Source organism: Spea bombifrons, chromosome 4, assembly GCF_027358695.1.
Source record: "Spea bombifrons isolate aSpeBom1 chromosome 4, aSpeBom1.2.pri, whole genome shotgun sequence".
Lineage (NCBI taxonomy): Eukaryota > Metazoa > Chordata > Amphibia > Anura > Pelobatidae > Spea > Spea bombifrons.
The window spans coordinates 85,638,409-85,761,432 of record NC_071090.1 but is presented as its reverse complement, the minus strand read 5'-3'; the positions used below and the strand labels follow the sequence as shown (position 1 = coordinate 85,761,432).

At 40.7% G+C, this 123,024-nt stretch overlaps 1 protein-coding gene across 1 annotated transcript; it reads right to left on the bottom strand.

Moving 5' to 3' along the window:
- Positions 1 to 13,104: 13,104 nt before the first annotated feature.
- On the bottom strand, positions 13,105 to 92,431 carry FURIN (furin, paired basic amino acid cleaving enzyme). Its single transcript, XM_053464385.1, has 15 exons — positions 92,060 to 92,431; positions 59,626 to 59,724; positions 48,832 to 48,927; positions 45,566 to 45,694; positions 44,556 to 44,632; positions 37,555 to 37,643; positions 36,990 to 37,162; positions 36,440 to 36,652; positions 35,445 to 35,545; positions 34,632 to 34,735; positions 33,777 to 33,894; positions 26,965 to 27,144; positions 25,087 to 25,211; positions 15,907 to 16,023; positions 13,105 to 14,177 (listed from the first exon to the last, which is right to left on the bottom strand). The coding sequence occupies exons 1-15, from the start codon at positions 92,222 to 92,224 to the stop codon at positions 13,612 to 13,614; spliced, it is 2,352 nt and encodes a 783-aa protein (XP_053320360.1). The 5' UTR covers positions 92,225 to 92,431; the 3' UTR covers positions 13,105 to 13,611.
- Positions 92,432 to 123,024: the final 30,593 nt, after the last annotated feature.

Below are 123,024 nucleotides of genomic sequence, written 5' to 3'. Positions count from 1 at the left end.
GTGTTTGTTTTCTAAATACAAAGACATTAATATGTAGTTGACCTATCCTTTGCTGAAGGGGACATTCCAACTTTGCATGACTGTGTCCCTGTGCAGAAAATGAGGTTCAAAAAGACATGGTTAGATGAGTTTGGTGTGGAAGAACTTAACTGGCCGCACACAGCCCAGACCTCAACACTATTGAAGACTTTTGGTATGAAATGGAACAGAGATTGCAAACCAAGCCTTCTCGTCCAACATCAGTGCCTGACCTAACAAATGCTCCACTGGATGAATGGGCTAAAATCTTGTGGAAAGCCTTTCCAGAAGAGTGGAAGTTATAGCTGCAAAGATGGGACCAACTACATATTAATGTCTTTATTTAGAATGCAATATCATAAAAGTCTCTGTTAGTGTAATGGTCAGGCGTCCCAAAACTTCAATGTTTGTCGCTTTGCCTACATGAAACCCTAGAGTGAACTATTGGACTGAACGTTTATGTTCCCAAGCCAGAGTTTGCAAACTTAAAAAAGAGCATCTAGAGCTATGGGGTTTTTAATTTTTATTTGCAAGGCATACACCAATTCTCTAATCGTAAAATAATAAACTTGGGTTGCAATACCAAAAATAATTAGCTAAGTCTTTCTGGATAGTTATAGAATGCCCAAAACTGAAAATTCACCTGCAACGCTTCCAGTTTCTATTTCATTTTAATACTTTGGAACTATGTAACATTTGTTTCTGGTGGTAATTAAGACAGACGTTGATGGAGGTATTTAGAACGTTATGTCACGCAGGGCTTCACAGGAACGTTAGGACAGAATGCTTCTACATGGAACAAAAGCTGGGGGGTTTTAGAAGGCAAGTTGATGCGGTTATATTTTGTCCATTCACCATCCATTCCTGGAGGTATGAAACCCACACGTCCCCTGTAGTTCTGACCCATAATTTATTTGACATTGCTATGGATACTAATTATACCACTTAGGTTTTATTTATGATAACCACACCTTCTAACATTTAAAGAGCAGAGTAGGGGCTGCTGAGAAGAAGTCCATTTTAAAGTTTTAATTGTCAGATTTTATGCTCTCTGTATGAAAATACAGAATGAAGAATGGAGTGTATTCTGTAGCGTTATTTGCCTTGCTTATCTTTCTGTTTACTAGCTCAAAGTACTCATTTGTTTTTTCCACTACTAAGCTCCACTTACTTTTTACATAAAAACGGGAAGTGTTTCAGTACTATGATGAAACATCAGCAATCATTTAAATAGAATCAGCTTAAAGTAGCACTATGGTAAATTTCCCTAAAGACCCTTTTACTGGGTAAAAAATGCTGGAGCATGATTAAATTTAAATTATTCACCCCCCATGAAAACATTTTTGCGGATGACCACGATGACTGGATTATTTTACCAAGAAAAGCTGCAACTTTGTAGCAAATTAGCTCATATTGGCTGCTCTGAGCCAGTCATATTTTGGTATATATATGATTGGTTTGCTTTTTTTTTTTACTGATTGATGTGGCAGTTTTATCTTTAGTTATCTTTGTGCTTTTCTTTCCAAAAATGTATATTTCTAAGTGACCCCAAACTTTTTAAAAGTAGTGTGTGTGTGTGTATATTCACAGTATATATCGTTGTGAAGCATGGTGGTGGCTCACTCATGTTTGGGGGGCTGAGCTCTAAAGGCACCGGGAAACTTGTGAAAATTGATGGCAAGATGCAGCATGTTATCAGAAAATACTGTCAGACAATTTGCATTCTTCTGCACGAAAGCTGCGCATGGGACACTCTTGGACTTTCCAGCACGACAATGACCCGAAGCACAAGGCCAAGTTGACACTCCAGTGGTTACAGCAGAAACAGGTGAAGTCTGGAGTGGCCATCACAGTCTGTTAATATAATCGAGCCACTCTGGGGAGATCTCAAAACGTGCAGTTCATGCAAGACGACCAAAGATTTTGCATGACCTGGAGGTATTTTGCCATGACAAATGGGCAGCTATACCACTTGCAAGAATTTGGGGACTCTATTACAAAAGGGTCATTTTTTTTCTTTGTTGCCATGTTTTGTTTAATGATTGTGCGATTCTGTTATAACATATAGTTAAATACCAAGATTATATTTGACGTCTTCTCCTCCGTTTTGGCTTTCACTTTTTGGCAATTCTGGTAATTGGAATTTCCCCATAGACAGAAAATGTCTATCAAAATGATAACGTTCCTCTCTGTGTGCTTGGTACAATGCTGTTATATATCGTCACTTGTGCACAAGTTAATTTCATCATCTTTTTCATTAACTGATCTTAAATGCTTCAGCCCGGATTATCTCTCATCTCAAAAGTTTTAAAACTTTTGAAATAACCTTTTGGGTGAATCAAATAACCACTCATTCTATGCTAAAAGCTGTGACAGCAACAGTTATCTTTAAAGGGGAAGACTTGACAGTTGCTGCTTTCCGTATCTTGATTTTTCTGCATTGCTCCATCTTACTCTTTATTTATAACATCACAAGCATGCAAGACTGAATTTTATAGGAAAAATCCAAAAATGTACCCGTCCAAGTCAAATGTACCAGTCAAATAAAGATGGTGAACTCTAAGATGCGGGTAGGCGTTATTATTATTTAATAATAATCAGATTCCGCAGCGCTGTACAATGGGTAAACGGGACATAACAAGTAGTAAAGTAGAGCCCTGCTCCAACGAGCTTAGAATCTAGAGTTCTGAGTTGGTGGGGCAGTAAAAGGAAACACACACATTGGTGTATTTTATTGAATTGCATGCAACCTGCCATATTTAAAACATGGATAGTACTGCTTTACACGTTATGATTTAATATACATCAGTAAAATCCGTGATGCAAGCTTTCCATATTTATAGGAGAAATCAGGGCCGCCTCACCTTACCCATCATCTCAAGAAGGCTGGCGTTGCAGTGACACCTGGGGAAAGATCTACCGGTAGGATACGTATCTGTAGGTGTATCCTTGAAGAATGCCCATATATTTGGTTCTTTATTTGGAGACCACATTCAGTTTTTCAGCCAGATGTGTATTAAGCCTCTTGCCTATTATGGCACCAATGAATTATATTAGACTGTTCCTCATTAGTAAACAAGCTTTATTAAATATTAACCGTTTATGACCAGTACAACATCTCTCCAGCTCATCCCTTTTTTTGTTGTTGCAGTGTTATATTATTTCTGTAGCAATATGATAACCGTAACCAGGCTTTAAAATAATATATTTTTATCGCTTTTTCTTTGAGTCCTTTGTTCATCACAACCCCTGAATGGATGTACTTTGTACGAGGGTATATCCACTTGATTTCTTACAATGTGGGGCATTGAATATAGTCTGCATGGACGTCCTTTCAAAACGTTGATATGCAAAGCAAACACTCAGATAAGCTCTCACAACAAACAAAGCTTTTATAAGAAACTGGAACTGCGCAGCCATTTAGGATTGTAACTGGCATAGGAAACAGGTGCATGTTTTTTCCTTTCTGTCCCTGTCTGCTTGATATATGTGTAACGTGATTAAGACCGGAGACAGAAGAAGAAGAAACACACCTGCATGAAGAGACATTCTATTCAAAGACTCATAGTATGACTTCAACGTTCAAATGCATTATATACATTAAACGCTCAAATGTACAGTACACTACTGTGAATACGTTTTAGGCAGTTGTGAATGCTATAAAAATTAGACATGTTAATAATCCGTTTTCATTTAACAAAATGCCGTTTTTTGGTGACCACCCTTTTCCTTTAAAACGTCATCTTCTAGGTACACTTACACAATGTCAAGAATTATGGAGGTATACAGTTGGGGTATCATTAAATTATTATATCAAAAAGGTGCTAATGATCATCAACTGAATATGTAGGTTGAAACACAATCATTACCTGTTTCACAGTTGGACATATCCATTTGGCCCTTTCCCTACCCTCCAGCTAAATGTCATACTGGAGACGTGTTTGGCTGAACTCATCTCCCAGAAGGTGATGTAGTCACCTCCAGCGTGGGCTCTGCAGTGGGTTGGAGCCTGTTTGGACCCCTCTGTGCATGTGTGAAAAAATTCTCCCATTGAAATCAAGGCAGGAATAGGCTGAACGTATCATGATGTCCAAAAGGTCATCTTGACACCATTTTTGTGAATGTAATAGTATACCCGCAGGCAGGGCCGGCCGCACAGGGCGCCATGGCAACAGGGGCGCCTGCCCGAGACTTAAATTAAAACCATTTTTAACATGCAGGATGTTACATAAAGTTAAAACAAAACAAGTCCCGATCGGCGCCCCTCACTCCCCTAGACTCTGTCGCGGCGTTTCATGCTGAGCGCCGGAATTATTCCAGCGCTCGGCTGCGAAGCGCGCACCACGGCAGAGCGGGAAGACGGGCGCCTCCCGGTCCCACCGCAGGACTCTGGCAACAAGGTAAGCAAGCATAGGGAGAGGGGGTAGATAGTGAGAAGGGGCGGGGGGCGGCAGTGAGAAGGGGCTGGGGCGGAGGCAGTGAGAAGGGGCTGGGGGGGGCGCCAGTTAAGGCCAGCTCTGCCCGCAGGGATGTTAAGGGGTTAAAATATCCCCTATTTCTTTATATATTAGATTCTAGCAGATACTGTTCTTTGCACTATAGCTCCACTAAGAATGTGTGACATGCTTCCAAGACAGAAAGTGCATTCTTACAGTATAACCACATCGTGGGCTGCTCTCTTAGGCCTCTTCTTGGGAAATACTCTTTCGCAATACATCAGCAACCACATACCTGCAACACAGCAAGAACGCTGCATGCTAAACTGCTTTACTTTGTGACTTCCTTATATGAGATATTTAAACCTGCCATACAAATAACATCACAACAGCGGAAAAGTTCTCAAAGGGTTGTAAACATGCAACGATGCCCCATGGTACCTACTTTCATTAGTAGTAATTATTAATTAGAATTATTTTATTAGTCAGGTTGCAATTATATATACCGTAAAATCTTGGGTATTACCCCTTTTTAAGAGTCCTGAGAAGGGGCGGTGTACAAATCGTGCTGCATTAAACCCAAAGCAAACTGTATGTTCTTTCAGGGTTAGATTTGTGGAGAAAGAAGAGTTTCTGCTCAGCTTTTTTAATGCAAATTTTTCTGGCTTAATCCAGTGGCTATAGAGGGTGTGGCTTGAAGAGCTTCCATGTGTCAGGCCCAGAACAGGGCCTAACATAGGTACGTCACTGCTGGTATCACCTGCCAGGCAGTGCTGTAAAATAGGGTGCTGCCGAGGCCTTACCCAGGGACAGGTCCGGACTAGCCATCTGACAAACCGGGCAAATATCAAGTGTACCAGGGCCTCATTGGGCTTGTGTGGCAGATCTGGTCCTTTAATATGAGACCACTTGCTGGAAACACACAACTGTGAGCTTCAAGAGTGTCACTATTATTATTATTTGTTTGATATAGCAACATCAAATTCCGTAGCGCCGTACAATGGGTAGACAGGACATAACAAGTAGTATATAACATAACAATTTGACTTACAGAAACAGGTGAGGAGGGTCCTGCTCAAACAATCCTGACTTACCTCTGCGACGAATGTTCCGGAACCCACTGCATGCCGGAGCTCCCTCCCACGCTGAGCTAGTCTGCTGCATAGACGGACGCCTCGTATCCTCCAATCTACCAAGGTCACCATATGTTGACAGCTCAGTGGACCAATCAGAGGAGATGAGAGAATACCTTTACGCATATATTATTTTCATACCCCCATCCTCTCCCTCCAAAAAAAAAAAAAAAGGTACAAACATATTTGTTATAAGAAGTTGCTATGCAATGTATCAGAAAAAAATGTTGTTTTTTTTGGAATGGTATATTGCATTTGTTTTGTTTTTTTTAAAACTTTATTTCACTCTCTTGGCCACCCCTTGATTTCATATAAAAAATTAGTATTTGAGGTATTTCAAAATACAGATTCAAAATACAACACCAGAGGGCACTGCAGGTATACAATGGAAATTAGGAATATCATTTATTTAGCAACATTAAGGATCAAACGTAGTCTAACAGAATCAGGAACTTTGGCTTCTTTTATTGGAAAATCACAGAATCAAACGCAAGGTTAACAATACCTCTACTATATGTAGAGTATATATGTTCATACGTATAAGTAAAATATGGATTTGAGCAAATACAATTAAATTCTTAATGGGTGGGTGGATTTGTGGGGGGGTGTCCCTCCTGAGGATACGCCTTTAATTGGAGTCCATATAAGTCCCTTTCACCACGGGCGGTCCCTAAACCCATTGAAAACAATGCATTTTGAGTACGGGCTTTGTCATTAAGGGGTTAACCATTATAGTGGCACATAGATAGTTCACCATGGCACTATGCTCATGTTTCTGTAGCGTAGGCCACTGATTGGCTCCTGAGAAAATCGGCACATTAGCCCTAAAGACTAAGTAGTAACGTATATAACATCGCAAAGGTTAAATAGTTAGGGAAGGACACGCAGCACTACGTGTGGTGTAAAAAGGGCACTGCATACCCACATGAAACCAATATCCCAACGATGAAGTCTGATAGATGGAGCATCATCATTTGGGGCTGCTTTGCTGCCTTAGGGTCTGGACAGCTTGCCATCAGAGGAAACAATGACTTCCCAAGTTTATCAATGTATCATACAGGATAATGTATTATAAGGATGGCTGTTTGCCCTCTAAAACTCAGTAGAAGTTGTGTAATGCATCAGGACAATCACACTAAACATAAAAATAAATCTATTACAGAATTGAACAACAAAAAAAATTCCGTCTTTTTGGGGTGTCCCAGTCAGAGCCCAGACCTTAACCCATTACATTAGAGATGCTGTGTGACGACCTCAAGAGAGCTGTTAACGCCAGCCGCCCTAGTATTATGGCTGAGTTCTGTAAGGAAGAACGGTCTAAAATTACTCCTGAACCTTGTGCAGGTCTGATCTGCAGATACTAGAATTACTTGTTTGAGTTTATTGCTGCCAAAGGAGGTTCGACCAGTTTTTAAATCCAAGGGTTCACTTACTTTTTCCACCAGCGCTGTGAATGTTTAATGGGTGGGTTCTATAAAGACACGAAAGATTATCATTGTTTGTGTGTTATTACCTTCGGTACATTGTGTTTATCAATACTTGTGACTTGGACATAAATTAGATCACATTTTATGAACAATTAATGCAGAAAACCAGGTAACTCCAAAGGGTTCATTTTTCTTGCCACTGTATACATGTGTCTGTGAAATGTTGAGGCTCACTAGACCTAGCAAAAAAATAAATAAATAAAAATACAGAAAGTGGGCAACCTAAAAAAGTCTAAAAGGCATGCACATTCAGATTCCCACATTGCTGCTATTAGAATAATGACCAATAAGTAGACAAAAAAAACCCTATTACTAAATAGGTATACATTTTGGGGATTCCTTCACACTATACGGCCTTATATTGCTTAGCCTGCATATATTGCTTACCAACATAGCCATGAAAAATTGGATGACTCGCCAAACTTGTGTAGTAGCGGGCTAAGCAATCTAAGGTGATTTCTAAGTGTGATATTATTGCAAAAGGGTTTTCCAACGATCAATTAGCCATTTAAACTTAAACTTGGATTAGGGAACACAACGTTCCATTGGAACACGGGAGTGATGCGTGCTGATATGAAGATATTCCATTAAAAATCCAGTTTCCAGGTACAATAGGTTTTTTTTTTTTTTTTAATAACATTAACGTCTGCACTGTATTTTTGATCCATTTCATGTTATTTTAATGGAAAAAAAACACTTTTCTTTCCAAAGCAAGAACATTTCTAAATTACTTTTGAACAGTATTGCTGCGGAATCGGCCAGCGCTTTATAAATCAATGTAATGTAATAAATGTAATGTAATTGCGTATATGTCTAATGTCAGGCACACCAGATGAAACGTGTTCATTTTATCTTGCCCAGCTTTATTGGTAGCGATGCCTGCTAGCATCATTGGAGGGCTCGCACACTGGGCCGGTCCAAAATTCTTCAAACAGGGCCTGTCCGACATGGAGTGGACATATCCCAGAGACGAGATTGCCGTGGGGTCACACAACACGACGCTACGTGACCCCACAATAAATGAAACACAGACTCTGGTATTGAGTTGCATAGTTTTTGAATATTTAATAACTTTAATTTTTCTATTCAATATATCCACATCCATTAAATAAAAAGTCAGAAGCCATTGTTTCCTGTTTAATTTACAAGAGAATTAATGTGCACAAAAATGATAGAAAAATAGGTTTTTCATTGAATCTTTTCTTGCCATATACCATACATAGAAGAGGAAAAAAGAAGTGTCCCATACCTTTACAAACCATAAATTCTTCCATTCTGCTGGAAAAGTTTGTATAAATATAGTCTTATCTTACAGTATATTGCAACTCTTCAGCAAAGTCCATTTTAGAACACACCAAATGTCCCAAAAATTAATGGTATTAATGAATTGCTGTACAAAAATATTATATTTTGGATGATGCCTCCAGACCTTTATAAAATATGTTTCTGTGCAACAAAATGATCAATTTGCGTGATGTTTCCTGCCATACTCTTTCGGATGCGTTGGCCAGCGGCCGTATCAGAGAACGCGATTTTATTGCTTACATGGTTGAGCTCAGGTTGAGCTGAGATGAATTAACGTAGATCATAGTTGAAGAGGGATGCAGAAAGAAGGCACGCAAATTATGAATTTACATTTCCGTCCTGAAACGACTGTTTTTGCACAAAGGTCCACATTTCCCAAACGCAAGAAGGCTAAAGAGTTAACATTTTGGTTAAATTATGTATTATACCAAAACAGATGTTATGTTTTAAATGTAATCACTTTGCATGTGCAACAGGGCTAGTCCTATGGTTTCCAAGTCCCTAGGCAAACTAGGTTTTCTCCTATGGATAGATTTCATTAACATAGGGCAGGGGTGTCCAACCTGCGGCGCTCCAGCTGCTGCAGGACTACTTCTCCCATAATGCTAAGGGGCTGGCTGAGGAGGATGGGAGATGTAGTCCTGCAGCAGCTGGAGGGCCGCAGGTTGGACGCCCCTGACATAGGGAAACAAGGAGCACTGTGATCTATTTACAAAAAACAGGGTCTGCAAAAGAGTAACAACTCAGCTAACCGGTATCATTCACAAACCCCAGTGATGATCTTCTGCACGAAGGTCCGAGCTTGCCCTGCATAATGCATAAGTAATGTGGGAGATTTTCCGATTTACATATAAATTAGACTCAGCTCAGTCCTTAATGCAGGAGAAGCTCACAGGGGTTTGCCCCTTACAATGTTGGGTGATATTAGGGTTAACTCATTCTTTAGTGAATAGGCCCATTCTAATGTCACAGCGCCCAAGGCGGCGGCAGCATAACTCATCTACACGGCAGGATCCCGGTTTGTAAATCACAATCTAACTATGGGATTATGAAGAAATCCATTGGTTTGGGCAATGAGCAGCTAAACTCATCCTGCACAACGTGTGACATTATTAAAATATCAATATTTACAGCAGAATGCACAGTGAAGTTTAAAAGCAAGTTTTTACGCCACTATCAATCTGGGTTATTAAACCTGTATTAAAACAACGAGGAGAAAAAAAAATCAATTATATTACAACATATTTACGGTCTCCTGATTAACATTTCAGAACTGGATAGGTTTGCAAAGCGCTGCCGTTATTATCACAGTATATTAAACCTTTTTTCACATCAAGACTCGGATAAATACAGAATAGCTGAAGCGTTTTATATCCCATTTGTTTGAAATCCATCCAAATGTGTTTTTCAGAAAAGATCAAAAGAGCAGTTAATCTTCCTTTAAGTTGACAATGCCTTCTGACAGGGATTTAAAGCAGCGGCGTTACTATATCTCCAGGCTCACTCCACCGAGAGGTGGAAAGAGGTTGGCGCTTTCATCAAGTCTGCCAAAGCCACAAGCGATTCACGGTTGAAGCATGGCAGAGGCTAAGAAAGCAGAGATCCGGGATCCACGACAATTAATGTAGCATTCTTACAAGCGTATACCATCAAATTATTATTCATTAACCTAAATACATGTTTAGAACCACAATCAATGTTTATTACTGGAGTTCCCCTTGTGATAAATTAGTTATATACACACACACACACGTCACCAACATAGCAGCCGTTTCCCCTTTTCCACTAGGTGTGTGACAGATTCATAGATATAAAAAAACAAAACAAAAAACAACTTTGGTACGTGAAAACTATTTAAAATGTCTGGTTATAATATGGGAAAAAAAAACCCTGTCATATTCAATAACCTACTACTAAAACAGAAAAAAATTAAAGGGAAAAAAACGCACCATCTACATTTTGGTGCCAAGATATGCACAAAATACTACAAAATAAAGGTGCAATAAATACTTCAATATTAATTCTAAATCCAGTTTTCATCTCAGAACAAAATCAGCTTGACCATGTTTTAAATATACACGGTAAGCACCGATTATTCAAAGCTCTGGCTATATTCTCCTCCAGAAATAAGCATGGAATTACAATCAAAAAGATGCAACAATCTGGGAAGAATAAAGTGAAACTGAAGCTAGATATTGTGTCCATAACCTCTCACCAACCCCCTTGATGAAGGGAACCCATCAGCTACATCAACCGCATTGGGGTTTATTCACTAAAGGGTGAGTTGGCATTTCAGCTCCTTCACTTCACTGGCACGTTTCTCCAGGGTGAAGGGCTTGGCTGGTCCCACAATGTATAATTCAATAGGTGAGACCTGACTGCTTTAACTATACATTACACAGGGCCAGCCAAACACTACCTGCAACAGAAGCTCACTGGGGTTGTCTGTTCATAATGTGTAGTAAAGTGAGGATGTTGAAACCACCACTCCGCTGTCACTTCTCCTTTAAGTGAGTAAATCCCAGTATCTATCCCAAAAGAACAAGAGACAGAATGCAGGTAAACATTTCTAACTAGGTAATAAATATGATGTGTGCACATTGCCCATGAAGACCGACAACCCATGGATGAGAAATACGGCTTTTTCAATTAGTTCTTCCTGCACGATCACTTAGTACTGTATGAGCTCCCATGCACACCATAGAAGGCTCACGTTCTCACATGTTTAAGTCACAAACATAAAATGCAATGAAACAAATGTACTTTTTAGCTAAAAAGGTATAATATGTCTACGCTATTTTGGGTCCTAAAAAGTACGTTTTTAATATCTTTATAGGGTGTACTTGTACATGTAAAGGAGGAATTTAGAAAGTAAATAAAAACAGATGTTTTCAGACTTAAGCTAAAACTAATAAAGTGAACAATACAGAGGATCTTTATCATAAATGTGTAATATTTATAAGGAAGATGTGAATAAAATAAACGCTGCTGTAGGAGATTGTAGTTAAATGGCATTTTAAGACAAGGCCCATTTAGCCTTTGCTGTAATTTTGTTGTACTTCCCAGTATTATCAGCAGAGGGAGCTACATGAATTAAGTTTCCTTAAAATGCGTTTTAAGCATTTCTAAACTCAAGACTTGGAAATCTTAGCATTTTCACAGGACATAACTTCTTCAGAAGCCTGCACTACTGGATATGACATCCCTTCCCTGTTTAGATCAGGGTATTGAAGTATGCCGATAAGGGTTAATAGACTATTCATGTAGTTCTCATACACAATTATTGAAAATAGACAAGATGGACGGTGTCACTCATTCTTTCTTGTAACAGTAATATTACCAGTTGCCTAAACTGTGACAATACAATAGATTTTTTTTAATCAATTATAGAAATCATTAGACCTTGTCATAGTTTTGGCATAAGGGGGCAGAGTTTGACACTTGATTGTCCTAACATAATCCACACCATTAATAACATCACAATCTAAGAGCTGGAATTACAGAGCAGCCATCACCATAAATCATAGTAGGAATCTAAGATTCATATATAAACTACCTAAATGATCCTGCCTTGTTCAGATGTGTGGATGGAGGGAAGCCTGAATCATATTGGGAACCCTGTGTTGACGGTGACACCTTGAATTTGCTAGGCTTGCGTGCCTTAGACAATAGTAAAATTCAACCCGGACACTTCCTGAAGCTTTGGCAGCATTGCACATCCCTGCATCTGTTACTAATGTGTGCACTAAATTAGGTGTGGCAGCTATAGCCAAAGAAGTTACGAGGTGCAACCTACAGAAGAACCAGACACCTAATGGGTTCTCATTCCTCAGTAATAGCCTTCTAGCAATGTAAGCAATGAGCCAAATTCCCCACATTCTGATTATCATCATCACATGGACACCATGTAAGGTCCATCTTCTCATTAAATAAAAAGCAACATCACTTAAGTATTAGTGATAAAATGGAATGGAGGGGTCACTAAATACTTGAAAGCGAGTACATTCATTTTTAATTATGGACGGTTCTCTGACTGCAGTAAATTGCACTGTAAGTTTAAATATACATACACTACTGGAAGAGCGGACATGGTAATGATCATAAATATGGAGGCTGCATGGTATCCATGGTTCACTCAGCCCAGCAATACTAGCTGAGCACCAATCCAAGTTGTGCAGTTGCCAGGAATACTGCTGTCTGTTTTGGCGACTACAGCATTTTTTTTTTATACTTTGCACCAGAATTGACATGGAAGAAGTGAAGAAAGGTGCACCCCGAGGAACTATAATAATTCTTTCACGTTCTCCCTTTTTATGGGAGCTCATTTTCATTTATCCATGGAAAATGGAACCAATAAACAATCACAGAACCATATGATGCAGCAACAGTGTGTGATATGCACAAAAGCTCATCATTGAATTGCAGGCTCATACAACTGATTTGTGCATTTACACAATAGAAACATACTTTAAGATGAGTCTTTTACCATTTTTATGTAAATTTTTTGTAAATTAAAAAGGAGCTTTTCCTACACATGTAGGCTCTCCTGCGGTTCATACAGCAGCTGTGTCAGGAAAACCTTCTTTATAGCACAGACACATTAACATTGCCGATACCGTAAAAGATATGGCCTTGGTATTCTACTTCAATTACAATCTAGTGCCTATACTTTGATGTACTGTATAGTGCCAAATTCTTATAAAAAGGTTTACAAGCTGCACAGAGTTACCAGTTAAGAGAAGCAATTTATTTCGCAAACCGAGGCTTCCGCTGCAGCTCGGCAGCCTGGTTAATTCACAGATACCACTCTCTGTCAACAGCACTCTTGGACTATTCTGTAGCATGACAGGAGACATCTACAGCAATATTGTGCCACCGGAAGGGTCAAGTGGCAGAGATTTTGCTCAATAGAAAGGCAAATGAAAAAAATAAAACAAAAAAGCAAAATGGAGAATTGATAGGCACTATAAATTTAAAAAATAAGAAGATCTGGGCAAGAATACCATGATTGAATCTTTTGTGTACATTAACACAATGATGCAACCTCTGGCAGCAATTGTTTATTTGCAAAAAAGGTGCCAGGGGTTTCATAAGTGTTACCCAAGTTAGTGAGCCAAAAGTTCAAAGTTTAACTCAAGACAGTTACGGACTGGCTTGGGGTGGTTGGTGAACAGAGGGTCTGTGGCAGACGTTTTGTGGTATGAGGCTTTGAGGATGAAGTCATAATTGTCATCAAAGGGCACTCTGCTGTTTAATGAAAGCAGTTCTCTCATTGTGAGCATCAAACTCCTCTACTTCAGACTCTGAGAAGCCTTCTTCCTGCCACATTTCGGAGGGGATCCCCTTGTAGGAGATAATTCCGCTGTCCAATGTGTACAGCTTCTTCCTGCCCAGGATGACCCCAGATCGCACTTGGAGGAAGAGGAAGACACTGATGAAAACCACGACGATGATGAAACAACTCAGGCTGGCCACAATCAGTGGCAATTTGGATGGTGCTGCAGCAGCATCCTGAGGCCATTCCTTTAGAGGTGGCGATTCCCTGCTCATCTGTGACTGATGTGAGCAGGAGAAATCCAGGGAGTTGTAGTGTGAGTGTGCAGGGCATGTAATGCAGTCGTTGGGTGTGATGCCCTTGCAGGTAGAGCAGGAAGGATGGCACGCCACGCAGACATTGGCCAGGAGAGGTTCTATACTGTTGTCAAGCTTGTAGTGGATATTCTGAACGCTGGCTGTGAAGCCAGGGGGGCAGGATTTCACACAGCTCTTCTGATGAAGGAGAAAACCTTCCTCGCAAACTGTGGAAGAAAAACAACAGGTTATCACCAACTAGAAACTGCTTGTTTTGATGTCTAATCTAAAACCTTTGCACACATGTGAATTGACTTGATATACGGTCTGAAGGTCTTCCTGTGGATAGACAGTAATATACAGTACAAGACAAAAACATACAGGTGTGCTGGAACATACCTGAGCATATCCGTCTCCACAAGGGGTAAATAATCACAGATATCCAATGACCATTACAGATTACCGGTAACATATACCAGCTTTCACACAGCAACTTTCAACATCATGAAAATACCAATAAAACCACTGGGCCATCAGTTCCAAAACCTGGGTACAGTTTAGATAAAAGTCTGTCTTGAGAACAAAAAGGTATAACTACAGATCAGCAACGAACAGTTAAAACTAAATACGAGCAAACGGCCCATAAGGGAACAACAATTATACCTGTGGCACGGAAATACTGCAAGTCTGAGGGTTCCTCTATATTAGCAGGCTGGACATAGCATCCATCACTGGCCAAAATACCAACACTCATTAAATGTGGTGTAGCCAGCCAATGTTCAGTCAGACATCAGGTTTGCCTTGTATCTTAAGTGTGCTAACGGGAGAATATGCACAAGCATGAACACAATTCAATCTGAAGAATAGACCTCTGAGGTCCCAAAAGCTTAACTCTACACCGTTTCACTACCTTGGCCAAATAAAAATGTGCCAAGTACGATTACAGACATCTCTTGGACCAATACAGCCTTATGCATTTTCCCTTAAACAAGTATGTGACAAAGCTTTGACTAACACACTAACAAAAGGCGAGTAAACCATTATGAATACTGTAGGCAGAGGAGAGAGAACCGATTTGGTAATTCAATGGGAAAAAAGGCTATAAAACAATAATGTATGCAGGCCATCTGTTATTAATGTTTAAAGGGTTCTGCATATTTCCACAGCTGCAGTTAGTGAAGGATTTAATGCATTCCACTAAAGAGTGAGAGATTCTCTCCAGCAGGCTTCACATGGATTACAGAGAGTGAGGTGAAAATGGCTTCCTCAGAACACCGTAGTAAGTGGAGTGAGGGCTCCCCGATGCTTTTCTATGGACACAAACAAGAAAACACCTGCCAAACCAGGACATTAAACTGCACGTTGACATGTGGAGCACAGTCACTTTACCTGACCCACTGCAGCAAACCGTTTAATTAGTGGAAATAGAGCCCTCATTTACTTCTTAATTAGATTTGAGCATCTCATTAGCATGAGGCGGATGAGGCCTCGCCAGTGATATGAAAGCTCTTCACTTGGAAGTAATCTATTATGGATATTATCTGGAGAAGCAGCTGCAATCTTCCACCATGCTGATGGAATACAGGGTAATTTTTTAACCGATTCTCTTATAGACTAATCAGCTGCTCTAGAGCCATTGTAAGTGTGTTGGCGTGTCTATAAGGGTACCATTTATGAGGCGATTGGTGTTTAGGACTCTTAACTAAACTGGCTAAAAGTGACATGAAAACACAAAGACAAAGGAAAAAAGAAATCCCAAAATAAAGAAACAACCTTTTTACAGTCAGAGTTTTCTGTTTAATAGGTTAAGAGAAAGATTATTGGAAACAAAAAGAAAAGCTATGGCATTCCATTTGTAGGACACACTGTAGCCATTTTACATAACAGGGGTAGGGAGCTGGACACAAAATCACAGCTGTGCATGGAGTCTCCTGCACTTGAGAAGGAGATACTTACCAACACAGGACTGGGTAGAGGCCACTGTTCTGCAGCCACCACTGTCTACCTGGTTGGACAGGCCGGGAGGTTCGGATGCTGTTCCATATAAGACCAATACAAACTGAGTCAGTGTTCCTAAAGAACAGAACAAAGAAAAGACAACATGTGAATTCTCAAGTATCAAATTCAATGTCAACTTAAGGAGTGCCATTAAAGCAGACATGCATTAGCCTAGCGCTCTGGCTCACAGAATCGCTGGATATGATTTTATGGTAAGTAATAATGCTCATAGCTTGGGGTGGGGGCTTTACAATCTATTTTATGGTTCCCATCAACCTGTGAGATCCTTGTCAGAGGATCTTTTCTTTGAATTTCACAATCCCAAACTGCAAAATGTTAAAAACCTGGGAGAGGACAATAATGCAGTCAGTAATGTCAGTAATGCTATCTCCAAATGATCATGAGTTGGGTCTAAAACATTTCTACTAAGTTAAATGAAAATTAAAATACCGTATTTATCGGCGTATAAAACGCACTTTTTTAACTAAAATATGAAGCTGAAACCCTACCTGCGTGTTATACGCCGATAAATCCTAGAGCCAGTGGCGGAACTACCGGGGTCGCAACTGCGACCGGGCCCTGGAGTTCTGCCAGTCAGGGGGGGCCCAAGGGGTGCCGAGCGGTTGCTGAAGACGACCGCTCGGCAACTCTCGGGCCCCCCTGACTGACAGAAATCCAGGACTCCTCAGCCGCCGCCTGCCTCAGCCGCCGCCGCCTGCCTCAGCGCTTCAACTCCTGTGTTGGAAGCGTGAGGAGTTTGTCTCTGGTGCCGACGCTCAGCAGTGAAGCGCCGGCACCCGAGACAAACGCCTCACGCTTCCAACACAGGAGTTGAAGGTAAGTGACCGGGGTGGGGTTAGGGAGAAAGAGGGGAGATCCTGAGAAGGGAGGTTAAGGTGTGAGTGTCTGAGTGTGTGTCTGAGTGTGTTTGTGTGTGTCTCTGAGTCTGTTTGTGTCTGTGTCTTAGTGTGTGTCTATGTCTTAGTGTGTGTGTGTGTCTTAGTGTGTGTGTGTGTCTGAGTGTGTCTTACTGTGTGTGTGTCTGAGTTTGTGTGTGTCTGAGTTTGTGTGTGTGTGAGTGTGTCTTACTGTGTGTGTGTCTTACTGTGTGTGTGTGGTTTCCCAGATAGCAGTGATTCTGATGAAGTTTTTTTTTGTTCAGTTTTTTGTTCAAAAATGGGGGTGCGTGTTATACACCAGTGCGTGTTATACGCCGATAAATACGGTAATCATAGTATAATAAATCAAAGGCAGGGTTTTTTTTGTAAATTGACGCAAAACTAATAAAAAACAAATTAAAGTTAAAACCGAAGCTACAGATACCTTATGTCAGAACAACAATGCACTAATCAACAAAGTCTGTACTTTAAGACATCGGAAAAACATGAATGTTTAGAGTTTCGCCTTTATACCACGAAAAATAGGCAGTCTAGATGAGCTGATTCTTATCTGCGGTCAAATTCTATATTTTTTATGTTAATTCCAGAGTGTGAGTAACCGGCAGGGCTATGGCCATAACTGAGGAAATGTTTAATTGTCTCTTGCAAAACTAAATGTGTGGCCAAACTATTGCTACCTAAGCCAATCTTTTTTTTTTCACATTGACAAGACTGTGCAAATCGACTCGAAAATAGTCTTGTCTTTTGTGTTATGAACAAGTTTTTTTGTTTTTAAACAGCCAATTATGATTTCTCGGTTAAATTATGACATCTTAAAAGGACATTCCTCAAATTTCTGCCCCCTTTCGAAAATATAAATATGCCATCTCTCCATCACAAGAGAAAAAAAAAAAGAAGAGTCCTGATTCATTGAATACTTAAACAATGTACAAGGTGAGGACATTACTTTTCCACCATTTGTGGATTGATCTAGAAACAGAAAGGTAGCATTGAAAGCTTTGAAATCCCAGTCATCTGTAACGCAGAAAACTGCAAGAAAAATGTAACCTGCTGACCTCTTGTGATCTCATCTTCAAATTACCAAAAGCAGAAGAGTGGAAACAGAACGCAAACCATCTAAATAGCTTTACTGTAAAGATTAGCAGACAGATTCCCCTTTGACCCCATCATCATGCACTTATATAAGTTATCCAACATGTCCTGTCTCTTTTGAAAGAGCTCCCCCCCTTCCGTCGTCCTAGGTGCGCAACCCATGGTACATTAACTGTGGTCAGGGAAACGCAAATAAAAGTCACGGAATGAGCGGACAAGCTCCATTATTCTAGTATCTGCATGGAAGAGCGAATGCAAAGTATTCTGGCAGTAAGATCAACTCAGTAAAGGGACTTGCACAGATACCTCCCTGCTGCGTGTTTATGCAAAGCACAGATCCTGCAGCTAGCAATCCTCTTATTCAGGTGTGCAGAATACTGAGCAGCTAACTGGTGCATTCAACTGTATGACCCATCTGCACCTCCAAGATATCCTTCAGTATCTTCTCTCCACACGAACACTCTGATTGCTCCCCTCCGCACTCGTTCCACGTGCTGGGCTGCTTAATTAAACCAACCAAACGTCTTCCATCCTTCACACAGCTGACAAAGATACCTCTCTCTTATCTTCTGCAGTTTATGCAGCACATACTCGGAATACACAAACAATGGCCCTGATGAGACCGGCAGGGCTAGAAGATACTGTTCTCCAGATTCAGGAAGCCGGTACTATACAGTGCATCAGAATATGGAGCCACTTCATAAGTGACAAAGCCTACAAATACGCTACCGTTCAAAGATTTGGGGTCACCTTTCAAATAACATGAAATGGGTCAGAAGTAATGTTGTATCGGCTGGTTTTTAATGGAACATCTTCATAGCCATAGAGGCCCTTTATTACTCTCATCACTCCTGTATTCTAATGGCACTTTCTGTTCACTAACCCAAGTTTAAAATGCTAATTGATCATTCATCATAAAAAAAACCTCTTTGGTAATTATGTTTCACAGCTAGTATAGCATGAAAAGTGCTATAGTGTGAGTGTAATATTATATATATATATATATAAATATATATATATAAATATATATATATTTTTATACATATTATATATATAATAAACGGAATATAACGGCAGAATAATTACAAAGACATAAAACTAAGCTTGTGAGCAGTCCTCTTTACCTTGACTTATCGGTTGGTTTCAGTTTGACATACACAATGTGCATTGTATTGTTAATTAGTGAAGTAGGAAGCTCTAATTAATATGGGCTCACAAAACAGTTTTATAATTAACTACAATGAAAAAATAAAATTAGGCCGTAGTCTACGATCGTAAGACAAATTACAAGCATAATTCTCCAAAAAAATGTAACCTGCTCTCTGACCTGTTGTGATCTCATCTTCAAATAACCAAAAACAGAAGAGTGGAAACAAAGAACTCAAACCATGTAAATAGCTTTACTGTAAAGATTAGCAGACAGATTTCCTTTGACCCCATCATCATGCACTTATATAAGTTATCCAACATGTTCTATCTCTTTTCCCTCAAAAAAAGCTCCTATTTTTTGGTGTCCACCTCTGCTGAAGGTCAAGTAATTCTGTAAGTTTCTGTACCAGTGGCTTGTGACATAACACCAAATGATTGCTGTATAGAGATACCATTCATCCCATGTAACTATCTGTACCATATATAATATAGTATACACCGGTATATATGTTCGGTACACTTAAATTTGAACAGTTTTATACTTTAATACATAGTAACAGTTTAAGCAAGAGAGGGACTAACAGCCAAAGTAGTAAATTATTTTAAAAGCACAACTGAGAGCTAAGGAGCATAAATCTTAACTAAAAATGCAGGATTGCACAACATGTAGATTTCATTAACTATTTTAATGAAGAATTTGAGTCTCTTATGCAGAGTTTCTCTGCCTAAGAGCTTGGCCAATATCAGTGCATCTTTGGCATGACAAAGACTCAGAGGAGCAAAAGACCCATACCAAGGAAAAAAATCTTTAATTCCAAAGCTTATAATTTTTGTCATTTTTGTTCTGTTTAAAAAATCATGACATTTTATTAAAGGATATAAAAGTTACAGTAAGATGTGAAAGTTAATGGTCTAATGTCATTGAACAGAATTCATTCTTAGTTCCAGATGAATAGACAATATATTGAAATATGCTAAGCGAATAATAAATAATGCATCTGGTATAAGTATCCCTTTAACCCCTTCGTGACAAAGGCTGATATTTTTTGTACCCTTTGTTTCAACATGCTCGTGTTTAGTTGTAAATTTCTTCTCATTTACAACTTTTTCTTTTTAGATATTGTTTTGATTGTATCAATTTACTATAAAAAAAAAGTATAAAATACTGTAAAAAATTGAGAAAAGGGACTTTCTAACGTTTACTCTTTTTTCTCTCTTTTACTCAAAAGCTAGAGAAAAAAACATGCTAAATATAATTTAATATTTAAGTTTAGAAATACCAAATGTTTTGTAGCTTTCTTGGCATGTTACAGGGCAATAAGTGCAAGTAACATATTGCTTTTGCTAAGCCATTTTTTTACAAATCTGGTCATTCTGCCCTAATGTCTTATTTGGGATATCTTTGAAGATGAAATTTACCTCATCAACCCATATATATTTTTGGAAGCCCAAGTTTCTAAAAATATATTCTTGCTAGTATTTTAACCCTTTCCATGCACTAATATTTAGAGTTTGTGGTGGTAGTTTTTTTTCTACCCAGAGAGGTATGAATTTACAGCTCCTGGTATATGTGTTCAACAACTTCTCCTGAGCACAGTGATACCACCCTCGCATGGGTTTCATGAGTTGTTTGGAGACTAAGAGACCACATTTGGGAGGTGTGCAATTTTCAAATTCTGCCCCATGTCCATCTTTGAAGCCGGCAAATTAAATGTACCCAATCAAATCATATTTTTAAAAACTAGACACCCCAGGCTATTTGAAATGCTTGTGTTAACTCTTTCCATGCACACATTTTACCACCAGCCTTTATCAAAATGTGCTGTACTTGAATGGATTTACAGCTTGTGGTATATGTTCCTGTCAATCAGCACCCCAATGTGTGTTCAGCAACATCTCCTGAGTACAGTATTACTCACCCATGCATGGGTTTGTTGGGTTATTTGGGAGGTAAAAGGCTAGACACCCCATGGACAGTTAACATGCTTCAGCGAATTATAACCGAGATAGATTGGCCTACTGTGCCCTAACTTTAGCAGACTGAAAGCTTGCAAGGAGCCCTTGTCTCCTTCTGTACCTCTTAACGTGTGCTAATCCAATTGTTAAATCGTATTGTGAGCTTGCAAGCAGGAACCACTTTACCCAATACATCGGGACGTCTGAGTCTGTCAACTCTTTGAAATGTATGTATTGTAAAAAGCGCTACATAAATTGTTGCCACTATATAAAGAAAATAATGTCAGTTTTACTGTTACTGTTCTTTTTTATACTCCTGAATTGTAATAGTGCTACAGAATCTGCTGATGCTCTATAAATCATATGTAATGTCTATTCTTACCTCAATGCTAAAACATTGGAGGGTCAGTCCTTTTTTGAAAATCAGCCAATTCGCCACGTAAAAAGAAAATAATAATAAAAAAAAAATTGTTCCCACAATTTTATTGAAATTGTTGAAAACATGAAACCTAAGGTTCATTGAATGCCATATAAGGGCTTCTGTGTGTGATGTCATTCAGAGCTGCTTACCAGGTTTGACTGCAACTCTCCTAGCAAGATTTTATGTTGAAGGCATGGATGGGCTGCAGCATGGTTCACTGTTAAACCTAACTACCGTATTGGCTCGGATATAGGCCGCCCCCGTATATAGGCCGCACCCTAAAAGTTTGGTGTTTTTTTAAAGAGCACCAAAAAAACATGCTGCCACTGTCCACCCCCCCCCCCCCGAGATATGCTGCTTACCAGAGCAGATTCAGGGGGTGTGCCGGCACTGGAAGTTGTATACGCGTATCGCATAGATGTCCCCCGCCGGCCCCGCAAGACACCTGGGAGTCTGCTCTGGTAAGTCTTGGGGCAGAGGTAAAACGCATCGTGCGGACTAGGGCTGCAACAACTAATCGATAAAATCGATAATAATCGATAATGAAATTCGTTGGCAACGAATTTCATTATCGATTAGTTGAATCGATTATCGATTATAAAATGAGGGTTTTTTCAGAGCAAACGCTCTGAAAAATCCCCCTCATAATATAATCCGTTTAGTCTGACTCACCGTCTCACAGCAGCAGCTCCTACTTACTCCCCCTCCCTGTAATCACTGTGACAACTGGCCCCGCCCCTTCCTTCTCCAGGCCAGAACCACATGGCTGTGACACTCATCTAACTGTAAGTGTATATATATATATATATATATATATATATATATATATGTATGTATGTAATATATATATATATATATATATATATATGTATGTATGTAATATATATATATATATATATATATATATATATATATATATATATATATATATATAAATATATATATATTTGGGCTACTGAAAGTTAGGGGAGGTGGGGGTTAATTTAGGGGCAGTTATGGTTAGTGGGGTGTTTAGGGTTAATTTAGGGGCAGTAATGGTTAATTGGGTGTTTAGGGTTAATTTAGGGGCAGTTATGTTAATAGGGTGTTTAGGGTTAATTTAGGAGCAGCTGTGGTTAATGGAGTGTTTGGGGTTAATTTGAGGCAGTTGTGGTTAATGGTGTGTTTAGGGTTAATTTAGGGGATGCTGTGGTTGATGGGGTCTTTAGGGTTAATTTAGGGGATGCTGTGGTTAAGGGGGTGTTAAGGGTTAATTTAGGGGCAGTTATGGTTAATGGGGAGTTTAGGGTTAATTTAGGGGAATATAAATCCTGGGGGCAGTGAAGTGACATATCTGGGGGTATAAGGCATATACAGTATGTAAGGCATATGTGGGGAGGGCAGTGTGGCATGTCTGGGGAGGACGGAGTGGTGTATCAGGGTGTATAAGGCATATCTGGGGGTAGAGAAGTGGCATGTCTGGGAGGCAGGGTGGCATGTCTGGGGAGGATGAAGTGGGGTATCAGGGGATATAAGGCGTATCAGGCACAGTGGCAGATGTGGGAGGCAGCGTGGAGTGGCAGATGTGGGAGGCAGCGTGGCATATGTGGGAGGCATTGTGGAGTGGCAGATGTGGGAGGCAGCATGGCGTGGCATATGTGGGGAGGGCAGGGTGGCATGTCTGGGGAGGATGGAGTGGTGTTTCAGGGGGTATAAGGCGTATCAGGCACAGTGGCATGTGGGAGGCAGCGTGGCGTGGCAGATGTGGGAGGCAGCGTGGAGTGGCAGATGTGGGAGGTGGCGTGGCAGATGTGGGAGGCAGCGTGGAGTGGCATATGTGGGAGGCAGCGTGGAGTGGCAGATGTGGGAGGCAGCGTGGTGTGGCATATGTGGGAGGCAGCGTGGAGTGGCAGATGTGGGAGGCAGCGTGGAGTGCTGTGGTAGGCAGCGTGGCATATGTGGGGGTGCGGCATGGCTGGGAGGCAGCGTAGCAAGCCTGGGCTCAAATGTGCATATATTGGGGGGCTGGTTGGGAAATAAAGACAAGAAATGTATTATCAAAGTTTTTTTATTCTGCTGTTTGTATTTAACATCATTTGTTTAGTAAATTATTTTGAATAAATGAAAAATTTACATTCATTTTTTTTATCCGATTAATCGATTAATCGAAAAAATAATCGGCCAACTAATCGATTATTAAAATAATCGTTATTGCAGCCCTAGTGCGGACGGTCACCGGCTGCGGCGATGCGGTTAAACAACCTCCGCTGCCGGAGGCTGTTTACCTGCATCGCCGCAGCCGGTGACAGTCCGCAAGATGTGCTTAGACAACCTCCCGTGCCGGCACCCCCCCCCCCCGTGGAAAGTGCCGGCAGGGGAGGCTGTCTGAGCGTATCGGAGCGTAGGATACAGGTCCCCTGCACCGCTGCGGGGGATCTGTATCCTAAACCTGCTGCCTGCCCGGCGCATATAGGCCGCACCCCCACTTTAAAGACTTAAAGTGGGGGAAAAAAGTGCGGCCTATATTCGAGACAATATGGTATATGCATAAATACTTTTGAAAGTGGGCGCTTTCCAGTGTGCTTGCCACCTGCTTAACCAGTCACTGGATGAAAAGTGGGTAAAAATAAAAGGGGGTTACTGCCTCATTAAACTTCTCTATAGTTTGTGCTACAGAAAATGTGTGCACCTGCAAAGTGTTCTGCAATAAAGTAATCAAGAACCGAAATACTGTATTCTTGCTTATACTTCAAAAACTAAAGAAAATGTTTTACTGATAAACTATATTAAATCTGCATCAAAATGGCATGCTAGAAAGAATAAAAAATATCAAAAAATCATTAGAAATACTAAAAATGTACCTTTAAATTTAAAGGTAGTAACCTTTTAATACTTAAATCATGCCTGTCCAATTTTTGTCTTGCCAACTTAATTTCAAGTGGCACCAAAAATAAAGTAAATATGGGCTCTGATAAATGCTGCCCCTTTAATCAAAATAATACCTTAATGTAGTGTGTGGGTGTGTACACAAGACGTGGAGTTATACATTATGTATGATGCATCTATGGCTTGGATCACAGTATGAGATATTCCACTAAAGGCCTATAATCATACGCAAATTGCAGCCAATGTCAGAAGCCAGAGACTGCAGGGTGTGAAGCAGCTATTAAAATAACCTCTGCTATACAAAAGGAGAGCAGAACACAGAAATTAATAGCTAACAACCACTTGACCGCTCTTGGCAACTTTTCCATCGAGTACTTCTAAAACGTACTATATTTGAACACCAATCTATTTTTGAATACCTTTATGGGTCTGAAATCTGTCGACCTACATATATCCTAAATTAAAAGGGGAGGGGGCGCTTAACCCCTTCAGAACCATTGAGGTCAAATGCCATCATGACGGCAGGGAATGGCATTTCAATTTTGATTACAGGTAAATCTGGGTAATGAAGAACTAAGGTATGCCCTGTCCATCTAATGCTAGACAGCAGGGTAAACTGATATGGGGTCTCTGAAAAGAAATACGCCTAGTGAAAATTTAAAGATTTTGTTGTATATATCCTATGCCAGTAAACTTATGAAAGGACATGTCATGTTTTACTGTTCCTACTCCCATTTACATAACTGGATCACTTACCATAGTTGTTATTTTCACTGGTGTTTTCTATTTCCAGTATCCATTCCCCTGCTGGATCCTCATCCCAAGAATGGGTTGTCATGAAGGCCCAGTCATTGAATCCATCAGCTGAATAGTCATGTGGCCTGCCAAATTAAACAAAAGGGAAAATAAACTAGTAACTTTAAATCTGTAATGATACAAAGAATATATATATCTTGCAAAAAACAAGAACTGCCTTTCATAAGGTTGTTGCACAACATAACAAAATATGTCTTAATGAGCGAATCTTCCTCCTACACAGCTTTTAAAACCTCTAATGCAACCGCTTCTACCTTTTGCTGCATCTACTTGTTTACACGAAATTTGGTTTGAAATTTGGGAGATTTTCCATCTGCCCCAGCCACTAGATCTGTGGAATTAGGCTCAATAACAGTACAACTACATCCTTGCTCTGAACTTACCTAAATGTTCACACTCCCCCATGAAAAGGGGAGGAATAACTTAATGGAATGGGGTAATTATATATATGCTGAGAACAGAATGACAAATCTGATACCCACCAGTTTTATACATATCAACCACCAGACCAAGTTGTCTGATGAGTTGCAAACTAGGGCACAGTGTCTCCTGCACAATGATTTAACTATCTTGTAATGACGTGTATTATATTGTATAATGCATACAATCTGTGGGATTAGAGTCATAACCAAAAGGTAAATAAAGGAAAGGCATTTTATACCAGCTTGCCGGTTACAATCTATGGAGTAATATGTAATTAATTATATATATATATATATATATATATATATATATATATATATATATATATATATATATATATATATATATATAGTAGAAGCATTATTAAACACTCATCTACAGATACCAGAAGGCTCGTCTTTCCCTCAGAAATCTCGTGGTGCTGCCATAACCACAAGGGATTCTGGGTAGGCGCATGCAAATAAGGTTAACAATAAGGTTATTTTATATATCTCTATATATAATATGCATACACAGGGCAATAAGGTATGTATGTGTGTGTATCTATATATATATATAATATAGATACACACACATACATACCTTTAGCTGTTTAGAGAGACATTACATATCACTTACACCTTAACTAAGCAAACATATATATTCTTTCAGGACAGATTACGCTATTCATATACATCCAGGCTGAAGGGTACTGTGCATTACACCACAATATATAACGGTGCTACAAGTGGCACATTACATTTCCGCATTATCTCCCTGTACATATCAGATGAAACAAAGAATGAACCTTTTTTTTTTATTTTCTTAAATGCCTTGCTCCCCCATAGTAAATAAATCCAACATATATGGTGGTTGTATGTAGATTGAACTAAAAAGCCATGTGACAGTACACATATTATATCCCAGACAGAAAGATGTGTTAAAAAGACAAAAGAAACAATCCACTTTAGTGGGTACAGCTCTGGTAACCTCCTCCATGATTCTGGCTGAGAGTTGTAGTCCACAAAAGCTCACCTAGCCATTTTTATTTAACAAAGAAATGCCAAACAGCTCAGCAGCCTAAACATTATGGTTGTTAATGAGCGAACTATATTGTGAAAGGGATTATTCCATGGAGAAAAAGACTTCTGGAGTCCCCTAAGCAGTTTATACATTAAGAGGTCCTTAATGCGGCACCAGATTAGCTAAAGATTTAGCTAAAAGATTTTATTTTTATTTGGCTGCCAATTCTTAACTTCTGTATGGATTTAAAAAAAGGGAAGGAGGTCTTTAAAGTTTCAGACATCAGTTTTGAAAACTGATCTGAATAATTAAGTCTTTAAGAACAACTTGAGTGCCCTTGGATAGTCAAACGAAATCATTCCCCAGTGTTGAGATGATGTAACAAAAAATTACCTTGGTGCCAGGAGAGTAGATCGGGTGCCCGTAGGGCTTGTCAGATAGATGGCAAGATCTCCCCTCCGGTTGTAGGATAAAGTAAGTCTGGCCTGAACATGTTCCAGGGTGCTGATGTAATTAGACATCCCAGTGCACGGTTCTATCTTACGTCTGACTTCCAGGCGCCTCCCAATATCCCTAAAAAATAAAAAGCACAGATTGAAATGAGGAACTGTTTTCCTAAATTAATTTACTTGCCAAGAAAGCATGGGACCTATTTACGCTACATGCGCCTTGAGTTTCAAGACATAGCAAAATGAATGCAAACACCACCATCATATGTAGGACCCAATATGGAATAGAGTTATAATAGGAACATACAATTTATAAACAATGAGAGCTGGAAATTGAAAATAAAAACGAAGCTTAATCTATGAAACAGGCCATTTACACACTCAGTCGATACGTGAGAAATATCAGCCTACCATTATAATCATGGATATCTACACCAATATGCAAAATTCACAAATAGCTATTCATCATCCAGTCAAGTCTACGGCGTGCACCGATGTAGGCACAAGATCCAAATCCCAATTCTGTCACATTATTTTTGACTGTGCGGCTTCATGTACACAAGTTAAAGAGATAACAGGAAGGTAACCTGCCGTTTTCTTGACATTGATAAATAACTTCTGCGCTCTAGAGCCGACCAGGTCTGTCCGATTCTATTAGAGAATAAGACGTATTAACTATTTTTACCCACATCTAAACCTACACATTATTCGCCATGGTGTGCTGTGACAGGCAGTGGTGTATTTATGAGGGCCGCTGTCCTAGCAGGGACGCCATGCTGTGCGGGGTAAATGGGCCAGTAACAAAGGAAGGAACAGAGCTCTCCCAATGAGCCCCCTGAGTAATGACAATGTGTCCCTTTTAATGTGATACAACTGGGGCTAAATGTTACAGGGTAAAACTTTAAGGGAAATTATACACTCAAAGATTTGCATAAAGCTATCCTGAATTCATTATGGGATCTTTAAAATGAAGCTATAGATCGTTTAGCCCACTCCATGTCAGCGTGGGTGTTCTAGCACTACTAGACCTCATAAACACGTATTATTAAAATATCTCAAAACAATAAACATATTAACATCATATAGATTGAAGTATCAGATGGACAATATATTTTTATATATTGCCTGATGCATTGAGAGAGATATCTGGAAACATAGTACATGCAGCTTATAAACTGCAATTAAAAAAAAAAGCCACATATTTGATGCTCATGTTATGAGTAACTGCCTGCGGGATCTTAATCTGCCCCTGTAAGACAGTCTTAATGTGATTTAGTGACAGTGAGACAAAATGCATATTTTTCAAACAGAAGTCCTACTCTTCAAAATCTGGTTAATTTGGTTAATTAGCCACCACCAAGTGGATGACGCAATGCAGCAACGCAGCTTCCCTCAATGTTGATAATCAATTACCCCCATGAGCACATGCGTAGACATCCTTGCAGATGCACGGTCTCCAACAGGTGTGCATGTGAAGAGACATCTGTACTGCTTGATGACACATTGGAATAAAGGCTGCTTTAAAAAAGGTTTCCTTTTCCTGAATCATTCTGGATTAAGGTAAATTTACGGTGCATAAGTCTATCATTACTGGTAAGGTAGTTAAGTATTATATGTCAATAACATGGACTCGATCAGTAGCGTACCTAGCGGGGGGCGGTGGGGGGCGGTCCGCACCGGGTGCCGCTCATCAGGGGGGTGCCACCTTGCCAGCACCCCTCCAGAGACGGACAGCAATGTCCGCCGCTGGAGAAGAAGGCTCGCAAGGGAGCGGTATCGGAGCCGGTTCCACCGGCTTAAAATCACTCAAGGGAGCCGGAGGTCTGTTAAAGACCTCCGATACCGCTCCCTCGCGATCTGCGCGGCAACCGCTGCTGTCGCCGGGGTTTGTTGTCAGATCCCGGCGCACAACACTGAAGCCGCGCCCACCGCCGTCCGTGCCCTCTGACCCGGAAGAAGACAGAAGAAGAGGAGCGAAGAGAAAGAAAAGGAGCTGTCTGCTGTAAGAAGAAAAGAGGAAAGGTAGGAAATCATTCAGTTAGAGTGACAGTGAGAGTGGATTGGTATGTGTGGATTGGTATGTGTGGAATCTGTGGATTGGTATGTGTGGAATCTGTGGATTGGTATGTGTGGAATCTGTGGATTGGTAAGTGTGGATTGGTATGTGTGGAATCTGTGGATTGGTATGTGTGGATTGGTATGTGTGGAATCTGTTGATTGGTAAGTGTGGATTGGTATGTGTGGAATCTGTGGATTGGTATGTGTGGATTGGTAAGTGTGGATTGGTATGTGTGGAATCTGTGGATTGGCAAGTGTGGATTGGCAAGTGTGGAATCTGTGGATTGGTATGTGTGGAATCTGTGGATTGGTATGTGTGGAATCTGTGGATTGTTAAGTGTGGATTGGTAAGTGTGGAAAGTGTGGATTGGTATGTGTGGAATCTGTGGATTGGTAAACGTGGATTGGTAAATGTGTGAGAGTGATGGGTGTTATGCTGTACCATTTCCAATGTCTTTTTCATTATATAATTATGCTCTAAAGTAAATCATAACTCCCATCACTCTCACACATTTACCAATCCACACTTACCATGCTGTTCCATACAGAGGGTAGATAGTTAGGGGGGGGTAGATAGGGAGAAGGGAGTGAGACGGGGGATAGGGGGTAGATAGGGAGAAGGGAGTGAGAAGGGCTAGATAGGGCAGAAGGGGTGAGAATGGGTAGATAGGGAGAAAGGAGGGTAGCAAGAATATTGAAATAAAGAGTCAGAATGAGAGAGCGAAAATGAATGGATTAATGTGTGGATGAATTTTGTGAATGAGTGAGAGCATTAATGAATTTGTGAGAATGCATCAATGAATATGTGTAAATTTGTGTGAAAGAATAAATTATTGTGTGAATGAAAGTGAATTAGTGAGTGACTGTAAAAGTGTTTGTGTTAATCATAGGTGTATAGTTGATTTGTCAAAAATGCAAAGATGGTCCCTGGCCCACTGACTCCATTGGTGGGGAACCCGGACTTCCCTCCGGGTCGCTCGGGTGGTGGCTTGCGGGCTTTCCTCCCGCCGGGAGTACGCATCCTACGCCTATGCCTACGCCTGGTTTCTGGGACAGCTCTGAAGCCCCTGGAGGCCTTGTTTGGTCCGGGAATCTGCCCCTTTTCCCTCCAGTTCCTCTACCATCAACTTCGGCATTTTGCGTCTTCCTTGGCGGTCTTGCCGCATATGGAACGACCGCTTTCACAATTGGAGAGGTTATGCCTTGAACTGCAGGAGCCGCCCCATCTCTTGTCTAAATTATATGCGCTGTTGCTTTCCCCTGAGCCGGCCGCCAAACCATACTATTTTAGCCTCTGGGAGAGAGACCTGGAGTGCTCGTTTGAACAGGAGGATTGGTCTAAGATCCTCTCTATCGTCCACAAGGGGTCGGTGTCTAGTCGAGTGCAGGAGACGTCTTTTAAGATTCTAACCAGATGGTACAGGGTTCCCCTGGACATTCATAGGTTCGCCCCTCAGGTACCTCCGACCTGCTGGAGGTGTGGTACCCACCCTTGTTTCCTGTTGCATATTTGGTGGTCCTGTCCTGGTATTAGGCCCTTTTGGGATTCCGTCGTGTCGGCGATCCGTGATGTTGCTGACCCTGATTTCCAGGCTTCTCCTGAAGCCATTCTGCTACATCATACGCAGTCTTCTTTCTCTGGCTATAAGCGGTCCTTAAGGTTTCATTTGATTAACGCGGCCAATGCAGTCCTCCCCCGCCACTGGAAGTCAGCCACCCCTCCCTCCTTCATGGCTTGGGTTAACCAGGTCGAATTCATTTATCAGATGGAAGTTCTCGTGTGGTCAGCTAGGGGGGCGGGTCATAAAGTTGAACTTAAATGGTTTCATTGGAGGTCGTTTATTACATCTCTGGAACATCGCCCCTTGCCTGGCTCCCTCTAGGGGACCGCTGCTGTTCTTTTTTTTTTTGGGAGTACGTCTTCTTTTCGAGCCTCTTTTTGTTTGTTTTTTACTAAGTATGTACTGTAGGTTGTACTGGCTCTGTGTCGGAGCTACCCATTGGACCCTGGGACGGACATGTTCTACGTTGTTTTCTGTTTCTTTTTGTTTTTTTCTTGTTTACCAGCACTGTACTATTGGGTACCCCACTGCTTGTCAGCCTGGTGTTGGCCCCCTCTATAGGGGTAGCTTTACTATTTTCTGTACCCGATTTGTTCTAGTATATGCTCTCAATGTCTCATGTTTTCTCGGCCACTCCGGTACGTGTGCTGTATCCTCTCATGCTGTGTGTGTATATGCTCTGCTGTTTACCTATGTACTCGGTATTCTGTACCATGTATTTGTTACCATACGTGCAATAAACTGAGAATTGAGAAAAAAATAAAAAAATATCAATTTAAAAAAAATGCAAAGATGGTATAAGCAGGGCGTTTATGGGACAAAAATGGCACAGGAAGGGGGTTTATGGGACAAAGATGGCACAGGTAGCGTGTTTATGGGACAAAGATGGCGAACACTCGGCTGTTTGGGAACAATGCTGACTCATACTGGGCTGTTTGGGGGCATGTCCTATGTGTGTGTAATTTGGGTGCTGGTCAGGTTCTATGTGGGCAATGTGGACGCCGTTTTTTTTGGAGGGTTATTAAAGAAAGCACTATTGTATGTTCAGTAAATGTTATTTAAAGTGTTTATTTTACTTATAAGTTATTAATTTATTTTTTCAGATTTCTTGTTGTTTATAGTTGACATACAGTTTACAAATTGGTGCAATAAATATTCTTGCCAACATAATTTTGTAGATGTCTTTACATTTAGGGGGGAGGGGGGTGCCACTTACAGGATCCGCCCCGGGTGCCAAATACTCTAGGTACGCCCCTGGACTCGATCATTCCAAGCCTATATAGGTCTACTGCTAAAGGAAGCATCTTCTCACTACTGCCCTACCCCAGGAGCATGCAAGCCATTGGCATGTCTGGAGGAGAGGGGATGCTGTATGTATCGGAATCAAGGCAGTAAAAAAAAAAATACACCCAAGACATCTTAATATGTATAAATATATCTGTAGCAATTTAGTTTTTTTCCATAGTTGCAAAATCACTTAGCCACAAGTAGCCCCCCCCCCAGCAGCCCAAGTGTCCCTATACCTTCACATGTCAAACAGCTGCATCGTCACATACATTTTGGGGGCCATACCACCCTTTTCACTGCCTGACAGAAGATCTACACACTACAGACCTCTGCATCATCAGATGGGATATAATGGAATAAAGACACCATTAGTAAACTATACTGAAACCAGTCTGTTTAACATCAACCACAAGCAGCTCAGGAGATAGAGCTGCAGCTGTTCCTTCCTGCAGGGATCCGATCACGCTCCGCTGGACAGAAGTCTCATTGAGCTTCTGGCTCTGACCCAGTGAGGTGTGAATGGTTCGTGTGTCTAAATCCCCCAAAGAGCCAAATTCAGGTAAAACACTGTCTGTTTCTAGGTCTGACTGAGCATTTATATCTCAGAGAGGAGCAACATTAATAACACCAGGGAGCTGTATCCTTTTACATGTGTCCTGTACCAAGAAGAGAGGAAAAAAATCCCTACACGCATTTAGTTTGCGGGCATGCAGAAGAATAAAGTCTTGTCAAGTTCTTCAGTTCACTGCTTGCTCCCTTGGCTATGAAAGTAAATGACCCCTTTCCTGCTGAAAGGCACAAAACCACAAGCGAGTTGGAGTTTTGCCAGAGGGCACGTTAACGAATTTAAAGAGTGGATGCCTGCAATAACAGTCCCAGCAGTCAGATCCCAGATGTCAATCACCTCCGAAAACTTCACTGCTGGCACCAACTTTTTGTCCAATCCTGCGTTCACCCCTATGGATGCACAGTGGACTCCTAAACTCAACAGATAATATCCCACAAATATATGATACTAGTGCTATAAAGTGTTTAAGACTGAGTGGCATTGAGAGACAAACGCTCTGCATGGACGTTCTGAACCTTCAGACGGTCATACCTCCATCGAGGCTACATAACACTTTTTTCAGAAGCTACATTTACTAAGGAATACAGATGGTGCAGACCAGCTTCTCCAACCGTATCAGTCAACATTTATCCAGTAAAGGATTGTGGTTGCAGGCAGAGCATATCATAATTATGATCCGCAACATCTATCACATTAATTGAACTAGCCACATACATTTAGATCCCGGCACAGAAAAGTTTAACATGCTAATATATAGAACATGCCCTTTTTCTTTCGTTTAAGCTGTAACGTGTGTCAGGCATAGCGACATGTAGGTCATATTCTTAGATGACTGAATGCTCTTTGCACTCCTTAAGTAAGATTAATGTCATATTGGATACTGAAATGCTTTAGAAAATAAAGGTGATTTCATAGTAGCTTGTTTTAGGGGTGATCAGTGTGTCTGAAGTGTTTCAAAAAAACTATCACTGCCTTGACAGTTATAATAATGGAAACCCCTATAAAAGTTGTGGTGCAATGATATATGCAATGATAGATGTGTAACATGATATAAAAACTGAAGCTGCACTGTGGCAGACAAATGGCAAAAATAAATTGTATGAGTTATCTCCATATGTCCTCAAAGCCACAACGCCTCCATTATGTTCACTCACCCAAAGAATAGGACCAAACTCTAGGATAATTACTCATTGCTTAGATTTTATACGATCTTCAAATGGTGCTTATTCCCATAATACTTCTGCCCCGCTGACCTGCGAGAAACCAATTCTCATTACTCACTTGCGATCCGTGAGAATGTCAATGACACATTTCCTCTGCGGTCCGACTGTCGTCCAGTTTTTAGCAAGAGTCACCATGGCTCCAGCGTCCAACAGACCGTATCCATATGAATGGCTCACTGTAAGTACAAAAGTATACCCCCGTTCAAACGAAGACAAATGCTCACAATGTAGGTGTCCATGCATGAGCGCTGCTCAAGGACACGGAAAAAATTATATAGTCAGAGGATCAGGAGAGGGAGATAAATACTGAAAACCAACCGTGTCTTATCATCATGAACATTCATGTTACCTCCCCAATGCAAATATCACCACTTTTAGACACGCAAAGTGGTTTTACATTAGCAAGATAATAATGTCTGTGTTATAGCTGTGTGAATGCTGCCCACTAACCGATGAAGCCGCTCTGGGTTACAGGCCAGCATGTCCATTGCCGGTTTTGTTTATGTACACCAACCTTTCACCAATATGTACTGAAAAGGCTGCCATCAAACTCTAGTTTACTAAACATACAAGTGTGACGCATGCTGTTTGCTTTGTTGCAATCCAAGCAAACACTTTGATTAACCTTGTAGGAGCAGATTTTGTTCTTGCATGATAAACTGGACAAAAGTATTCTCGTATTTAGAAACCAGGCACCTGTACCCCTGCAAGACCATAATCACTAGCAGGTAAGCATTTCTCGTTCTGAGGTCCATTGCAACAACAAACATACATAAACTATTGATTAGAGCAGTGGTTCCCAATCATGCCCTCAAGGCACACCAATGGTGCACAATTTAGTTCCAATAGGGAGATCCTAAAAAATTCTCTCAACTTAAACAGCCTTATAATAAAAACAGAATTCCATTGTTACCTTTGCGTCCGACTCCATTAGTTATCCAGTCATTCGTGTTTAGGTGAGCTGGGTTTGATGTCCGTACAACAAGATGCTGCATGTCTCTCCAAGTGAGGTTATTACTAAAAACATACAGAAGAACAAACTCACATGGGGAAGCCATAGGTTTTCATAGAAACCATTAAATACTTTATGGCGTTACGCAATAGCTGAATGGAATGAAGTTGAGTAACACAATACTGAATAATTCTGAATGCAGCCTGCCTGATCAGGCTTTGGCATCCAACACATTTCTAGCACTTTAATATTACAATGGAGTTGTTATACAAAAGAGCATATATCTACATAGCAACAATCATACGGCTATTTAAACGAAATCAAAGGAATAATTAACAAGCAGGAAAATATGCCTCACTTGAATCTAGCTGAGGCTCTTCATAGTAACACGAATGCATCTACGATTGTTGCTTAAAGCAAATGTTTTTTTTAACAATCATATTAGCACACATTCTCATACTATGTGCGGACTCTAGGGCATCAGCAATGGGTGAGGGACATTTTTATAGGAACGTTGAGTTGTTAAGTGGCCTATACCAATTTATTAAGAGGGAAGCATTTCAGGGATTACAGCCATGTGGTTTTAGTTTAGCAGATTACCTGCCAGCGAGGAATGCATAACATGAGCCCGCAACAGGTCATTCTAGTCTGAGATCTGTTTGCATGATACGGGTCACGCAGGCCTTACTAGGGTCTAACGCAGTCTGAGAACATCATAACTTTTACCGGTATTTGTCAAACACAAAACAGAGACCAACAGTGACATATACATACTTTGCTTCGAGAGCGAGGGCAATGATCCCTGCGGCCAAGGGTGCAGAAGCAGAGGTTCCTGTGTGAGAGTCTGTGCACTTCTGTCGCAAATCAGTCGTTACCTGGTTGAAGAACACAAGATTTAGCAGATTTCTCTCCAAAACAATGTGACAAGAAAGCAGCAGGCCGTGGATAAGGGACAATATTATATATACATATATATACATACATATCTGGCCGCTTACATATAATTTGAAACATTTGTACATACAGTTCTGCATTAACCTTAACACCTCAATCTTACAAGTGAATGTGGTGCAAAATGAAAAAGGAGTCTTGCACCAAAAATCAATAACATACAAATTGGATCCCAGGATCATATCAGACTATACCACAATCTAACATGCAGGTAATGCATGTCTTTAAAAGGAAAAACTAAAAAAAGAACCTGCGCTCAAAACATGAGCGATTAACTAATGCACTACTAAAAGTGCAGTGGAGCCATGGCTGATGCAAGTCTTTATGTATATTGCAAAATGACACTTATCACAAAAAAGCACTTCGAACATGGTCTTTCATAAGCAAACATTTCCTTAACTGGTACTGAAAATGTGTTACAGAGTTAGGGACAAATGATAAGGCAGATCTACGCTGACCTCCCCTAATTCTTCCCGAAACTCTTGGGCTGAAGCCAGTTCAAACAAAAACATTTTGTTCAGCCCACCAACAGAAAGATTTGTAGCATACAGCGAGCCCAGGGGCAAACAGAAACGAACAGGCTTCATGCAGGGACATCCAACTGCAAGAGGGGATCCGGTCCAATCCGCAAAATCTGCCCTGGGGTCAAAGTAACAAGATAACCTAGACGGTCATGTCACGTCGGAATTAAGCGCTGCGGATTTTATCTCGTACACAAACCCACAGGCTGTGTTTACTTAAGCTTACATACATCCCTTCACCTTGGAGTGATACGAGGTGGAACACAATGTGGGGGAGAAGCTCCGGTTTGCACTTACGATCTGCTTCTCGTTTTGGTTGCCACTGCTGTACGTGGTTGCCAATGTAGAGGAGCAGGCCTCGCTGTACCATGGTACGTTGCCCAGCTGGGTGGTACTGCTGATGGAGAGAGTGTAGATGCTGTTTGTGTAGCCGTCGCAGTTACAGCTGTCATGTTCTCTTCCACCGTTGCCCGATGCCCAGACGTATATAGAGCCTAGACCCCCACGCCCCTGCAAGTAAGAAAAGAGCATGGGTTACATCTTTGGTACAGTGGGGTAGTTTCTAGAAATGCCCTTGCACAAATAAACATGGGGTGTCAAACGTATTAAAAGAGAACTTCAAGCTTTCATTGTGAACTAAATGTCAGGAATACTAAATGCAGAAGCAAAATGTCACAATTTCTCAGTCTGCTACTGTAATGTATTATGGTTTTGTTAAACTTACTTGCGTTGCTCAGACATCTCTGAATAAGCCTGTGAAGCATCCAGCTTTAACCTACAGCTCTTAATGGTTTGAAACCTTGAAATGTATAAAACAAATCTATGAAGTACCCCTGACCCAGTCTACCTGATTGACTCCTCTAAAGAAAGCCTCTTCTGCTAGACGCGCAGGTCCATCCACGGTCTTGCCATCATCTTCAGGTCCCCAGCTGGCACTGTAGATGTGGATATGATTGGGGTTCAGTCCAAGCGACCGCGCTTCAACTGCATCAGTCACCTCCCCATCAAGCATTCGGACTCCTGCCGTTAAGAAAAAGAAAGCGTTATCATGGAGATCATAGCCGAGTGGACATATACATAGAAAACAGAAACAGAGCACGTTTGAATGTTATGTTTATATGTTATATATCTATTTATCAATCCGGTGGGCTTGCACCCAATGGCCTCCACGCCAGCTTGGATACTCAAATCCGAAGGATACAAAAGCATTAGAGAACACGGAGTGGCCGCATGTATACAGCGGATGGCTGCATGGACTTCATTGTATCGGCTGCTTGCCTTAAAGTGCCAGGGCCAGTTTTGATATCTTATCCCAGCATGTATATATAGGTAGGCAGAAGCGGGCATTATATCACCACTACCAAATATACATAAAGATTAGAATAGCTTAAAAAAAGAAAGTAATTCCTTACCTCCAATCTTTGCGTTATATGCAATTCCAACACCGCAAATCCCATTATTTGCCACTGCGGCCACTTCCCCGGCACACCGTGTACCATGCCTTGGTAAGGGGGAAAAATGACAAGGTTAGGCAAATAAATGAACATTAACCCTAATACTTGCTGGCAGCATTGAATTTGTTGAATTTATTATGATTTTTTAATGCTGGCTTCTATCAAAAAACAGTGCTAAATGCATTGTATATATTATTGTAAGCAATTTGCTTCTTCCTTGACCAATTACTGCGGAGTTCATTTGACATAAATCTAAATCGGGGAAAATAAAACTCTAAAAAGCCATTGAGGAGTCTGTACCTCCAGTACACAGACGTCCCTCACACACACCTCGCTGTGAACAGGACCAGTCTTCACGGATGTGAATGAAGCAGGGCTTTGTGAGGACAGGACATTAATCTTGTGTGTGCCGCATCTTGCAGTATAGACAGGGAGCCACGGCTCAGAAACGCAAAGAGTTTGGGCAAGAACATCGCTGGCACGTTTATGGAAGTCTGGTTTAACCCATTGAATGCACTACAGTACCCTCTGGCAATGGGGTCAGGATCCCCCCGCCCCTCGCCACGAAACTGAACTAATCCATAACTAAGTAGCATTTTACATTTTCCCCCGATGCAGTGTTTCATAACCAAAGGCAAGCTATTAAACTCAAGAATGGGGAAAGAAGAGATCCAACTAGATTAAAACTTTTCTTCCAAACCATAAAACTAAGCTATAACGAGCCTATGAACGATTAAACAAAACAAAAAAAAAAAACGACAAGTGGTCTGTGCGGCAAATTAAATAGTTTCAGTAGAAACAATTAAAAAGATATTTAGAAAGTATTTAAAAGATATTTTCAACAGCAAAAAATATTTGTAAAGCAATATTATAAAACATAACAAGCATGGATTAAATAGCCTATGGCAGTGACGGCGAACCTACAGAATGTAGGCCTCTGTCGGTTATTGATGCTGAGTGTTGGGATATGATGTCATATGTTACTTGCTTAGTACTGAGCTAGGAATCAAAAGCTGCTAGAGAACTTTACTAGGGGTTAATGTAAACTATGACAAATGTTAACACATTTACCGTATATTATGAGTCTAGTGTTTGTGTATGGGGAGATGCACTTCTTATAAGCTTATAGCTCACAATGCTGGTGCAAAAGAGCAAGATTGCTTTCTAATCCACTAGAAAATAGCATTGTGTAGCATCTACAAGCAAACCATCGTTTACAAATGTTGAATCTGTCAGCACTTTCAAACGATATCATAAAATGTAAAGTATTCCGGTGGTGAAATTTCTGCCCATAGGGGTAAATAACTCAACAGGCTACATAACCTGCATTAAAATGCAGAGAAGCAGATATCCCTCTTGAACAATTCCTGGACTGTTGTAGCCCCTTAAGTACCACAGTAATTGGACATTTGAGAACATTTATTTGAAATGAGAACTCTTATTTAGACGAGATTAAAACACACAGCTACACAAGAGATTATTTTATCAATCCAGCCCGCTCCTTCTCTATCCGATTAATAGGAAAAGAGCCTTCATTTTAAACAAAGCCTTTAGAATACTGCAATCTGTAAAAATTATCTGGTTCAACAGAAGCACTATAGCCTGGCTGAGAGCTAATCGCACAACGGAGGATAAAAAAAAAATAATAATTAAACCCCCCCACACACACACTTTAACGGCTATTTTGAGGTTACGTGATGACTCACGGCTGGGTATTTACCAAATGAATTGCCAATTTTAAAACATACAAAAAACCTACAGTATGAACAAGTTCTCAAAATAAATACGGTAAATAAAACAAAACACCACAACCCTGGATGCTTAATACATATCAAGGTATATAAGAAATTCCACCAGCTTGGCAGAAACATAGAATTTGGCAGGAGATAAGAATCGCGCAACCCATCTAGTTTTTCCTGCTTTAAAGACTCAAACCTGGTTATTAGATTCAGGATAGCTTTATGCATTAATACATTCCCTTACTGTATTACTACTTCTACTGGTAAGCTGTTCCACTTATCTACCACCCTCTCAATAAATAAAGCAGAATTAGGTTCACATGTGTATTCAAATGTCAATAAATAGGCCAATTTTTAAGAATATCATTTGGCGAGTCAATCGGGACTTCCGTCTCATCAGTTCCAAACACTGACATCATTAAAAGCTGCCGTGCTAGACGTTCAATGGGATCAGGCTAGGTTACCGTCTATGTATATTCAGAATATCATTAAGTTATTTATTGACAGAAGGCGCTTGGATCATACATTCAAATTTTAAAAGGAAATTAAAATACATGTAGTGGGTCAGAGGCTATCACTGAAATTCAGGAGGAGAAAAAAAACGGGAGTAAAAGATTTGCTATAAATATAATTCTTTAAAAGCTTCCATTTGAGCAAAATGTGCCTCTTTGTAATCTTTCAAGCTTGCATCCCTTTGTACAGCTCGTTAAACAGGCCGCCAGCAAACCGAGGATCCAAGCTTCATCCAGCCAGGTGTTTCATATCTTCAAACCAAGTCCCCATTATCTATATTTCAAGGCAATTAGTGCTTAAACACGCAGACTAGATTTATGTTGATTAGGCAAACAAATCTTTAAAGTTTGCAGCCATTGAGTGAGTGAAATTATCATTTACCTAGACCTTGATTTAACCGCATGCTAAATAAAGCTGACAGTCTTTAACCCCTTAACACAAGCAGCTGCACTTTTTTTATTTTATTTTTTTTAATTAAGCCATTTTTCCAACAAGATATATATTTTACTACGCGTTTAATTATATATATATATATACCATATTTATCGGCGTATAACACGCATTTTTTTTTTAACTAAAATAAGAAGAGAAACCCTACCTGCGTGTTATACGCCGATTAAAAATTTGCAGCCACGTCTGCCTCGCATCTGGTCCGGGCGGGGGTGCGTGTTATACCCCGGTGCGTGGTATGCGCCGATAAATACGGTGTGTGTGTATGTGTATTAGAGCTGAAACAACGAATCGATAAAATCGATAATAATCGATAACGGAAATCATCGATAACGATTTCCGTTATCGATTAATCGAGTGATCAATTCGTTGTTGGAGCACTCGGCTCCTTTTACTTACCTCCGCGAGCGTTCCCCGCTTCTGCTACACGCTCTGCAGTCTCCGCCTTCTTTTAGCTACGTGACGGATGTGACGCGTTCCGGAGGTAAGTATTCTTCATGTCTATGTGCACGGATCGCACAGAGCCACTCGCACAGAGCGAATCGCTCTGTGCGAATGGAGCCACTCGCACAGAGCGGTTCGCTCTGTGCGAGTGGCTCCACTCGCACAGAGCGGTTCGCTCTGTGCGAGTGGCTCCATTCGCACAGAGCGGTTCGCTCTGTGCGAGTGGCTCCATTCGCACAGAGCGGTTCGCTCTGTGCGAGTGGCTCCATTCGCACAGAGCGGTTCGCTCTGTGCGAGTGGCTCCATTCGCACAGAGCGGTTCGCTCTGTGCGAGTGGCTCCATTCGCACAGAGCGGTTCGCTCTGTGCGAGTGGCTCCATTCGCACAGAGCGGTTCGCTCTGTGCGAGTGGCTCCATTCGCACAGAGCGGTTCGTGAGTGTGGGTGCAGGGCAGAGTGGGGGTGGGGGTGCAGGGCAGAGTGGGGGTGGGGGTGCAGGGCAGAGTGGGGGTGGGGGGTGCAGGGCAGGAGACTGGGTGCAGGGCAGAGTGGGGGTGGGGATGCAGGGTGTGAGTGTGGGTGCAGAGCAGAGTGGGAGACTGGGTGCAGGGCAGAGTGGGGGTGGGGATGCAGGGCAGGGTGTGAGTGTGGGTGCAGGGCAGAGTGGGTGCAGGGCAGAGTGTGAGTGTGGGGGCAGGGCAGAATGTGGGGGCAGGGCTGGGTGCAGGGCAGAGTTAGAGACTGGGTGCAGGGGCACAGTGCAAAGTGCTGGGTGCAAAGTGCTGGGTGCAAAGTGCCAGTGCTGGGTGCAAAGTGCCAGGGCTGGGTGCAAAGTGCCAGGGCTGGGTGCAAAGTGCCAGGGCTGGGTGCAAAGTGCTGGGTGCAAAGTGCCAGGGCTGGGTGCAAAGTGCAAAGTGCTGGTGCAAAGTGCTGAATGCTGGGTGCAAAGTGCTGGATGCAAAGTGCCAGGGCTGGGGCAAAGTGCTGGGTGCAAAGTGCTGGGTGCAAAGTGCCAGGGCTGGGTGCAAAGTGCTGGGTGCAAAGTGCTGGGTGCAAAGTGCAAAGTGCTGGGGCAAAGTTTCTTGAACAGTAATAGTCCACCTCTTTTCAGAATGTTTGGGGTTATTTTGTTTCATAAATATTGTGTTTGGGTTCTTGTACTTTGAAAATATTGTTTTTTATTACATCATAACAAAATAAGAATGTTAATGTAAATTTTAAGTTGTTTTTTAACATCCAGTTCATTAAATTCTTTTAAATAAACGAAAAATTTGCATATTGTTTTTTTTTATCCGATTAATCGATTAATCGAAAAAATAATCGGCCGATTAATCGATTATTAAAATAATCGTTAGTTGCAGCCCTAATGTGTATATATATATATATATATATATATATATATATATATATATATATATATATGTGTGTATGTGTATGTGTGTATATATATATATATATATATATATATATATATATATATATATATATATATATATATATATATATATGTATGTGTATGTGTGTATATATATATATATATATATATATATATATATATATATATATATATATATATATATATATATATATATATATATATATACACACACATTTATAGCAAGCATTTTGAAGATAGAAGATGGAAATCACTTTTACTTTACTAAAAAGGTGGCAAGTAGAACAGCCTGCCACCAGAAATAGCAGAAGTAAATAGAGAGGACTTTACGGTGCATGGGGTGATAACATAGCTACGCTCGATATAAGGCAAACCCAAGGAGCAAGTAAGCTTTGAGGGTTTTACAGTAGGAATAAACTAGATGGGCCAAATGGCTCTCATCTTACATGAAATTCTGTTTGTTTGGAGCCGGAGGTCAGTTTCTGTGGTGTGCAGCGGGGACTAGGATAGCAGTAACTGCCCATCCCATCTAACAAACAGCCCCCAACAACCCAAAAAAAAGATCTAACCACAGGAACTGTTCCTCCATCCCAGTAACTGCCCATAATAACTTCTCCGTACCCAGTATAGCATAATAATAGCACAGAGAAAGAATTCCACTTACCCCCTCCCAGAAAAAATACACTAGCTCCATTGTAAAGAATATATATATACCCCCAACGTGAGTTATTCTATTGTAAATATTAACAGCCCAAACGCAAAATGATATTTCTAAAAAAAAAATTGTCATGTTGCCTTTGCCGTGCGAAAGTCTATTTCTTGCAACGCACGTCCTGAACATTATTAATGGTTCTTGTGACAGAACTCTCCCCGCTCTATGGATATGCATTAGGGATTATCTTCAACAACTTCTCAATTAAAACATGTGAGGATAGGTGTTAATGTGAATTGTTTCTATAAATACATCAATACCTAGGGGGTGCCTATTTGATGGAACAGATTTTGAAATAGACCAAGGACCGGGACCCAGACATGTTCAAGTGGGTACAAGTGGAATCAAGTCCTTGGTCTCCATTACACGGCATTATTGCCTGTTCTAAATTGCTTCTCGCTTGAGTAGATTGCACTGTTCTTAGCAGAGTGGTAATAACTGGGAGAACAAGAACACAACAAGTTCTAAATATATTTTGAGGGGAAAAAAATATGTATCTCAGAATATTAGTGAGGGTTAAAAAACATCCCTCAAATTACAAGGGAAGGGTTTAACATGGGATATATATTTTAAGACAGGTCATCCACCTTGAATGTTATTATTATTAATAATTAATATATAAGCAGTACATTTGCAAAGATGAATATATATATATTTTTTTAATACGTTCCCAGTCATATGCTTTGCCTATTTGTTTTTGGAAAGAGAAAGATGGATGCTTCAAACTGCGTTAACAGACACCAGGAGCCGCACAATTCTCTAGTGTCGTGAAGAGGCTGGGAAAAGCACACAATCACACACAGGTCGTGAATGGATGATTCATTTCTTCCCAGCCCCAGCCAACATAATCATAAGTGCCTCCGCGGAAAACAAGGTGAGAGGTGATTATAGACAAGAAAAAGACTGCATTTTCCACACAGGGCTCGCTGGCCAGAGATTAATTGCGGAGAAGTATTTGAATATGGCGTGCGGTGCATATGCAGGCCTGGAAACATACCGGATCCCTGGACCCTGTGTAAGGATACTGCTCGTTCATCCACAACATAGGAAATTCATTATATTTCTGATGTGTGACGGTGAGTGGATGGCTTTCAACAAACCTAGCCATGCTTCCTCATACGTGTAATCAGTGGTATGCCATCATTCAAAAGAATAAAGGCCTATGATAGATGAACCCACTGATGTTCATGGATGGTTTGATGATCCTGCCGTCTAGCTAAACATGAGGAGCTTCTTGAGGTCACTGGGGCATCTGCTCATGAGTGCACCCTAGCGGTTGGCTGTCATTACACATGCTAGCTTTCTATACACAGACTAATGTGCTGGTGCACGGTAATAGTAGAAGCGTAATAGCTCTGCAGAGTGGTTCCCATAGAAATGTTCTCCAGGGTGCAGGAAAGCTGAAGGAACGGTTTTGCATTAAATTACTGCAAACCAAATTTGATTTGACTATGCTGGTAATATGCTCATGTGGGCAATTGCCTTATTCATGAGATTTGTATTATAATCTAATAAATGAGAACAATCTTTAAAAGGAACAATAACTTGCAACCATGGGGACTCTGAAGCACTCACATCTCTACCAAAGGCAATAGTCACATCTGATAAACAAATTGATTAAAATCTTTAAAGCCAAGGTTTGGTTTTTTTTAAGGTGAAAAAAAATCAATCACGTAAGGGAACATTGACAGGATAAACATGCCCACCTGTTATCATTCAATTGGGTGTATCGTGGCTGTGGGTCAGGATCCTGGTCGTTGACATCATAACTGGCAGCGGCATCCTACACCATTGTATGGAAGAAAAAAAAAAAGAAAAGGAGAAGAAGTTCCATTAATTAAAGTGACAAACACATAAGTCCCTCTTATCTCTTCCATCCTGGTCATTTATTTTTCTTTGGAGAGGTGTAAAAGAATCAAGATATCCAACTGCATTCAATTTTTCATCACCCTAATGGCTTCTTCGTAATAAATTTCAAGTGTACTGCGGCAAGTGCGTCTTGACTTGTCCGTGGCAGAGGAGATCAATAATCAATCCTTAATTTTTTTTTTCCACAAAGCAGATGAATGCCTACCCGTGCATTATTGAACTGTTCATTAAATACACATGCCGAGAAAATAAATTACAATAAAAAAAAAGTCTCACTAGCGTCTATTTACTAGCGTAGGTCAGAGTAACGATAAAACCAATTTCACAGTATGAGCGGAGACAAAAAGCTTCTGTGGATTAAGCACCTCTGTTTGTGACCCGTGTAAAATGTACACAGCCTGGAGTCATGGTGCTTCCGAGCCCTAGTTATATGACACACGCGGGAAGCCAAGACACGTGTGGAACTACTTGGGTTATGGCCGTGGGGGCAAAGAGGGAAATGCATTACAAGACCAAGCGAACATCACAGCATTGGTTAAGGGCATCTTAACCCACAGAGATATTTAAATGGTCTAACATGCAAAGAAATGCCCTCCACTGCTATCCCCCTTTATGTGTCCATCAACATCTGATGACATACAACAAAATGTGTGCATGATAAATGGTACAGTGAAGATTGAGCGGCATTACACATTAACAAAAAATTTAACAAGCAGAACATTGTGTTGATGGTTCCTTTAACATGCAGGTGTAATAAACACACTATTTTACCTCGTCGTAACATCATAATCCCCCCAGAGTGAAAAGCAAGACTGTGCTGCAGAGAAGCAATGATTCATCAACTTACATAATTCCCTTGTAGATCTGGGTGATTTTTCTCGATTCCATCATCCAAGATAGAGACTACAATGCCTTTTCCTGTGTAGCCCTGCTCCCACGCTTCTTTCACGTGTAAGTCATGGCGGTTTGCATCATACTGGGGGGGAAGAACAGTTGAAAACATTAGCTTTGAGGGATGGTAGTAGCCAAGAGGAAGGATACATTGCAAGACTTAGTGCGTGCCTGGGAGGACCTTGCTAATATGTATGCATATACACACACTATAATATATACATTATATTATAATATATATATATATATATATATATATATATATATATATATATTATATATATACACACACACACACACATATACATATTATATATACACATATATACACATATACATACTGCCAGATTAAGAGAGAAGGAAGTAATAAGGAATTGTTGGGGCAAGGATGAAGTTCCTTCCTTTAATGGTAGCAAAAAAAAAAGTCATGGTTTGAAAAGCTGCTGATTTAGCGGGTTTACAAAGTGTGAGTCAGAACAATAAATTGGAAAGGCAGGCTACCTTGCCCCCTTTTGCTGAGAACTACAGAAAAAAAGTTAATTGTATTCCTACTGATTCCTATTCCTTGGAAGAATGAAAAATCTAGACACACACTGAATATTAGATTGGGTCAAGGAGCAAAGTTGCTAGCAGTTCTCTCACTTACATTGTGTTATTTTCCAGGGGGAAAAAATGATTGTTGAAATGATTTAAGAAAAATCAGTTTTTTCACATAAAAAGTAGGATTCACAAATGGAGCTGTGCCCCTGGCAAGTCGTCTTTCTATTCTGTACCGCTATGATGGCAAGGTATGTAAAAGGGAAGAGCAACACAACAGCGGCATACCTATATATGTATATCAGTGTGTGTTCGATACAATTTTTCTACCATGTTGTGCGTGTAAAGAAGTCAGATCTTGCATTAAGAAGCATAGGGTATGAAACGTGCTGGGAGATCGTGTTAGATGATGTTCTGTTGTCAACAAGGTTACTTTGAGCAGGTTCAAGATAAGGAGGCCCCTGACATTCCAACATGAAATAAACATTATCTTCTACAGAGCATGGAAAGACAACACGGAGTATCTTAATTTGTGCTTTTCTGACCGAGAACGTACTCGGCTCCTGTAAGGTGGACAAATGCAGACCTTTGCGCACTACTTGTATGCTAGGAACAGGGAATTCATGTGCGGAGAAATAAATTGCACTGGACAAAAAAAAAACACGTCTGGATAATGTGGTATGAAGGTATGAACACCCACACGTATGCGGCAGAAATATGTTCAAGCCGTGGCGCATATCGGTTTGTATGCATTTTTGCAATTCCTTTAACCTAATTTAACCCGACTTCTCCACTTGCCAGATGTTTTCTGTTTTCCCAGGAAAGCTCACAATGTTGGCATACTAATCATCAGGGGTAAGGTAGAAAGAGCAATTTCATGTTAATGGGAAAAACGTTAAAAAATGCACATTCGATGGCTTTGTCATCTCCAAGGGGGATAAGCATATTTTCTCATAAGCAAATTTTTGGCAGAACAAGTGCAAAGTCAGTAATTGTGATACTTTGCTACAAATCACCAGATGCCCTCTGGTTTAATGTCTCACCCTCTGTGAGCTCTATACAGCTGCACTGATGTATTTTTTACTTTGCTTTTAATCTGATCGTTCTGTGGGTTGCGGTAATACAGAGCTAGAGAGCAAATGAAAGAGTCTGGTGCTTATCCCATTAAAACAAAATCGAGTGATTGAAGAACTTAGTTGGCAATCAGGCCTGATTTGGGCCAGCCATTGCCTTCAGAATAAAGTTGTAGACATTAAAGATTGCAAAATCTACACAAGGCCACACTGAAAAGAAATCGAAACACTTCCAGAAACATTTGTTGATGAATATCAGTCTAGCACCAATTTTCACTACGGGGCTCTCTATAACCCTACTAACCACAGTGTCAAATTTAGACAATTTGGGGTAGTAGTGAATCCACACCCTGCCAGAGTATCTTAAAGATCAGTATGTAAAGTCATACTAAAGTCACAAAAGACCCACATCATGCAGGGATCTATGCAGGCCTCTCTCACTTCAGTTAAGGTCAGTATGGATAAGTCCACTATCATAGAACACAGTGGGCAAACACATGGAGCTCATGGCACAAAAGAAAGGCTTAAACCACTGCTTTCAAAAGAAACAGTCAAAAGTGGGACTTTTTGGACAACGTGGGCCTCATATTGTACAGTGAAAAGTAAATCCTGCATTCCAAATTAGGAACCTTGCACGACAGTAGCTATGCCATACGTCATAAACGGTACCATGAATTCTGCTTTGTACTGTACGAGAGAACGTCAGGCCATTTGTGTACGAGGTTAAGCTCAGCTTGGTAGTGTAGAATGACAACACACACACACACATCTACAATCAGAACAAGAAGCCTAACGTTTAAGAATGACACGAAGTCCACACCTAATCAGTCTCAAATTTAGATGGGGTAATGAGTTTTCCAAAAAACAATAAACATTCCTGTGCTAGTTCTTGTAGGACAGAGAGTAAAAGCTGTGGCCACAATCTCCGTTAAGGCTCAGACAGATGTTTTATAGCAGATATGCAATATAAATATGCATATAAATGCTTTTGCCAAACAACCAGGCGTCTGCTTTGGTCTGCTCTTTTGAGCCAGAGTGAAGTGTAACAGTGGCCGTCATGGAAAGCTAATCTGCATGGCCTGTAGGCATACACACGTCTACTCACACAGCCTCCACCGAACAAGAGATAAAAGCTATAGCGATGGGCATGGCTGCTGAATGTCAATTTAATGGCGGAACGAAGGCAAACTAGTAAAACCAGTATTAAGCCTGTGGTGCAGACCTATGTGCTATTGAAAAGCAGACAGGTTTAACACTGCTTTTTACAGAATGTCAATGGTTCTCATTACGAGATTCCTTCCCTGTATACATCAGCTGTTTAATTTTAGCAGCCATTGTGCTAGAAACGTGTGGCATGCTCACTAATTGTTATAGACACACATACACATTATAAATGTGAAAACTGAATATTGTGTAGTTTACGGTACGTCATGTTATAAGTCTGAATCCTCGCGCGGGGTGGAAGTACCGTATGTTATGTAATGTGTGGCAGAGTAGAATTTAATCGCCCCAAAGAAATCGAAAGATGTCATTTATGTCACTACGGCAAACCATAAAACAGCACAATACGGAATAAAAACTCTTAAAAAAAAACAAAAACAAAAAAACTTACCAAATACCACTGCTGCAGAAATTTGGGATCTGTCGGTTCCGTAAAAATATCTCTCTTCTTTCTTTTCTTCGCCACCTGTTGTTCTAACCAGTGCACCTAGAAAGAAATTTAGATTAATAGTTGAGATTTCAATACTAAATGTTATATCTTACCCATCGGTATTGGATTAGAAAATACATTGCGTTTATACTATAATTTTGTAGCGAAGCCAATTGCTTTTGTTTATATTTATTATTTTTCACCCAAATGACAAAATGACATTGCCAGCTTGATCGTTTTGATATTAATATTCACTAGAAAACTGCCAGCTTTACGAAAAGAAAGGGTTAAACGCCAACCATCTGGCAGAAATAATTTAGCGGGCTCTCCATCAATGAGATTATGACTATCCCTATTACTTCCACCTAAGCAAAGTGGAGAAATAATGCACTTGCAAAGAGATTAAGTGCACATTTTTTTGGAAAAGGCTATAGACAGACTGCCCAAAATTTACAGAGTCATTTAAATGAACGAAACCGCAGTGAAAATGAATAATAGGCATGCGTAAAATTGTGATCTGCTCATCTGGGTCTAAAAGCAAGGCTCTAGTGCCCTTCAAATACTGGCAAAGAAAAAAAAACTAACACACGGCTATGAGGAAAAGTACGGCGTCATTAAAGCTGCTCCACGAAAACTAAAGCATTTTAATCAAACCAGACTATTTATGAAGAACTCTGAAAACGAAGACAAAAAGGAACATTGAGTGCGTAACAAAAAAACAACATTATGTTAAAACAAACATTTCCACTTTGTGTTGTTTTGTAGAGATCACATATATATATGCCTCTATATTCCTCATAAAAAGGTATTTTCATTACCATGGAAACAAAGTAAAACTACTCATTTCTGAGCACTTTTAAAAGGCGGCCTTCACCTGCCTTAACTGTTTTTGAACCAATACTGGGGATTTTTATGCAGAAACGTAAAACAAAATGAGAAGATATACACTTAATAACAAACCAAGAAACACTGAAGGAAAAAATTTGATCCCCTGCTGATTTTGTACGTTTGCCCACTGACAAAGATGTGATCAGTCTATAATTTGTTAGGTTATAGGTTTATTTGAACAGTGAGAGACAGAACAAAAAAAAAATATCCAGAACACCACATTTCAAATAAGTTATAAGTTGATTTGCATTTTACTCAGTGAAATAAGTATTTGATCCCCTATCAATCAGCAAACTGTCTGGCTCATAGGTGTATTTTATATAGGTAACAAACTGAAATTAGGAGCACTCTCTTAAAGGAAGTGTTCTTAATCTCAGCGTGTTACCTGTATAAAAGATACCTGTCCACCATGGCCATGGCCAAAGAGCTGTCCAAGGATGTCAGGGACAAGATTGTAGACCTACACAAGGCGGGAATGGGCTACAAGACCATCGCCAAGCAGCTTGGTGAGAAGGTGACTACAGTTGGTGCAATTATTTGAGAATGTCTTTGTCAGGGGCCAAACACAAAGTCATCAGGGGACCAAATAATGTTTTCCTACACAGTTTACTTACTGGGCTTTTCCCTTTAGGATTTTGTTGTGATTGTACAAAATGTATAGAAATAATGTTGATGTCTGAAACAACTATTAAGAACAGAGTTAAATAAAAATACAGTAACTTGGAAAAAAAAAAAAAAGACAAACTATAATAAAAGCATGAACAGCAAGGTCAGCAAAGTGTGAAAGAGCAGAAGAGGGGCCTTATCCACATATTGGGATTCACACTCCAATGTGCATTCTCCTTCAATTACTCAAGATCTCAGGAGAACACTCTCCAGCGGGAATTCCCAGCGAAGCAAGACACAATTTCAAGAAAGAAATCTATAGTAAAAAGCAGCGTGCAGGTTTATTAACCGCTCCAGCGCAAAAAGCCAATGTTTTAAAAAGGAGTCTACAGAGCAGAGACGGATGAAACATCAAGTGGTAGAAAATTCATTCTCCAAAAAGAATGACGGGAAATGAACTCTGAAAGCAATAAAAATTTATTTCACGCAGGTAGAGCGTGGAAAGAGATATTTCCCTGGACAATGTCTCAAACGGTGCTTTTTGATTACAAAAGGTGCTGTGGCCCGGTTTTCATTAGGAGGAGCTGCTGAAGGTATGACTAGAATAAAGGTGAGGTGAACTGTGCATACTATCTACTTAAATGAAATTAAATAATAGACTCAAAACGAATAATATCTGCTGTGGTTCATGAAACCAAACTCAATTGTAAATAGAAACTTAAAAATGTTGGCTAATAAATACAATGACTTCAGGTGGACCTTCTGGATTATTTGGGGGAGTGAAGTCATGCTTCTGTTGGTTACATAAGTTATTTGATACTGGACCTCACTGTCTCACAATGGGTATACGAGTTCCCCTTTACATCCAAAGTGCTGGACTAACAAGGGCTGGTTGGCGCTGGACTAACAAGGGCTGGTTGGCGCTGGACTAACAAGGGCTGGTTGGCGCTGGACTAACAAGGGCTGGTTGGCGCTGGACTAACAAGGGCTGGTTGGCGCTGGACATCCCAGATAGTTCAATGCAATGTAAGAACTATCCTGTGTTTTCCTTTGTTCTAGGGAAAATATCTCCTCTTGCACTTAAACAATAAGGTACCTCCTACGAAGGAGACAGCTTTAAGACAGGAAGGGACTGGCACAATAAATGGATGGGGTTGCCCATGGTATGACTGACGACTATTGGTCTTCTTAGGAAAAACTAGTACTTCAGGCCAAATTCGCAGTTACCTATTTACAGACTACAAGACAACATCCATTTACAAATTTGGAGAGTTAAAGAACTTTGCTGGTAAAAAAAAATTACAGGCTTCTACAGATATAAGCTGTCCACCCAGACATACTTTCCAGACAGAGACTTGTGATCATCAGAAGAGCTTCTCATTGCTTAGCTCAGCAAACATTACGGTGATAAACGTGCAAAATTAAAGAGACGTTTGAAAGGGCATTAAGTCCTCATCAGAAGAGCAATGACTCAAGAGCGCATGAGAGTATCAGACAAAGTACATTTGTTCTGAGAGAGATTCATCTGCTTAATAGAGTCCAAATAACAGTTTCTTTATCGCTTATGGCTTACAAAAGGCATCTCTGACAAAGAGACAGACATGTCTCCGGCAGTATCAGCAAGATCAAGTTTCCTGAATTCTAAAGCCTTATACAGAACAAGGAAGACATCTTAAAAGCCCCACATAAAGCAGGATACCCACTTTGTTTTAGCTGCCACACAATACGGATCATTCTTCTCTCATTGTAACAGGGTTAATAGCAGATGTAAGGTTTCCCACATCTAACAGGCTATTTCTGGAGAATTTCTGTGAGAACATTTCCAGCCAGTAGTCTTTCACTTGTATCTTAAGTATTTATACTACATTATATAAACTTGTTTTAAAGAAATGTATTGATTAAAATCCATTTTCAAAGCATGTGCACAAAAGACACCAACATTAAAGGGGAGAAATCAATATTCCGAGTAACATTTGAAGTGGCAGTTCAGATGTTTATATCCTGCACCATCCAGTTTTCTCCTCCTAGACCAGGGGTAGGCAAACTTCGGCTCTCCTGATGCTGTGGACTACATCTCCCATAATGCTCTTACAGTCATAATGCTGGCAAAGCATCAAGGGAAATATAGTCCACAACATCTGAAGAACCAAAGTTTGCCTACCCCTGTCCTAGACCTTTGACTCGGGAACTAGAAGAGCATTGCCTACGACCTCAGGGACAGTGGTCCAGTTTTTAGGGTCACACAGTCCTAAAATCATCTCCCATGATTTGCACCGATGGTATGGGACTGGCAAACACAGGGGAAGCTGCCAAAAGCACAGATTAAGTTTTCTGGGAAAGAGAAAAACACAACGGGAGACACCCTTGTTGCTGTTTACGTTAAGGAAGCTGTGATCTGTGCTCCTTCAGATCAGACCTATATGACTCAAGGCCTTATGCATGTGCACTATGTGGAACATCGGGTATGACATCATAACCTAGATTTCTGCTCAGTGGAGAGGAGCATGAAAGTATGCCAGAGAGACCTGTGCAGTATGTCTCCCCTTTTAATATGCTAGCCTAGACACAAAGCACTGCAGGAACATATCAACAGCCACTTCTATGTAGTAACGGACATTAGATTAATAAGACTACTCTTGCTATACACAATCATCCATCACATTTTAGAATCTGGTTTTCCGGTGCAATCCTTTTACAAACACAGGGTTTTATGCAGCCGCATTACTCTTGTAATAGACACACTGATACATGGGAAGGTAACGGGACTCTGGAGTCACATTTATGATTGGAACTACAATGGGTTGGAGCAAAGGGTAATACATAAGCTTAATATGTCAAGTTAATGTAGATGCTTATTTCTAAGAGAAATTTCTACCCTCTTTTCAAACAGAGCAGCTACACACTTCAGGCTGCAAAATCTCAGCGTTATAACTCATTAACTGTAATTTTCCAAAAACTTGAGTATGGGTGGGGGTAGGGCAGGTAACATGTCCCACTCAGATTACAAGACTGCCCTGGAGGCATCCGTCGGTAAAACAAGCAAAAGTGCAGAGAACAATGGAAAAATGATCGCCCTGTTTCCACGGAAACTCTGTGGGTAAAGTTTTAGGTGGTGATAGGAAGTTAAGCTTCCTCTACTCTGTAAAACCCAGTACGTGAAGCTTGGTGGTTGCTTATGCCCGTGGCATTTTCTATTTTGAGCTCAATTGTGTATCCAAAGGGCCACGTTTATGAAGAACAATAAAGGAGAGCTTTATAAAGTACATGTCAAAGAAAACACTGTCAGGAGCAAACGCCAATTTACTGCTTATAGGGCACAGCCCGTTTTATAACAGGGTTCCAATGGCAAACCTTATGTAAGGATGATGGATTTTTACCAGTATGTTTAATGTGGCAGCGTAGCAATTACATTATCCCAAATAAAAGGGCCACCTCAAATGGATACTACAAAAAAAAAACATCTCAGCTGAGAATATAAGAATATCGATATCGCTTCACTGAGGGAGATTTGAGAAAAACTTTCAGATGATTCACTGATGGTTTATTACAGATCCGATACAAACAGAATCTTGTTTCCACTGAAAATCAGAGCACTCACTTAGCAGAGGGCACTCCAATGGAGACCCAGCAATCCTTGTGACAAGATCAGAGTTCAAGGACTTCTTTTACTGGATTATTAAAGAGATTTAGAGGAAATTGGAAGTGGTGCCTGAATCAGAACATCCAAGGTCGAAACAAAAGCAGATGGAAAGACAACAATCACATGCTCGCAACGAACCGGAATAACAGTACACGAACAGGTCAATGGTGTATGTGATGGAACGGTTTGGGAGGCAGCAAAACAAAAAAGGTTGAAACCCATAAAAACCAATCCTGGAACATCATCAGAATCATTGGTTGGGAAATTATCTGGCTAAAGTGTGTTCTGCAGCTGGTCGGCTGTTATCACTTACTTGTTATCTAGATCTTAACTTAAATATAAAAGGTGCTACGCTGCCACTAATAGAAGAGTATCAGCCATGCAAAGGGTACATTTTGGGGGCAGAAAATCCTAACCAACGTCAGCCAATCCATTATTTTCTTTGGTTTGTTGAGCTGTGACCTCAATAGCAAAAAAGTGAGTACTATCTGGTCGGTCAATTATTCACTTGAGCAGCCTTGTTTCATGACACACGTGTACATATAATATTGTTTGTACTGGTGATCTAATGTTCCTATTGCCACTGAAATGTCCAGGACTGTGGCAAGCAGTGGGGGGAAATATTAGGTGGAACTAGGTCACCTGGTTTAAAAGAGCACATTTTGAGAAAAGCAAAAGAGAAGTGCTCCTTATAGAGAGTGCTTTCTGTTTAAGTTCTCATTAAGTCCCCAATCCTCGCTGATCCAGCGCTGGAGCTGACTGGTGGTAAAAATATAACATGGTAGGCAAATAATTTGGCAAACAGCCCCCCACAGTTTTGATAAAGGCAACAGTTCCCCTTTAAGTGAAAACATGAAACAGATGCAAGCAGGTGTATACCTTTTTTTCCAGGCTTCATCTAAGAAATTTTGTTTATGGGGTCTGCAGCCCCTCCAAAGGGAAATGGAAAAGGACATGTACTGCTGCACCCACATGCATGCTGCCAGCAGGGCTCAGGATTAAAAGTAATAAGCAACCGAGAGCATAATATTTCATATTTCATTAAAAAAAGCCATCACCCATGGTGCTTCTTAAAAACAATAAAGGATGTGTCCCATAGATTGTAAACTTGCAAGAACATGGCTCTCTACTCCTTCTGTACCAGCTAGAGGACTGCACTGGGAGGCGGGTCCCACGGGACCCGCCAAAAAACTTGCGGGCGCGGGCGGTCTTGCTGGGGCTGCGGGCAGGAGCGGGCGGTCAGGCACTGTACTTGCGGGTCCCGGTAATCCCGCGCAGTCCCGCAAGGCTGCCTTCTTGCTGCTCCCTTACAGGGTCTCCTAGCTTGCTCCGCCCAGGAACAAAACGGAGTCACGTGATGTGACGTCACTTCCTGTGACTCCGCCTTGTTCCTGGGCGGAGCAAGAGAAGAGACGCCGTGAGGGAACAACTCGAGGGCAGCTTACAAAAAAGTAAGAGGGCTGCGCTTGCAAGTTTCATGGAGAGAGAGGAAAGAAGAGAGAGAGACAATGTTTCAGGTCAAGGAATGCTTTTCAGTAAGGGCACTTATTCACATTCAAATAGACCTCACTTAGGAAGGGCTGGTCTAGTAAATGGGACATACGATCTTGTCATAAGATTCCGCTCTGCACAATTAGCAAGTCTTAGTCATTCTATTTTGTACCCAAAACAAACAAAGACGCTAAGTGAAAAGAAACCAAAATGTTACTGGCCTTTTAATTAACCTGCTCCACTTTACTAAATGGGTTCTGAATTACCATCATCCACGAAGCCTGCCTCACCAACCCCAGACGGCTGAATATCGCAAGTTATGGAGGTCTTTGTAGGACTAAATTCTAGCCTCTCATTACCTCGGCACTAATAATTTTGGATTGCTTGGAGGCAAACAATTTAAAATTAGAACAAAGTATTCATTTTCTATGCAGACCTAAAAAGAGATGTGTTAATTGTTTTGTAGAACAGGCTGAAACCCATTAAATCTTCCAATCTTAGAACAGGTTTCTGATCCCTGCGGAAGAGATGCATCCACCAGCACTTTTATCAGCTCGCTTTTCACATTTAATGGGAGCAGCATAGAGATACCGTGTAAGGAAGTTTCAGTTTCCAGAATTATATTCTGCTTAAAAGACTAATCTTTTGACTGGTCATTACATGATAGATTGCCTGGATTTTTCAATGACAGGATTTAATTTTCACCCAATAAAAAGGTTTATTTGTAAATCCAAAAGGTTTGCCGGTAAATCATCATTCTTCAATTACGCGTCATTCTGCGTCGTTATGCAATTACCCTGCTGAGATTTTTCTACAAGAAGGATTTAGTTGCCCCGGCATGGTGCATAGTCAAAACTATGAATGAATCTTAACAGTACCACTGGCCGTCTTGCAGACCAATCTCTCTGCGGTTGGCCCTTGATGCTGTATAGTGAATTTAGGAGAACACAATTATATAGCTCTAAAAGTTACAATAATGGTGTTTCTAAATAAAATCAATTTAATAAAAAAAATATTCCTCTAAATGCATAACTGTTGCATAAAAAGCCATCACTAATATTAAAAAGTCATGGTTAAAGCCCTGACTCCTAGCCATTCATTCATCCAGCCAACAGTGTCTTAAAATTTTGAACTATTAATCATTTCTTTCTCCAGTCTAGAGGTCACTAACATGCTGATGACAATTCTAGAAGTAGAACCATTTAAAAGGGGGAGAAATAACCAGATTTGCTTCAAGGCTCTATAAAGCAGATAATATAAATCACTATAAAATAATTACTTTCATTTATTGATTTATATAGCATGATATTCCACAGTGCCGTACAATATGTAAACAGCAAAGTAGTGCATCGCATACCAATTTGGATTTAAATTCCACCAGGAGACAGGGCAAGTTATATTACTGAATGTGAGAATCCTCATACAATAAACTATTATTGTATGATCTTTGGAGCAGGGCTTCCCAATTCCAACAAGTCCAGATTGTTATGTGATGCCTTACTTGTTATGTCCAGTTATGATGGTGCTATATTAAACAACAAATATATAGCAATATTGTAATATGGAGTACCACAACATTAGCATATGTATCTTAAGTATTTCTATACACAATGCTTATGGTTTGCGTAATACATGCAAACCGCATAGTCAATAGTGTATTTACACTGAGGGCAATCAAACCTTCCTAAGCAAGCAAGCTGCATTGATTAGGTTAATAATAAAAAAGAAAATAGTCCAATATATTGGATTGCCCTTTAAACAAAGCATAGCCAAGGGTTAAATAGACATTAAAAACAGTAGATCTATTCTTTCAAGACAGGACGATACAAAAATTAAACAAAATCTCATTACTTTACATGGTCTGGTTCATTATAAAATGCTTACTTTGACATCTAAAAGAAATGGTTGGAGGGAGACTTTGCTATGTAAATCCTTCACATTTAGAGCAGATTGAAAAAGCTTGATTTAATCTAGAAATTTACATATCACATTTAGGCTTTGAAGAAGCAATCATACAGCGCTGTGGAATATGATGGTGCTATATAAACCAGAAAATAGTAAAACAACTGGAAGCAAAGGGCACGAGTTCACTTTAATACTGTTAAGGAACTTAAATATGCACGGCATAGGGGGAAATAAGCTACAACGAATATAAAACAAGGCAAAACACTAAATAAAATATCAGTTTTTTCGGTACAAGACAAATGATCAGACTAGATAGACCAAGCGGTTCTTAGGTGCCATAAAGTTGTGTTTCACAACCGGGCTTTGTAATACGCAGATCAGTAAATTGTGTGCAGCTTAGATGAAAGCATACGGCAGAATGGCAGTTTATTTTATGGGTAACAGTGGGGTGCCCATAATTAAATCCAGATAATTTGATTTATCTTCTATTAAGACTGATGGCAGTCTCATATGTTCATTACAAAAGCTAAAGGCCAAGTACAGACACTACCACTTTATGTATATTCATGTGACTGCCTGGTGTTTGGTGTGCACACAGGCATAACAAATTACTCAGGGTACTGCAGAAACACATCTGTAGCATCACTATATAAACCGCTGTATAGACACTATTTTAGATTATGGGTAAAATGTAATGATTCAGGAAAAAGAGAAAAAAAAAAATCACTAAAACTGGCTGTAAGTATTTGTTAGGAAGCATTATATCTTCAAAACCCCAAAAAGATGTACATTATTACTACATAATATTTAAAATGCATAATCCACATGGAAGATGATTAATAATATACAAGCTGAAGTCACAACCCCTACAAAAGCCTAGTGTGGAAAAAGAAAAGCGACAACAGGGAAAGGATGTTCCTTTTAGATATTTATAAAACCTTGTCACTGTGGGACTTTTGCAGTGTGCCTGGAGGAGAGGGGCTGCTGCTGGGTCGTGTGGTGTGCCTGGCAGAGAGGGGCTGCTGCTGGGTCGTGTGGTGTGCCTGGAAAAGGGGATGCTGCTGGATCATGTGTGGTGTGCCTGGAAAAGGGGCTGCTGCTGGATCATGTGTGGTGTGCCTGGAGGAAAGGGGAAGCTGCTGGATCATGTGTGGTGTGCCTGGAGGAAAGGGGAAGCTGCTGGATCATGTGTGGTGTGCCTGGAGGAAAGGGGAAGCTGCTGGATCATGTGTGGTGTGCCTGGAGGAAAGGGGAAGCTGCTGGATCATGTGTGGTGTGCCTGGAGGAAAGGGGATGCTGCTGGATCATGTGTGGTGTGCCTGGAGGAAAGGGGATGCTGCTGGATCATGTGTGGTGTGCCTGGAGGAAAGGGGATGCTGCTGGAGCATGTGGTGAAAGAGAAAAAAAGAATGCCCGATGGTATTGCGTGTGGGGCGGCCTATTTCATAGTGTAGTGTTTGAGGAGGAAAGGGGTTGGTCAAAGTGTGCAAAATTGGGGATGGATTGCTGCACTGTGGTTGTGTGCAGGGAGGAAAAGTAGTAGACCCTTTCCTGCTTTTGTTTATATTTGGTGTTAATAAATGTAGCATATGGATGATTTTTGCTAAGACACTGCTTCCATTATTAAATTGATACAGCCCGTTTCATATGTCTGTAGTAAAATGAACCATTAACATCAAATTAACACTGCATTCTAACATTAAACAGTATATGAAATATTGATAAATATGTCTCTTCCGCTTTAAAAGAGCCAACAATGGCTCGTTACAGAAAGTGTAAATAGTCTGTAAATCCAAAGAAAAGGTTGACCAAAAGGAGCAATTAGACCTTAAGAGATTAATGCATAAAGCAGGGGCTGCTAGGTTTATATCTGAAGAGCAGTCTTCCCATTAACTATAAAATAGACTTTTCAAAGAAATGGAACCACATGGTAAATAAAAATATTATGTTAAATATGGTGCTGTTCTTTGCAGATGTTTGCAGTTTGTGATTGTTATAGCTGGATGAAGATCAGGATGGGAACTATAAACGGTAAAAGGGGTGGCCAAGATTGCCTATTAATACTATAGTTTGGTCTTCCCAAACATAAGATACGCAAGACCTTTTGTTATTACTTTTGACATGAAAGTTCCTATATAACACGAAGTTTAGAAATTAAAGTAGCAAAAACAATTTTTCTGCACATTATTATTATCTCTGTAACCTCCACCAACCTCCAACCTTACCTGAGGTTCTCTGCTTAACAAGACATGTCTGGGTCTATGAGGAGATAACGACCTCTTCACCACTGCCCGATGACTGAAGTGGTAATAGTCACCAAATATCTAAAAAAAAAAAAAAAACCAAGAGAATATTTGTATTTAAAAAAAAGTGGAAATTGCATGACGTTTCTCAGTACAACTGTATATTCATGAAACAATAGCACCAACCATTGGTCATTTCTACAAGCATAATAACCAAGACTGGGCACAAAAATGAGACAAAGAAATATGACAATCTTGGCAGTAGCCCCTGGTAGAATAAGTAGGGGGCTCGCTGCCTCACAGCTCTTGATTGGCAACGATCAGACATCTCCTCTAAAATAGCCGATTCATACCATTAAGGTCTGTGCAGAACAATGTCGTGTTCTGACGGGTGTAGGGTGGCAGGTCCAACGGGCAGTAGTCCCTCTGCCACATAACAGGCACCCCCCTTTTGTTATGGTTAATCTATATTTTAAACCTCACCATTTCAATAAAGTGGGTAGAATTCTTTGGAGAAGTTAATATTGATTCTGGAGAAATCTAGCTCAATCCATGCACTTGTTTTGGAGTTACTGGATACAGGTTTTGGGTAAATTTTACTCATTTTTAGCATGTTTGGATCAACTACAGTGATATTTGCAGCTCCTCTTATAAATATTTATGATTTATGCATATTTTAAAAGATTTCTTCAGAACTTAATGCGATGTCTGCTGATGTCACCGCCCTTGGTCTTCTGCGATGTCATACTGATAAGAGGTGTCCTTAATTATTTTTACCCAAAGGTTGGCACCGTTATCAGAACAGAACAAATGGCTTGATGTTTATAGCTTATGGGCTCATAAGCTCTACATTAATTATAATATAAATAAGTACAACCTCAGGAGGTATTCACTGAGCGTTCAAAGTGTCCAGGGTCATGGTTTAAGGTGCTATTCGGCGTTTGTACATTTTGTGTTTGCAATATATAACTGTATGAAATAAGATGTTTTGAAATGACGAGCACGGTTTATATAAATCGCTTGCCTTAGACCAGTATTGAGTAGACTGTGATTCGGGCACAAACTATTTTGAAGACATGAAGAAAGAAGAGCTTACAGATTTAAGCTCTGAGCAGACTAGTGAAGTCAGTCACACTTGTCAACCAATATTGTATTTAAAACCAAATGAGTCGGTTAAATATTTCTCGGTGGGTTGTTATGGAAACCTACCGGACATTTATAAGGACACCCAGAATGCAAATACAACAGAAAAGTATGCTGCTTCATAAATAGATTTTTGCAGCACGGAACGTTTCTAAGAAGATGTTATAAAAACTAGACTGTCAATGCAAAGAGACCAAACAGCACCGGGCAAAGTAGCCATACCCTTATCTCAATCGCTCTGCCCTTACAAAAAAAGGAGCGAGCATCAAAAAAAAACAAGACATCAAGGCTACTTTGTTTGATTCCCACCTCCAAAAATAACACTAATAACTCCTTTTCTACAAACAAAACAGAGGTTGCGAAGTCGTCCATCTTAGATGTCTGTCTAATGAACAGCAAAATAAGTGTTGGGAGTCGAGGTTCCTTACTCAACGCTGGCACCTTAAAATGTCGCGTTCACAGGAGAAGGCATTGTTTTGCGCAGTGAGCGCACCGTAATGATCCAAAAGCAGATGGATAGATCTGACTGCAGCCAGTCAGGAGCGGGAGGTAAATTACAGACACATCCAGCGTTCCTCCAACTGACACTCGGATATATAAGTAAGACAGAAGTTGAAGACATTGCGTGTATTTGTATGAAAACTAGTTGTACCCTCTCTGTGACAGGAGATACATTTATTCATCAACAGTCAGATGTCACGATACTGCAGTGTCAATGTTGGCGACCTTTCTGGGAAGTCAGGGGAAGAATGCAGTACTATGTGATTTAAATATGGCAGCTGTCCTTCAACGTCAGGAGGCCTGGAGTTTGCCCTCAATACCCTGCTACGTTGCTTTGAAAGTTGATTTACTTCAGCCTTCATTCTGTAACGTTGTCTTGAAGTCTAATTCTACTCAATTGCCCAATAAAGGACTCACCTTGATTACTCGTTTCCAAAAAAATGGATCACGAAAGATTATTTTCTACGGCACAATAACAACCTCTGATAATTAAAAAGGCCGACTAGGCTACTGCCTAGTAGACTCTCTAAACAAGGGGCCACCACAAATGCTATATCTACATGTCTGCACCCCTATGTGAAACCAGCGTAATAGAACGGCGCATGGGGACCTTAGTACGTTGCCCTAGGGTCCTGTGCAGACCTGGCTTTATTATAATGGTGACCTAGGCCATTGCACCGGGTGCTGGGCTGCTAGGGAAGACCCAGACAGGCTCTCTGTCATCAAGCACCTGCATGTAAGCAGGGAGCAGGAGTCATTAATGGTGCTAGATACTTTGATGCCAGCTCTGGCACACTGGCATCTTAATCCAGCTCTGCAGAATTATACAGAGGAATATTAAAGCCGGGCCCCTACTCACCCCTACCGTCTACGTCTATAAAACAGACAGTGAAATCTTGCGTACAGTTTTTAATGTCCCGGCTTCTGACAAGTTCAGGAACTTCAGAGGTGACAGAGGTATAAATAACAATTTAAAAAGCAAGTGGGAAGCAGCAGGCAGCTCGGTAGATTTATAGCCGCCAGGAACAGTCTTTTATATGGCCGAACAGAAAAGTATTTCTCAGAACACAGAGAGTGACACGGTCTGGCATATGGACTTCTCTTTATAGCTAGAAAAGCAAGTGCAAAGAGGTGTGAAATGCTTAACCCTTCAAGGTCCAGACTGCCGAACAAAGCATTGTACATACTCTGCTTCAGGGCAGCCATAAAATGGTGTGTGTGTATAATATATATAAAATATAATATAATCTTAACCATTTAATAGTCCAAGTATTTTTGGTCAGTCACCCCATATTCAAAGAAGATTTTTCCCTGTTATAAGGAGTCAGACTGTGGACCAACATAATTTTCCCCATTTACCCCGAAACGCATAGGCCAAAATAGGCCATAATAATCAAAGCTCTAAATTCCTAATATATATATATTCCCATACAAGCAAATGATACAAGCTGTTAGCACAAAATAATTAATGAAATTCATATTTTTTTCTCCAAGTACAAACAGGCTTCCAGTCCAATCCACCCATCCTCCCTACCGTGTATTCTTTTATTTACCCGCACAGTGTCTGGGTACGGAAGATACAAGCCTTTTAGCTGATCAAAGCTTTGTACAGACACCTCTGTACCTACAGATAAACATGCGCGAACAGCCATTTACAGAATCATATCCAGCGGCTTCCACGCCAAACGATTTAAAGCAGGAAAAAAAACACTTTAAAAAGTGATCATTCCTGAACGTTGCTTTTTTTGTTCTACGGCATTTCTTTATTTTGAGTGGAAAAAAGCTTTAATAGTCAGAGGCCATAACCCCTTTCAAGCAACAACTCTAAAGGCTAGAGGGCTGATGGCGCCGGACTGCAACAAGCATACCCAGTATATTTTTTACTTTGTGAGGTTTATCTATAACATATACACGCGTATATTATACATGCATATACACACAATGGTAACTATACAGAGCGACAGAGGGTACAGTCAGTAACTTTTACCAGCTCTGCACAAGTATTTACAAACAATATCTCCTGGCTTTTAACACTGAAGGATTGACTTGCTTTTTCATATAACTAGGGCTTGCTTACGGTTTTGAAACTTTCGAGTAAAAGTGAACCTTCTCTTGGCGGCCGCCGACCGCTTCCTGCCACATGCTCTCTCTCGCAGGTGTTAGCAGGGTCCAGAAACACTCCTGGATCAGAAAGCGACTGCCAGGGCAGGAAGTGCTCGGCAGCTGGTAAGGTGCATTTTCCAAAGATTAGGGGTAAAATAATGACTCTGCAAACCTTACATTTATTAAGTGCTAAAAGCTAATTCTATTTGCTCTTATTGCCAGGTGTGGAAGTTCAAGCCTGGTATGTTTTCAGCTGTTTTCAACAAGCCACAGGGTAGGAGAGGGCGGAGGGCGAAGCTGTAGCGGATGGTTATGGAACACAATCAAGACTGGCTCATTCCCAGAGTCCTGCACCAGTTGTGAAGCACACATCGTTCAATCAGAATCAAATTGATGTATCTGGGAAATGTATCCGAGATCACCAATCCACAAAACCAATGAAATATCTTGTTATTTCTGTTAGGTACAGAATAACGCTTACATTACAGGGTTTATTTATTCTTGGTCTTTAGGCTGAAGAGCTCATATACACATCCATCCGCAGGATAGTTTTTACAATCGCCAATATTGTTCTGTGTAAAAGGAGCCATGTGTGCATATGGGCGCATGCACCAAGCGAAATTAGCGAATTCCAGGCCTGGGTAGGATAGCACTTAAAGCTTTCAAGTGCAGGAACAGATTAGTCAGCTGGAGAGAAACGTTCCAGAAAGATGTGCGGGGGGGACAAAACAAGCACATGTCATGCTTAAAAAGGCAGCGGTATCTGAAAAATCAGAAATAGGTTAAAAGTGGCTGTAATTTGTGAAGGAAGAATCCGTTACAAAAAAAGATGCCTGGATTTCAAAAGCACTGAGCGCTCACATCCTTTCTGCGGAAAATGAGCCAGCGTGACAAATGCCTATGGTCACGTGGTTGGTCTGATACGTTTCAGTTTACCCGTAGGTGTGAGAAAATAAATCCCCTAACACGGAACAGACAACATACTAGCACATGGCAATTTAATGTGTGAAAAAACAACTATTTCCTGCAATATTTACAAGACAGACCTAATATACTTAAATAGCATCGCATGGTCTGCCCAAGACAGCAGGGAAAGCAGCATGGGACCGTTAGAGATGTCGACAGACAAAGCGTCAGACACAATCCTATAAGCCAGGTAGCCCTGACTCCTATAGTCACAGCAAACCACAGAAATTACATATTTCTACCCATATCTTCGGGAAGACAATATTGTAGCTAGTCGTCACCCAGATTGCCTTAAGACCTGCCATCTCATCAGCTTTGCATGCACACAGACCGGCATGGTGGGGGAACATCGTATCCAACTTGCCACAGAAGTCCCGAGTTAAACGATGTGTTTTCGGATGTTGGTATTAAGCCTTTAATAAAGAGCTGTCTATGTGCTTAATTTACACGAGCACAACTGGACCATATATGAAGGGCAAAATGCAGTGATCAGAATAAAAACGCAAGAAAACGGCTTTTCAGTGTCTCTTCGATTTTTATGGAAGTGCACTACAGCCATACATGTGGAGACTTAGCGCACTTTTTTTATTATTTAAGTATTATAATAGCTTGCAACTGGCTGGCTGACGGGTTTTCAGATGGATACTGGAAGCTAAACAAAGAGGCTGGTCCGGTTCGGACATCTCCTGAACAGCAGCAGAAGCAAAAAAGCCCAGTATCCGGCCGTATCGAGTTACTGCTGCAAAGCTGCTGACCCCCAAAAGGCTTACAATGTCAAGCTTTATGAAATATCAGCCACTTCCTATATTTCACAGCTGCGCCTGCTGACATTCAATCACTCATCACTCACAGAAGAGCCCAGAGATTACCATCTTAGACTTTATGGCTCAAAAGTTATTACACATGAAAAGTAGGAACTTCCTTCGAAAGCAGATGTGCAAGAGTGTTTAGGCTTCATTCCAACACATATGCAGCATGTGCGCAGGTACAAAAATGGAAGACCAGTGCCTTACTGGAACCCCATGATAGCATCCTTAATAAAACAAAAAAAAAAGTGATTAATGGAACCTGTAATATGCTATAACGGGGTTCATGACCATTTGTGCAGAAACCAGCAGGGATTAGTGGAACTGATCAAACCAAGATTTCCCCAGAGAGCCTGTAACAGCCCTATCAACGCCAAGTTCATGGACCAGGTCATGGATACTTTCATTTAGATGTAGGCTTGACTACTTCCTTGTGACTTTTATTAGCCTTGCTGGTTCAATGCTACTTTGGGCACGTTTTAAGAGATATTTAGGTGGGGGTGAATGCCCTGGCTGAGGATACCTAGGATCGGCAGAGAGGCAAATTAGTAGCAAAGCCTTAAGGGACATTTACCAAGTTTTCTAAGGAAAGGTATTTCTTATATTATATTATACTACTAACCATAATTGGTTTGTAAATTTAGACACTTACGGGGAATAAAATTTTTTTACTGCTACTCTTTCTTACATATATACATGTATCGCTATTCGTATTTATGGCTAAACAAAGGTCATTGTTAATGAAAACGTTGCCAAATACTCATGTTGCTCATTAAACATACACTCCTTGCCCTCTCTCATCACGACTCGGATAAACCGATGAGATCGGCGTCTGTGGAATAATATGTAGTATAACCTATTAAAAAGTGCCGCATTCCCACTTTGATCATATTCATTGGAGGCGATAAGGCCACATTTCCCAAGAGCTGGGCACTCACTCAAGGAGAGAATGACATTTTCGTAGAGTATATGCACCACGGCACAGTCACTTTAAGGCCTTGCTTTATGGAGGGTATAGTAATAACTAAAGGACTAATAGAGTAAAACACAAAGCTCGGCTGAAGTCATAGTAGAAATATATCCATCTTGTGGGTAGTCAATGAGAAGAAAGAAGAGGAGGAAGAAAACAAAAAGCTAAGAAATGTGTACTATGTTTAAGTAATTAAAATATATGTATAGGGTACACCTCATCTAAATCAACAATATTATCAATACAGGGCTATGTGATCGTATTAATAAATGCCAATGGGGGTTACTTAGTAATGACAGTGAGAATCTGGGCAAATGTCTTTGGCAGGCAGGCTACAAGTTGAACAAGGCCATAAATAATAATTCTATAGGGTATGTACACACAGATTAAATAATTTAACAGCGGAAGACAGGAGTGCAATCAATATAGCAGTAGAGTATATGTAGCACAGCAGAGAGAAGTAAAATACATACAATTACATCTGGTTACCAACAGCTTTAATGGCATCATAATTCACATGCAAGATTAATATGAACCAAAATATTAAAAAAGTCATTTTTACTGGAAATAACACACTAGGACAGTGATTAGGAAAGATTGAGATAGGGAAGAAGTCTAGCGATTTCCTGCTCTGCAGTTAACAAAGATTTGTGGTTCTTTCATTGCAATTTAGCTTAATGCCAAGTGTATCGACATTCATACAGAGGCTCCATGGGAACGCAAAGCAATGTTCATTTATATCGGAAAGTCCGTCTTACCAGGCTCATGCTTCACATAATGAGATATCCGAAGTGGTGCTGCCATTCTTTATAAAAGGGGTTAATGGGCAACTATTATCTTATTAGAGCCAGAAATTAGCACTTTGTGTGGCTAGGATGCCTGCATACGAGGCCGAAAATAAATACATGGAGGATATTTGGCAGCTGTACCGGCTCAGAACATGGGAAGTTATGTAAAGACTAGGAATATATTACTAACTATTGGCATCCTCAATGTTTCGCATTGCCACTTAACTTACCGATTGCCAGAAGAGACCAGGGGACGTATCATACAGAAGCAGAAGAGAAAGGAAGGCAAGAGGTTGCTTGCCTGTAGAAAGTAGATATGGTCACATTTGTGGCCGTGAAATAAACAGCTCTGCTATACGTTTGCAAAAGACGGCTGCCATCCACGCAGAAAACATCAGTGTATACGGGGCTCAGTGCCAACACAGAAATTCAGTAATGATGGAATAGCGATGGTATATCGACTGAAGTATGAGCCAAATACCCCCGGGCCTATTACATCGTAAATTGGGAGCAAAACGTAACTAATAATTTATTTTATCAAGCACATTGTTGCTATGTAAGGGCTTTTTTTAATTAAATATCGCATAAAGCTTTCATGAGGGTGCTGCTGCATATAATATAATATATAATATGTCCAACGGTCTTGCTACCTCTGACTCCTTTTATACGTCTTTGGCACACTGAATGAAGTCCTATAGAAATGACCGTTCTCCTGGTCGCGCCTTGGTGATGTTAATATAATGATGGACCAGCCTGCCCATTTCCTGTGTTATCCGCCCTAGAGGACAGCACGAAGAAAAGCCTGGCCCGAGAAGGTGTCGATAGGAAGCGATTTAGACCTTCTGTTGTCTAAAGTGAGCTAAGAATAAGAACAACTCTTCGATATGGTCTGTACAAAGCTTTTTTATGGGGGAGGGGAGCACATGCATTTCTCAAAGAAGAGAAAACATTGTTCTTTAAAGTTAGAATTTGCAATCCAGGTTAGGACAGAGGAGCAAGAGTAGACACTCTGGTTTTACCATCTGTATGTTGTTTGTATCGCAAAATAGATATATTTAAAAACAAATATGATTAAACTACATTTTAAAGTAGTACAGAGCCAGGAACCAAAGATCTGCTTTAACAAGAGTCCGAAACCAGCACAGAACCTTACCAAAACATCAAGCTAGGTTCACAAAATGACATTGGTGTCCTTAGCAAAAGCTAAATCTGTAATAATGCATTAGTTACGATTGATACAACTTGTTTTTATAAATAGTGCCATCACATTCTATCAGGATTCTAGAATATCAGCATTGTTTGAGCAACACGTCATACTTTCTACCAAACAAATCGTTTCTGCATCTGTATAGATGTCTTTAGGCAACGGTAATACCTTCTATTAGGCTGGAACAGAAGAAAAATTCAGTCGAGTAAGCTTTTAGAACCTCAGAGGCCTGTTCTTCAAGATTCCACTGGAAGAAGAGCCTCTGACATCCCAAAAACATACGCAGCTTTTCCTGCCCAATAACAGGTATCACTTTCCACTAAACACTCCATCTACTTGTGGACCGACACGGCCATATCCATTCTCTTTGTATCTGTATAGGAAAACCTCAAATCGCATTTCCGCTAGCAGCAGGCACCGCAACATTAAGTACTGTCGTTTTCATACTATGAATATAATCGTGAACATACATGTATAAATTCACACGGTGCTGCCATATATAGTTGGACGCAAAGAGAGAAGACCTGTAAAGCAGTAATGTGACTTCCGGTGCTGAACAAGCCTATAAAAGTATATGGCGGTCGGGTCCGGAAACAACTGGGTTAAGCAGTGCAATTGAGGCCAACTGTTCGGAACAGCTGCACATGTGAGGTTCCTCGTGTAAATGGCTCATGACATTACTCAGTTTGCGGTGAGGTATGTGTGTGTGGGTTACAATAGGAGGCAGGGCAACGCACACGCCGTTTAAATTAAAAACATAGCATATATTTCACATTTTAACCGGCTGGACATTTCCAAAGTAACAATGCCTGACGCGGAACGAGAAATCATTTTCCCTTTAAGATTTTAATTAAGTCTTGGCCTCCTCAGAGCAGCTTGGGTATTCAGACTTGATTTTTAAGGGATAAAGGGAAAAAAATAAATAAATCCTTTATTTACTTTAGGATGCTAAAATCAGTGGAGCAGAACAAAGAGTAATTTGGTCTGATATCTGGATCAGATTGGATGTCACAAGGAGCCGGGCAGGTCCCTGTCTCAAGAATCCGAGCCAGACATTTATATACGGGGTGAGACGTTTCCCTGCGAAACGCAGCATTAAGATTTATCATCCTTCACGGAATATAACCAAGTCATTTCACAGCGCAACATGGGGCAGATGAGGGCAAAGGTGCGGGGCTGATGGGCTGCGCCGTATACTTAACAAGGCAATCGCTCACCAATTAACATGCCTTGCATTCACAATACTAAAAGCGGGCAAACAGAGGATGCAAGAACAAGTCAAGGACAGGATTAAAGAATGGAATAAATATCGTTTCTCACTGCCATGAAAATCCTATTTGCCTCCCATGCCTGCGACACAATACAGTTTCGAAAGCAGTGATGGATGATAGGATTGTGCAGGCAACCCTCTAATTTGACGGCAGGTTTCAGAAACCCGTTTACAATAATGCGGGATCTTTAGGGGAATGATGCCAAAATATTAGATATACATCCATGCCTATTAAACTCAATAGACGGTGACTAAGTCCAGCCAAGTAAATTGTATTTAATATTACGCTGGGGAAAAAAAAAAATTATTCTTGATGGGTGGCTCTCTATTTTTAAAGGTTTATTCTTCCCAGTTTTATATCGTATGGATGCAAAACAGAATTCAGAAGTCAAAGTCAACCATTGCGTGGCAGAAGCTCTGATCAGCCGAAGTAATGGAAGGGGTAGGAAACCGGCCATGACATTAAATGTTCCATATCCACCATGGGTGGCTATGATATATAGCCATGTGTATAATTCTTTAATAAAACAAGTCATGATAACGACCTGTCTGGAAGTTGATTTAGACGTGTGTTTATACTTTATTTTAAAAGACTTCAGAATTACTGTAGATTAGTACGAGCCAGACGACACCATTAAATAGAGTGCTAGGGAAAGGAGGTTGTGGCTTTTTGTTGGCCATTCCAGTTCTCGCTTTCGGCTCAGTTCTGCGAAGTATTAGCAGAAAGGGAACAAACTGGGAATAAAGGCAAGTGATTTTATTAAACAAGAAGGCCAATTTACAAACTCCTTTTAGAAGGCTCTCTTTCTGCCAAGCCCTCTCACATCGTTGCTTCCAGGTTTCTCCTAATAACGCTTGTTGTATATTTAACATGTTTATTATTCTTTTTTTTTTATTTAACGCAGCTGATCCGCTAATGAAATGCACACCCGTTTGTTACACAATGTTGGCAGCTACAATCTTCAAAACAAAATAAGGAAGGGGTCATGTAAAATATTTATAACAACGCTCAGTTCAAGTGGAACGAATAACTAAGGGGAAAATGGGTTCCCGAGACAGATGCAAACACTTGGAAGAAAAACTGTGCCCTGGAATGTTTACAATCGCCCATTAGATTATCCCCAGATAACGGGGAGCAGCTTCCTAGAGTGAAACGCTAGTATAAACATGCCGATTCTGCATCATTAGGCCTCCATCCCGTTGGAGAACAAAGACCAGATGCACCCCATGTGCAGATATCTTCCCAAAGGGCCAGCCTCACTGAACAACCGCTCTGAATTTGTAGCTTTAAACAAAAAAAACAAAAAAAAAAGTGTATAGGTTTTTTGTATTGTTTCAGAATCAGCCGTTTTGCATCCTGTAAAAGATCTGATTTACGTCGACACCCATCAAAATAAATTTCCTTTCAGAAAACTAAACATTAAAAAGGTAATTATGTAACGAGCTATTGTTCTGAAACACCACGTGTCGTATTGTTCACAACGCTATGGGCGGACACAGGTCATAATGATGTCCAATAATTGCTGAAAATGTATACACGACACATTAACCCCTTTGGGATCTGACACATTTCAGCCAAACAAGTATGCTTATTTTTGCCGTGTATGCTCAATAACGGATTTATTCTTTAACACATCCATACGCTGTTTTTATAAGGAATAAAAAAAGGCTTTCTTCAGACACTATATTTATATATTTGCGACCGCAGTACACATGAACACTGGTTTGTGAATTACACCGATCACCTGCACATAGACCGCGTTATGGGTTCCCGCAATATTGTCTCTGTTGGAAAGCAACCAGCAATGGCAGCTCGTATGCGCATGAAGTTCCATGATGTCACGACAATAATCATGACTATGGAATATCAGGAATCTGAAAGGGTTAACCCAAATAAGCAGATTGAATTTTGGAAAGCCTGAATTCTATGCAGCACATTATCAAATCTAAATGTTACCACTAGGTAATTTGAAAATGCATTTAAGTAAGGCAGTAAAAGAAAATATGTTCTGTGATTTGTAAGAACAGTGAAGAACTGGAAGGCGTCATTTGTTGTTTCCTTTCCTTGTATCTCGGACTGAGGTCCAATCCAGTAACTTTTCCATTAGCAGAACATAACAGAAAAAACAAAGTTGAGAACAACATTATCCTATCACTGACTGCTTCAGGAAACTTCCCAAAAATCTCCAAGGCTACCGTTATTGTTCACGTCTGCCAAATTTCACCCAGGAACGAGACAGATGCAGACACAAAGATCGATAGACATCTCAAAACATGGCCAATTATTAGTGCAGAGAACAGTAACCGGTGACTTTGGTCGCATTAGAAAACATTCAGCACGTCAGTGTATTGCGTTTATGTTTAGAATTATATATACACATAAATATATATATACACACATACATACATATATATATATATATATATATATATATACATATATATATATATATATATATATATATATATATATATATATATATATATATATATATACACACACACACACACACACACGGGGAGCTCATCAAAGCCTGAAGCTAGCACTTTACTGTATAAATACAGGTGTGAGAAGCAGCGTGTACAGAGCTCCAAGGAGGCATAAAAAGTCTGTAACCCAATATTATGGCTGTATTAATAACCAGATTAAAGAATGTTTGCTCACAGTAAATACAAACAAACGTGATATTAAAATAAAACGACTGCTCTGTTTGCCTTAAGTCGCTACTGTCAGTTTGTGCGTTAGCAATCCTCTACTTATTATAACGGCGATGAACGCACCTGTCAGGGAATAGTTATTTTAGTTTATTAGCGGCTTTTAGCCAAAGCCTTCAAGTTTTTATCCTTCCACTAGTTTAGGTTTTCGCCGTGGTGTACCATTCGTATGTTAATGGCACACCTTAGGCACTAATCGGTATGAAATCCTTGTGTATATAATATTTATATATAATTTAGAAAGATGCCTGTAAGAAATGGGTTTTCAGTGGATACGGGTATGAAATTAATTGCATGTGTGGAAAACCCTTTTGGATATAAATTCTTATATATAAATTAAGTGTTTTTTTTTTCTTTTTCTTTCTAGTAGGAGTACCATATACCGTAGGGCAGTGCTTTATATTTGCTCGTAAAAATCCTAAAATGTACAAAATCACAGAAAAAACAAGATGCGGCAGACTGAAAACATAACACAAAATGTGGAACCATATAGACTTTTGGCATCTGTAACCTCCAACAAGTTCCCAGTGACCAGCTGGTTACTGCATTTTATTAACCATTTCATCACACGCAGAACACATCTGGAGGGAAACCCCAGAGGGAAAAAATTTGGTAATGTTATGAAAGCCTGAGCCCATCACACTTCCAGCTGACCGGTAGTGATCGGCACATTCTAAAAAGACATCCCTTAAAACAAAAGCACTAGACGGTTACCTTGACAACTGGGAATTAACACCTGGAGAACTTCACGCAGCCATTAAAGTCACATGCGGCAAGAACATTAAATATGACTGATGTAGTCTTCACAGCATTGTTGCCGAGGGGCCAGGTTTATACTAATACTAGATCCAGCTTAAAAATCCAAAAACACAAAGAGGATGTAATTACATGTAATAGGGACCAAGTCGAGCATGCTGTAAATGGGTTAAGCAACTTGGTCCCTTTAAATGTTTGAAATCCTTGAGATTGTGTGTCTGCAGATCGGGTAATAAGGAAGAGACACTGGCTTTCATTAAACAAGTTCCTGGAAGTCTGGCCTGCCCCAAACACAGATGTGGAGACGGAAGCCGAGTGCTCTGAACAAGCCGTGATAAGGAACCTTTTTTAAATCAGTACGGAGAAAAAGAAAAAAAAAAAATCTAGACATTCCATATTTACGTTCAGATATTAACCACTTGAACGCCTTAAAGGTTTACACAGTAATTTTTTGCATTTATGCCAACCCTATTTATCTACATGTATGCATAGGAAATACCAGAGGAATTTTTGCTTACGCTTGTCGCTGCCACAGAAAAAGGCAAGCAGGTCCTGAAGCAGCGAGGTAATATCTCTAGGGCTTGAGCCATCACCGAGCACAAACCTAATAACCGTGTGCAACCATCGCAGCTCAAGTGCCACCGATCGTAATCGGCTCCCACTCGGCCTGACGTGTCCTAATTCACTCTTTGCTGGGGAACAAAATAAAATATGGCGTGCACGTCTTGTAAAGTGAAGCGGACAAGAGGATAGACTTTTTTTGCAGGCCGCTAGAGAATTATGTGCTTGTTGTGGAATCAGACACAGCCTTATAGATTGCCTGCTTAGGTTTCCTGGGAAAGCATAAACCTTTGGAGAAGGTAAAAAGCTGTCCTGTTAAACTGTGATTCAGCCTTTATCACGAGGAAGGAAAGGGTACAACTACATTGGCAGCCCAGCGGCCATGCTTACGACAATTACCATCAGCTCTAGAACGATGAGAAGATAAGAAATCAAACCGGCCAGAGTTGGTTTTGGCCCCTAAATTAGTAAAAAAAAACTTTACTTTTTACTCAAGTAAAATATAAAACAGGAACAGAAATACACAGATAAGGAAGAGCGATTCAAGGGGGCAGGAAGAAATCCCTTGTGCCATGGCAAACATTTGAACATATTGGCTGTAGCAGTAATAATCGGGGGCTGTAGTAAAGTAAACCTGTAACCACGTGCTTGCAGCTCGAGGGAATTTATTGCTGCATTTATCTAGCGCTACCTTTTCAAAGGCATTGAGAGTCATAAAAATAAATTTGTTTTTCATTTTTTCCATGTTACCCAGGCAACATATTTGCTTAAACTTGGGCATCAAAACCACATGCATTTGTGGGATTGGCAAAAAGTCATACTTCTTTCAGTGATCCGACTCTCTAAATCGCTAAAGGAGACACAGCTTGGCGGTAATGATTAAGGGTGAGAAGGACATTTTGCTACGATATGAAACTCTTTAAATAATGTGTAAGGCTTATATTGTGATGATTGAAAGTAGAGAGGTAGGAAAAACCGGGTTGCTGAAACTGCTGTCTGCAAGCTAGGATCCGGATGTAAACAGAAAGAGGACACAACAATTGTGCAATTCTTTTTTGTATCGTTACCCTGCCAAAACAGCACACCAAATATTTATCTGGGGAAAGAGATTTAAAAAGAAATATATTAAAAATACACCAATAAAATACTCAACTCTCTGGAGTACAATAATGAATTAAAAAAACATTACTCAAAATATCGTAGGCACTAGAACAAAAATACTCGTAAAAAGATGCACAAGCCTCGCTATAGCTGTCCAGTTTATTGATCACTCTACATCTATTGGACTTTAGGGACTGCCAGCTGTCAACGGCTGTCCTTTGAAGAAGTCATCCATAGAAAAATAAATAAACCCTACTGTTGCAGTAACCTTTACCCACCACACACACACCTACTGTGATAAACCTAAATTTTGTCCCAGTCTTAGTATCATCCAAAGTAGCCACAATTATTGAACTTGGTCTATCACTTTTATATGCCAACAAATATGCCCACATTACTTTGTGGCTGTAAAGCGGTTAAGCCGCATTAGTTTCACAAGAACCAAGTTGCCTACATATATGCATACTGTAAAGGCCATTCAAACAAGATCACACACTACTGTACGAGATCCCACTTAAATATGTATTCCATGGTTACTGCAGCCACCCCCTTTTAAAAACCAGCATAGATTGAAGCAGACTTGGGGCAGTCATACTCCATATAGTTCTATTTTGCTACCGGCTTTACAGATCAGTAGCATCACAAGGCCGTGGGGTATAAAGCACTGGTAGGAGGCAGTTTTGCAGCGTCGCTGGACATCCTTATAATACGAACATCTGTAGAGCATAAATGCCAGTACCTCGAGCTCAAACCGCTTTCATGAAAACAGATTATGCAGTCTTGGCAAGCAGACCAGAAAGAGTAGCTAATACAGCTGAAATGCACCCTGTGCCCAGCTCCCACATGCTGGAAAGGTTCAGTACCAGGAGCCACGGGTAGGCTGTGAACAATTATATGGCATTAAACTTGCTGTAGCGGATGAGACCACATGTTGATCCAAATGATGTAGGACTCTCTCCTAAGAATCCACTCGCTGTGATGTCATGGACAGTGCTTAAAAGGTCTCAGTAACCTGTGTAAAGATGGATTCAATAATCACCAACTTCATTTTAATTGATGTAGGTATTTGACCATTTGGTGGGAGAGTCCTTGATGCTTCAGGCATGGAGGGTCAGAGTGTAGCACAGTGAGAACTGGACAGGAATATTTGTGTTTACAGAATAGTGGAGGTAAGAGTTTTTTGTGACCAAAAAAAAAAAATTCCACAAAATGAATAATAATAATAAAAGTTTTTAGCATTTGTCCGTGACCATAGTAGTAATGCTGATATAGTGCTCAGTCTTGCCTGGGGTACATGCACAATTGTCATTGTACATATAATTACAGGTTTTGTCTTGTTTTATTAATCTGTGGGGTTTATAAAACCCTCAAATTGATGGTAATAGATTATTAGTTACATCAGAAATTCATCATTTACAATTTCCTTCTATTTGATTATTTGGAACTGCACATCCAAGGTTTACTAATCTCTTCCGCAGTTGGGATTCAGCAGGCACAGCAAATGGATTAAGGCAAAGCTGTGCTCGATTGCATGAAATATGCTCACGGATTCGTGACAAGATTTACACCTTTCAAATAACCTAATAACTCATGTTGTTTGCAGCCTCATTAAGAATATAAAGCAGGTTCGTTCTCATTCAGTGCAGAATTATTAACAAAAAAAAAAAGAAAAACAGCAGGAGGCATTATTACCTCCCCCTGCATCGGAGCCCCTCCGCCTCCCACCGTCAATACAATTCCCCACTTGCAGATTACGCGATAAGAGTTTGCTGCGCTAATCTGGGCTCGAAAACCAACTGGCTAATGGAGTAATGTAGGCCACAGGAAGCCAGGAAATTGCTTTCCCTGGAGCAGCGCTCATTGCTAAGAAGGGGTCTTTTGCTTACTGGGACTGAATTTATAGTTATTAGATATATAAAGCTTCATCTAAACTGGACATCCTTTGTCTCGATCCACTAAACTCAAGACATACTTATGGTACCAGATAGGTCTGATGCCCCAATATGCATCATCAAGCTTTGAAAACGACAAATTCTTGGTTAGTGGATGGGCTTTTGTCATTCTACTAGTGACTTATATCTGCATGATGTCTTATATGATTGTCTTATTATTATACCATAGCTGGATCCAGAGAAGTTGGGTCAATGGAACAGAATAATTTCAAGGAGGAAGTGTATTTTGAGAGGGGCCATGTAACATTAGAGAGGATTTGTTTGGGGCAATTAACACGCATAAATTAGGGCTGCAACTGATTTATCCATTTTTTTTCTATTGAAATAATGAGGGCACCAGGGGTGTTAACGATGGGAACTGGGGTCCGGACCAGACCGAATGGTAGGAGAGTGTTAATTTAATTTTCAAACCTGTTGTCCAAGCATAAAACCCTAAAAAGTAACAAAGATGTACCGTAATCTAAAACTGAACCTGGGTGATATTCCAACAGCGTCTCTGAACTACGCTATCCTCCGTTTGCGATTCTAGGAAAAATTATGGCATAAACGTGACATCTCCTTTGTTTTGTATGCAATTTTCAGTCTTCAAAATAACTGCAGGCTATGGATTTGAGCTTTACAATATATACATATATATTGAGTGCCTTTCTTATACAGAGAAGATTTTCCTGTTCTCCAATGCAAAGCACACTTCTCCACCGTACAAGAACATAGCAGAACAACAAATGAACCAAGCTGGCTGAGATAACAAAAGCAGAATTAAGCAATGCATAAGCATAGGCTATAGGAGTTCCATGCAGCGACTTGTCAAATTCGTAAGCGACTTTTTGAGCCCTTCCCTTTAAATCATTTCTTTCCATTATGCAGAACTGACACTTAAGACAAGTTTATTTGATGAGCTGCATTGTGCTGCCAACTAGAATACATCAAACCTGAATGCTGTCTCTGCATACTGATTTCTCTTTAACTCCTGAGCCTCACAACGAATGGCAATACAATATACCAGGGGATATATGATTTCTATGAGCTTTCCAGAGCCATGTCGCCACTTTCCAGGGCTACTCCGCAACAAACAAGAAGCAAAGCATGGAATATCATCAACTGAAAGTTATGTGGCCAAAGCACATTCAGCTGTAGGGTTTTACGGTGGTAACTACCACCAGACGTAACGATTGGGAGTGATCGGGGAATGCTGCAAGCAATTCTTCCTGCTCAATCAATGTTACAGGAAAAAGTGCCTTTGCTCTGGAAGAAAAAATGAACGATACATGTAATCTTAAAACTAACAGATATAATAATGATATGGGTTATGTGGGATGGAGATACGATGATATGGATATGATAACATTATATAAATATATGCAGGGCCAATATAAAGAGCTCTTCAGTGACCTGTTCATTAACAGAAATGTACAAAGAACAAGAGGTCAACCTCTGGAAGAGCTGATATTTCATAGAAGACAAAGGAAGGGATTCTTTACAGTGAGGACAATAAAGGTATGGAATTCACTGCCAATGGAGGTGGTGTTTATCCAATACATTAGATGCCTTCAGAAGGCGTCTGGATATTTTTTTTTAGAAAAGCATGACATACAGGGCTATAAATAAAATATTTTAGAGCTTCTTGATCCAAGGAGAAATCCGATTGCCTTTTGGAGTCAAAAAGGAATTTCTCCCCCTGATGGTAGAATTTGAAGTAGCTTAATTAGGGGGTTTTGCCTTCTTTTGGCTCAAGAGTAAGAAGCTTAGGTAGAAGGGTTTAGGGCTGCAACTAACGATTATTTTAATAATCGATTAATCGGCCGATTATTTTTTCGATTAATCGATTAATCGGATAAAAAAAACAATATGCAAATTTTTCGTTTATTTAAAAGAATTTAATGAACTGGATGTTAAAAAACAACTTAAAATTTACATTAACATTCGTATTTTGTTATGTTGTCAAAATACAACAAGTTTGCACCCAGCGCACAAGTTTGCATTGTGCCCCCACCCCTTTGCACTGTGCCCCCACCCTCACTCTGCCCTGCATCCCCACCCCCACTCTGCCCTGCACCCAGTCTCACAGCCTGCCCTGCACCCAGTCTCACAGCCTGCCCTGCATCCCCACTCTGCCCTGCACCCAGTCTCACACCCTGCCCTGCACCCAGTCTCACACCCTGCCCTGCCCTGCACCCAGTCTCACAGCCTGCCCTGCACCCAGTCTCACAGCCTGCCCTGCATCCCCACTCTGCTCTGCACCCAGTCTCACACCCTGCCCCCCCACCCCCACTCTACTCTGCACCCAGTCTCACACCCTGCCCTGCATCCCAACCCCCACTCTGCTCTGCACCCAGTCTGCCACCCTGCCCTCCCACCCCCACTCTGACCTGCATCCAGTCTCCTGGCCCCACTCTGCCCTGCACTCACATCCTGCCCTGCATCCCCTGCCCCCCCCACCCCCTGTGCCGCGGACCCCCCACCCCCTGTGCCGCGGACCCCCCACCCCCTGTGCCGCGGACCCCCCACTGTGCAGCGCACCCCCCCCACTGTGCAGCGCACCCCCCCACTCACTGTGCAGCGCACCCCCCCACTCACTCTGCCGCGCACCCACACACACACTCTGCCGCGCGCACACACGCACACACACACACACACACACACACACTCTGCCGCGCACCCAGTCTCGCACATAAACATTCGCACAGACAATAGACATAAAGAGTACTTACCTCCGCTACGAACTTGTTCCACTTCCAACTTGATAGTAGACGCGCGTCACATCCGTCGTCACGTAGCTTGAAGAAGGCGGAGACTGCAGAGCGTGGAGCAGAAGCGGGGAACGCTGGCGGAGGTAAGTAAAAGGAGCCTAGTGCTCCAACGACGAATCGATCACTCGATTAATCGATAACGGAAATCGTTATCGATTATTTCCGTTATCGATTATTATCGATTTTATCGATTCGTTGTTTCAGCTCTAGAAGGGTTGGATTTAATGGACTTAGTAAATAAGGTGGAAAAAAAGTCAACTATGATATCAGACTGTGAAATATTCTTTACAGCGCATCCCAGTGCATTCGAACATGTGGCATGACCAGTGAAGTAATATAACGTACTGCATTAGGGAGGGTGATCTCCTTAACATTTTTTTCGAATACTGCTTAATATCAACACTTTGTCCAACAAGTATCAATAAAACAACTCTTCAATATCAGTTATCCCTGAAGTCCAAAACTTGAAGAACCCCCTCAACGCCACTAGAAGTACCAAAGGGTGGAGGCATTCCATCCCGCACCACACTTACACTTTGGTACTTCCCTGCCAAAGACGGTACCAGACCATAAACATACAATATTAATTATAGAAACATATAATTAGCCATGATTATACAGGATACACAAGCTCAAGGTGTCTCAGCCTTAGCTTCCTTTTCTCTTCGTTACTCAGCACTCCATGAGGATACCACCAGTTCAGCTCCTTCCTGATTGCTCTGTAAATCTCTGTGCAAGACTTGCATTCGTAATAAGAGAAAAGGAATATTTACAAAACCAAAACATGTGCACTTAATAGGGTTATATTCTTTAAAAGAAAAAAAAATTAAAATGGAAAGACAAAGATCTTTCTAAAATAACAGGCGACGTAAAGCTGTTTTTATAGCACAGATCCACTTGCCATTTTGTTTTTTATGGCTTGTAAACATTAAGGCCAATAACTTTAATACCATGAATCCAGTGGACTGTGTCTGCTTGAGCTGCAGGAGGGATTAGTACATGTACAGACTAGTCACTTAATGACAGAGGTTCTCAAATAATTAAAGCCGAAGGAAAATACTTAAACATGAAATTGCTTATTTCCATAGACTTCTTTACCTTCACAAACAGCTGGAATGCCTACATTTCGTTATAAAGCCCAACCATAACACACATCGCTTTTAAAATGGTTTCATCAGAACTGATCTAAAACTAGCTTGTCTAGACAAAGAATCAGTCACGGGTTGGTGGGGGCCAGCTTCCTAAATAGGCAAATCAGAGATCTGTCATATCTACGATAAATGGGAATTTATATGGGACTAAAAAAAATATATACTTGTAGTCGTGTGGAAGGGGTAATAGTCACAAATTTATCATAGTGCAACAGAATCCCCAATATTCGTGTCACAGATAGACGCTCTAAAAATAAATATTTGCTGGGTGTGCGGTGATCTGTTGCTTTGTTGTGTACATGGTAGTCATTGCAGCAGCACCCTGCAATCTGAATGTGTGTCTTTTAGGGTGCGTCTTCCTTTCTGTATTTTTTGCCATTCTGGGTATATAGATATTTCCAATATCTTGTCAAACAGAGCTGTTAACACAAGCATGGTATCAAGATTCTACCACGATACTGTATAAATCTTTTTATCATAGCCCTGGAATTAATGTACACAAGATTCTATGACATCACATTAAATATTTCACTCCTTATATAGTAAAATCGACTCAAATGTGGGTTCCGGAGGGCGTGATTATTCAAATGCCCCATGAGTCATTATTCTAGGTGATCAAAGGGAAATGTAGCAGAAGGTATGGCACAATCTACGGAAACGGGAAATAAATGAATTCCATTATCTATGTAATGCCTGGGTCAGGCAATATTACATGCAAAAAACCTGAGCGGTCAGCCTCTACTAACTAAACATCTACGGGGTCAGCAATAGACAAGCTGCTAAATTTGCATCTAAAAAGCTAGTGAACGTGTTAGCTGTGCTCGCTACAAACGATCTTCACATTTTCTAGGTTTATTAAAATGCAATCATTTAGCAAAAAAAGTGAGAAAATTACTAAAAATGCTTCCCCGTTTACAGAGTGCCACTTACAGCAGCGTAGCAACTGCATTATAAAACAGCTCTGCTTGCGCAGTAGTTTAATCATCAGCGTTTAACGCTCGTACTACGGACGGACGGACGTCTTTACAGGCATTTACTGATAATGTTGACAGTCAACAAAACTAAGTAGGGCCTCACCTACCAAGTGCCTCAACCTAGACGGTTAGCTCTATGTAAAATCATATAGGTGACTAATTATTATACAACACGCAGGAAATATAACATTAAAAACACCTCGCATTAGCTTGTCTCTTTAGTAGTTACACAGACTGTTTTTTGCTGCACTGATGAGTGTTCCGTTATATGAGGTCTAGCAGCGTGTTCTATTCAGCTAACTCTGCAAAGCAGGCACACATTTAGCTAACCAAAAGGGTCTGCTTAAAGCAATAACAATAAAGCAGGTAGTATAGAGTTTGATCTAGACAAAAAAGTAATACATTTAACTTAAAAGTAATGGTTTTGGGTCAAAAGGTAACATTTTCCATCCCTATAAGCACTTAAAAAAAAAAGTTACAATTAGCATTTCATAGCGGTAAGTGGCCCTTTTTACTGGATGTTCCAGAACAGATGCACGCACACACACGTACACACGTACACACGTACACACGTACACACACACACACACACCAAAAGTATGTGGACATCTCTGATATTACCAAATCCCTACACGATGTTCTTCGGCACTCATTCACTACAGAAGAGCTTAACGTCCGTTTCATACCAACATCACTAGACTGTGCATGAAAGATATACAATCAGTTATATTAAAAACAAAAAGTCTTGTTCTTAATTGCAGAGTAATATAGCTATAGGACATGTGCTTAAAGTCATTAGTGCTGCCAGCAATCAAAAAGGGTCAGAGAGAATATGTTGAATAGTTTCCTGGCACTCAAAGGATGCGTTACAAATAAAAGAACTTAGAATACTGTAAATGACGGAGGGGTACCATGTAAATATTCATAGATTTTCATATTTTATATAGATTGTAAGGTAAGCAGATGTTTATCCATCATGCAATACCATCAGGGGGGCATCTGATTGGCCCCAAATTTATTCTACAGCGTGAAGACAACCCCCAAAATACAGTCAAAGTAATTAAGATTCTTCAGCGTAAAAGGAGTGATTACACAGCCCTGATCCCCACACCATCAAGCATGTCCGGGATTTTTTTGAAGAGAGAGATGCAACAGAGGCTGTCTAAATCCACAGAAGCTCTTTGGAGCAACCTACATGCCAAGTTCCTTCAAAACCTGCATGTGAGTATACCTAGAAGAATTGATGCGGTTTTAAAAGGCAAATGGTGCCACACTAGATATCGATCTGATTCAGATTGTTCTTCAGTTCATTCTCTTAGCATTTTGTTGAAAATAAACTAAAATATTAACTTAGAATTCTAAAACTGTATATACAATATAAAATAAAAATGTACACATCTAAAAAGGAGAAAGACAACAATACAGCACACGCTGATCCTATTATCCGATCCAGTTATGCCCGCAATATAGAGTCAGACACATACCCATTAACAGATACAGTATCTAACAGACCCATCCCTTTTCTGGGCCAAGGAACATTGCCAAAAGCAGAAGGGGTAAGGAGATACATTCTAGGGGCTGGTATCCGTGGTTTATGTAGCCCTGGAGTATAAAGCTGCCATAATGCAAGGCCGGTCTTCTTATGTGTAGCAGGAAAATATCATCGTACCATCTGTGCTGGGTGGACACAGGCATTCACAGCCTCGGCCGTCGTGTGCTTTTACTTAATGGCTCTTTTCACTATTCATCCAAGTCTTATTTCCTACCCATTCAGCTACTTAAAAAATATGCCACAGAATACGACAGATTGTCCGTAGAAAACAAAGCATTTGGGCTGACCAAGCAAACATGTTGGGTATAAAGTCCCATACACATTTTATAATAATATATATCTATTACACACACACATTTACAGACATTATACCTACGTATCACATACCATATAAACCCTCCAACAACAATGGATAGTTTAGCAAATCAGTTTGCTTCACTAACCTACAAAAGAAGAGGGATTTGACTAGCATTAGACAAAAGACTGGATTAATGCATTGTAAAAAGCAGCCAACAATAACTTCACAGTAATACTGGGGTTTATAAGGGTAACATTCATTTAGCAGGAACTTTAGGTCGCCTGTAGATTCCTCAACGTGCTAGAGGTCAGACGAAACCCCTTGGGCAGCACTAAAAGGAGCATTGACACACATCAATTGCAGAACGGATCCCGGTGCCCGAGGGAAACATGTGCTCTTAATCATAGCCTTCCCAGCGGACATCTGTGCCATGTACACCATCTGATGGGGCACCATGCCTAGGGCAAAGGATGGGCCCAAGTAAGATACAAAGGAGAAAAGGGAAACACGTATGATACATTGAGAGCTACCGCAGGGGGCCCTTCAACGTCAAACCAAGTCTCTGGCATGCGTGGCTTTGCATTCCACCGAACGACTGCTGTTGAAATAAGCAAATCACAAATTATTGGATGAACGTACTGAAGACAAGACCATGAATTAACCATTTTGCATGCTGGACGTTACCGAGAAATGCGATTTGCATTGCAAAGTATTTTCAGAGATTGCGTGTGTAGTGACCCAGCACGATTTCACAAGCGCCTGCTTTGCACAAAGCGGAAATTGACTGAGTTTCCTCGACAATACTCACTGATATGTCACCCCACACATTACCCTAATCTGCTCAAGAAAATGAAAATGTTCTTTTACATAGCAGGTCTATTAACAAGCCGATATTTTCCCCATCACTTCTCCCATAGTGCGTTTAATACTCCAGAAGGAACGTGTTTCATTACCGTTTCAGCCCTGCGCTGGGTTTCAATGTAACAGAGCCCTGATGTTGTGTCATGAGAACCCCCACCTGCGTGCTTTAGGCATTGTGTTTGTGTGTCTTGCGACAGCAGCTGACGACAATACCGTGTCACCACAGTCGGCAGTGAAACGAGACCTGCTCTTTAGTCTAAAGGCTTTTTCAGCTTTGTGCATTTCTGAAGGGGATGCTGCCAAACCAGATGCTAAACCCTGTAATTATTAAGGCATATATGCTGTTCTCTACAGAGAGGCTTGTTGTGCAAGTTGCTCTGTGACATTTAAAAGCCAGAGAAAGGCAACTTCAACCTAGATCTAACAAACAGAGAGGAGGCAACCTATGAATTACTTGCTCTAAATAAGCAAGAGACTAATAATGTGGACCCTTCACATGGATTTAGGATTCAGCAGCCTTTTCTGAATATATTTCTCATTAAAGTTTTATTTTTGGTGGCAAGTGGGTTTTTTTTACGTTTTTTCAACACTTGACACGCGTCATAAGTATTAGCGTAACCTCATTTTTGCCTGCTTGGTGATTGGACGACGGAACAGAATGACGTGTTGACTGCGATATCACAAATGTGGGTTTTAAAAAAAAAAAAAAAAAAATTCCAGGCCTTGCAAATATATGTAGGAAAGAAAGACTGAATAATAATAATAAAAAAAAAACGTTCGGGAGTTCTATTAAAAACCGCTTGCTTCCAATATCTTTATATACTATGCGTACTCTAGGAGCTGTAAAATAGCATTTTTTATAACCATTTCATTCGAATATGTTGTTTAATCGTACTGCGGTAAGATTACATTGGCGTCTATACACATAAAATTCATAAAACCCCTGCATGCTTACTTGGGTAGAAAGACACACATTGTGTTCCTTCTGCCCTCAAGGATCGGATACCGGGTATAGGCAACGGGGAAATCTCAGCGTAAAGTCCCATGCTTTAGAGATGTGTACACCAGGTACAGCTGTTCCTTCCCAAAACAGCTGGGGATTAAACTGGATTTCGCAAAAAAAAATCCTCAGCTCTGAACATGTTGGGGGGAAATTGGCAGGGAATATACACATTTTTAAAGGCCTGTGCAGTGTTCTGAGAATAATGGGACTTTGTAAAGAGCTTAGCAGGAATACAAAACACACACCGAAATTGAAATAATGAAATAAAATCTATTTGACTAAGCAAAGCCAGATGTTTCCTCCTCAGACATCAAACAATGGAGGATAGTAGGGAGAGCGGGAGAAGTTAGAAAAACATGACTGTCTATGCTCTTGGCATACTGGTCAATTTGAAGAACCTTGGAGATGCTAGAGATGGTCCACAACACTTACCAGCCTTACACTTATCTATCCTTAATACATATATTAATGCATATAAACAAAACGAGAAGGAAAGACTGAGATAATCAGGATCAAACTGCACTTTAGTTCCAAAATTAACAAATAATGTAAAACTACTTATATAACAGGTTTTCTCATTGTAGAGCGCTGCAGGATATGATGGGGCTATATATGCAAAACACAAATATCAATAGTCCTTAATCAATGTAATCTCTTCCCTTAAAAGGACAGACAATGCACACCCCCCCCCGAAGGAAGTCATGTTTTTTTGCGTCATCGTCCTTGCTATTGAAAGTGGTCTTATCAAAGCAAGCAACGGAATGTTCTTGTCATTTGGACTAAGCCACTGGTTGCTATGGTGACTAAACCACTTTTCAAACATACCTATATCACCTTTTATACATTCCCCCCCCCCAATGAGTTGTTAAAAATGTATAAAGCTAGTCTTCAATAAGTCATTTTGCCACTTAACAATTCAAATAGTTTTTAGGTCCTCTTACAGTTATCTTAGAATTAACGTTTAGATTCATTTAGAATTGGGTTTCGGTTCCAGTGAAAATTCTTCCTGTGGGATGCTCGTAGATACGAGAAACACTGCCAGCAAAGCATACCCTGCTCGCCATCTGCAAGCTTTCCTGCATTATCACCATCTAGAAAGAACAAGCACAGAGCTTTGGCTAACCCGAGATAATGTCACTGCAGTGTTTCTCTCACTTTCGTGACACGTACAAGACCTGGACACGTCCCAGACACTTTAACACACACCGAAGGTGTCGAAATGCAATAATTGGAACGGTAAGCTGCGACCTGAAGGCTTACTCATATCCCCAGGTGCCAACAGGTTTCGAGATGAACATTATCAATAAAATAGCCACTTCCATTATTTTTTCCCCTCAAACTGTATTTGTAAAAATAGCGTTATAAAGCCAGTAACATTTAGCATCTGCTCATTAACATTATAATGATGTTGTGGAAATGACATATTATACGTCGTCTACATTTGCATCCCTTTATCTAGAATAGCAGAAGCGCATAGCAAACCATGCAGGGTATGGATTCCATACAAACCGATACGGAAAGGCATTGCTACAGAGAGCCGGCCCCAAGTTCTAGGCGGTAGCCTCTGTATAGTGAAGCTTTGATCCTGGATGAGGAAGCAAGGATATTTTTACCACCTTAAGAACATGTACCATTAACTCCCCTCCCAGACACACAGGACAACACTTATAACATGTGGATTCCTATGACAACAACAACAAAAAAAAAAAATGAATCTACAGTGTGAGGCAGTTACTAAGCTGCTCGGGGAAGGCTGGTGTGTAATAAGCGGAAAGAGTCGTGTAGCTAATGAAGAAATCCCAACTTCATGAAGAATTGGAAAATGTTGAAATTGACTCTTCAAATTTGATGTATACATTCTAGTTTCACGGTGATCACATATAGCTTGTGATATAAATACAACAGCTTCCCAGATACACCCTCTAGCAAAACAACCGTGACACTCGACAATCTCGTTGTGTGCCATCTCACAGAGAGCTGATGTGGAAGTCGAGATTCTCCAGTCACCCCAACCACTGCTGAACAAGAAAATAGCTGCAGAGGGCAAGCTACAGAAGGTTTTATAGCACTAGAACTCCGATACACCCCATTAATTTTATGGCCCTTTTAGCCTCTTCATTACGAGTACGTGACCCAATGGGGCTGTGAATTCTGAACGCACAAATTATTCTAAATGTATCTCCGCATTTTAGGACAAACACATTTTCTCACATTCATTGGCTTACTGTCAAAGTGTATTCATCTTCTATATATAGACTGCCTCGCTCCCCCTAGACAAAACCATGGTGGCCTCCATGTTAGCAACACAAGCACATGATATCTCTGCCTCGAACACGGACATTGGGATCTACTATTTTTCATTATACAAGTCAGTTTCCAGAACTGCACACAATACTCTAGGGTGAGGTTTGACCAGAGATCAGACCTCGTTCTTGCTGCTACTAAGTGCCACCAGTGTTATTGGGATTTTTACAGCTCAAGTGCATTATTTGACATTTATCAACATTAAACTGCAGCTGTTCCATTTAACGTATGTAAATCATTTGTAGTTTGGCTGTTTCCACCAGGAATGTTTACAGACATTTGTATTTTTGTAGCTTATTTAGAGAATAAACTGACTGTTCCCCTCTGTGCCTACTATGGCATCATGTCAGACTCATCTACATGTCTTTTAAAGCATGCCCTGAGCCTGCTTTGAGCACTGGGCATATAGCTGCCGGCAGTCCAGAGAATGGAACACTAGCTGGGACAGCTGGCAGACAGGACATAAAGTCGGACTCTCTCTGCAAAGTTAGTACTGTTGGTAACTATGCAAAATGCTTAAATGCCCCATACTAGCCACTTCATAAGAGAACCTGCTGTATGTGATAGATTACTCACGTGGATTTAGTTATTCCACTATAATCTACATTCAGTGTTAACAGAATTAATATTTGTAATTCTCATGTATGTCAACCAGACGTTGCCAAGTCAAGCAGGTTCAGAGATTAACTCTGAACAGATTGTAAAAAAAGAGTGAAGCGGAATACAGAATAGAACGGGAGAAAGGCAAAGTGCGATCGTTTAAGAAATCAAAGTAAGAAGTTCTGAAAACCCCAAAGTTAGACTTTGTACAGTGAAAACATCTTCCCTTATAAGCCTGGGGTTTAACTACAGCCAAATCCATCTTGTGTGGGCAGCAGGACAGGTTATACATATTCAGATCAAGAATGCTGCAACTCATTTTCATTAAACCCAAATAAAAATGAATATTGTGTACATCACAATACACATAATGCATGCAAAAACATTGAATTATAGGCTGCATAACTCAATCCTCTGCTCCTTCATTTTACATGAGCACAAGGACAGAGGAACTTTCAGTACAAGGTCTGCGGAAGGGGTCAGTACAGTCTGTATGTGACATTACGTAGCGATCCCAGAGCATTAAAGCACAGCTCTACGCCGATGACCCACGCCTGCTCACAGCAGAACGCACCAACTGCCTCCATGCTGCCTTCTCTATATGATCATGCTGTGCTGGGGAATGCAATCGGAATGATGGATCTCAGTGTGTGTTGCCATTTGATTTGCTTGCCAAGGAAATAAACACACACAAGAGAGATCTAGATTTAGCCTAGAGCTGAAAGGAAGAACAATTAGATTGCCATTATAGGCACATCTAGGGTACAATTTGAAATACGAAAGATTGACACATTTTACACAGATAACAAATTTAGTATAAATACCTGCACAATTCTACACTGTTCAGTGGTTCCCTGAAGTTTGTCCGGATATGGTCATGTGACTAATCTGTGAAAAGCAGATCATTAAACCTACCTTTAAGTCATATCCGTAAACATAGTGTTATGGTTCAGTACCTTTACCGATTCGATTATTACCGTATTTGCTCGATTATAAGACAAGGTTTTTTTCAGAGCAAATGCTCTGAAAAATACCCCTCGTCTTGTAATCGGGGTCGTCTTCTAATCAGACCTCAAATGAGGTCTGACTATTAGACTAATATCCAGATCCCCCGCATCGCTGCAGGGGACCTGGATCCTCCTGTATGGTAACCTCAGCTGCTGCCGGCATCTATCAACGAGCGCCGACGAAAGTGCCGGCAGCAGCCGAGGTTGCATAAGCGCGTACCTTCCTGCTCCACTGTGGGGAAGCAGAGCCGGTTGGGGAGATTCCTCCAGAAGCAGGACCGGAACCCGGCGGTACTGCGCTGTCCCAAAGCAGACCTCTTCAATTTTCTGGAGGAGGCGGGGCCTAGCAGGGTCACATAGCGTCATGCTGTAATCCCGTGGGAGCTGCAGCAAGCGCCTGCTGAGGCATCTCGGTGAGTGAAGTGCCTGAGTGGGTAGGTAAGTGTCTGGGTGGGTAGGTAAGTGTAAGTGTCTCAGTAAGTGTCTCAGTGGGTAGGCAAGTGTCTGGGTGGGTAGGTAAGTGTAAGCATCTCAGTGGGTAGGTAAGTGTCTGGGTGGGTAAATTAGTGTCTGAGTATGTAAGTGTCCCCCTATATGCCACTCTGTCCCATGATATGCCTTTTAACCCCCTATATGTCAGAGTAGCATATAGGGGGTTAAAAGGCATATCATGGGACAGAGTGGCATATAGGAGGGTATAAGGCATGCCTGGGGGCAGATGTGCATAACTGGAGGGCAGGTTGGTAAATAAAAGGAAATTAAAAACAAATAGTTTACATGAATTATTATTTATTTACTAGTAAAACTTTTTTCCTATGGGGTCGTCTTATAATCAGGTTTTTTCTTTTTTCCTAAATTAATATTCAGATTTTGGGGGGGGGTCGTCTTATAATCGGGCAAATACGGTACTACCTTACTGGATTTTGTTACATGGAGTACAGTATGCAGGGGATAACATGTTTATTTGTTACATGTGCAGTCTCATTCTCGTGTGATTAAAAGATTCAGCCAGAATTCTTCAGGGCAGATTCCTGGTGAACAGATGATGATCTATACACTGTTCTAATAAGACATGCTTTATTAGTCTTGTGATGAGCTTTTGAGCTGCTTTTGCAGTTTTAATTACCAAAAGCCTTCTTTCTATGAGGGAATTGGGATTCAATTAGCGGAGATAAATTTATCTCAAGTCTACGAATCCATGTATGAATGCCACGGTGAGAACATGGCATGAAATGAACCTCACGTGGAGAGATTTATTTCACGATGAACATAATACAGAGAAAACTCCCTCACCTATCATTACACAAAGGCTCACATCATAAGCGGATAAAAAGTTTCCATAAAATTATATTAGTCTTTATACCAATTAGCATGTCTCCCAATGACCCAGACATTAACAATCCCAGCTGTAGTTTCTCTGTTTAGAATAGTAACAATGTTACCAGAAACCAGATAAGACATGGAGAGGAGGAGAGCCTAATAAGTATAGAAACATTATTTAACAGCAAATAAAAACCATTTGGCCCATCTAGTCTGCCTCACGCCAAATCTCGAACCTTAATCAAGTCCTTGGTCATGTGTTAAATTCCAGATATCACTCACAATAGTATGACCCTAAACTCAACTTTTCCACCCTCTCAGTAAACAAAGCAAAACACAGAACACAGAATTTCAAGATTAAGTCATCATGACTTAGAAAATATAATTGATCCCTCCAGGAATAAAATCTCCATTCATATTGATTTTCCATCAGCTGGAAAACAAAGGACCAAACCATTGTGACCCTCATGATGTTTGCCATTTTACTGGACAATGCAAATAACTGCTCCATAAAGTTAATAGTACAATTAAAGAAGGGATAGTACGAGCACCTATTTCAATGGAAAATCTTCAATTGTGTGAACATAACGCAAAGGGTCTCCTAGATCCATTATTGGCTTTTGAATGCTTTAAGAAAAAAATAAAAATCAACAGGTAGACAACTATTGACACAGGACACAAAAGACTGCAGAGCAGAAAGCCTACTTCGGAGCCACCTGTGTTTATCAGTCACGCAAACTTTGCGGTTGTACTCTTAGCACATGTACACCAACAAAAGGATTAGCCAGTTATTTAAAGAAAAAAAAAAATCCTAGAAATAGCTAGGGTTTGTGTTTATTTAAATAAAGGAAAAAACCCTTGCTGCACGTCCAAAGGTTTAATACTGGCCTTAAGCTGCAATACAGGGAACGCCTAAAGCAACAAGGGATCAATTTTCCTGTCCAGTTCTTATGTTGGCCACTTGTTCTATGAGGGATTATTATTATTTTTTTTTTTTTTTTTTTTTTTAAGAGGCACCAGATTTTTTTACCCGGTAAAGCAGAATCGCACCGGCTTACATTGCCCATATACAAAAAAAGACTCCAAACGTTCCCCATATCAACGATGTCCATTAAGATCGAGTGCATGCCGAGGATCACACTTAAATCTCTAGTTGGGTTTCATAGAAAAGGCAAGGATGCCCTTCAACTAAAACACTTGCCAGGTTGCCCCCAGAATGAACCAAGTGGTTAAGTTGGCATTACCCTGCAGAATTGCAATACTCTGGGCCAGTATGGTTTAATTCATTCAGTTTTGAGATGTTTTCCTTATGGCCTGCCATCATATTGCTTTCTCTGCAAGCCTGTTATCTGGTAATCTCTGCACCCGGTTATAGACGGCAAATCCATCTGCTTTGGTCTTACTGACCGGGTATAGAGACACTCACTGAAGAAATACCAAGTGAAAGGGTGAACCCACAAGTGCAGAGAGAGGCTGCAACAACATGCAGCAATATCCTAGAAGGAAACGGAGCCATGCGCTGCCAGACACAATGGCGACACAACGGTGATGAAGAACACACAAAGGGCAAAAGCGTGCAAAGAGATTACAGTTTTGTTCAAAACCTTGAGTTTAACTCCGGATAACAGTTTTTGTCACTGTACTACCCCCTCCAACAAAGATGTGTATTTTTGGGCACTTGAAATGTCGAGCCATAAATGACGACACTGAAGGAACGGAGGAAAAAACGAAAATATCACAAACTTGACAAAACTCACCTGGCCATGGTTAATAAACCGGTGTTTATTCGCTAACTGGTCAGCCACCGCAGGGCCACCCGATACATGGACCGCCCATGTGTTTGTATATACTTTGTTTCCGGTCATGTCTCTGATTAGCACAGTCAGAGACGTAAGGAACAGCAAGCTATGTCTCAGATCCATTAGAATGATTTGGGTTTCTGGACTAGACAGAGGCCCCCGCAATGTGATCAGATCCCTGAAACCGTCCGGTCTGGTTCCTCTATGCAGAATCCTTGCTCAGTCCTGGGGATCATGAGGTCTCCATAAAGCTTCTGTTACTGCACAATGAAACACAATCCCTTGGCAATGCATGAGTTTTCTTCAAGGATGAATTGTTTGGGTTCAAATGGGTTTCTACAAGTGGGAAGAAAATAAAATCATAATGCATGTATTTTTACATAACATTAAAACATTTTAATTGTTTTACAAGAGTAAAAGGAATTTTTTTAAAAAAAATCTATCCAGTTCAATGGGAGGAGAAAAAAAAACAAAAAAACAATCACATGATAAATCAAATAACAAAAATAATTAAAAAATATTGCCCGCATTGTACGTGGCATGGCTTATTTAAATTGTCAGAGGTCGGGAAATACTGAAGGAAAAGAGGGCCCTGCATGAAAGCGTTATCAAGGAAAAATTGTATTAAAAAAATAAATTCCTAATCCTTAAAATGCAAATTAACCTAAAATTATTATTTTGTTTCAAATAATCATTGCAGCTCGTTCTACAAAATAACTTTTTTTTTTATTATTATTATTATTTTTACATTCCTTATTTATAAAACTCCAACGTATTTTGCAGCCATGTAACTTCTAAAGAGAAATCGTTAAACAGCAGTAGGTCCCAAACATAATCAGATGAGAACATTAAAATGTAAGGCATTCAAACGGATTATACAGCCATTAATTCTTCTGGCAGCATTTTGTTTTGAAATAGCCGGACACTTTGCTGACCAATTTTTACTGGTAAAACAAAAAAAAAGAAATTATGGAAACGCACAGGACTTACACAGTCATTCCCTATGGAAATAAATTGAACTCCACGTGTGCTGTTCCTTATCATAAACCAGTAATAGACTCTCTGCGGTATTTCTCCGTCAGAAGAGCTCCACACAGATAAAAACATAGCTTCTCAGTCTTCCACATTAAGGAGAAAAATAAAAGAGAGAGAGAAATGCTGTGGTGTTTCCATCTCCCACTATTGTTTAATCATGCTTCTCCAATAAAACACCAAATTGGAACTCCATCTCCAATAAGCTTAACGGCCATCACCATTGTCTCACCGGCAAATCAAACCATGGAGGACAACCCAATCCATTAATCGTTTCCACAACTGTTTTTGGAGAGTTTTGTATGAGTTTATAAGCATCTTATAAACGCGTCAATATCAGGGTGATTTAAGCTTAAAAATTTACACAGGGACTGTCGTTCAGAGACATTCCAGCAGACGGACACCAACGGTCATTGGGCTTGATTGATAAATTGGCAGATAGAGATCAGTAAAGCCACAACAACTGAATACTAGCTTTGGAAGCCTTATGGGTCTGAACAAAGTGGGGCCAATAAGTGGAATGTAGGATTACGGTAGTCCATATGTTTTACCAACATATTAGGTATAGGTATAAACACAGCAACTAGCGTCATATAAAATAGGTCTTAAAAAGGTATCAGCACAGATGTATGGGCGCTAGCCACAGTTCCTAGCTGTAAACCTGAATGGAAAACAACCTGTCCTGGAAAAGCATATGCCCTTGGCAGCCAGGATCTGCTACTGTCGATACCTAAATGCCAAGCACAACAGTTAGTAATTCATCATCAGCCACCTATCACAACAGCCATCTATCGAGCAAGCCCTACGGCAATGCTTGACAAATGCCAGGTAGCCATGGCATTTTTAGAACCAATCCCTAGCTTTTTGAGCCATTTTATGTTGACCCCTATGGTGGTACAACTTTCAGGCTGCTAAAAAAAAACAAAAAAAAACATCAAGCTGTCTCCCTAGCTTCACAAAAGTACAAACATTTGCTGAACCCTGCCCTCCGACAGTTAACCTTTATACAAGGCACTTGCAACCCCAAAACAAAAGTGCTGGTCGTCTTTTGTCCTCAAAAAATTCCCTTTCTGGTATGATAGATTCTCAAAAATTTGTAATTGTCAACAAAAAATAAAAAAAAATGCAATTTTGTGCGACGTCTTCAAATTTCACCTGCATCCTCCTGATCAAGAAACATGCTACTTACGACCTAGATTTATGATTGAGGTATAAGACACTAGCCAGCAACTGCTTGTTAGGACCAGGGCATTGCACAACCTTAATCCCTTGACTGTGCAGCTTTAACCTTCAAGAGATTAAGACAAATATTGCTCCCAAATTGTAGAAATCTTACACAGTTCACAGTGCCAGACCAGGGCTGGTGCGTACCACACTTTATTTGCGCTGGTGAAATCACAGCAATGAACTGCACCTCTCTCAGGAACGAAATCAATGAGAACAAACGATACAAGACTCAGAGCCCGAGGTGCGCGTGTAAATAACTCCGCTCAAGGAAGCACATGATGATCACAGAGAGTCTGCAGGCTGATGCGAGGCAGCCCTCCCCGTCTAGCCCCAAGAATCTGACCTAATAAACCCGCAGCAACACACTTTGAATAAGCAACCGTGCCCTTATGACCACAGGGAAGGGCTCTCGGATGCTCGCTGTTACTTTCCTGGCTCTTCTAGCAGACGTGGCAGGAGGTCACTGTGTGGGGATGTGGGGGTAAGAGGTGGCAGGAGGTCACCGTGTGGGGATGTGGGGGTAAGAGTTGGCAGGCTGCCTATCCTGGACTGACCGCAGCCAGCCTGTCTCTGTCTCATGCAGGTATTGACATGTTGCGTGTAGGAAGCACTTAACTCACTCGCTGCCGGTTTAGTAAATGACATCAGTACATTAAAAACGCACTATGTTTACAAACTAAAGGACATGAATGTGTTATACAAATTGCATTATGTTGGACATGCCCTTTACGCCTACTGCAACCAGGTACCAAAAAGGGAGAACAAGAATGCTCCGGTAACAGCATTAGATACATTTCACTTATTGTACATAGCGTGTCTGTAAAGAGAGAGTCACGCAGCAGATGTTTATAAGACTTTAAGCTTAGTATATTACAATTCTGACCTTGGACGCCATTGTCTTCACTGACTAGTAAAAGCAGCTATAAATGTTAATACTGTCATATAGTATAGGTGCGCCTATAAAATTACCATTAATATATCTTAATGGTAATTATGTAATGTGAAAAAAAAGTACTATTTTTAATGCAGTATTATGGAGAGATAGAGATTATATATATATATATATAATTCATTCTACTGTAAGAAGCACTGAGTAAGTTTTTGGCGCAGAATAAATAAAATATATAAAATGACCGCCAATTTGCTCCCACAATACAACTAGGTGTACACTCAAATTTAGCAGAAGCATACGGCAGATCACTTATCCAATTTTTAATATACAGCACAACAATATGCTTGAAAATATTAATGAGGTTCAGGATAAATTATACATAATATTGTCATCGTTGATTAATGATAATCTGTATTAGAGCAGTTATATTGTTATCTCATATTAATGCACATTTCATCTATCTTAAGCTAGTTCAAGCCATCGCTTGCATCAGATCTTAGGGAGCCGATTCAGCTGGAATCGGTTTGGCTTTCATAGAAACCCCTACAACGGGGCTATTCTCTGACACAGTAAAGGGTTAATTATAGAGGGCACAAAATGAAACATACTGGGGAGAAGAAAAATTAAAAAACGAGAAAAAAAACTTTGTATTCTACTGTCAGTCGCTATGCTTTTCACATACAAGTAAATGCATGGCGCTATAACTGAAGTAAATGAATATTTAATCAATCCACTTTAGTCTGTAATTTAAAAAAAGTGTTTTTCAGAAAAAACTATTTGATTTATCAAAGCTGAATCTCTGACCATTCCTAAACACTTCATGCAAGCCCATAAAGAAAAAATAAAAACCGGCTATACCTTCAGTTAACCCTTTTCTTCTCCAGGTGTTGCGTTAAAATTAGTTTGAACAACCTTTCCAACTCCTTAGCCGAGTGCCCGTTTCCAAGCCTCACAGGGCTGCCCCCCTAAACAATCCGGGTGCATTCAGGCTGCTTAAAGGAACATCCATGTCGAGAGGGTTGGCAGGACCACTCTATCTGCCCCTTATTGTGCCCTAGCAAGCATGTCGCTACAAACTGGGACCTGCTGGGGTCTTCACCAAAGCCCGGTGTAAGAAGGAAATCACAGGAGAGAGCTGCCGGTAAGCGAATGACTAGCACACCGGCCTGATTATATTAAAACAAGCAAATGCTATGTTCCCGAAACAAATAAAATAAGGACACAAACGCCTCTTTAATTTGTAAACGTCGGCGGGGAAGAGCTCAATTAGACGTTTTATGAGCGAGAGCTTTTAAGAGAGAAAAAGCCAATTTAGATGCCAGTTACATAAGTCGCTTTAAGGCAGGTTGATCTGGCATTTCATGGAAAAAAAATAAACAGCAGAGTATATAAAATTATACAGCTATTATACAGATGGTTCACCTTAAGATACAATTATTTTAAACATCTACGAGAACGTCTATATAAACACTTAAAGCGCTCTCAATGAATCGAAGATTTTGACCGCAACAAACGACGGAGAAGTAATATAACTCAGGTGACAACTTGGGAAGTTTTATAACTCAGCGCCAATCTTTCTCCAAAAGTTCTGCATAACCGAATATGGATACATAAATTAATATTTGCCATTTTAGTTTTCATTATATTTATACAACTGGGGATTAAATGCAATAATATTTATACGATTAAATCAGTATAACACGAGAAATCAGATGAAGATGCTGGAAATTCTTAAGAGGTAATAAACGCCGTAGGCTACGCCTCTGACCTGTTTCGTCTGCGTTACCCTATTTAGAAGCAATTAGCTGGATAACACTCCTATTAAGACACTTCGAGTGGCAGTTTAAGGTTTCATGAAGATCTACCAGCGAGGTCTTGGTTCCTCAAGTTCCCAAAATAAATAAAAAGGAACAATCAGTAAAAAAAAAAACAAAAAAAAAGCTTGTATTCCATTTCTGCTTTTATCAGCTGCACATATAAAATATATTACAAAATAAAAGGCATGACTATCCACTCTAACGGTATATCAAACACGCTCACCTACAGTCCTCTTACTTCTCCATCTTCCAACAATTCATCCCCCTCCCCGTGCCGACTTTATAGACAGGTTTTCACCTGACCCATTTACTGTATTCAAGATTAAAGCGTAAAGGGCACCAACACTTGGTATCCCTTCATTGTCCAAATCTTTCTCCACCTCTCTCTCTGTCCTTTACATCAGTGGTCATCTCTCCTGGGCCCCGCATCCATCTATGGCACTCTCTTCCTTTCTCCTTCTAGTCCCCAATCCTTCTAGATTGTAAGCGTATCTGAACTTAGTTTGTCATACCCCTTGTATAGATGTATTGTATGAAGCACTGTTAAATTGTTAGCACTATGTAAAAGAATAATTAATAATAAAGCTTTAGGTGGTAGTAGAATAAATGGAAGTGAAGAAATACTATGTCCTAGGAATTGGTAAAGTGTTTACATACCAACCATCCAAGATGGTAGCACAAAAGACCCAATGCATTCATTCTGCCCTGATTGTAAAGAAAATTTAATTACTGGTTGCATTTATGCAGAGTTCAAATTGCCGTCTAATCCAACGTTTCTAGAATTTGGGGATTTGTGTTCAGAACGTGAACTGAAAAACAACTGTATAAATCCTAACGCAAAGAGCAGATCTCTCACATGGGACAGATTACTTTGGCGTAGTTAGCATTTGCCAGAAGAGACCCTGAAACGCTCCATAAGAAAGGTCAGCACCGGGTCTGGCATCTTCCAGCTAAATTCCTCTCGTATTACTGCACAGATTGTATAGGAGCCGTGGGATAACTGCAAGTCTTTGGAGAACGGTTACTCATTTCTGGAACAACGGCTGTTTTTCAGGACTCTAGGGCACGTAACCAGTTTAACATGTACTTTGGAATATCCTTACAAAAAAGCCTTTATAGCGAGTGCCAAAGAAACGCGTACTTTTACAAATACAGTTATAAGCAATCAAAGCAGTGTATCCAACTGATTACTCGAGTACTCGGGGCCAATTGCACCGAGTCAGTAGCAGATCGTAAGCAAATCAAGGAAGATTCTTCTAGCCGCCTTACTACGTGCCGACTGCACTTAACTTCACATTATTAAACTTGGATTATTATTCCTATTTGAAGAGAACGTACCGTACAATATGTTCTTATTACAAAAGAACGTACAGTACAAATAGCCTACGAATAAAAGTATACATTGTACAGCACATACATCGCGTTCTATACGCTCAGCCATTGATACATGTCATTGCGTATCTGAATAATCAAAGCATAAAGACCATGAACAATTATGACTGTAGGTTTTGTCGACGATTGAAAGTGCTGTTCCGGCTAGACAGAACAATTATGACTATGGGATTAGTCAGTCACTAAAGGTGCTGTTCCACTTATCCAAAACATTTATTGCACTCTCGATAGAAGGCTTAACAAATACACCTTTAGCAGATGAGTAATTCAGTTATTTCTTCTATAAAAAAAAAAAACACAAACTTTGAAAAAAGTCTTTTTAGTTTCTATGGCAGCAACCTACCAGCGCCTGATACTGTCTCACGTGACAATTAAGGCATCCCAACAAATTTTTACTTGATTAAAACAATTATTTCTGGGATGGGCCTGAGAGTTCAGCAGCTGTTTTCCCGTGATCCATTTAGTTGGAAAAGTGTTACGTTTGGCAGAGTAGATGGAACAGCACCTTTAAATAAGGCTCGCTTCCATCATATTATAACACACACATATATATATATACATATATATATATATATACATACATATATAGCGAGAGATATGCAGTGTAATTAGCATTTAATAACGTTGATTTGCAGCATTTTAGTTCGATTATATTTGGTGTTCTGTGATAATATATTAGAGAAATTTAGAATATCATACCAGGAAAAACTTCTCCAGTATCCCCGCGGTTACTGATGTCTGGAAGGGTGGAAAGGTCTGTCTATCAGCAAACCACTCACCAAAATAAAACGTTACACAGAGGAGACCCTTCCCAAACATAACAATGCTGGGAGTGAAATGATGACTGATGACATCATCAGCCTGGACTAGAAATTATCATGACCAACAGAAGTACTTAGAACTGGGACAGCCAACAACGGTAGCTACGCAACTTGTGAAACTACAACTCCCATGATACTCAGCCAGCCTGAAGGGTGCTGGGCGAGCATTGTGGGACCTTTGGAGTAAATGGATAGCCTCCCAACAGCAGACCACATGCAATTTCTGTCTGAAACTTCCAAGAAATGGCTCACCTGTGTTCATCCCGCAAAGTACCCTAAGCGTGCTTTTATTACCCACATTAAGTAACGCTGGATGCGGCAAAGTTCATGTTTATGGCTATAATGGCTGCCAGTATATCTATAGCTACAGTAACACTTATTAATACTTACATTAGATTATTAGAGATCAGGACGAGAGAGAGCAAACAGGAGCCGGGGCAAAGCAACTATCGGCTTCACAGGTCAGCATCTTTACAGGAAGACCCTGCACGTTACACCGGGGGAGATCACTTCAACACTGACGGTTAACGTAAAGTAGTAAACATGCCCTGGATCCAGCAGAAACATTCCGTCGCAGCCCTATCAAAGTGTCACAAGCGTCTTCTTGTAGCGTCCATAAATAAAATACAAGCGGAAGGGCTAATGGTCCTGGTGTCGGTCCGTAGGCGTAACGTGGATAGCTCCGGGACACTCGCAGCTACCCTCGCCAGCCGCGTATGGCTCTTTAATGTGTGTACCTTTCCACTTTTCCCTTCCTGTTTAGGAGGCCGGGCATAAAGGCTCCCAGTACGCATGCGTAAAGAAAAAGACTGCCCGCCTAGATCCGGGCTCGTCGTGAACGACTGCCTACTAGCGGTAGTGGTGAAGAACTGCACCGCACTGATTGGGATCCGACGCTCGTTGTGCGATTGCTTTTGTTAGGGGAGCCGCATGTTAAGATAGTATTATTGAGATTTTAAAGGTGGATTTCCTACGGTTTCTCATGCAAGTCAAAAGCTTGTAGGTTTCCATGTAAAGTAATTGTGAGTGAAACTGATATGTAACAGCTCATTCATTTTTATTTAGGTTGCTTACAGGCCCACTTTAACCCAAGGACACTAAGCTCATCCTCAGTCCGACTGTTAACTTTTTCTCTTGGGCTAATGCGGCAATATTCCTTTTTTTGAAAGGCGAGACATGAGAGCTTGTAACAGATTTTAATATTACTCTAAACAGTCCAAAGGAATTTAAACTCAGAACAAATCTACATTTGTCCAACAGCCAGGGAACATCCAACCACAGAATACATAAATGTGTTATTCAGAACATGGAAAACATTGAGTGCTCTCGAATTTTTCAGCAAATTACAAAGAACTGTGTCAAATTTTTCAAATACTTAACACACATTTGTCATTGGTCCTATAAAACCACACTGGTCTTATAAAACGCTACCTATACCCCTGTAAGCCCAGTTGCTAAAATTTCAATAATTGGGTACTGAATTGAAGTAGTGTGTGTGGTGGGGGGGTTTAGTAACAAAACATAGCAAACAAAATATCCATACATAAACACACCCCATGTCCCTTACCCATACACTGACTATCCTTTACCCATAGACACACTCACTTCTGTTTTCTGCTTTGCCATCGACTAAATACCCCCCCTCCACAGCCACCGAATTTCCACCTTCCAGAGCCACAGTCACCAAGTCATCCCTCCACTGTCACCAAGTCACCCATCCACAGTCACCAAGTCACCCCTCCACAGTCACCAAGTCACCCCTCCACAGTCACCAAGTCACCCCTCCACAGTCACCAAGGCACCCCTCCACAGTCACCAAGTCACCCATCCACAGTCACCAAGTCACCCATCCACAGTCACTAAGGCAACCCTCCACAGCCCCTTGTGCCTGCCACGTAGCAGTTTCTATTAGAAGCTACCAGCATAGTCTTATTTCATCTCTAGCATAGTCTTATTTCTGATGTCAAAGCAACGTGCGACTGAGACATTTGGTAAGATTGCAGAGCAGCCTTAGAAAATAAAGTAAGTCCTTGCCAGTGGCGCACACAGGCACTGACAATAACACACACCCAAACTGACACTAACAGACACTAACACACCCAGACACCCGCACACACAGTGGTGGAGCCTGAGCCTAGTCTCAAGAGGGGCACTAACACATCCAGACACACACATACACTAACACACCAAGTTACTAACACACACATAGACAAACACTAACACATCCAGACACTCACATTAACACATACATCCATACAAGCTAAACCATTCAGACATTCACACATGCACATAAACTCATACTAACACATCCAGACACACTAACATACACTAACACATGCTTGCACAGTCACATTAACAGACACAATGACAAATACACACCCAGACACAAATTCTAACAACACAAACACACACCCAAACACTCATGTTAACCTACCCAGATACACATAGGCTAACATGCAGTGACATTTTCATTTAGAGATGACCTAGGTTGGAGATAATAACTCTCCGTTACAACTGGCCCATTGTGCAGAGGCACACCGGGAGGGCCTGATCATTCAAGAGGGGAATCTGCCCCCCAGTTTATTAGCAGAGGGTCTACCACCCTCTTGGACCTGCCACCATAGTATATCCATACTCATGCTCACATTAATATACCCAATCATACAGACACATAACTCACCTTGGTGATGCCTCAGTCTGTCTTCAATGCAGCTCACATTCATCCAAACACATCTCCTGCACAGAAAGTAGCTGAGGGTTGGGCAAAGGAGCAAATGGACATGTGGGGATTCTGCGGGGTGGGACGCTATCATATGCTTTAAAGTGCGTATGATAGACAGAGTGTCCTTTGTATAATAATAATAATAATATGTTATGAGTGTTTTCACTATTTGCCTTGAGAGAAAAATATGGGTAAAATATGGTAATGGGTAAATGATATCACTAAACAACCACACTGGTATATTTTACTGAAATGGAAAATAATCGTACTGTGTGGTTAAGAAAATCTGATGGTTCATGTAATCACTTTCATATTGTTCATTTGTTTTATGATTAAGGGCAAACATTTAAGCTTAAAAGGCTTTGACTTAAATGTTTAACTATTTCCCGTCGTTGTCCATTTATTTTTATGTGTCTTTTAGCAGAATGTATTGGTTTTTAATTTTACGACCGAAACAAAAGCAACTGAATTCTTTGTATTGTAAATTCAGTTGAAGTCTTATGATAAAACATGTAAAGAGGGTATAACATATATATAACATATATATATATTGTGACAAACCCTATAGCATGAGGGCCATACATGTCACTTTTAGGGGTCCTAAGCACAGTCCTCTAGGGCAATCAGAGTCAGGAACAGCAGCTTTGAACAAAACAGCACTTTATTCTTAATTGCTGAAACCCCAAAAACCAAATCAAAAAAATAAAACCTAGCTCCCAATTGGAGCCCTCTCTAACTGAACTATACTGGTCCAGACTGACCAGCCTAATCACTCACTACCTATACCTCCCAGCCAGACCCAGCTACGCCAGGCTCTGGAAAACCTCCCCCAGACAGCACACAAAATGTCCAGGCAGGTATTGCCTCACTTGGCTCAGGGATTGTCTTCTTCAGGGCCTCTCCTTGCCCTTGGAGCACAGGGAACTTCCTCTTCCCCCAACAGTCTCTCTGAGTATCAGGCTCCAGGGGTTTTTAATGTCCAGCACCTGTGCCTGATGCCGGCCCCATAGGAATCCCGGACCGAATCCTGTGGACTTCTTGCCTCCTGTAAAACCCGGCATGGAATTTCCACAAAATGGGGAAATGGAGCATTGGCCCACCCTGCTCTCCAATTGCTCCACCCCAGGGACCCATATTTACGATCTGGATAGCACCTGTACCCAAATGCCACACTAAGCATCTCCCTGGGGTTTACACTGTCACAATATATATATATATATATATATATATATATATATATATAAACCACAAAAGGAAGCAGGTATACCTTATCTTAATTCTTAATTAGAATTCCACCACAATTCATGGGGTAGGGAGTAACCAGATAATGTAGCAAACATAAAAATGATGATTTGAAGATAGAGGTTCTTGTGTGTTGTAGGACTCCAGATTCCAGTTCTTCTCTGCTCGCTTTGCTACAGATCCTATATTGGATTATCCATTAACTGACCTTTGGCTTTCCTGTTGGACTACCCCGTTTGTCTATTTCCTGACCCTAGCTTTGATTACCATTCCTTCCTGATTGCCGCCTGCCCTAATCTATTGTACTGTTCCTGACTTCGCTTTTGGACTATCCTTTGCACTCTCGTACTTCCATTCCTACCAGGGTGTCCTACTTGTTTATCTCTGTGTTCCACCTGGTAAGGGTGCCTGGCAAGAGATAGCGTCCTCTGCTCTTATGCTCCAAAACTGAATCAGTCATCTCCTTTTTAACCGACCCATTGAGTAGTGGACTTACAGGGTGCTTGATCAGCAGAGGTTCTACCACCCCTAGACCTACCACCTTAAGCCTGAGCCTATTTGACCTAAGCCAGAATACGCCAGTGCTAATATATAAAAATGATACAAATGTTAGTTTTTACAGTTTTATATATAATAATTTCAATACAAATATTGCAACTTGATAAATCTATCCACCTGATGCTCCGGTAAATGAAAACCATTGGAATCTTTATACGCTTTGAAAAAAACAAATGAATTAATATTCGTCACAATGCATTGCAAGTACGCTATCAAAAGCCACTTTTCTAGAGAAAATGGACCCCTAAATTCTTTTAAACACGTCACTACACTGAAGGAAGAGAAAAGGTGTGTTTCTCACAGAATTCTTAGAAATACATGCAAATTACACGGAAATTGTTTCATTTCCACTAACTTCTAACATTAGCACTGTGGTTTGTGAATAGGGGCCGTGCACTTTTAATGAACTTGCAACTGTGATCTCAAAATCACAGAACATAAAACTTGTAGATAACTAAGTAACTTTTTTCCCATAAAAGTTCTAGAACAATAGATACAAATAAGCTACATGTAATGGATCCTGTGTTCCACAAGCTTGGGGTTTTTATCATAATAAATTGTACTTATGAATAAATTTGTTCAATCACGGATGAATTGACAACGATGGCCATGTCTGTAATTGATTCCCTTGTTCTGTCCTTTGAGTCTCTATTGATCAATGAAAATGTCAGTTCCTTGGCTCTAGACTGTCCGGATTCTTTGATCCTCCTAAGTAAATAGTGCATTATAAGAGCCTTGTAAGAACCACATTATTTCAAGGCACATATCAGTTTACAGGTCTTGGATAACTGCCTGAACCAACATGCAGATAGATAATACAATAGCTTGTTTTTTTTATCACAGGTGAATCAATTAAATGCCATCTAACTACTGTTTAGATAAGATGATTCTTGCTGATTTATCATTATGAGTAACAATTAAATTAAATCCTCTATCTGACCTCCATCTCTGGCTGACATGTCAAACTGACCTGCACTTTGTATATCCTCCAGTACCTGTATGAGGAGAGACTTTTAACTTGATATACTGATAATAAAGGTGCTGGTTTACCTGTTCTTCTGGATTGAACACTTTTTTATCTAAAAGCAGCGATAGAAACTGTTAGTACCATTAAACACACCAAATTCCTAACTGAAAAAAAGCATTTAACCAAGAAAAATTTTGTCTCATTGATATTCCTGATCAAAATATATATTATTTGTCACATGACTTAAAATCAGGCCCTGCTATAGATTAAAATCACATCGGCATGAAATAACAGTTCTTTGTTTAACATACTAAAAAATATAATTACACATTTAGTCATCATTGTCATTAAACTTTGAAGGAGCCCTAACAGGCTTTCTGTGCTGTCTAGGGCTTTATAAATTTAAGACTATAGTAAAGTCCTCCATCGACAGCTGAGTCATAGTTTAATAAAACATAGATGATGTGTTGAATAGAACAGTTTATATCTAACTGTTATCAAAAATGTGATAAACAGTTATTCATTTTTTAACCTCTCACCTTCTCAGAATATTGATCACAGTACAAGCTAATGAACAGTCTGTGCTAATTCTCTAAGTGCTTGATATAACATGACCCACCATAATATTGCCCTAACTTAGAAGAATCAGTCTTCTCCAGAAAGTATGCTCCTAATATGATTGTTCCCCAGAATGTCTCTTCCAAGCACTGTACCGATGATTATCTCTGTCTCAGGGAAAGGTTGTCTCTCATACTGCAATACAATTGGCTTTATGAAGAGGCCTGGGCATACCACCTCCATCTCCAGGATCACCAAAAGGGAGATTGCCCTCTTGTATTCTTAACTAAGGAGGTCCTTCCATGCTGGATGCTTTAATCATAACCTACATTTGTATTCTGCAGAAGATGTTATTACATGAAAATTACCCTTCAGTGTGAAGTCAGGTGGATAAATATACACACATAAGCCTTTAATAACTACATAATTCTAGAATTTCTCACACCATTAAGCTTTCTTATTTAGATGTAATCATGTATGGTGATTATGTTGTTAGGACTTACCTGCATGATCTCGGAAGTCCCCACGATCCTCCACCTTCCTGAAACAGGACCTAGGTGTGCCCATTGGAAGACCCTTGACAGATGGAGGTGGAGGCCATGTGCACCTGCATCTCACATCATTTCACAGCGACATCTGAGAATGGGATTAGTGACCCCACTATGACCTCAGCCATCCCGCCTTAAAGGGAAAACTCTCTTTCCCATCTGCCCTTTCATGTGCTCAGAGCCTATTACTGATTATTTCACTGATTTCTGGTATTCTGACCCAGCTTGCTCCTGACAAAGGTGATTTCTGGTATCCAGGCCTGCCTTACTCATCATTCTGAGCTCTTACTTTTCTGCATAAGGGGTTCAATTCCCTACGTCATCGTGACATATGTCGAGTATGACAGTCACTTGGTCCAATGCCATAAATTCCATGGGGAAAGACCGACAGGCGTCACAGGTTCCTTAAAGCAAGGGGTTCCCTAGAGCTGCCCAGCAGCAATGTCCTTAGTTCCAGCTCTGACATTGTCACAATAAGCCGCATAATAATAAAATCATGCAGTATATGTTTTATACTCATTTGATGTGGTACTTCAAACCTGGTATGATGGGGTTTGGCTGATGGTTGATGTTTTAGATATATTGACGTAAAACCTGTATGTATATATATACTATACAGGGCATTGTATTTAATGATTTATTCTATTCTGTAAATTCAGTTTTAGATTTTTGATTACCCATCCCCTTTAGCGAGCCTTGCTATTATATGGATACAGTAGTTCCTTATGAAGTCTGATTTATTTTGGCGTTAAAGTTGCAGAGGTTCAGAGAGACAAAGAGAAGTCATTTTTCTTGAAGCTTTCTTTTGACATCAAGCTTTTGATGGGAGACAGAAGATCTGCTGACTGTAGAATCTGAAAATCAATACAAAAGTCTGTCTCAATCTATAAAATCTTGTATTTATAGTTTCCCTGTGATTGCAAGAGGCTTACTTGGTCATTTTCCTGACAAATCTTACTTTTAACAACTTTTTAATGTACTGGATTCATTATACGGCATTTTGTATTGTGTGCTGAGAACGCTGCAATTGGTACCCAGTATAAAAATGATATCTTTTTACTCAGACTGATTGGAAATGGAAGTTTGTGTTAAACACTAACCTTTTAATCAGCTTATCATTTGCAGAGTCAATTTGTTTTTCTTTAGCCGTTTAGTAAAAGATTTTTTTGTGATTTCTTTTACTTTTAGATTCCATTGGCATAGGCCAAAAAGTTTTTTCTGCAGTGGGCCACTTCATCAGAATTGTATACGTGCGAGGGGCGCACTCATTTTTCACTGTGAGAAAATATGACGCCCCTGGCATAGGCTAAAAATACCTTCTTAGGTAAAAAGTACAGGGTCGTGAGTTTTAAGGTTTTTATTTGGATAAATAATAATAATTTGTAACATTCAAACACACATATAACCTTCAGGGACCTAGTAATGCTTTATTTTTGATGGTGATATAAACACATATGCATAGCAAATTGATTAATAACAAAAGATGATATATTACACATTCTTAATGATACACCCATTATAAATAAAACGACAGTAATTTATTACCACAATATAGTGACTACAATTAAAAAAATATAAATAAGGAGTCTCCTCAAGCAAAATATATCACACATTGATTTAAGACAAATGAATAAGTGGCTACAGGACTGCCATCACGGGCCCTCCTGCTCTCTCACCTAAGAGATGGCCGAGTGCGTGTGCGTCCCTTACCTGGAGAACACATGGCACCAGGAGACATCCATGTAGGCCTCACCTCGCAACTTACATGACTTAAAGGATCTGCTAATATCTTGGTACAGATACCAGAGCACACCTTCAGAGGTGGAGTGCATCTCATGCCTCGACGGGTCAGGGCTGTTTTGGCCACAAAAGGGGGACCTACACAATATTAGGAAGGTGGTCATAATGTTATGGCTTATCAGTGTATGTAAGCTTGTGTGTGTAAATATGAGTGTGTGTAAGAATTTTAATGTGTGTGTGAGTATCTTAATGTGTATATAAGTATTTTATTATGTGTGTGTAGGAGGAGGATGGGGTCCCAACCATATGCCTCTGCATTTTTTGTTACATCACATAGTAGAGAGGCAGCAATGTGTGTATGTACGTGTACTGTTGTGTTATATTCTATATAAAGTGTTAGAGTCAGTGTGTGTAATTTATATACATACTGTATATCTATCTGTCTATATCTATCTATCTATCTATCTATCTATCTATCTATCTATCTATCTATCTATCTATCTATCTATCTATCTATCCTGTTAGAGTCAGTGGATGTATGTTAGTGCATGTTGGATAGTTTGTGCATGTATATGAGTGTGGTATTAGCCTGTGTATGTATGGTGTTAGCATAAGTGTATGTGTGTTAGTATTTAGTGTTAGCATGTGTGCGTGGGTCACAGTGTGTGATGATATCGTGAGTTTGTGTTTCAGCATATAGTGTTGAAGTGTCAGGGGTAAACCTAAGGTTAGTGACACCTAGCAAGAGAAAGTCCCTCACCACCATGGAGGTGTGTGTATACATCAGGCCCGGACTGGGACAAAAAATAGGCCCGGGCATTTAAGCCTGAGCAGCCCATATTTATTTATTTATTTATTTATTGTTAAAGCCCACCCTTCATGTACCATCTTTGCATTTAATCATTCACACAAATCATTAATGCAGTCTCACAAATCATTCAAGCAATTCATCCTCACATGAATTCATTAATTGTCATACGCATTCACACAATTCATCCACACATTTATTCATTCATTCTCATACGCATTCACACTACCCCCTCTCTTCATCTTATCTGCCCCTTCTCACTATGTTCCCCCTTTTCACTATGTAACCCCCTTCCCCACTTCTCAATATGTACCGCCTCTATCTATCCCCTCTCCCCCTTTCTCACTATCTAACCCCCCTCTGCCCCTTCTCACTGCACCCCCTTCCCTCACCCTACTTACCTTGTTGCCGGAGCAAGCAGCAACTGCGACTGCACCTGTGGCAGGGCAGGATTGACTTAGGGGCTGATGGAGCTGCAGCTCCAGGCCCCCACCTTAAAATAGGCCCAGTCAGGACCGGACTGACTGGTCCTATATGGCCGCATTAACGCAGAGCCCCTTAAGCCCGCCGCAACTACCCCCTCCTAACTATCTACTCTCTCCCTCTTTGAAGTTCACTTACCTTTCAGGAGTCCTGCGGTGGGGGTGCAAGGCCTCTGCCTCCCAGCTCTGCCACTGTATGGAACAGTATAGAGTGATGGGAGTTATGATGTACTTTTAGAGCATAATTAGATCATGAAAAAGACATTGGAAATGGTACAGCATAACACCCATCACTCTCACACACTTACCAATCCACACGTATACCAATCCACACACACTTACCAATCCACACGTATACCAACCCACACGTATACCAATCCACACGTATACCAATCCACACGCATACCAATCCACACGCATACCAATCCACACACATACACTAATCCACACGTATACACTAATCCACACATATATACACTAATCCACACACATATACCAATCCACACACATATACCCATCCACACACATATACCAATCCACACACATATACCAATCCACACACATATACACCAATCCACACGTATACACCAATCCACACGTATACACCAATCCACACGTATACACTAATCCACACACATATACACTAATCCACACACATATACACTAATCCACACACATATACCAATCCACACACATATACCAATCCACACACATATACACCAATCCACACACATATACCAATCCACACACATATATACACCAATCCACACACATATACCAATCCACACACATATACCAATCCACACACATATACACCAATCCACACACATATACACCAATCCACACATATACACCAATCCACACATATACACCAATCCACACACATACACCAATCCACACACATATACCAATCCACTCTCACTTAATGCTTTCCTACCTTTCCTTTCTTCTTTCAGCTTCTTTTCCTCCTCTTCGCTCCTCTTCTTCAGTTCTTGTCTTCTTCCGGGTCAGAGGGCACGGACAGCGGTGGGCGCGGCTTCAGTGTTGTGCGCCGGGATCTGACAAGAAACCCCGGCGCACAGCAGCTGTTGCCGCGCAGATCACAAGGGAGCGGTATCGGAGGTCTGTTAAAGATCTCCGATACCGCTCCCTTGCGAGCCTGCTCCTCCAGCGGCGGACATTACTGTCCGTCTCTGGAGGGGTGCCGGGTGCCGCAGGTTGGCACCCCCCGGAGTATGGCGCCCTGTGCGGTCGCACACCCCAAAGGTCGGCCCTGCTCTAAGGGGCCGGCCTTAGGGGTCTGCGGCCGCACAGGGTTTAAATAAAAACATCGGGGTTTTTTTTCAACTTTATTTAACATCCTCCATGTTAAATAAAGTTAAAAAAAACTTTATTTAACATGGAGGATGTTAAATAAAGTTAAAAAAAACCCAGATGTTTAAATTTAAATCCTGTGCGGCCGCAGACACGTAAGGCCGGCCTTGGTGGGGACTTCCCGGCCCCTTAGAGTGGCGGACCCGGTCGCAGTTGCGGCGGGCCTAAGGGGCAGGCGCCCCTTATGCCCTGCGTTAATGCGGCCGTAGGTAGGGTAGGGGCCTGGAGCTGCAGCTCCATCAGCCCCTAAGTCAATGCAGCCCTGCCGTGGCCCGGCCCACCGGGCATTTGCCCGGTGTGCCCGATGGCCAGTCCGGGCCTGGTATACATATATATATGTTGATATCAACCAAACCTGCCAAATAAACCAACTGAAGTTCAATCAATCAATATACTATTATCTGTAATATTTTGAATGGCTGCAGAGGATATAACCTCATGCATAATTAATAAAACCTTTAAAGGCAGTAAACGGAAAAATCTATTTCGAACAAATATATGTCTTACATCATGTAGACAATCACACTCAGACTGCAGATTGAGTAAGATAGGATTATACTATTGTAAGATCTCCTAATAAAACATAAAAACAGTACAATGTATATAACTTTGCTTGAAATGTTATTACAACCTAATTTTAATGAATGCATTTCCTTTAATGATGACATGTCTAGATTATAAATCCTACTTACTATATTTAATATCAGATCATGAAACCTGTTAAAATATCATCCAATATTTTCAAATAGATATGATTAATATACATTAGTTTGCAAAAATTTACTAATAAACATATTCTTCCTATGATTGATTTAGTAATTTATACTTAAATTACATGAAATGACAATAAATGTTTTGAAATGGGGAAATAAACTGATTGTTTGTAGACTTTAGACTTGACACTCACTCACAACACATCTTACATCCCTTGACAAATATGAGCTCAGAGGGTGTAATCCACCTATTTGTAAAATATAAAATGTTAATTACCTGTACTATAGTTAGACCGTTCTAATCTAAATAAATATTGTTAAAATCCATTGAACTATTGCAGGGGAGTTAATATTAAACTTGCGCTTTTGTATTCGAGAGAACATGAAAACAAACACAAATGTTGCATTTTCATTGTTCAAACCGAATATCGAATACATTAGGTGGAGAGAGCCCTGCTCGCAAGCTTACAATCTTGAGGAAATGGGCTGAGGACAAACATAAGGCACAGAGAAAGGTGAGAGGTATTGTGGGGTTGTATCAGTGACAGGCAAGTTCTAGCAACTAAGATGGTGCGCTACGTTCTCCTCATTACTATCATTAGCTCATTACCAGTGGCGGAACTACCGGGGTCGCAGGGGTCGCGACTGTGACCGGGCCCTGGAGTTCTGCCAGTCAGGGGGGCCCAAGGGGTGCCGAGCGGTTGCTGAAAACGACCACTCGGCAACTCTTGGGCCCCCCGACTGACAGAAATCCAGGATGCCTCTGCTCCCCGCCGCTGCTGCCGCCGTCGCCGCTGCTGTTGCCGCCTGCCTCAGCGCTGCCCAGAGTGCAGTGTTGAGAGCGTGAGGCGTTTGTCTCGGGTGCCGGCGCTTCACGCTGAGGGCCGGGATATGACATCATATGTCAGCGCTCAGCAGTGAAGCTCCGGCACCAGAGACAAACGTCCCACGCTCCCAACACAGGAGTTAACGGTAAGTGACCTACAAAGGGGGGGTAGGGAGGGAGTGGGTAGATTGTGAGAAGGGGGGGTAGGGAGGGAGAGGGTAGATTGGGAGAAGGGGGGTAGGGAGGGAGAGGGTAGATTGTGAGAAGGGGGGTAGGGAGGGAGAGGGTAGATTGTGAGAAGGGGTAGGGAGGGAGAGGGTAGATTGTGAGAAGGGGGGTAGGGAGGGAGAGGGTAGATTGTGAGAAGGGGGGTAGGGAGGGAGAGGGTAGATTGTGAGAAGGGGGGGTAGGGAGGGAGAGGGTAGATTGTGAGAAAGGGATAGATGGGTTGGGGGTGGGGGGGCCCCTTAACAGATTCTCGCACCGGGGCCCTGAGGTTTCTAGTTACGCCCCTGCTCATTACTATTATATAGTACAGCATCACTTGTCCGACTTCCGGATTACAGCAGAATGAAGATTTTTTAAAACATTTTGTACCCCTCTCAAGCTGTCTACAAAATTCAGAACTTTGTTTGTATCTAGTATCACTTAAAAAAAGCACTTTTTACCAATATTGTGTTATTTGCTGGTTACAAACAATGATATAGCTTTCACGTAACACAATGCTTTTGGAATGTATACTTATATGTGTTCCATGGGTATTATTCTATAATAATACTGTGTGATGTGAAATGACACATAATATATGACATTTTTAATAACCCAGCAGCACCCTCTGAATAATGAAAGTCTGTTGGTGAAAATTTTCATTAAAAATGTAGAACTTCATTGACATTAACAATAAGGTAGTGTGGTGCTTGTGTAGGGAATGTCTATAATGGCAACCTCCGTGTCTGCAGGTTTACTGATCTTTATTGACGTTAAAACCCACTTTTGTTTGGTGCTACACAACAATTTATTCTAATGCTATAGTGAATGCTTTAGTATTTTTCTTTTAATAGAATTATATTCATATAATGCAAGAATACAAGCTATTCAATAATCCACATATGACATATTAGTTGCATATATGGGAGAGCGTGGCATTGACTTAATCTGTTTTATGTATGGCATAGTGATTTATGCCACGGATTGTATTTTACTTATGAACGTAACAACTAGCTGTAGCTACCCAAAGCCACCAAACTTTAAGGGGCAAGCTTTGGACACCGCTAGACATTCAGCTCCTTGTGGCCTTGTCCATGCATCAAAGAGCAGAACTCCACCACACAGCCAGGAACTAGCTGGGGGAACTGAGTATATCTAGCCCGATATGTTTGCTGTGTATGTTTTGATGTATGCCATGTCTATGTTCACATTTTAACACTTCTCTGCGATGCGAGAAGATAAAAAAGCGTAGAGTTTTGGAAACTAAGCAACCAGGCATCTACATTAACTACCATTTCTCCATGTGTGATGTGCACATCTTTAACTTACACAATAAAGCCTTATTTGATTTCTGTATATCGAAATGTAATGTTAAGTCATACTGGGTAGATGTGACTCTGTGTATAGTAAAGTGTACCAAAAGGTTTTTGCTTATCATTATGAAGTACATTAATCCGAGAGTGGCTAAGCTTTCATGAATTCTTGATATTTCTAAAATGTGACCTTTTGTGACATAACTTTGATGAGGAAAGGTCCCTAGGCGGCCAAGGTGAGGACCATGGTTGAGCTTATTGGCGGCAATGTTCCTGCACTCCTTATGTGACATTAGCAGAAGGCAGGATCCCCAACCCTGTCCCAGGTGCAAAGAGGCCAAGCTACAGCTCAGTTTCTTGAATATCTTAAGGAGCACTTATAACATTGGGATGGATTTCACGTAATGTGGGGAACGTGAGGCAATATTAATAGGATGTTCTGGTGCAGTGCTTCTCAATAGCATTAAACTACCCCCTGTACTTTTCAAATGCAACCCAAGGTTGAAAAACATTATTTTACTGTCAATATGTAGGTTCAAGGGGACAAATGTTAGGGGATGTAAAAGAGGGATTCTATAATAACTGGGGATGGGGATGTGAGGATATATATTGAAGACCCAAATGGAAAGGAGACTAAAATGGATGCCAGAGAAAATGGTGGGATATTTTGAACATTCGGATACTGGGAACCAAGAATAGAAAGCGGACATCAAGCTATTTGAATATCAGCAAATGGGTCAGTGTAAAAAAAATGGAATCACAACACTAGTAAGTCAACTAGTGCTAACTTAACCCATAAAAGTTGATCTGTATATCTATTACCATTTTGGATCATTTCCACATTATGTTTGAATATTGCACGATCCCTTGCCAAAGCTGCACCTTACCTATTTTATATGGAGTATAAACAGCCCAAGAATGGCGCTACAACAAACATTATGCTACATGAGGGCAATCTAACTCATGTATAACTCAAATGTACAGTGTGTCTCCAAAGTGCATTTGCACAAGCAAATCGGTCTTGGCAGCGTTGGCTATATCGTAAAAGCTGCTAGAATTTTAGTGACTCTCAACATGACATGTCGTGTGCTGCTAGTAACTTAATTGTCATTTTTTTTACCCTTTATGGTGCCAGTAACAGCAGGAAGACATTTCTCGCAAAACACTATGAGAGGAGGTTCAAGGAAGGGAGTTCTATCAATTCTGTTGCGATTTAAAAACATGTTAACTATGGCACACAAATTTACTAGGATAATATTTTTTTACTTAGAAATACTATTGTATGTATGATTACCCTTGGTCAAAAGGGGTGTCTGTCCCCTGTATTACCTTATAGCTAATCTTTAAATGTTTATTGAGTTTTGCTGTACTGAAGACTGTTTGACAGATGTAGAGCAACAAGGCACTAATAACAACAAGGTGGGCATGCAAAATGCCAAAGCAATCTGTGCGGCTCTCTCAGAAGTCAAAGGGTTAATATTCAGTGTATCTAAGCTTCTGTAAATTACTGTCTGAGTGTCTGTCTTGGAATCAGTTGACAGGACTTAGCTTGGTTTGCTAAATCCCCCCAAGTAGCCTACAGATTCTTCACATTTTTCTCCCCTGATACCGGATGGTACTGGCACTTTTTATCTACAGCACTGAATAAAGCAGTAACATTATTTAACCCCTTTAGGACTGGAAGCAAATTTTTCCCCCCAAAGACAATGATATGATTTTATTATAGTTAGATATAGCTGACAAACGTTTAATGGTTTTCACTTTACCATACATGTATAGGAAACATTATTGGCACCCTTGATTAGGGTTGAACGGGTTAAAGGGACGGGCAATCTAAAACTTTCACATAATGATTCATGTTACTTTCATTATTTTTATTATCTATAAAGAGCATATGAGTGCTCCATCTCCTTTGTTTCTGTAAGTCCATAATAGTTATGTTATTCACGACTTGTTGTGTTCTGTTTACTGATTGTGGAATATGATGGCGCTGTATAAATCGATAAATGAGATTGGTTCCGGGAAGAACATCAGTGGAAGCACAGCTGCTGAGAATAACCATAGTATAAATACTGTACACATCCCTCCAATATATTTGCCCTGGAGGCTGGCTTCTCAGATTGAACCCAGTGGGTATCTGTAATCAGGTTTTCAACATGTAGGATCCCCTATGAAGAGCTACAACATAACATGATTGTATTCATCAGCATCATTCATGATGCTAGACACCTGCATTGTTGACCAATGCACAAAATACAAAGGCTAATAGCTTGTTATAATCATTTTAGTTAAAGTAAAAGTGAACAACCTGGAGTTGAAATCCCAATGTGAGGTCAAGACAATCACTTTCCAGAATAGTCAGACTATTTCTGTAAACGGACTAGGGGAAACTGTTAAGTATAATAGTAAGAATGCATCACTTCCTGATGTTGGAGCGTTCATGGACAGACGTTGTATAAAGAAATGTGCCTCGCTGCTTCAGAGGAAGAGATATTCACGTATTGCATGTCCTTTGCCTGCATTAGAATAGGAACCATAGCATGCCCACCTAGAAAGACTAGACCTTGCTAACCACGTAGAGCATAAGAGTAAACAGTAATAATCTTTCAACGGGTTGCACACCAACAATCCTCAAGCGTTTCCCTTCAGCAACTGCTCACCCACAGATCCGCCCAGGGAACGGGTGCCGAACACCCACAGAGCCTCCACAAAGTGTATACACGCAAGTGGGAGAGGAGAGCACACTGCTTAGCGTGTTTCGCTTATATGTGTGTATACCTCCACTTTATTGCACATTAAAGCACATTATATTTAGTCTTGGAGTGCGAAACCTGAATATTTATTTGCATGAGAGAAAACATACCAATGGGCGCTACAGGCTAAAAAGCATTCGCCTTAGGCAAACAGAGGAGAGTGACAGAGCAGTAACACAAGGGTCCAGACTCTAGTCCAGTTTATTGCTGGATGTTATATAGGATTCTGAGGAATTTAAAACATGAATGAACTCTCAGACGTCTTAAAAAAAGGCGTCTGGAAATAGGAATGCATGTTATTTGGCACTGATCTAAGTACACCAATCTCTATAATATTCCCAGCCATAAGGAATTCCTTGGTCTTTACTCTCATGGGATAGTTCTTAATAGTTTCTATCCCTGCGGACCATTATTTTATGACTGAATTACATTTTTAGGACCTGTCTCTGAAACTCACTCACAAATTCACTAAAGCCAATGCACAAAGGCACTCATAAAAAAACACTTGCATACAATCACATGTTTGGGGTTCATGTATCACTTAGGGTTTGAAATACATTATTTAACCATCATTATTATTATTATTTCTTACACTAGACATATCTACTACCATTGTGGGTTATAATAATAAATGATACAATTTAAATTTAGTTTCTATTTTTCTTGCCTTAATTACACCTTTCAATACTTTTTAGATGTCCTTTTTTGTAGCCGTTAATTTATTTATTATAATTGTTCTTATTTCTTCATTATTAATTAAAATCAATCAACATTTTACATTTTACTTCATATATAACATTTACACATTTAATTGTTCCCCACATATGTATCCAAAACAGTACTTAGGTAAATATAATGATGACTGTATGGATTCCAAATGTATATGTAAAGGTTATATTATATTATGATTCCAAAGTCATTTAAGTCAATATTATAACTTGGAAAATGTAATGTGGGACAGGAAACCATAATCCACACAAAATTTACCTAACTGCGTAAAAGCTTTGTTTTCTAAAAATAGTCTGGAAAAAGCAGTCGCTCTAGACAAGCATTCAGGCTGCTGATCCTCTTGCAGACACGGTTTTATTTCTGTACTTGTTGACATTGCAGGTCCTGTTGATCGTGTTATTATGCTCTACTTCCCCCCCAACCTCAACTCTTCTGGTAGAGACATTATTGCCATAAAGATCCTCTGCCAGACCTCAGTGGGTTTCCCTACACTTTTATTCTTACATCCTTCCAAAATGTAATTGAAGGTTTTCATTTTTTGTCTTTTTACTACATTAAGGACTTCTTTTCCATTTCCATGTCCACTCCAACCTTCTCATGATCTCTTAATCAGCACCGGGCTTTCTTCCACTTTATGCAGTTCACTAGTAACAAACAGTATAGATGGAGCAGCTGAACCCAACAGAAACTTAACTAAGAACACGGAACACTGATACCTAATATTAGGATGTATGTGTCAGGCTCCATTCAGGCTGCGGAGCTGCTTCTCTCTTGTTCCCCCCTGTCTCGCTAGAGTTTCCCCCCGTCTTGCTACAGTTTCCCCTTTGCTGTAATCCATTCCTGGATTTCTATATGCTCTGTTAGGTGCTTCTGAATCCTTGATTCCAGTTCTGCTCTTTGCTTTAGCTCTGTTTCCTTTATAAGGTGTGTCTCACCCATTTGTTATGTTTGTCTCAGTCTGCAGTCTAAAGGTATGTCCTTCTCTGTTCTGTGTATAGATTCAATGTTCAGTTTCAGCTTTAGTTATTCAGCAGGCAGGGTTTAGCGTTAGGACCCACCCAATATTGGAGTACTTTGGCATAGTGGTGGGCTAAGCATACTATGGCCATAAGATGTGACTAAATCTCCAATTGTTATCATATAGTCCTAGGCTAGTCCTGTATTTATGTGTGTAGCCTGTCCCTGTAACCTGTATTCCTCATTCTGCAACCTGCTTCTACTCCTCTAGCTCTGTCCTTCCTTTTCTGTTCTTAGCTCCAGATATCGATATATCTTGTTATCTGTACTGCATACCTCCTGCTGCTATTTCACAGTCGTGGTATGCGACCACACAATCCTGATGGCCCAACACACAGGGAAGTGTGGTTACTCTGCATCTGTTTCTGTGTCTCCGCTCTTGGACGGTGACTCCTGCAATACCATCATCGGGCCCTCTGGGTCATTACAGTCGTCTGTATGGACCCAATACGTGACAGTATGGTGTGGATGTTATGATCAAAGCATCTTTAACGCAGGGCAAAAGCTGCCCAGGGCTAGGCTTACATTTGGGTTCTATGCTATCTGTCCCTTGGGCCCCTTAACAGCCTCTACACGAGGTTTTCATATTCGAGGACCCAGCGGCAGGCTGAAGGCAAACGATGAACATGGAAGCATTTTGTGAAGAGGTATGTGTAGCCACCAGAACTCAGGTACAGGAGTGTCCATGGGGGGAAATCTTGCCCTGGGCCCCATTAGGTGTAAACAGGGCCGGACTGGGACTGAAAAGCAGCCCTGGAAAAATTTGGAGACCAGCCCCATATAGTTTATCTCACGGTCGCGCTCTTTAACCACACGCACCCCTTATACACACCCGACTCACACTATTCGCCATTCTTTTTATCTCATTATTTGTATTAAAATGCCAGAAAGCAAAAGTTTTAAAATGCCCTAATAAATGAAATACATTACACATAATGGGATCAAAACATTTACTACTGCGAACATTTTAGATGAAAAAGTTCAGTGGAACAAAACACTGATCACATTATTCTTCACGATATTCTGGTAAGAAACTTTTGTTTCTTTATTAATTCATGTAGACTATTTTTTTCATATTTAATATAAGCTATGATTGAGACATGTTTGTTTTTTTTTCCTTTTATTTGCCAACCTACCCCAGAGTTATGCACATCTGCCCCCAGGCTTGCCACTCTGCCCCCCTGATATGCCTTCTAACCCCCTATATGCCACTCTGCCTCCAGAAATGCCTTATACCCCCTATATGCCACTCTGTCCCATGATATGCCTTTTAACCCCCTGTATGCCACTCTGCCATATAGGGGTCAAAAGGCATATCATGGGACAGAGCGGCATATAGGGGGTATAAGGCATTCCTGGAGGCAGAGTGGCAAAAAGGGGGTTAAAAGGCATATCATGGGGCACTCTGCCTCCAGAAAAGCCTTATGCCCTCCTATATGCCACTCTGCCTCCCCGATATGCTTTATACCCTCCTATATGCCACTCTGCCCCATGATATGCCTTTTAATCCCTTATATGCCACTCTGCCTCCCTGATATGCTTCAATCCTCCTATATGCCCTCTGCCCCGTGATATGCCTTTTAACCCCCCTTTTGCCACTATACCTCCAGATATGCCTTTTGACCTCCTCTATGTCACTCTGCATCCAGAAATGCCTTATACCCCTATATGCCACTCTGTCTCATGATATGCCTTCTAACCTCCTATATGCCACTCTGCCATATAGGGGGTTAAAAGGCATATCATGGGACAGAGTGGCATATAGGGGGGTATAAGGCATTTCTGGAGGCAGAGTGGCATAAAGGGGGTTAAAAGGCATATCATGGGGCACTCTGCCTCCAGAAAAGCCTTATGCCCCCCTATATGCCACTCTGTCCCATGATATGCCTTTTAACCCCCATATGCCACTCTGCCTCCCTGATATGCCTCAACCCTCTTATATGCCCCTCTGCCCCGTGATATACCTTTAACCCCCTTTTTGCCACTATACCTCCAGATATGCCTTTTGACCTCCTATGTGTCACTCTGCATCCAGAAATGCCTTATACCCCTATATGCCACTCTGTCCCATGATATGCCTTTTAACCCCCTATATGGCAGAGTGGCATATAGGGGGTTAGAAGGCATATCATGGGACAGAGTGGCATATATGGGTATAAGGCATTTCTGGAGGCAGAGTGGCATAAAGGGGGTTAAAAGGCATATCATGGGGCACTCTACCTCCAAAAAAGCCTTATGTTCCCCTATATGCCACTCTGTCCCATCATATGCCTTTTAATCCCCTATATGTCACTCTGCATCCAGAAATATATATGCCACTCTGGCATATAGGGGGTTAAAAGGCATGTCATGGGACAGAGTGGCATATAGGGGGGTAAAAGGCATTTCTGGAGGCAGAGTGGCATATAGGGGGATACACTTACATACACACACATGCTGAAAACACATTCAAAAAAATATTATACATTTTGTACAAAAAAATACATTACTTTACTCACCTTCTACTTCTCTTCACTGACCTGACATCCGGTGCTGCAGCAGTCTGAGTGCGAGGGGGCGGAGCTTCCACCTCACGCTGCTCCCATCACTATGCAGCCATCGGACTGCTGGGAATGTAATCTGAACGGCCGGTGCGTGCTGATGCCGCCGGCCGGAGCTACTTTAACACTTTTTTTTTTATTTATATGGTAAGCAGGATCGGCTCGCCATATAAAGTAAAAAAAAAAGTATTAAAGCAGAGGCGGCCGGCGGCATCAGCACGCACCGGCCGTTCAGATTACATTCCCAGCAATCTGACAGCCGCATAGTGATGGGAGCAGCGTGAGGGGTGAAAGGTCAGTGCGAGGGGGCGGAGCTTTCACCCCTCACGCTGCTCCCATCACTAGGCGGCCATCGCACACGGCTGCTGGGTGCCGATGCGGTCGGCCGGCGATACTGTAATACATTTTTAAAATTTAATATGGCAAGCCGGACCAGCTTGCCATATTAAATTAAGAAAAAAGTATTATAGTAGCGCCGGCCGCATCAGCACCCAGCGGCCGCTCAGATTAGATTTCGGGCAGCCTGGGGGGCAATTGCCCCTGGTCCCAGCCCACGGACCTTCCGGCCCACCGGGAAATTTCCCGGTATCCCGGTGGGCCAGTCCGGCCCTGGGTGTAAAGACAGACCTAGCAATGATCATGCTAAATGATTCTGTATTTTACAATTTTGCATGATATAAAGATATTTCAATTTATCCTTCACAATGTGAACTTGTATACTAAAGAAAGTTATTTTTTTTATCCCTCCATTGAACTAACACAAAAAGAAACTGTTACTAATGACTGCGGTGATAAAACAGCCCAAAACAAAAAGACTCAATGCAAAAACCTCTTGAGACAATCTACCTTTCCTGAATGACCCGACCCTAACTACATTGCAACTCTTATTCTTCGCATTAACATTAAGCCAGTGTCATATATCCAGGTTTTCTATAACTTAGCTGATCCTGAGACTCTTCACACAAATGTTCTATTGTAGTAGTTTGCTTATACTGGCAACCAAATACAGGTAATACCGTATTTGCTCGATTATAAGACGAGGTTTTTTTCAGAGCAAATGCTCTGAAAAATACCCCTCGTCTTATAATCGGGGTCGTCTTCTAATCAGACCTCAAATAGAGGTCTGATTAGGAGACTAAGATCCAGATCCCCCGCACCGCTGCAGGGGACCTGGATCCTCCTGTCGTCGCCCCCCCCTCCCTCCCCACACACTTACCGGTGCTTCCGGAGGTGAAGTTGGCAGCGGGGGTTTGTATGCGTCCGTCGCAAATACCTTCCCCGACTGTCAGAGTTCCAGAGTTCCTGATCTCTGACAGCCGGGGAAGGTATTTGCGACGGACGCATACAAACCCCCACTGCCAACTCCACCTCCTTCCGGCTGCCGCGGAATGAGACGTCAACCCGCTGCCCCGGCAATGCAGCAGGAAATTGGAAGCACCGGTAAGTGTGTGTGTGTGTGTGTGTGTGTGTGTGTGTTTGTAATGCCTTACACCCCTATATGCCACTCTGGCACTTAGGGGGTTAAAAGGCATATTATGGGGCAGAGTGGCATATAGGGAGGTATAAGGCATTTCAGGAGGCAGAGTGGCGTTAAGGGGGCATTTAATAGTGCACTCTGCCTCCTGAAATGCCTTATACCTCCCTATATGCCACTCTGCCCCATAATATGCCTTTTAACCCCCTAAATGCCAGAGTGGCATATAGGGGTATAAGGCATTTCTGGAGGCAGAGTGCTCTATATAATGCCTTTTAACTCCCTTAATGCCACTCTGCCTCCTGGAATGCCTTATACCTCCCTATATGCCACTCTGCCCCATAATATGCATTTTAACCCCCTAAATGCCAGAATGGGATATAGGGGTATAAGGCATTTCTGGAGGCAGAGTGGCACATAGGGGGTCAAAAGGCATACCATGGGGCACAGTGGCATATAGAGGGTTAAAAGGCATATCATGGGCCACAGTGCCATATTGGAGTGGCAAGCCTGGGGGCAGATGTGCGTAACTGGGGGACAGGTTGGAAAATACAAGAAATAAAAACAAAAAAAAATATTTTTCTCAATCATAGCTTTTATTAAAAAAAATAGTTTACATGAATTAACATTTACTGGTAAAACTTTTTTCCTTTAGGGTCGTCTTATATTCAGGCTTTTTCTTTTTTTCCTAAGTTAATATTCAGATTTTGGGGGGTCGTCTTATAATCAGGGTCGTCTTATAATCGAGCAAATACGGTATATACATAGAGTTTTCCCTATATGTTGTATAATTGAGCTAATTTGTCTTGTGTCCATATACAATATTAAAATTACCGTATATAATATTGAAAAATATCTCCTTTAAAAACTTTCAATTACTTTTAATTATTATATACTTTATAATTCATCTGTAATCAGTTACCAGTCTTTTTTCCATGCACTACATTTTTAGGAGACATTAAAAAAAGAAGAAAAGAGATCTGAGAAAACTCGAGGCATTGTTACCAAATAGCTATTCTACGAACAAAAAAAAATAACAAAAGACTCTCTCAACAAATATTGACTATGTTTTTCATCTCCATACCTTCACAACAAATAATAGGCTGGCTGCTATAGGAAAATATTGATGCAGAACCTGTTCTGTATAATTGGATATAATACTAAATGCAAC

What these genes read in the sequence shown, in the direction of transcription:
- FURIN (XM_053464385.1), bottom strand. Translation starts at nt 92,224, where the DNA reads ATGGATCTGAGACATAGCTTGCTGTTCCTTACGTCTCTGACTGTGCTA. An exon ending in TTCTGCAGCAGTGGTATTTG is followed by an intron (nt 45,695 to 48,831) that starts GTAAGTTTTTTT and finishes CTTCCCCCCCAG; the next exon opens with TATGATGCAAACCGCCATGA. An exon ending in CAGTGAAAATAACAACTATG is followed by an intron (nt 16,024 to 25,086) that starts GTAAGTGATCCA and finishes TCTGTTCTTTAG; the next exon opens with GAACACTGACTCAGTTTGTA.